General features: G+C 46.5%; 2 protein-coding genes and 1 long non-coding RNA gene across 6 annotated transcripts; 2 read left to right on the top strand and 1 right to left on the bottom strand.

Annotated features, from left to right (window-relative positions):
* Positions 1 to 37,642: 37,642 nt before the first annotated feature.
* Positions 37,643 to 83,175, top strand: CLUH (clustered mitochondria homolog). Of its 2 annotated transcripts, XR_010886197.1 has the most exons (27): positions 37,643 to 37,679; positions 50,909 to 51,105; positions 53,149 to 53,320; positions 53,477 to 53,620; positions 53,834 to 53,961; positions 54,611 to 54,765; positions 56,219 to 56,344; positions 58,405 to 58,552; positions 59,363 to 59,455; positions 59,990 to 60,684; positions 61,914 to 62,131; positions 62,787 to 62,891; positions 64,042 to 64,142; positions 65,312 to 65,464; positions 66,139 to 66,201; positions 66,935 to 67,179; positions 67,620 to 67,704; positions 68,407 to 68,560; positions 69,027 to 69,166; positions 69,281 to 69,361; positions 70,307 to 70,432; positions 70,980 to 71,101; positions 72,562 to 72,655; positions 73,416 to 73,550; positions 75,235 to 75,308; positions 76,504 to 76,921; positions 83,095 to 83,175. XR_010886197.1 is itself a non-coding variant. In XM_067309619.1 (26 exons), exons 2-26 carry the CDS (start codon positions 50,932 to 50,934, stop codon positions 76,670 to 76,672), a joined length of 3,900 nt encoding a protein of 1,299 aa, XP_067165720.1. In that variant the 5' UTR covers positions 37,643 to 37,679; positions 50,909 to 50,931; the 3' UTR covers positions 76,673 to 78,452. The 2 variants fall into 2 exon arrangements, 1 of the variants encoding a protein (XP_067165720.1); XM_067309619.1 differs by lacking the exon at positions 83,095 to 83,175 and having other exon boundaries at positions 76,504 to 78,452.
* A 1,713-nt stretch (positions 83,176 to 84,888) lies between these two features.
* On the bottom strand, positions 84,889 to 122,728 carry PAFAH1B1 (platelet activating factor acetylhydrolase 1b regulatory subunit 1). 3 transcript variants are annotated; one of them, XM_067309621.1, is made up of 11 exons: positions 122,649 to 122,728; positions 101,876 to 102,087; positions 97,910 to 97,994; positions 94,996 to 95,070; positions 93,812 to 94,018; positions 92,374 to 92,542; positions 90,004 to 90,106; positions 89,007 to 89,235; positions 87,233 to 87,334; positions 86,418 to 86,574; positions 84,889 to 85,105 (listed from the first exon to the last, which is right to left on the bottom strand). In XM_067309621.1, exons 2-11 carry the CDS (start codon positions 101,905 to 101,907, stop codon positions 85,032 to 85,034), a joined length of 1,233 nt encoding a protein of 410 aa, XP_067165722.1. In that variant the 5' UTR covers positions 101,908 to 102,087; positions 122,649 to 122,728; the 3' UTR covers positions 84,889 to 85,031. The 3 variants fall into 3 exon arrangements, with proteins under 3 accessions (XP_067165722.1, XP_067165721.1, XP_013815629.1); XM_067309620.1 differs by lacking the exon at positions 122,649 to 122,728 and adding an exon at positions 122,462 to 122,497; XM_013960175.2 differs by lacking the exon at positions 122,649 to 122,728 and adding an exon at positions 121,750 to 121,899.
* Positions 122,729 to 126,648: 3,920 nt separating this feature from the next.
* LOC106498598 (uncharacterized) lies at positions 126,649 to 139,753 on the top strand. The gene is made up of 3 exons (XR_001295005.2): positions 126,649 to 126,734; positions 131,280 to 131,366; positions 139,348 to 139,753. It is a non-coding gene; the product is annotated as an uncharacterized lncRNA (long non-coding RNA).
* Positions 139,754 to 143,141: the final 3,388 nt, after the last annotated feature.

The raw sequence follows: 143,141 nt of genomic DNA, 5'->3' as shown, positions 1-143,141 counted from the left end.
CTGTGGTGCCATCTGCAAAGACAAAATTAAAATTTCCCAGGGGGTCTCCGACAAGGACAGGAGAGCACATCACCCTGACTTATACAGCAGCCTGCTCTGCTCCTCTCTGCTCCACAGGCTTCACCCAGCAAACCCTGCACCCCCGGCACCTGGCTTTAAAAACAGCCCCAGGGTGGTGCTCCCCAGTGGGAGGCAGCGGATCAGCGTGTTAACGAGCAAATTAATGCAAGCAAATTAATGCAATCAAGCCCTCCAGGAGCACCAGGCACCTGCACTGCCCAGGGTAGGCAGCAGGCGCCATCGGCTCAGCACTGCAGCCATCCCGTGGGAAGAGCAGCCGGCAGGAGATTCCTGCATTCTCCCATGGCTCCATCACACGCGTCGTGAGCGACCACCCGACAAAAGAGTGGGAAAGGGGAGGAGAGAGCGGCTGCAGCAGCAGCAACAGCAGCGCGCTGACGACTGTGCGGCATTAAAGCTTAATGAGCACAAAGTGCTGGGCTGGGATTTTGTTGGCCAAGGGGAACAGACGCCAGTGCCGTGCCGGAGCCGTCCTCCACACCGTGCCGGAGCTGGCCCTGCCGTGGGGACGGCTCGCCCGCCCGCCCAGCACCCCACTCCCGCACCGCCCGGCTCCGTGGCCATCCCGTGCCGGCCGGTCCCGCGTCGGGTCTGCAGCTCTCAGGGAGACGGTCCGGGCGGGAGCTTCCAGCTGTGCGCAGGGCAGCACAGGCCCGGCACGGCCTGAGGCCGAGGAGGGCCAGCCCGCGCGCCCTGCCTGCCGGGCAGCGGCTACCTCGCAGGTGGCACGAGCCGCTTCCCGCAGAAACGTGGGAGCTCGCGGCGTGGTGCGCAGCCCCGTGCGGAGGCGCTGAGCGAGCGGCCCCCGCGCCGGCGCTGCTCCCTCTCCCACCCTGCGCCATGCCGGGCGCCCGCTGCGGCTCGGGCACGCACAGCCTGGGAGGAGAAAGGAGGACGGGGCGTTGCTCCGATCTGCCGAAGCTGGCGCTCGCCCGGAAGATGATTCCCAAGCCCCCGGGCGGCTCCGGGAGCGAGGGAGGCGCGCAGCGAGGCGGTGGGCTGAGGCGGGCTGCGGGACGAGCTCGGAGGATTGCTCAGCGCCAGCTGGGTTCTCACCACACCTAACGGAAAAAATTCATCAAGCAGCGGCATCTGGGGCCTGGCGCTCTAAGAATAGCGGTAGGGGAGCAAAGCACGCAGGCTGCTTCCCTGCCTGCTAAGTATTACTATTTATCATGATGCTCTAATGAGCGCCGCAGCTTGCACAGGTCTCTGCTAATGAATCTATGGCAGATGCACTACCAAGAAATGGGGTAAAACTAGGCCAAGCACGTTTTCCACGGCAGCTAAATCATCCTGTGCCAGGGCAGGCTGGGACTAGCCAGCCCCAGGGCCGGCTGAGCCAGAGCACGATGGGGAACCCGGGTGCGCTTTGGGCTTGTGCACCACGGTCACAGCACACTTTGTGCACGCACCCTGCAGTCACGGCGCACTTTGTGCACGCACCCCACGGTCACAGCACGCTTTCTGCCCACACCCCGCAGTCACAGCACGCTTTGTGCACGGTGGAGGCTCATTCCTGGCCCCCTGCAGCACCAGGCGCTTCTCAGCAAAGTCGGCGCATACCGCATCTGCTGCTTCGAACCCAACAGAGCTGTGGAAAGGCCAGTTCGATGCCCAGCTTCTGCAGCAGAGCAGAGATTTGTGCAGAAACAGAAATTTTCGCCAGCTCTGAGCTGCTGCATTCAGGAGCCAGCGTGGGAGCGAGCCCTGGCCGGGGCTGCCCCCATCCCCGTGCACAGGGACCCCGCGGCACTGCGTCCGCACGCGGTGCACGTGCGCAAAGCGTGCCGAGGAGGAGAGGGACGTCTCCGCAGCAGCGAACAGCCAGGCGCCGGGGCGAACTCCTGCCCAGGAAGGGCAGCGTGCTGCTTGCTCTGCCGCTCGGGCCAGGAGGGATCGATGGCACCATCAGCGTTTCGACACCGTGCGCGGCACGCCAAGGGCATTCATCGTCCCGTCACGAGCCTAAGGAAGGTCGCGGGCACCCAGCCATACCAGGTTTTGTCCTGGCAGGAAGAACATGCTGTGCATATTATCAGCCTCAACGTATAAAGCAAAGGAAAACAGCGTCTGCCTTAATTGTGGCTCAGTACGGGGACTGTTTGCAGAGGTGTTTTCTCCCCTCCGTGACGCCGCAGAAGTGGAATGAAGCAGACGCTCAGGGCCTTGAGCAGCCGCTTTCTGGGCTGGCTCGGAGGAGCTGGCTGCCGTGCGGCAGCATCGACCGGGAGGACGGGGGACAGGGCTTGTCACCCGGGACATGGTCTTCAGCCAAAGGGCAGGGAAGCACCACAGAGCTCCCGGGAGAGCATCGCACACCCGCGTCCGTTGTAGGGCTGCCGGGACCCCTGCGAGCCTCGGACGCGGCGCTCGCGTCTGCTCCTTCGTCCCTTGGGGCAGGCGGCGAGAACCAGGGAGGGACCATCAGCACAGCCTGCTCATCTAAAACCCGTTCGTTAGCCTCGTTAGGGAGGGCTCGACACCCCAGGCGTAACTGTCAGGTCAGCCCGCAAGCAGAGCCAGAAGTGCAGGCTCCTCCGCACAGAAAGGAAGAGCGAATTCCCAGCAAAATGCTCAACCGGCCAGAAAACGAAGAAAACGTTGAGCTTGTGCATGATTGCGAGGAGGCTTCGCAGTGCCGCAGAGCGCCGGCCCTGCTGCAGCGGACGACCGGAGGAGGCCCGCTGCGAGCGCTGGGGCAGGCGGCGCCCCGAGGCCGGGCACCCGGCAGGGACCCGTCGCCGGTGCCCTCCTGGGTCCGTCCCTGGGAGCGTCTCAGCCGGCGCCCTAGCTGCCGGGGCCTGGCGCTGGCACAAGGATGGGCGTCCGAGGGACCGCGAAAGCACCAGCTCGGCATCAGGGGTGTCGCAGGGACTTTGCCCAGCGAACGCCCGGGCGCGGAGGGGAGAGCCGCTGCCAGCGGGTGGCAGAAACGCAAACGCTGCTGCGGGATCGCTGCCGGGGAAGACGAGGCAAAGCCCTGCAAAGCCCGAGGTGGCTCAGCGCAGCAACTGCAATGGAAATCAATGTGTTTAACTGCTCCTCTGGCTGCAGTCCATTGATACTAATTTGTCTTTTCTTTACGGTATCGATCTCCTTGCTTCCAGGGCACTTTCAAAAGGGAGAGGAGGAGCGCTGGATCCAGCCGGTGCCCCGGGAACAAATCCCTGCTCTCCCGCCACGCCGAGTCAGCTCTCCCCGTTGCTCTGAAGCTCATTCCACAGGCAGTTTTTTCGGGAGCAAGACACAGCCCTTCGGGGCCCCGAGGACCCAGCACCGCAGAGGTGTCCGCGGTTGGGCCAAGCCCCGCGCGTGGGGCGAAGCGCTTTGCTCCCGGCAGCCCTTCACGTAGGGCCCCGTATCGGCAGGGTGGTTTGCAGCGCGCCGAGCACCTTCCGGCACGGCGAGACGCCCCCGGCAGCCACGGTTTTGGGCGCGTGCCTCCCACCCGGGCACCCCATGCGGGGCGAAGCCGGGGCAGCGGGTTTCCCCCAGCGCCTCGCTGCAGGGCACGGGGATCTTGTCCGACCGCAGCGCTGCGGAGATACAGGCATCACAGGGACCTCCGGCCTCTCGCTAAATTATCCTTGGCTCACTGCGAATTGGAAACTCCTAAATTAAATGTGCAGAGCTCCCTGTTTCCTCGGGCCCCTCCATCTTAGAGCTGCATCTTGCCAGAGAGGGGATGAAGCTCCCTAGAGAAACCTCCCCGTTAGGAAGAGCCTGCTCGACACGGCGATTTTCCTGCACATTCCCCGCTGTTCCTCCCCACGCCAGGTCAGCGTGGAAGGGGGAGCTGGAAGCAAGCAACAGGCATCGCTCCCTGTGCACACGGGGCCTCTCCCGAGCATCCGCCGCGAAGCAGCAGGCTCTCATATAGATATCTATGTGTGCGTGCGTATGTAATACACACATATGATACGATATATTATATATAGCTAAATTGCTATGATATGATATGCCGAGTGCTCTGCAAGAAAAGCCGGTGCCTGCCCGCTGCCGCCACCGTCGCCATGGCTACCTGCACACCGGCGCTCAGCCTGCGCCGTGGCCTCGGCCCCGCGGCACGGCACGGCACGGCACGGCGCAGCGGCACCAGCGACAGGCAGCCGGGGGCACGCGGGGATGCAGAGAGTTTGGCCCCATCCCCGTGGCAGCGCAGGGAGGGGACGGGGCTGCAGCCTCCGGCGAGGCGGTGGGGGCACCAAAGAAGAAAAAGAGCTGTTTAAACTAAAAACCAGGGGTGGCAAACGGGGGGGTGGGGGGGGGGAAGGACGGGCGCCAGATGGAGCCGAGGACGCGTGGCTGGACAGGAGGAGGTTTCTAAAGGCCGGCAGGTTTTCGGGAGTGGCCCTGCAGCGGCGGGCGCCGGGGCGATGCCCAGCTGCAGCGGCGAGGCGACGGCACGTGCCCTCGTGCCGCCACTCGCAGTGGCCTTCCCACCCGCCAAGGCCTCCCCGAGCACACGGGTGAGTCGGCGTCGAAGCCGAGGAGCGCCGGCCCTGGGCTCGACTTCGGCGGGGATCGCACTGAGTCAAGGCCACGTCGGTATGCGGCTTCGTCTGAATTTTGCAAACAAGACACGAGATTTTGACTCAGGCTTTTCGAAACCTCACTAAATCTGCCGATATCACCTATATTTCACACCATTTGGGGCGGTTTTTGCAAGATCTGTGCTACATCCAAATCAGAATCGAGAAACAGCTCTTTCTGCTTTGGCATCCAATGTGGAGGCAGCTGTTAAGTCTAAGCAGGGATGCATCTACCCCCGGGAAACTGCAAGGCGGTCTGGGGAGACTGGGCTGATTTTAGCTCCTAGAAACACTTTCTCTTCGTGATGCTGCTGTTCAGTCCCGCTCCTGTTTGCGCAGCGATGACAGGTCTGACTTCGGGTGCAGAAGAGGCGGCAGAAGCAGGGGGGCCCCCGGGCAGCCCCCAGGACCCTGCGACCGTGCAGGGAGCCGTAAGAAAGGAAGCGATAAAACAGAAGAGGAGGGGTGAAACAAGGATCAGCACAGAAGAGGAGCGGCGGTAATGGTACGGTGATCACGAGCTGCCCTTTGGGAGGAATCAACAGCAAAGGGAGAAAGAAACATCCCTGAAACCCGCTACACGCAAAGACCGAGTTTGCTGCCGGGAATCGCGCTTCTTGCAGGATCCGAACCTGGACTCCCGGCCCGGTGCCAGCCCTCAACAAACTGTGCCGTGCAGACCGACGTCGCCTCCCTCGCGACGCTAAAACAAGCAGCCTTAAACAAAGCAGCGGAGTGCGGCGCGTGCAGGCGGCGAGGCCGCAGGGCGGCCCGGCAGGCTTGGCGCCGTGCCCCGGGCGCAGGGCACGCCGGCGGCAGGCAGGAGGGCGAGCGGGCAATCCGCTGCCTGCTCCGGGGAGGTGGGCAGCAGCCCCCGTGCAGCGCGGTGCAGCGCGGAGCGGAGGGGGAAGGAGGGGAGTGGAGGGGGCTGCCCCACAGCAGCGGAGGCACCCGCCGCAGGGACCCTTTTCCTGCCCGGCTTCTGTCAAACACAAAAACCGGGGGTGCCCCTCAGCCAAGAGGCGCCTGCTGAAGGCAGGATCGTGACCCCGCTCAGAACAAGCACCGGCACCCGAGCACCCCCCCAAGGCACAGCGACACAGCGCCCCAAAAACACCTCTGGAAGTTGCCTCCTTTGAATTTGCAGAATTTAACGCCAGCGCCGCCCGCAGCAGCTGCCGCAGGCCGGCGCACGGTCGCCCGGCGCTGTCGGGGGGACGCTCCCCCTCGCGCAGAGCCGACATGCCCCAGGTGGTCCCTGCGCGTTGAAATACGGGCGGCGGAAAGGAGCCCCGCGAAGCCCCCCCAACAGCGGACCCCCCAGCTGTGCCGCACATCTGCATTCGGACAAGCCTGCCGGGAGAGAAACAAGGGCATGCGGGGGCTCCCGGCTCCCTTTGTTAAAGGCTTCCTCTGCATTTGTATTCTAGTCCCCGCACGCTATTCAAATGCCGCCGTATATTGTGGCTGCGGTTCGGATTTAGCAAGAGTCAGAAGCACCTTACCTTGGTTTCCTTGCTGCTGTCTCTGTGCAGAATTAGCACTTACATCAGCGCCGGGCAAGCGCCGAGCGACGCAATTCCTCCGGCCCCGGCAGCCCCCGGCGGAGCGGCAGCTATCGCATTGTTGCTTGTGCAGGACTGCGCGTCTGCCTGCGCCCGGCTGCTGCTCCAGCGCGCCACGGGCGTCTGGCGCCGCACCGGCAGCGGCCGCCTCCGCGAGGGGGCCTGGCGGCGTGGGGCGGCACCGGGCGGCGGGGCGGCGCGGGGCGGCCGGCTCCGAGGAGCGGGCCATGAGCAGGGGGTGGTGGGAAGCCGGGACTGCACCCCGGGGCCAGTCGGGGGGGGAGGAAAAAACACCAGGGTCAAGATACAGGGAACTTCTGGGCGACGGCTGCAGCTGGTGTTTGCCAGGGTGAGCTCGGTGGCACCGCCGGAGCAATGCCCGCCACCGAGAGCTGAGCGTTCACCCCTTAAACCTTAAATCGGGGCGGGGGGGGGGGTTGGAAAGAAAGGGCTGTTATGTGGGGGGGAAAAAAAAAAGCACCCTAGATAATATATAATGGAGCAAAACCCTGTGGATTCAGTTTTGGAAACAGACTCTAGTCTTGCACATGAGCCCTTAATAGATGCCCTGTTACAGCCCTATTACAGACACAGACTGGGACGAGGCAGAAGCAAAGCTTCCGGGGCCAAAATCCAGCCCCGCTGAATCGGGAGGCAAAACGTCCGTTCCCCCTCCCGGGAGACGAGCGTGGGGGCAGCCCGCGGGACGCCTGCCGCGGCTCTCGCGGCCCTCTCGCCTGGGGAGGCCCGGGACGGCCCTGGAGTGAGGAGCTCGGCCCCGTCCTCGCCCAACGGCGGTTCCCGCTCCAGACGTCTGGCCCGCGGGAGCAGGAGCACCAGGGCAGCCTACAGCCCGGGAGGTGAAAAGCCATAGGAAGCAGGATCCGTGCCCCTGTAAGATGCTTCTCAAGCAGGACCGACGTGTACGTTTATGTGGGTGGACAAAATGCACCTTCTACATTCATCCTGCCAGTGACTCACCCGTCCTCTTGCTCAGCCGCGGCCCTGCCGTGACGCCAAGAGAGGAAAGCTGCTTCCATCCACGTCCATCACCTGCCACCCTCCGGCAGGGAAGCACGCAGGATCCTGCTCGCACCAGCGCTCCGATTTCATCCCTCCCCGGCCGCTCTCAGCACGATGCGATATTAGGGGGTCGCTGGGCCTCTTGTACCAGGAAGGGGCATTCAACGGGAGCTGGGGGGCACCGGCTCCTCGAGGCACTAGGAAGTGCTAATATCACGAATGGGTCTTGGGCACCTCCTTGCCGTAAGGAGGCCCAGGATCTCAAGACCAGGCAGCTACTTCCACCTCAGCCTCCAAGGATTTCATCATCCTCGCTTGCTTTCAGGGCATTTTGCACGGCACTACCCGCTACACGAACTCGGACAAAACTTCTGCTTTACCCTGTCAAGGGCAGTTCAAACCGATAACGAATGAGGCGCTCACAGCTGGTGACCCGTCCCCGGTGCAAGTCCTCGTGCCCACCTGCCTGCCTGCCTGCCGGAGCGGCTGGCGAGACGAAAGCCGAGACTGTCCCGCCGCGGCCTCGCAGACCGAGCGCAGCCAGGAGCTCTGCGCCTCCGCTTTACACAGGCTCGCCTTGAAAAAGATTTATTCTTAATATTTGTATAGGACCTAGCACAAACTGCTGTAAAGAACTTATCACGGCAGCCAAACTGCAGCCTCCTGAACCCGCTCCGCACAGGACCGGCACTGTCACCCGCTGTGGCGGGGTACCCGTGGTCCGCAGCCGGGTACCACGGTCTGCGGCCAGTGGGAGCCCCAGGCTCGAGTCGGGGTCAGACAAGTAGCAGCTCGCTGAGCTGCAGTTTGCATCGGGACGGTCACGTGCAACAGCCACTGGAGCCGGCAGGGCAGCGGCCAGGCGAGCACAAACCTCCACATGAATAAGATGCACTTAAATCCACATCTTAAATCCATCTGCAGCACCGGCATGTGCTCCCCGCCGCCGGTGCAGGCAGGCACAGAGGTGCAGCAGCCTCTTGGAAGAGAAAAAAACAGCAGCAGGGACCAGAATTAGGCACTGAGTCAACTCTATGTAGGAAAGGTCAGAGACGGGAAATGAAGAGTTCGTGGTGGGGGCGGGCAGCGCTGGGAAGCATCGCTCCGAAGCCGGGTCCAGCTAGGCCTGGGCGAGGGGGCTGCGGCGTGCCAGAGCCGCCGGGCGGCCTCCGTGTCCCAGCTCTCCCGAGAGCCACGATTTGCAAAAATTAGTGAAAAGTAATAACCAGCACGCTAATTTCGTTCTTTTTTTTTCTTTTTTTTAAACAAAAAGCCTCTGCCAGTCGCGGCTGGGCCCTGGCTGAGCCTTCGCTGTCCGAAGGAGGAGGAGGAGGCAGCCGGCGGTGACGTGGGCACTGCTGCAGCAGCACCCGGCCCCCTTTGGCCCCGGGCCCCTGCCGCCCCGAGCCTGTCCCGCTCCCGGCTCTCCCCCCGCTCTGCCATCCCACACACACAAATACTACAAGGCCCTTAAGGGCTCTTGTAGCAAAACTGCTGCTGAAATAAAGAGGGAAAAGCTTTTGGACACGTAGCTACCCGGGGACTTTTTTTTCCCCCCAATGCTCTTAACAAGCAGGAAAACAGACACCGAGCTATATGTTTCTTGAGGCCCACAAGGCTTTTACGTTAATGACGTTTTATCGCAAAACACTCAGATCTGAAACGACAGCAAGGCACGTGCAGCATAGGCAAAAAGAGCCAAAACGCACACCGAGAAGTGGCTGCAAGATGTTTTCAAGGGGCTTGGAAAGGAGTTCAAGCACTGAACAGGATCGTGGTATCACAACAAGTATTTTTCAGAGATTTCACTTACGGTTCAGTTGCCGAGATGGGCAGCCTCTGGCTCCTAATTTGTTCTTAGCATAAATCTCAAGTGTGTTACATGCATAAAACAGGTCCCTAGAAGGTTATGGGATCGACCAAAAACCATGAGACTTTTAGAAAGAAAATTTTGGGAAGGGAGTTGTTAATCTGTAGTTTCCACTTCTTTAACCTCGGGGGTCACTTGCGTGATGTTTCCTACTCCTTGCTGCTACCTGGACATCCAGAGTCTTACTTTAAAATGGGACTACGGTGTTTGGACAGTCACAGAACTTGGAAAGTGAGATGGCAGAGCAAGAGCCCGGGGCTGGCTGCGCTGGCGCTGTGCTTGCAGCCCCTGGCCGCGGCTCTGGGGCCATCCCGGAGCACCGGGCGGGAGCGTGCCCATGCCAATGCCGCTGCCCATGCCGCTGCCGGCGCAGCGCCAGCCCCGCGCGAGGGACCAGCTTGCGGCCCCGCGGCGCCCGTACCTGCTGGGCGAGCCCAGGTCCGCCCGGCTGACGATGCGGTGCTGCTGGGGCGAGTGCAGCCACTGGAAAGCCGTCAGCGTCCTCTCCTCGATGTGGAACCGGCCTTCCCTCACGTACCTAAAAATAACAGCGAGAACGGCTGAAATATTTATTAGCACAGCACTGTCAGGAGAGGCAGACGCAGGGCCCGGAGAGCCGCGGGCTCAGAAGAGCTGTTTAATCTGCGAGCCAAAGGGAGCAGGAAAGGCACAAACTCATTGCAAGTTACGGACGTTAGGAATCTCTGCGGTGGGAGATGCGTGCGGGGCTGCGTCCTGGGCAGCCGTGGAGCGGCCCCGAGGCATCCGGAACCGCGGCCGCGCTTGCGACCCTGCGCGGCAGCCCCTCGCCCGCCTCCGGCCTGGCCGGCCCCTGCATCGTGCCGTCCTCGGCACCGCTGCTGCCTCTGAGCCCTGGCTAATGTCTTTCTAGCAGTGCTCCGAGCGTTAGGCCAGACGCTGAGGCTTATTAAATAACGCTCAAGTGATGAATCAGCAGGCGTTATTTCAGTTAAGGAAGTGCGTGCCCTTTACTGCACGAGCACAGCGTCCGCAGCTGCGCTGCTGCCATCGCTCAGAACAAATCCGCCGTCCAGCTCAGGCCCAGCAGCCCCCAGCACTCCACGCGCCTCCCCCGTGCAGGACATTTCTCCAGCAGTGATTAATTGCTAAAGCCTCTGCAGAACTAGCTGCATGCACGCACGGACACAAACACACGTTTGTAATTTCACTTCTGGTGCACACTTAATTGGGAAAAAAGGAAGCCGAGAGGAAAGGTCATTGAAACAGCAACTCGTGCTGCCTCCGGAGCTGTGCCCTGGCAGCCCCACGCGAGCCCCAGTGCGCAGCTGCTGTGCTGGGGCATTCGCACCGTGAACCGGCACTGAGGGCTTCCACTGCCCCGACGTGCTCCCACGGGGCTGGAGCCTTCCGCTCCCGCGGGGCTTTGCCGCCTGTCTGAACTCCCCCGGCCGCAGCCCAGAAGGGCCGTGTGCTGCCGGGGCCTGGACCGCAGCGACAGCAAGGCGGGCAGGACCTCTCACTCCCAGCAGAAGCAAACCACAAACACTCCTCGGGTTTCCCCAGCGGAGGAAACCTCCCTCCCAATTCTGCTGCCGCGAGGAACCAAGCACAGCGCGCTCTGAGCACTGCCCTGCTGCCCCGCGCACGACAGCTTTGCAAAGGCAGTAACGGGCAAATGCCTTTCGGGAAGGAAGGAGGGGGTTAGGCAGCAAGGATGGCAAAACAGCCAAGCCAAGCACCATTAAAACTTTCCAGGTCTAAGTGTGCATAAAAAAAAAAGAGCCCTGGACTGCCAAGGAATAAAAATAGAAAAAGCAGAAGCAGCTTAAAGCCTCCCTCAAGTGACTTGCACTCATGTTGTTCACCGAGTTTGCTGGGCTCCTGCCCACAGCAGGGCCGCAGCTCCCGGCACCGGCCCGGCTCTGCCGCTCGCCTGGCGCCGGCGTTTGGGCGCGCGGACCGGCTCCGGGCCCGGCTCCAGCTCTTACATAACCGCGCAGGGTTGTAACCCAGAAAGTCATTCCATTCACATCGCAGCGCTGCTACCGCATCCTGCTCAAAAGTCACACGCTTCGGACGTCACAAACTACACAATTAGAAATTAAAAATACAGAGGGAGCTTGTTCCCCACGTCAGCCCGGCCCAGCTGCTCCCTTCGCTGCCCGCCTTGCCCGCAGCAGAAGGGGTTACTCTGTGCCGAAGCCTGGCGTGGTCTCAGCCTGTGCAACGCTTCACCCCCAAGGACCACCGCGTGCCACCAGGACATCCCGCGTGCGTCCCCAAGACTTGTCAGCGGCAGCTACAACACCGGGACCCAGGTGTCCCCAGGACCAGACGCTGCTGTTCCCCCCCTTCTCCGGGGGCGATTTCCCAGTAACGGGACGTCTCCAGGACATGGCCAAAGCACATCTCCTGACCCTCTTCTGCCTCTGCTGGATCCCGAACGCCGAAGGCCCCCGCTGTGGCAGCAGCGGCATTTTGCTGCCTTTTCCCCGCGCGGGGCCAGCCCTGCGCTGCTGACCCGGCTGCCCGCTGCACCCCACCAGCGTGACCCTGGGCCCGCCGCACCGCCACGCGGGGGGTGCCGGAGCACGGACCCCGAAATGCCCGCAGCCCACCTGGGCGCTGGCTGGGAGCCCCGCTTCGGCACGTCCCTGCTCGGCAGCGGGAACTGTCCCCAGGCTGCAGTGTCCAGAACAGCCCGCACACACCTCTCCCCTCCCCGCACACAGCTCGCAGCCCCCTTGCAAACTTACCCCCCCCGACCCTCTTAACAGCAGAAATGCCCGGGCAGCTGCCGGGACCCCCCGGCCCTCCCAAATCCTGCCGCTCTCCTGGGGCACCCTTGGGACACCCCGCACCCTCCCAGCGCCTGGGGCCTCTGCTGGGACCTCCGACCCGGGACAGCTGCTCCCCCCGGCCCTCCCGAAACCGCAGCGCCCTCCCCACTGCGCCCTGGCGCCCCCCGGGGCAGGAGCCGGCCCCGAAGCCCCCCAGCCCCCCGCACTCACCAGCGCACCAGCTCCCACCGCCGCTCGCCCGCCGCCTTTCCCGAGGCCATGGTGCCGCCGCTGCCGCCGCTGCCGCTGCCGGTGCCGCTGCCGGTGCCGGTGCCGGTGCCGGGGGCGCGGCCGAGCCCCGGCGGCCCCGGGGCGGTGCGCGGCGGGACGGGGCGGCCCCGGGGCGGGACGGGGCGGGACGGGGCGGCCCCGGGAAGCCCCCGCCCGGTCGGAGCCCGGGGCGCCGCCGCGGCGAGACGTTTCGGGAAGCTCCGCGGAGCGCGGCGGGCCCGGCCGGCTGCGGGCGGCCCCGCAGCTCAGAGCCCTTCTGCGAGCGTCGGGGCGGGGACGGGGCGTCTTGGCGCTTCCTAGGCGCGCCGCTCCTCTGCCAAGCACCTGGAAAACACACAAAATATCCAACAGGAGACCTAGCGCCAGGTTTCAAAATCGGGCACGTTTTTGTTCGTATAAATGCGCCTTTGTTATACAAACCATTACACAGTGCCCGTTTCCCCATGTAAGCAGTTTTGAAGGTCACACAGGGTATTTACCTGAGTGACTGGTGTGCACATTAACAGGCGTCCAATCTTGCGTTTTGTTTTGCACACTTAACTTTAGGAGAGCAGTCTCCTGCTGACTAGCTGCTTTCCATCATAGAAAAATGTCTCCAAGGAAATGTGCATGTTCTGGCTTCTCAGACGCTTAAAACAAGTCTGAACAAAGTATTAGAAATTCCTTTGGGAACAGTCTCGGGTGGAAGTAGAGGCAGAAACTGGCTCCTGGCACCATGTTCCTTTCCATCCTGCTTGACCTTGCTGACACTCACCTGGGCTCCCCCATGCAGTTCCCCAAACGATGGGTGCCAGTGATCACCCAGCGAAGGCTGGGGGCTGGAGCTCAAGGTGGGATTTACCCCACAAACACTGATTATGTTGCCTATCCTTGCTCATCCTTAGAAACGAATAAGCCAGCAGAATTTGCATACGTGAGGTCTATGAATGCCAAGATGAAAATTGCACTTGTATAGACCCAAGGCTAAAACCTACCGTCCGACTGAGTCATGACTTCCACTTTGAAGTCTCTGGGAGCTGCTTGGCGTATTTCAGTTACATACGGCCCTCTGTGTTTAGAAAACAAATCGAAAGTATGTTTAGAAAATATTTCAGGGAGCTTTGACTCACGCTAAAAGTGGTTTCTCTGAAGTGATGTTCTAGGCCTAAATCCTAAATTTCTAACCTTTAAGAACATAATTTCACAACTCTGCATTTCCCAGATGCTTTACCCACAATGCAGCAGCTTCATTTAAATTAAATAACATTAATTCTTCAAGTAAGTACCTATTTTTGGTAATTGTGGCCTCCTATTCTTGCAGGACCCAAATACATCTGAAACTCATAAATACGTTTATCTCAGCAGCACCCTTGTTGAGCAGGAAAGTGGTGCTCTGTCCATTTTGGCAAGAAAGGTTAAGTGACTTTCTCAAGGTCACAAAAGAGGATGTTAGAGGCAAAACCGGGGATTCAGCCAGGAGGTCTTGAAATTTTAGGCAGTGACCTACCCTCTGGAGCAGCCACCTTCTCTTTCACATTATGGGCTGAAAATTGAAGAGCAACAACCTGCCCAAACCAGCTGCTTCCATTCAGTTCACAGCATCTCACCCCCCCCCATGTCCCCACCCTGTTTTCAGTTTTAGGCCTGCCCCATCCTGAGACAAATCTGCTGCATTAGGGCACTCATCTGGAGAGCTGGGAGCCCGCTCCTAAGGAGAGAGGAGGCTCTCGCAGGGCTGTGGGCCAGTGGCCTTGTCCTGAGCACGTAGCTGGATGCTTCAGCTGAATTTGTCATCAGGAAATTGTTTATACTGAAATAACCAGATTTTAATGAGCGCAAGAGCAAGCGAGATCACATCTCAATGAGCCGCTGTTATCAGTTGCCTGCAGACTTCAGGAAACAACTGTGCAGTGGATTGATGGGTTTTGTGATCAGAATCAGAGCTAAGGGCAGATATAAACAACCTGATCCCCATTCTGCAAAGCCTGATGACCATGCTTCATTTCATACCTGTGAGCACAGCGAGAGCTTCAATCCCAATGGACTGGCCTGAGCTCAACCCTAGCTGGCCCCACACATTGTGGGGAGACATTCACCACCTATGCTCCGTCCCTGGCAGGATAAAACCACAGCCGGGGCCTGCACTGAGGGAATCCGGGTCAGAGTCATGCCAGAGGAGGGGATGCAGAACAGGACAAACCTCTCATTTCTTCCCCTAAATCCTGGGAAATGACTCACCTGTATTTCAGCCCAACTAAGCTTTTTTGCAGGCCTGGGAAATCTAAAGAATAAAACCAACTTTTTATTTTGGAAAAAAAAATTAAGTTCTGAAACAATAGGAAATAAGAAAAATGGAGGGTTCACACAGCAAATATATGATAACGTATCAGGCATCTTTTCATTTGCTCCTCTGTGCTGCCAGAACACTGTTGGTTTCAGCTGGGGTCTCCCTTCAGGGCCAGCACCCCACAAAGCAGTTGTAAGGTTTGGCCCATTAGCTCCCAGACTTTGTCCAGTTCAGCTGGCCAGCACCATGGCAGCGTGATCAGCCACAGGAGCCGCCCGCTCCTGTCCTCCTCTCCCCCGGCATTGCTCAGGAAAACTGCATCCACCCTCTTTGCGAGTTGTGCAAGGCAACGTCTCTTTGAAGAATGACAAATTGAATTACTTAGCTCAAGCAAATATCCTTGCAAGTCTCTGATATTTTTCAAATCCCCATGGAAATGTTAAGCTAATGTTAAATTTATCAAAACCCTCTAGCTTTTAGCCCTGCACTACTTTAAGGAGCTTCTTATTGCATTCTTCAAAGCAATTAAAAGGCGCGCGCGCACACACACACACACACACACACACACACACTACAACTCAATTAGGCTGAAAAACAATATTCAAGGCAAAGTTAAATTCACATTTTGAAATTAAATGCAGAAATTCCCCTAATAAGCAGTTGGGGGAAGGGGAAAGCAGTGATCTGAAAATATTCTACATATTTGGTGTAGAAGGGCACCTGAACGTGTGCTTGATGCAAGTGCATACCTGCGTGCATGCTTACTCAGGGAACAGAGGGGTTTTTCCCAGTATTAGCCGCTTTTGGTATGAACCGATTAAATGCCTTCACTTAACCGCAGCCTTACTCTCAGAGGCTCACAGTTCTCAGCTCCTTCTACAGTCACCGGAAAGAGGGATACATATTGAAGAGTGACCTGAGTTGCTCTCTGGGTGCCTGTTTCTCTCCATTGATTGGAAGGCAAATGTAGGATGACTATGGTCTTTGCTTGCACTTCCCGGACAAATGTCTAAATTAAGATGGAATCGAAATGGACCTCAGTGCCAAAGGCAGGCCTGAGCCAGGCTGTAGTTAGCAGCACAACTTCTGTTGCGCTGCCTTCCCCTGCTGTGGTCCCCTCTGCGGGCAGCACGCTCCAGGTCGCGTGTGGCCGGCCCTGGCCCCACTCACGCTTCTCTCGGCACTCGCTGCTTCCACAGCAAGCCGGCCGGCAGCAGCGTGTGCGCTGCCCCAGCTCTCAGGAGAAACCCCTTCATCGGGGCCTCAGCTTGCGAAGTCTGCGCTAATACCCAGTGGCCAAAACCAGTCACTGCCCGTCAGCCGGGCTTCGGTGCTAGGTCTCCTTTAAAAGCCAGCCTTGGGCATCCAAGCATTTTTAGGGAGTTCGGCTGCACCCTGCCTCTCCCCGCAAGCCGAGCGCTGCCCGGCTTCTGCCTGCATTTGAGCATCCCCCGCTTCAGCTCCGTTCAGGCGAGGCCCGACCCCTGCGCGGGGCGACACGGGGGCAGGCCCCAGCTCCTGGGCAGGATGACGCCAGCGAGGTGCAGAGCGCAGGGTGTGCAAGCACTGGACGCCGCAGCCATCGCCGGGGCTGATGCCGCTAGAGGTCAGTGTCAGGTAAGGAACTCCGGCACGCGCCAGACAGCCCGGCCTGCGCACAGGCCCTGTGCGGCTACTGCTGGCTGCATTGCTATTAATAGCTAAAACATCTTTCTTAAATATCTTTAAATAGCTTAAATATCTATTGTGCCTTCTATAAGATAGCTTCTAAAAAGAAAGAAAAGCCATGAGTCTCTGCAGCAAAAAAACAGCTGAGGGTGAGGAGCTTGGATGAGTCCACCTGGAGCGATGTGGATTCCCAGGGTCTGGCCCCAGCTGCACTCAGTGCCGGTAGCTGGGCTCTCCGGACTGTGGCTATGAATCCCGGTCATTTCAGTGCCTGCATGAGTGTCAGTGAAGGTCCAGCAAGCAGGGTGCTAATGATATCCTATTTCAGGCGGCACTGCAATCGGACATCTCCTAACGTGTGTATGACAGGCAAGGAGCAGGCTGGCTCCGGGCTCTGGGCTCCGGCGAGGCTGGTCCCGGGGCCAAGGGAAGCTTTGTGCAGAGCTCATCACAGCACACTGTCTGGCAGCAGAGCCCCTGTAACTTCCTGATGCTGAAATGGCATTTCCAGCTATCTCTGACAGTTTGTTTTTATTACCTTCAAAGCCTGAAGGAGGAGAAAAGGTGTTAAAAGATTAAAGGCTGCCACACACTTATTAGAAGGTGTCTCAGCATAATTATTTGGGTATTCACTGGCAGATGGCAGCGCACAACCAAGTTCATTATACTTCTCTGCTCTGAGGCAGAGGATTTGTGCTACCACTTTATAAAGGTAACTTTCACTCATTACATTGATCACAACCTGTTAATGGAGCAGCTCTCGGCTCTCAGCGTGAGGAGGGGGAATGGGGAAGGGTCACTGCATAACTGCGGGTGCAGAAGATCACAGTCACTGGAGGCGTCAGCTAAGGGACTGCTAGGTCGTATCCCAGGCAAAAAAGCTGAGACCCAGCTCTCTCAGAGCTGAAAGCTGCCAGTTCACTATGTCATGGGGTGTGTGAGAGAGAGATGATTAGAATTATGTATTAACAGCGTGTGCACACTGTGGCTCAATCCAAGCTGCTAGGTAATCACTACAGAGGCAATATGCTTTATCCATGTGCTATTCTGGGTGCAGAGGATGCATTGTATTCCACTGCCTTCCCTCTCTTCAGCGTGATCGTATCCTGGAGCAATGACCTCATTTAAAGAGGCAGCTGTCTGTCCCTGAATGTCTGACCTTGTTCATTTGCAGGCTTGTCTTTTAGTCAGTGGAAAATCAATGAAAAATACACAAATCTGGTGAAACATGATGCACTCTGAAATCACCCTATGCATCCCTACCCCTCCCCCTTACCTCCCTATCTTTAATTCACTGCTTCTAAAATAAGCTAAGTGTTAGGGGAAGTGAAAGTGAGACATTAAAACCAACACCCCCACAAAAACATGGCTAACTCTGCAGTGAGATGGACAAATGACATCTTGGCAAGTGTTGATATGATGATTACAAATGGGGGAGAGGTGATCCCAATGAGACAACACTTCTCTGAATAGGAAAGTCTACATTCTCCTCATTCCTACAAAAGTCCATCACCTCCTAACAGCTTGTCATTCCAGGAAGAGCTCATTTTTTATGAGAAACCAGTTTAGAGGAGGTCCACACAGGAGTCAACATGAATGGGTGAGTGTTAGGAAGCACTAAAGCTCTCAGATACACTTGCTGGGGCCTTAAGCAGAGATGTTTGAATAATTCATTGCAAATCAGGAACTCTTGTGTGCATGTATGGGTGTGTAGACCACTCACCTTTTCTCCCGATTTAATGACTTCTATTTTAGTGTAAATGTAACTCACTCTCCATAGAAGAGTCCTAATTCCAAGCCCAGCCTCCCTCTGCTAGCAGTCAGCACCAAGCCATGCTGTACCATGACAGCTTGCATCAGGTAAAGATCCAATTGTCTGGCTGTTAAAACACAGGCATGTTACAAACCCATCATATTACAGCTAGACCATTTTCTTTTCTGCCTAACTGCCCTGAGACACAAATCAAACTGCTTCCCATATTCTTTAATGCTTTGTATAACTTCAGTATTAAGTCAAAGGTCTGAAACATCCAAGGGTGGACACAGACAAGGAAAGACAAAAGGGTACCACAGGCAATATCCTGCAGGCCACCCAGGCCTGTTCAAGTGACCTTACAACCCATTCACATGCTATTTGTGTGCTATGCCACACACAAGTAATGTAGGAAGAACACTGGAGACTGATACACACAGAATAACAGCATTTTTAATATGAGGATGACAGCACAATCCAGCTGAGCACCAGACTTGGAACTCTGCAAACTCTGTAGCAGATTTTGGAATAAGAGGACTGAAACCAGCAGCTGATCAGCAGACATGCAGGGAGGACTCTACCATTTCTCTCTGTTCCTTCACTGCCATGTGACATGGAACACGCCACTTCATCTAAGGTTTCCCTGCTGTAAAACAGACATGATGAATCTTTGAAAGTGGAGCTCCAGTTGCTCTGGATATAACAAATGAAAGGGCATGAAGAATTATTAACTACTGTCCTCTAACTATCTGAGTAAACAACCTTTTCTCATCACCTCTCTGACCATAGCTTCTGGGAAGCTTTTTTTTTTCTTTTAATTCTTTCTACCCACTGACTTCCTCACTGAAAATGTTACTGTCTCACATTTAACTTGCCTTCCCACCTTGAACTGTGCTAACACCAAAAAGTCCACAAGAGACATAAACATGGCTCATTTTCCAACAGATGCCAAGTTCCCCAGCTTTTTGGCCTGCTGCAAAATGGCTCCCTTTACTCAGGCCTTAACTGGAGGTGGCTGTTGGAAAGCACTGGTCGCCCGGGGTATTTCTGAGCATATTTCCGGGGCTGACGTTCTCAGGGGCTGCAGCTCACCTGGCCTGCCCTGGCTGCCCTACCCTCACCAAGGCATTACCAGGACTCCAGCAGGCACGGGTGCCGGCACACGGGCGGGTTTTGTGCCACGAACTCCACGCAGAAGCCGCAAGCAGGAGGGTCCCTGCGTGGACCCCGCAGAGGCAGCCGGGGGGACCAAAACCCGCGGCCCCCGGTCGGGCCGGGTCGGGCCGAGCGCGGCGGCGGCCGCAGCCCTGCGCGGCAGGACGGACGGGCGGGCGGGCGGGAGGGAGGCGCTCAGCACCGCAGACAGCGCCCGCGGCCTTCAGCACCGCGGACAGCGCCGGCGGGAGCGGGCGCCGGGCCGGCAGCGGGGCGGCCGCGGGGGAGAGGGGGGGCCCCGGGGAGCCGAGCCCGGTCCCAGTGCGGGGGGGCCCCGGGGGAGCCCCCGGCCCCCGGGAGGAGCCGAGCCCCGGTCCCAGTGCGGGGGGGGTCCCGGGGGAGCCGAGCCCCCGGCCCCCGAGAGGAGCCGAGCCCCGGCCCTGGTGCAGGGACTCCCCGGGGGAGCCGAGCCCCGGTCCCAGTGCGGGGGGGGGTGCCCGGGGGAGCCGAGTCCCCGGCCCCCGCGAGGACCCGAGCTCCGGTCCCAGTGCGAGGGGGTCCCCAGGGAAGCGGAGCCCCGGTCCCAGTGCGGGGGGTGGGGGGAGTCCCGGGGGAGCGGAGCTCCGGCCCGGCGCGGGGGGTCCGCACGGCGCTGGGGCCCGCCCCGGCGGGGGGAGCTCGGCGCGCCCAGGAGCCGCCGGAGCCGCCGGGTCCCGCGGGCGCCTGTCGCGGCCCCCTCCCGGCTCGGCGCGGCGCGGCGCCCCGGCGCCCCGGCGGAGCTCCCCAGTTCCGGTCACGTTGCCGCCTGTTTACGGCGCGGCTGCCGGCGGGCGGCGGCGGGGCCGGGCCGGGCGAGGCGGGGCCGCCGCAGGCAGCGCGGGCAGCGCGGGAGCCCGGCCCCGCGGCCCGGCCCGGCCCGGCCCGGCCCGGCCGCCCCATGACGCCCAGCGGGCGCCCGGCGGGGCCCCGCCGCTCCCCCCAGGTAAGGGACCGCGCCGCGGCCGCGCCGGGCGGGGCGCTGCGGGCGGGAGCCGGGGGGACGCGGCGAGCCCGGGACGGCGGCGGCGGCCGCGGGGCGCTGGGAGCTCGCGCCGCCGCCCGGGGCCGGGGGCCGCTCGGAGGCTCCGGCAGACCGATCCCCGCTGCAGGAGCGCAAGAGCGAGCGCAGACCCGGTGCCATCTGAGAGGATGTGCAGCTGGGCTGCGGACCGAAGGAGGGCGATAGCCCCGGGAGAGGGTCTGTCTGGCGCACGTATGGGGGGCACTTCTCGCCAGAAGTTGCCTAGAAACCTTCTCTTATCTTTTCTAGAAGTTGCTTTACTCTGTACGTAGCCATTGATGGCTCATTTCTTCTTTTGCTGTGGAAAAAGCAGTTTCAAGTACAGCAAGGCTCTCTGCTTATTTCCACTGGTAGTTACAGAGTTAAGTATCTGTAGAAGGACTCTGTTGGGGATGAGAAAGCTCTGCCACAAAATTTCCACAGTGCAGGATCACACCACAGGGATCACCCACTTAAGATTATGATTGATGCAAAGTGTTGATTGCAGGCCAAATCCTGATCCTGACAGTGAGCTGAATCCATAGTTAATTCCACTGAAGCCAGCAGGAGAAAACATGGCCTTGCTTTCAGCAGTTGCAACCAAATGAAAAGCTTTATCTTTGGCTATTAGTCAGTCCGCTGTGTTTAAAGAATTGCTAGAAAACACAATAATTTATAATCAACATTTGTATTGATTAGTCTTTAAATAGATACTGGTAGATAATGAATAGCTAATAGGACTTTGAGTGTAATTCTGCCTCTACTGAAATCAAGGAAGGTTTCCTACTGACTTTCCCAAGGCCGGGATTTCACCTCTGTTTTCTATTCCTGGCATTGCCACTATCTCTGTGACCTTCTGCAAGTTTCTTAGCTTTCTTCTGCCTTATTTTCCTCACCTTTAACAAGATACCTGCTTCATGACATTGTTGCAAAGTTTAATGTGCATGTTTGTATTCTTTGAGATCCAAAAATAAGCACTGTCAGTTTCCATTATATCAGTGTTTATGCCTGCATGTTTTAACATGGTGGATAGGGGGGATCATTACCGGCAACCACAGCAGGATGAATTTGTTACCTGTTTCTGAAAACTTTGTGCCCTGACTCCTGGTTAGTTTGCCATTTATGGGGGAAAATGATTATGCGAGTAAGAACTGGATCTCGGTATTACAGTGTTTGTGCTGAGTTTGTATGCATACAAAAATGTTTCTGCCTTTGAAATGTATCATCAGGAACTGATATTTTCTTGCATTGAAATTTTGGGATTCAGATTGGCATAAATAAAAACTTGAGTACAGTTTTACCTTGGAAGGAAATTCTCAAACAAGCTGTCTACGCAATGGAAGTCAGTTTTTAATAGACTTGAAATTAAATCAGTCATTGTAGCTACTATTTAAAAGAAGACTGATTGTTTCATTTGTTTTACAAGACATCCCCGATAAACTGGGGTGAAATTGCAAATCTCACTAGTGTTCCAATAGCACCTTGAAACACTCAGCTGAGATCAGCACTCCCAAAGCGCTTTGCTCCAAAGATGTTTTAGTCTCAAGCTGGAAAAGAAGGAATAAGGAAAAAATACCTTGATTTTAGAGACGAGGGGCAGGAACACAAGGCAGCCTAGCATTTATGACCATTCCCCTAATCACCCCGCTTGGGAGACTGCAGGGAGCCGAGCCCTCAGCCGCTGCGCCCCAAGCGCTGCCTCGACCGGGGTGCCAGCCCGCGGCCCAGCCGTGGGTGACCTCTGCCAGCAAAGGAACATGCAGAGTCAGAGCTTGCCGGGGGATAGCTGAGCACAGCAAGAAAGCTCTTTCCAGGGAACAGCTGTCTCAGGCCCATTCTGGAGCAGCGTTCAGCTCCTATACCTGGTGAATATCTCTGCGTTTTCATGTTCAGGGTTGCACTCGCATTCTGACTCTCCTGTGAACTGTGTGCTCAGCACCCAGAATCCTCCTCTGACTTATTTGGCACTTTACTAGTTAAGCTTTCACAGTCACCCTGGGTAAATTCAGAGTTGAAGATTGAGGTATTAAAAGCACATTTTAAAAGCTAAATATCTGGCCCTGAATGCCCTATCCAGGAGGAGTCCTATGCTCACAGCCTTGTCATGGTCTGCAAGGAAAGCTTTCCTCAGAAGCTCAGTCCCCTGAATGTCCTATGACATTTAAGTGCCAAAGTACTTCACTTTTAACATGGTACCTATTCTGTGGCGTCTCCAGCAAAACCCAGGAGTACCTGGTAACAGGGGAGATCCTGTTCCACATTCAGGGCTTTCTGGAAAGGAACTGCCAACCTGAAACCAGTGACATTTTAGCAAGGTACGTAGAGCCAGGTGCAGCCTTTGCTGGCACGGACAGTCCTTGAGCCCATGATCTTCTACTCAGCTCAAGCGCCAATTTCTCAGCGGTGCAGATGCAGGTACTGGTGGAGCAGACTCCTCCAACAGAAGGAGAGAGAGCAGCCAAAGCTCTGCAGGGAGAAGGGCCCAGCTCGGACTGTAGGCATCACCTTTGAATAGGGGCAAAATCACTGCTCAGCTGATGGTTGCTACCTTCTTTCCAGCTGTATATATGCAATCAGGAACTCAAGGGCACAGAACATCCTTCAGGCTAATGGGGAACATCACTTATCCTTGAATTATTTTGAATGAGGTTGTTTCCTAGAATTGTTGCTGTTTTGAGGAGCTATATATGAGGTTACATAGTACACAGTCACTATGAAAGTTTCCTCCACCAGTTGCTTTGGCAACTTAGAACTAGTTGGAAAAAAAAAAAAAAGTAATAGCTAAAGCAACAGGGGAGGGACCAGAGCAGGTTCACTTTCACTCCCTATTATTGCTCGATGCAGCACAACAATCCCTTTTGGGAGCTGCGCTTACAAGGCTGGAGCGAGAGGAGCTAGTGCTTAGTATCCCTGAGAGTGATAACCTGAATCACTGTGCTTCAGCTCCTATATCCGTGAAACAGGCAGAAGGTTCCTGCCTTGCTTCACTGTGTGGCAGTACAGTCATCAGCATCTGCTGGGTACTTCGAAGCCCTCAGCACAGGCAGCCTCGGCACTAATAGCTGGAAGATGCAATGGCTCTGTAAAGCATTATTAAGTCAGCCGGCAGCAGCAGATAATCCTTATTAACTCCCAATACCTCCCAAGTGATTTTGCAGTGGGAAGTGTCCAAAGGCACTGCATCACACAAAATGCTCAAAGCGCTGTTGCAATCTCCACTTGACTTCAAAAGCAATGGAGGAAAAAAATCAGTCACTGAGAATCAGGTTTTGAAATGCATTAGGGTAGTGGACAGACAACCTCAGCAAGGAAATGGTTCATTCATTGGGTTCTGGTAACATTAGAAGCACTTGAAGGGCTTACAGATGCTAATGAAATTCATACTGAATTGCAGCTTCATTAATAGCTGTTGGCTCTTGCATCATTACTCGTAACAGAGATGTCTAATAGTTACGAAGAGAAGCAGCACATTTGTTCCTTTAACGTGGAAACAGTTGGAGCTTGAGAGAGAGCCTGGCAGCTCCCTGCAGCACGCTGGTGACATCGTAGGCATGCCCACGCCTCCAGCCCTTGCACATGGCCCCTCCGGCCCCCTCTCCAAGGGGCACGCAAGCCATGGTAGAGATTTCCACATCTCTCCTCTTTATAAGTGGGAAAATCAGTCCCAGCAGAGTTAAGGCTTTCAAAAGCTTTAGGGCTCAAAGATCGGCACCCAGGCAAAGAGCCTCTGAGCCACTCGCAGGAGCATGAAACACATTGCAGTATTTAAATTGCCCGAGGACCATATTCTACTTTCATCCCAATTCCCAGCAACATTATTCTATTCACTTTAGTAACTCTAGTTAGCACCTAGGTCTTACCTGGCACTTTGCATCAGTAGATCTCAAAACACATTACCCTCACGTTACAGGTGAGGAAGCAGACGGGGTGATTTACCAGGTACCACAGAGCAGAACAGCAGCGGCCAGGAAGGGAACAAACCTCTTGGTGCCTGATCTGCAAGCAAACCACTGGGCCACCACGTTCCCACCAGCTCTAATGAGGTTCCTTCCCGATTTATAGTGGAAGTGAAAAGAAAACACTTAAGTCTATTAGAGAGTTCAGACAAAATATTGTGTTCTCACGCAGACATGATACCTCCAATATCACTACCACAGGCCTGAGAACTGTTTCTCAAGGGAAACGGTGAAAGTCGCTTTGGATAGAAAAAGCTGATCCAAAACCACTAAGTATTTTCCATAAGAGTCTTGAAAACAGTTCATTCCCCCACCCACCTTTTTTTTTTTTTTTTTTTTTTTTTTTAAGTACACAGGTAATGCATTCAGGCTTTTTATCTTCCAGATTAGAGACAAAAAACAGAACTCTGAATTCCAGAAAAAAATCCTTTACTTTTATAGTTTGATGTTTATCAACACAGCTATTTATTTGTAAATGAAAAACTGCATTAGTAGAAGAGGGTAATTTTCCACTTAAAAAGTGGGGAAAGGTTCAATGGAAAATTTTCAGCCATTTCTACTAAAAACATTTCAGCTAGACAGAACAAAGTGCTTGAAAATAGCACCATGCATCCTCCAGGGCTTTGTCCAACCTACTTTCTGATGTTTCCAGAGATGAGGTTCTACAACTTCCTTAAAGAAACTACTCCAAAGCCTGATACGTTGCACTTCCACACATCTCTCCCCACAGCCGGGGCTGGCAAAAAGGTGTATTTGGCCCTGTGCTATAGTATGGTTTGTATTCCCGGACTGCAACAGATGCCAGATGACAACTTCCACAACTTATGTACTGGCACAAGTAAATATGTCCCCCCCCCCCACCACCACCACCTTTAACGAATTACCATCATTGCTGTCTGTCACTGCAAAGAAGGAATGCTAGCTTTCTTGGAAGTTATTAAGACATAGATATTTAAACCTTTTCCGTTAATTAAGGTGTCATCAGGAAAGCACAGATGACCTACAAGACTTAAAAATTGTCATCTTGCAACTCAAAAAATGGGAACAATTAGGAAGTTAAGTCCAGAGCTAGATTTTTTTTTCCTCTGATCCATTTTAAAATGCCAGACGTTGAGGGACTACATATCCCTTAAGGTTCCTGGAAATGCTCATGACTTCTTTAAACAGAGCATATGAATCTTACACTTGGGTAGGCAGGAATAAGAGGCTGACTCAGGGTTATTTTCACTTGCCCTATCTTGTTCCATGGGGAAACTTTAGGCTGGTATAAATCATAGCTCCCCAAATAAGTGCCTTAAATGAAAGGCAGGACCTGTGCACCTGTTGCCTTAATGCATCACGCTGGCCCTCTTCATGCTTTTCCATAGCATTCATGGGGTGAATATCCACAGCATTTCATTCCCACAATAGCAGAGCCATCCTAAAACTAGTAATTCCATTGTTCTGCCTCCAGGAATGGCTCCCAGGGCAGGAAAATAGCCAGTGACAATCCACCATAAGTGCCAAAGCCAGTTCACTTTACCCAGTTTTCTTATTTAGGCTTCAGTCAGGTTCCTGCAGCCTCAAAACCAGGCTGCAGCCTTTAGTGACAGCAGCATAAATCCCAATTACCTCTCCCCAAGGGGGAAGGGACACAGCCAGGACCCAAGCCCAGGCTGCCCTTGTGCACCTGGAGCCACGGCGCTGGTTTGACCCCCTCAACAGAGAATTACAAGAGAACACGGTGTCTTTACATGCCAGTTTATTTACTTGCCAGTTCAGTGTCTCCCCTGGCTCTACACAAGTTGTTAGCGCTTCCGCCGGTGCTCCGGGCACGGTGAAGCTGCTCCAGCACTGCTCCCAGAGAGAGCCGGCCGCCCCCAGAGAGCGTCACCACCCAGCAGAAAGGGGCGAGTGGGGAAATGCCACGTGAGATGCCCGTGCAGGTCTCGCTGGCAGCTCTGGTCCCAGCAGAGGCATCGCTCTTTCCCCGCAGAGCTCCCTGCACGCAGGCACCCCAGGGAGCAAAGGGGCACAACCTGCCCCAGGGGGGTTTTATCCCAGGGGAGCAAAGGGCAGGTGCGTGGAAGCACCTGGAGGCAGCGGCAGAGCAGGATCAGGTGTGCAGCGGGGCTGGCCGGCCCCAGGGCGCCCCGCGGGACTGCCGAAAGGGCCGTGGGTCGCCCGCGCTGCCGCTGCCCAGGAGGAGGCCGGGGCGCTGCCGTGGGGCCGGGCGCCCGGCGGGCATGGCAGGGAGCCGGCGCCGGCGGCATCAGCTCCACAGCCGCACTGCAACCCTCCCCGTGGCCAAAGAGCAGGAGCCCAGAGGCTTCGTTTTAGGGCTTTCACAAACCTTCAGAGGCTTTGGCAAGAGCAAAGCTTTGAACTGGGGGCGTTGCCAAGACTGCTTACTTTGGAATCAAGCTTAAATGCGGTTTGATTTGATTTAGGATGCGGGAATTAGCTTAAAATGTACTACATTAAAGAACCGGGTGTGCTGTAAACATGAGCTAAAGTTTCTATAGAAAGAAAATAAAGTCAGACGCAGCTGAACGAAGAAAAGGAAACAGCTTCCCTGGGACAGACTGACGCGTGCTGTCCTTTAGGCTTGCTGGCCAAAATCTTCCAGGCCTTCGCCACTGTTTGCTGTAGATAAAACATCTCCCTTCCCTCTGGGTTCAACGCAAGGAATAAGGATGGTTTCCACATCCATACGAAATGGTATTTCCCAGGATTAAGGATCCTTTCGGAGGTTTATTTTTATCTCCCCAGCGCAGTGGCGCAGGTAGGCAGCTCACCCAGCTGCGCTGCAGAGCAATTAGCAGGTAGCGCCGAGCTCCCCAGCGCTGCGCCGCGCCTCCCCGAGCAGAACCGACGGCAGCACCCGTCTGCCAGGCGAGTTACGGCCAGGACGGTTCCCTCCTGTAACGCGGCGTGAACCTCCCAGCCACGTAACGCTGATTGGGCTGGACTGAGTGTATTGCACCGCTCGTGTGTTAGATCTCTGGCTGCGGGCGCTGCTCCCTGGTACGTGGCTCGTCGGGCGGTAGCCAGGATCGGCCCCGTGCGACTCCCACCCGGGGACGGCGGGGAGCAGGGAGCGGGAGCCGTCCCATCCCGTCCCGGGTGTGATCCCGCTCGGCGATGAAACCCATGTCCTAGGGCCCGGCGTAGAAAGGAGCAGCGCTGCCGCCGTGGAAGGGCCGCGCGGCCGTTTCCTGCCCAGTCTGGCGCGGGAGCCAGCGCCGGAGCGGGGCGGCGCAGCGCAGGTGGAGGCGGCACAGCGTCGCGCCTTGGTGGCCCGTGCCCTGGCGTCCCTGCTGGGGAAACCTCTTCCGAGCAGAGCCGCTCCACCGCTGCCGCGTCCCTGCGGGAAGGAGGGGCAGGGAGCGCGGGCGCCCGCCCTCCCGCTCCGCCTCGACGCCCGGCAGGCTCTGCCTCCCGCAAGGGCTCCGGGGATGGTCCCGCTCGCCGCCTGACTCACGCCTCTCGCACGCTGCTGCATGTCTCGTCACGAGCCCTCTCCACTCCCTGCAGGCCTGGACGGTGAATTTAGTTGCGATGGAGACCGTGTCCCTGGAGCACCAGATCCAGAGCGTGCAGCGACACATCGCCTTCCTGAAGAAGGAGCAGATGGAGCTGCTCCACGACCTGCACCTCGAGATCCTCCGCCTGCAGAAGCACTGCTCAGGTGAGCGCCCCGGCCGCCGCGGCGCTGCTCAGGGCTCCCGCCCGCCGAGCTCGGGAGCGCCGCGCGCGCGAGCTGCGAGCCCAGGGGCGCTTCCCTTCCCGCGAGGCGGCCGGGGCTTTCCAGGGCTCCCGCGCCTGCCGGGGACGAGCGTGCCTGGCCCCGCACCACGCGGGCAGGTGCGTTTCACGGTGGCCGGTCGCCCTGGCGGCTGCGACGTGACACCCGGACAGGGCACCCGGCATCTCACCGCCGGCTCGCGCGCCCTGACACCCTCCCCAGCGCCCCGGGGTGCAGCCGGCGCGCGCGGCACGGCCGGGTCCCATGGTCCCGGGGCCAGTCGCATGACGGTAAGTGCCGCAGGGGGGGTCCCCGCCGGCCTCGTGGAAACAAGCTCAAGAGCTTCCTCCCTGGAGGCCGAGAGGGCCTGGAATAACCTGAACTGTGTGTGGGGCTCAGAGCCGGTCAGCCGCCAGCAGCACAGGGACCGGCACAGGCAGCAAAGCTCTCAGCCGAGCCCGGCACGGCCCACGGAGCCGACGCCGCGGTGCCCTGTGCTGCTCCAAAGCCGGGGATGCCGGGCCTGGCCCGTCCGCCCCTCCGGCTCCCGCGCGCCCCCGCCGGCGTCCGCCCCCGAAACACGCCGCTGCCATCCCGGCCGGGCCACGCTGGGGCCACCAAACCCCGTCTCCCTAACGCCCTCGGAAACCGTTTCTCTGCAAACGCAGCGGCCTCCACGGCAGCTCCCTTCAGTTGACGCACGCTGCAGAGCCGGAGCAAATGTTATCCTGGCCGTCAGCCGGCCGAGCCCGCGATAGAACAGGAGCTTGTGCCATCATCCGTCGTTGAAAACCTCTTCCTCGGTTCTCGCTCTGTGCTGGGACCACTTGTGAGAGGGGACGAGCCCCTCGTCCAGCGCCCCGCGGGCAGCGCTGCTCTCGCGTCTGCGCTCACACTCCCGTCCCGCGGGAGACCGTCGCCGGCCTGGGGAAAGGGAAGGATACCGGCGTTAGCTAGCGGGATGGGATGGTCCTGCCTTGTCCCCCACCGCCTGCGCCTGCAGAGGTATTTTGATTATTGAAGTGTGAAACCAGCTTCTGGCTGCCAGGGCGCGGAGCGCGGTGTGGCACGGCACGGCATGGCACGGGGTAAGACCTGCGCGCACGGTGTCCAGCCCGGCGCCGCGAGAGCGGAGCGCTCCTGAGCAGGCCGCGCATTGCTGGATCCACCGCTCCCGGCACTCCACGGCGGCTCCGCAGGGAGGAAGCAATCAGCACGGCTGGCCGCTGGCGTTTCCGCCCCGCGTGCCTCCTTCCCCCGAAGACGGCTGCGGGGCCGGGGCAAACAACCTGCCCCCCGGGACCCCCCGCCCCGCGCTCCGATCCGCTCCCGCTTGGGCCCTCGCTCACAGCAGCAATTCAGCAACGGCTAATTACTCGTCGTCTTCCAGCTCCTCTCCCTCCCCGATTCCCAGGAAACAAAGACACATCTGCACTGATAAAACCGTCTGGTTCTTCCCATCCCTTCCGAGCTTTTGTCGCTCGGCTTCATTGTTTCTTTTAATAGATTCAGCTACAGCCTCTGCAGCTCTGCGCGACAACCGCGCTCGCGGGCCGGCATCAGGCTTAGTGCTTTGAGTCGCCCGGCGGCAGAAACGACCCCGTTCGTAGCTGGGTGCCAGAGATCGCCTGCTCCCGCCCGGCCAGGCGGCAGCACTGTCCTGCCAGGGGGAGCCGCGTCCTCCTCTGCGCGGCCGGGAATCCTGCGGCCTCTTCGCGTGGGGAGCGGCGGGGGCAAAACCCGTCTGGTTTTGAGATGAGCCGGAGAAAGTTTTGAATGCCGCGGCAGGTTTTGCACCGGAGAGCAGAACTGCTTTTCGGCGCTGTCCCCCCGCGGGAGCCTCCGGGGTGGCAGGCTGAGGAGCAGCGTGGGCGGGTTTCGGGCAGCAAAGCGACCTGGGTTTTGGGCAGCAAAGCGATCTGCTTGCCTACGATTCTGCGGCCCCAGGACTGCTGCCTGCGAGCACAGCAAAACATTTCATTACGGGCAGAAGCCTGCTGGACACCCGGCAGCCAGCTGAAGCAACCTGAGCAGCGCCCTCGCAGGAGCCCCTTACCCACAAGGGCTTCGGGCCGCAGGGAGCAACGGGAATGGGAAGGGAATGGGAAGGGAACCGCCACATGCCGAGCTCCTGCCAGACCCTCCGAAGCCGTGCAGCCGTGCGCCACCTCGCCACCGGCGCAGGATGAGGGACGGCTCGGCTTTACGGGGCAAACGCCGCGGCCCACGGTCGGGGTCCAGTTCGGAAGCTGACCCCGGAAAACCCCGCAGCCCGGCATCTACGGCCAGAGGTTTAACAGGCAGATAAATGAAGCGAGAAGCAGGATGGTATGATTCATTTACTGGAATGAATCTCACATTACAGAGGAAGGTTGGCTTTCCTCCCGCTCCCATTTTCATCTGCAGGGTATAAACACAGCAGAAATAGCACTGGGTCCTTCCTGACTCCTGTTTTTCTCCTGCTGCTGGAAGAGGAGCCCGGTTCTGGCGGCAGCAATCAGCACGCTCACCCGGGTTCGCAGCAGAGCAGAGGGGGAGGCTCGCGCGGGAGGCCGAGCGCTGGCTTTTCGGGAGGAAATCCCCGAGGCAGCGCGACGGGGGCTGAGCGGAGGCTGCAAGGTGCCGTGCGCTGCCCGTCCCTCCGCTCTCCCCCGCGCCTGCCCAGAGGCGCCCCACGTCCGGGCGCTGGCCCCCCTGGGTGAGCAGTCCCAGCCGGACCCCCTCGAGTTCCCGGCCGCTGGCCGAAGGCGCTGGGAGGTTTGCCAAGGAGGATTTGGTGCTCCGGGAGCACAGCAGCATCCTGCCTCGGCACACGGTGCAGCGACAGGGACATCCTGCTGCGCAGTTTGCCGAGAAAAAGAGATGGGTCGGGAAGCAGCGGATTGTGAAATGCTTGGGATGGCGGTTGACACTTTGGGCTATTTTCAGTCCATCGCTCTGCTCTTTGTCCTCATTTACAGCACTCAAAACGGTTCAGCAACTCTCTTAAAAAAAGCAAAGGGCCTCGTCAGTGAAAGGACCCCCCTCCCTGCCCGACGGGGCAGCACCTGCACTTATTGCACCCGGGGGCAAACTGCCCTTTCCAAGGCCAGAGCTCAGGCTGCTCGAGAGCACGCAAGCCGCCAGGAACGTTTGCTTTGGGGGTGCTCCGGGACGGCCGCGCGCGCCGGGGCTGGGCGGAGGAGACGTGCCACCGCCACCAGCGCGGGAACGTGAAGGACCGGGGCCAGGCATGGGGATGGGGACGGGGCTGCTGCTTCCTAACGGCGCCTGGTCTCTCTTCCAGAGCTGACCCACGACCTTGAACTCAAAGAGCTGGAAGCCCGCCAGCAAGGTAAGGCCGCCCGCTTCCGCCTGCCACGGGGTGAGCGTTGTGCTGCGGGGGGCGAGGAGCGGCAGCCGGGGGCCAGCGGGGCCGGGGCGTCCCCTGGGGGGTCCCCTGGGTGTCCCCCGGGGTGACATGGCCCTCGCGCTCAGGGGACAGGCAGGCGAGGGCAGGGGCTGCAGCTGGGAAGTCAACGCACGCGATTCACAGTCGTTAAGCGGCGATTTAAGGCACAGCCGCCTAGAGGGCTTTGCACCCGGCTGGTTTGCTGCCTCCAACCCTTCACCCAGAGCCCGGGAGCAAGCAGTGGCTTGCGAAGCCCTGAGCCCCAGCAAGAGCAAACAAGGACGTCAGCGGTTTCCCCCGGCTCCCCTCACCTATCTGAACTGCCCTGATTGCAATCAAGAGGCTCATTCAGAAGATTCCCCCACTGCTCCGCCTTCATCACACAATCAGTTTTGTCCACAAAATAATCTTCCACGCTCCAAAATAAGGGGGGGGGGGTCTCGGTGCACAAAAAAGCATCGGCAAGCTCCAGGCAGGATCCCCGTGGGCTGGGAGCAGAGCCACGAGCGGCCAAGGAGCATCTCACCCCCAGCCCTGCTCCTCCCAGCCTGGCTGCGGTGAGGGCCCCTGGAGCCCGCCGGCCTCAGGGAGCCGCTCCGGAGGCTGCCTCAGCCCTGGGGTGTGTGTGTGTGTGTGTGTGTGTGCATACACAGGTGCGCACACGTGCACACATGCATGCATACACAGGTGCAGACACACATGCACACACATGTGCACACATGCATGCATACACAGGTGCACACACGTGCACACATGCATGCATACATGCACGCACACACATGTGCACACATGCATGCATACACAGGTGCGCACACATGCACACATGCATGCATACACGTGTGCGCACACACGTGCACACATGCATGCATACACAGGTGCACACATGCATGCAAACACAGGTGCAGACACACATGCACACACATGTGCACACATGCATGCATACACAGGTGCAGACACACGTGCACATATGCATGCATACATGCATGCACACACACGTGCACAGGCACGTGCACCCTGCCGTGCCCTGCCCGCAGCCCTGACCCCAGGCAGAGCCCGCCGGGCTGGCGCCGAGCCGGCCACGTTGGGCAACCCGCGGGGCTGCAGTCTCTGCCCGGGGCCGGGGCCAGGTGGGCGCAGAGCGGCCGCAGGGCCATGCTTGCCCCCGCGCTGCAGCGCAGCCCCACTGGGGCAGGCAGTGGCTGGTCCCACGGCGGCGGCCAGGGCTCTGCGCCTCATGGCCACCCCTGGCCCCGGCCCGGGCACGTCCCCTCCTGCGCTGCCGCACAGAGGAGGCCCCAGCGAGCCGGGCACGGCGCGGAGCCTCCTACCGCAGCCGAGGCAATTGCACAGATGCATCCCGGCCCCTTGATCCCACCGTCAGGAAAAATACCCGTTATCCGTGTCTGCCACGCTCCCTTCCCTGCGCCCACCCTCAGGAGCAGCTCGCAGCCGGCCGGGGGCGGCGGCACGGTGCCTGGGCGGCCGCAGCCAGCAGAGGATGCTCTGGGAGCAGCCCGGCTCCTCTTCCTCCCTCGCTGGGCGGCAGCGGTGGCCCGTCCTCGCTCCGCCGGGCCAGGCAGGGCTGCTGGAGTGGAGCCCAGGCGGGCACCCTGCCCTCACCCACTGCACCCAGGCCCCCGGGAAGCGCAGCGCTCCGAGCTCCCTGCCGGGCCGGCAGAGCCCAGGATCGGCCCTGCTGCTGCCCAGGAGCCCCAGCAGTCCGGCCGCAGCCTAACCGGAGAGGCCACCAGTGACGGCTCCTGCACGCCGCGCGGGTGGCGACTGCTCTGCGCAGCTGCCGCCCGCAGGGTCTCATTGCGAGGCATTTCCCCTCTGCAGGAGGCGCTTTGGTCACGCGGCTGCGCAGCTGCTGCGAAGCGTGCCGGGAAGAGCAGGGATGGCTCAGGGCAGCGCCAGCACGCCCAGGCACGTGCGCGAGCGCGGGCTGCCACGCCGCCCTCGGCGCCCCGGGACGGCCGCACTGAGCGTCCGCCGGCCCCGCGCTGCGCCCCGGCCCCCCATGTGCCCGGCAGAGCCCCGGGCGGTGGCGGGATTCGGGAGCCGCTTGGCCTTTCCTATACGCCGTGGATACACGTGCGCGTTGCTCCCGCGGCTCTCAGCCGAGCGTTGCGTCGCGCTGGCGCCGCTAACTGCTCGCTTTGCCCGCAGACGCCCTCGACCAGGAGCTGGAGCAGCGGTGCCGGGCGATGGAGGCCCGGCTGCAGGAGAAGGAGCAGGACAACGCGGAGCTGCGGCGGGAGCTGCGGCACAAGGAGTCGCTGGTGGCGGCGCTGCGCTCCAGCCTGCGCACCAAGGAGCGCACGTTCCTGGAGGAGCTGAAGCGCCGGAGCCACCGCGCCACCGTCCTCGACACGGAGCTGCAGAAGCAGACGGAGGCGGCCGCCTACCTCTCGCTGCAGCTGCACGCCACGGCGCAGCGCCTGCCCGCGCCCCGGCCGGCCACCCGGCCGCCCCCCGAGCCCGCCGCCGCCGCCGCCGCCACCGCCACCGAGGGCCGGACCCGGCGCCGCGGTCCCCGGGGCCCCCCGCGCCGCGGCTGCGCCCAGGACCCCCCGCCGCCACCGCCGCCGCCGCCGCCGCCGCCGCACGACGAGCCCGACGCCATGCCCGACCCGGCGCTCTTCCTCTACGCGGCGCGGCATCGCCCCGCTGCCCGGCCCCCCGCCGCCCCCTCACAGGCGCCCCGGGGCGGGCGGCAGGGCTCCGGCCCCCGACGCCCCCGGGACCGGCCCTGAGCCGCCGCCGGCGGACGCGGCACCGCGGCCAGGAGGCTCCGCGGGGTCCAAGCCGCTGGCGCCCCGCCGCGGTGCCACTTCCCGTGCCGCTGGCGCCGGCTCTGAGCCGCGTCCCCTCCCCACGCTGGGCGGATTCTGCCCGAGCACCAGCATCGTGTCTCCGAGCCGCGTTCGGCGCCCGGCCTCGGCCGCCCGCAGCCTGGACACCCGCGTCGGCCACGAGACGCCGAAGACGCGGCTTCCTGCGCCGCAAGCCCGGGGGACCCCGCAGCGAAACCGGCCCCGCTTCCCCGCTCCCCGCGGAGCAGAGGGCATGGAAACGCTTCGTCCGCGCCCCTCGGTGCCGCGGGCGGCCAAGCGTTGCGGGGATGCCGAGGCCGGCATCCCACAGGCCCCGCAAGGCATGGGAACAGATCCGTAATTCCCGGTCCGCAGGGGGGAAGGGCCGTACGCCACGTGCTGAACCAAGTCCCCCCCCAGCGCCCGTGGCCGCCGGCTCACATGGGTCCTGGTGGCGCCGTGCCGGGCTGCTGCACGTCCTGGGCAGCCGGCAGCACGCGGGGAAGGCGCCGGAGCGGCTGCCGAGTGCCAGGAGAGGCAGGGAGCCGGGACCGACGGAGCATCTCCCTGCGCCCCTGCCACGACCCTACTGCAGAGCTGCCGTTTGTCCGTGGCCTGGATGAAATCCGGATTTTGGCGGGCTGCTCCCTTCGGACTACGAGTGCCGGCAGAAGGAGGAGGGAAGCGGCAGGAGGCGGCTGGAGGCAGGCGGCCTGGAAGGGCTCCCTGGAGACGCTTTTTCCTTCGTCTTTCGAGGCACGCGGTGCCTCGCTGCAGCCCCGGCCCCAGCAAGAGTAGTCCCTGCCCATCCCCGTGGCGTCTGGCCCCCGCGGGGCTCCGTCCCCCTCCATCCGGCCGGCAGGAGCGGCAGGGGAGAGGGCAACGTGCCGTGAGGCGGAGCGGAGCCCGCTCCCTCGGGATCCGGCCGTGCGGCGTCGAGCTCGCCGCGGAGCGCTCCTGCGGCCAGACGCGTCTATTTTTGTGGCTCAGCGTTCACGCGCTCCGTCCAGCCGCTGTCGCGGGCGCCGCAGCGGCCCCGACCCCTCCGCGGGGTGGCACGAGCGGCCACGGGCGCCTGCACCCAGCTTGCCGCTGCCTCCCGGCCGGGCGACCAGCTCACTGCGCTGCCAGCACCACATTCCCCGGCACCGCGTTCCCCGGCTCCGCTCCGCCGGACGCAGCAGCGGAGGCGACGGCCGCCCTCCGAGCTGCTCGGCCGAGCGCTGCTTTCGCCGTAGCTTGCAGAGCTGCTTTTCCCCCCTCCTCAGGACACCCCCGGCAAGCAGACCGCCTTGCATTTCTAGTGCAAAACCCCCGATAAAAATCCTCGGCTCCGTGACCAGCCCAAGCATTTGCGGATAGGGAGGGAGGCACCGCGCGTCCCGGCCGGCACCGCTCCGAGCCCGGCAGGCGGACGGAGCGCCGCGGGCGCAGGATCCTCCTCCCTCGCCGGCGATGGCCAGCTCGCTGCAGGAGCTCCTCCGGCCCCGAGCCGCCCCCGGGCAGCTCCAGGGATGCTCTGCACACCCCCATGCACAGGCACATATATATATATATATATATATATACACACACCTGTTTTAGAGAGAAAGCGCTGTACGGTTGAAATAGAAATTACGTTGAAATAAACTATTTTAATCTTTGTATTTACATGAAGTGATCAGAGGGATCGCTGCAGCGCTGCAGCGGCCGACGGGCTTCCAGGGGCCGGCTTTGATAGTCCCTTTTTTTGGTCATTATTATTATTGCTGCTTTTCCCAGCACTCCCCAGGGAAGGGGTGTTTGCAGCGGAGCGACCCCTGGCATCGCAGGCCAGCGGGGAGCAGGGCTCCTGCAGCAGCAGCGCTGACCGGCCCAGCCTGTCCCGTCCCATCCCGACCCATCCTGTCCCATCCCGGCTCCTGGCCCTGCCGGCTCCCCTGCCGGTTAAAAACCCAAATTTTCTAAGCACGTTGCTAGGGCTGGTGCAAGCGCTGCTGGCTGCCTCCACCCCGTTTCTGCTTCGACGGGGCCACTGGGAGCCCTGAGCTCGCCCCGAGCTCGCCCCGATCTTGCCCCCGAGCAGCCGGCGGCTCGGGGAAGCGTCCTCCCGGCCCGCGGGCAGCCGGAGCGGCCCTGGCTGCGCCCTGCGCCCCGCCGGAGCCTCCGGCCCCTTCCCGCCGTCCCCGCCGAGGGAGCCTCGCCGCCAGCGCGCCGCGGAGCCGCCACGGCTCTCGGGCCGCCCGCGCGCCATAACAGTGGGAAGATCCGAGCGCCGCGGCGCCTTCAAACCTGCCCTTTGCTCCCGAGCGCCTGGCGCCGCTCGCTGCCTCGCCGCCCGCTCGGGAAGGCCGCGAGCTGCACCCGTCCCCTCCCCATCCCCATCCCTATCCCATCCCCATCCCCATCCCATCCCCGCTGCCGTGTGCCGGGCACTGCTAACGCCGGCTTTGCTTTCTCCCGAGTGCTACCAGGCTGCATTCCCGGCACCAGGGCATGGAACCGCACCGCAGCCCTCGGTGCAATGTGCCTTTTTCTTAATGAGACACTGAAACCCGTGCGGACGTGCGCCACCACCAGCACAACGAGCCCTGCACGTGCCCTGAGCTCGCGGCCCACTGCGCTGCCTGAGCGGCAGCGAGCAGGCAGACTGGCGGGGCACGTGAGCCCCCTTGCACCCCTGAGCACCCCCACACCCACAGCGACCTTGCAGCCTGCCGCCAAGGGCAGCGCGCAGGGCTGCCACAGCCGCCAGCGCCGCCGCGGCCGGCCACCTTCAGCACAGCCCTCACCTGAGACGCGCAGCACCGTGCACACCGTGTGCAGCACCACGTGCACCGCGCAGCACCGCGCAGCTGTCACCCAAGACGTGCAGCACCGTGCACACCGCGTGCAGCACCATGTGCACCGCGCAGCACCGCGCAGCTGTCACCCGAGATGTGCAGCACCGTGCACACCGCGTGCAGCACCATGTGCACCATGCAGCACCGCGCAGCTGTCACCCGAGACGTGCTGCACCATGCACACCGCATGCAGCACCACGTGCACTGTGCAGCACCGCGCAGCTGTCACCCGAGACGTGCTGCACCATGCACACCGCATGCAGCACCATGTGCACCGTGCAGCACCGCGCAGCTGTCACCCGAGACACGCTGCACCGTGCAGCACCGCACGCACCCCGCACTGGCCACACACCTCCTACAGGCCCCCCAGGACCCCCCTTGCCTGCCCTGTCGCTCTGGGTGCTGGCGGCCTGCACCAGGCCATGCACGGGGCTTGCTCGAGGGCCGTGCCCAGGACCTGCCCCCGGCCGTGCCCCGTGCTGCAGCCGAGCCGCGGCCCGGCCCAGGCCGTAGCGGCAGCCTGGCACCCCGGCGGCGCCCGGTCCCACAGCCAGGCCGTGCCCACCTCCGCGCCCACAGCTGCAGCCTGGCGGCGGCCGTTCTCGCGGGTGCCCGCCGTGCCGTGCCCGGGGCCGGTGCTCGGCGCTGCGCACGGCTGGGCCGGGCCCGCGGGCCGCGCGGAGCGGGCGCCTGCCCCTTTAAGGCGTTGCGGGCGCGGCGCGGCGGGGCGCGGAGGTTGGTCCCGGGCGGCGCGCCGTAGCGCGGGCACCACGTGGGGCGGTGACGGCGGCGGCAGCGGCAGCGGCGGCGGCAGCGGCAGGGCGCGGCGTCCGGGCGGAGCGGCGCCGCCATGGTCATGAAAGCGGACGAGATGCCGCCGGCCGCCGCGCAGGGCGCCGCGCACCCGCCGCCGGGCCCGCGCGCCGCCGGGAGGCCGCCGGCCGCCGAGCAGCGCCCCGGTAAGGCGGCGCGGGGACGGGCCGGGGGGGGCCGCGGCGGGCGGGCGGGCGGGGGAGGCCGCGCGGCGGCGCCGGGGCGGGGGGCGGCGCGGAGCGGAGCGGCGGCGGCGGCGGCGGCCTGTGCGGCCCCGGGCCGCGGCCCCGCGAGGAGCCGAGCGGAGCAGCGCAGCGGCCCCGGCCGGGCCCAAGGTGACCTTCAGCGGGGCGCCCGCGTGGCGGGGCCCGGCGCGGCCTGCGCGGCGGCAGGCGGCAGGCGGCAGCTCCGGGGGCGCCGGGCCCGGCCAGGCCCGTCCGCGCCTCCCGCCGCCCCGCAGCGCCGCCCGGGGCTGGGGCCGCCGCCAAGCGCAGGGGCGGCTGCTGCCGCCTCCTCCTCCTCCTCCTCCTCCTCCTTCCTCTTCTCTTCTTCTTTCCCCGAGGCCGCCACGTTCCTTCCAGCTGCAGCTCGCGTAGCCTGTGCCGGTAAACTGTGTTTTACCGCGCCGCTGCTGCTGGACGTTGGCGTCGTCTTCTTGTGATAGGTAACGGCAAAATTGCCCAGGAAACGTAAAGCGCGAGCACCTTTGACACGTCAGGAAATACCCCAAAACGAGGGCTCGGGTTCTCTTGGGAAGGGCGAGGAGCTTGCGAGAGACCTCAGCTGGAAACCGTGTGTTTTAACTAGCTGTTTGCAGGCTGCTGTAGCCTTAGGTTAGAAAGGCTCGGACGGTGGGGGTCAGGGCACAGCCTTCTGTCCTGGCCTGTCCCCCAGCGTCCCCTCGAGTCCGCTTCCAGGCGGCTGCGCTCGGGGGTTGCGGGCTGCCAGGTGGTTTGAACTTTGTTGAGCTTTGGTGCGTTTTATCTTCAAGAACTTGCAGTTCTGAGCACTGATCGTGGACTTGACCTTTCTGTCTGGTCTTTAACATGCAAGAAAAAAGGCAAAAGCAATAAACTTTGTGGACGGCCACCTTCTTCAGTGAGGAAGGTGTCTGCATCGTCTGAGCAAGTGACCTGTCGCTTCCTCCCTCCCCTGCTTTTACGGTCACGAGGTGAATTTTTGAAGTTTGCCACTTAAACCAAAGTTCGTCAGTGTTCTGCCACCGAGCAGACTGGAAGTAATTCAAGCGTGTGGGGAAGGCAGTGTTGAAAGCTCCCCCCGCCCCCCTCCGCCTTTTTTTTTTTTTTTTTAATGGGTGTCACATTTCCAGTTCCAATAACTAGGTTAAAAAGTTACACTGTGTAATCCCTGCGTTTCAAAGTGTAAGCTGGCTGCGGAGGAGGGAGGAGGAAAAATCCCCTCCGTGTTTTAGCATTGCTTAATTGGTCGGGCACCTAATGAGACCTGGGGGGAAGGGAAGAGGAAGGCTCTTGCGTTTTCTTAAAGCATCAGGTTGAGGCCAGTACTGGCAGCTGAAAATATCTGTTTCATCTGCTGGCCTATCAAAACCTCTTGCCACACGCCTCCCACACAGGAATGCTATCATTGCAGTGGAAACGGAGAGAGTCAGTCGGAGTTGGCATTAAGCGTTAGGAGTTCCCGGTTCCCAGGCCTCTCTTTCTCCTCGGGAAAAATCAGCACTTTGTTCCGCTGTTCCCGTCACTCTGTATTTCCTTCTCATGTAGCAGCAGTCTTTGAAATGTTACTAAGGAGAAAGTAGGTATAACTTTGTACTGGACGTATTCTGAATGGGCATCTAGCTGATGAAATGCACTTTCTCTTTCCTGCTAGACGTCAGGACTGGGGAGTTATTTTCTCCACTTCTTAAAAGGCAAGAGAATTGACAACTGCTTCTCTCCACCTCCGCTCTAGATAAAAACGTTGAGGCTGCTTCATTGTTCTGGGCACAGAAAGATGCAAAAATGTGACCAGTTTGGGATCCTATAATGCTCTCTAGTGAGGGCAGGTATGGGTTAAGTTACCATTCTTCTTAACTAGCACAAGGTCAAGAGACAGTAACTGTGTGCAGCATTTGCACTTCTTGGATTATTATTATTTCTGCAGTTGTCACTGCCTTAGAAAAGGTTTGTCTTGCATGCAAATTTAGCAGTGCTTCTAGTCACTGTAAAACAAATACTTTTTGTCCCTGCCTTACCCTGAGTTTTGCTTTTTCTAACTAGATCCCTCTTCCCCTGTTCTAATTCACCTGTGCGTTCAGACATGTCTTCTGTTCAAACCCACGGTGAAGGAAGATATTAATGGAAAACTGGTGTGGATGCAAGTGTAGTTGTACATTAGTAACAAGGTCAAAGAGACTGAATCTTAATCTAGGGAACTGCTACCACTGTCTGTCGCTTGACCTTGGAGGTTCTTTGGTGCTTTGGAAGGGACTGAATTGCTGGCAGCTGGCTTCTTTTTTTCTTTTCTTTTTTTTTTTTTAATGCAGTTGTAACAGTCCTGAGGGGGGAGAATTGGAGGAATATTGTGCAAGAGAAATCTGATCATCGCTACAAGGTTAAAAAAAGGGAAAGGAGCGTGATAAATGCAGTGTCTGTGCGGCAAGATGGGGGGGATGGGAACCCAAGAGAACGGTGGTAGGAACAGTCCTGCTTGTGGGATAGCCACGGCTGAGCTCCCATTAAGAGACCTCCAAGTCCATTGCTCTGCCTCGGCAACCTTGCTGGCGGTTTCCCAGCTGAAAACGGGCAGTAAGCAGGTCAGTAACATGCACCTGGATAAATCCACCAGCAGACACATAACTGCCTTCTACACTGTAGAAACAACTTTGTATTGGAGAGTACTGAGTTTGTCTTGATCGTCTGTAAATGCCGAAGCTTGGCACTGATCCCTCTCCCAGTACGGCTTTCCAGTACTCCATTTACTTTCTTACGTCGTCTTCTATTGGTTGTACTAGAAAGTTGTTTCCAGAAGCTTTAAAGGTCTGAAGTTCACTTTTTTTTATTTGCTTTTGAGAAGTAAAACCCATCCACAAAGGGTAGTACTTGGACAGAGTGTGAAAGATTAAAAACAAGGCTTGGCCCTTCCCTTAGTGGTGGTGGCTGTCGGTTTTTGGAAGCAGGTCAGTTTTTCACCAGTACTCTCTCTCCGAGCTGCCTCTCCAGCAGCAGTGTTGAAGCAGCTCCCCGCAGGGAGGTTTAGTAGAGGGTCCCCCAGTAGGGGCTGAACTGGCTTCCTGGTTGGGGGCTTCTGGCAGCAGGAGACAAGACTCCGAGCACCTCGCTCTTGTGGTGTCCGTGGCACAAGTGAGGGCAGGGTGCGAGGGGGAAGCCCGTGGAGCAGCGCAGTTCCAGTCTGGATGGAGACCTTTACTGCACGTATCTTCCCATCTGCCTCTCTGCGTGATTCCGGTCACTGCTGGCTTGGGCCTGGATCTGCCGTCCGTGACCTGCTTCCAGGGTGGCAAGACTGGCTGAACGTTAGTGTCAATCCTAACCTCCAGCCTGCGCGCGGCTGATGCAGCGGAGCTTGCACACGTACGTAAGGCGCGAGAGCTTTCTATTGTGTTCTCCTTTTCTAACGTTAGTCTGGGATGAGTGGTTATCTGGCACTGGTTCTTGACAAACCTGCAAAGACGCACTTGCCCGGCTGACAAACCTATCTTTGGGTGGGGAAGTAGATCTACACTTGCAGAAATAAACTCTGTTCCCAAGCTGAAGAGTGAACTGCTGTGTCTTGTTCAACTCTCCTTTCCTTGGCCAGTCCTGAGGGGAAAATCCAGTGAGGCAGTCCAGTCAAAGTAAGATTCCTAATCTCTAAGTGCTATTAGGTAATGGCACTTAAAAATATTGTTTTTGTAGTTTGTACTTCCCTCTCCTTTAAAGAAGAAAGCCGTATGGAAAGCCCTTGAAACTGCAGGCTCTCAAGGAGTTTCTGTAGTTGCTAGCCAACAAAGTAAAATTGCAGGTTTGTGACTCTTGTGGTGTTCTCCTAGACCTACTGCAAGTTATTCTAAGGCAGGTGGATATGAACCCTCCTTACCAGGCTCTCCACTGGTTAACCAAGTGTGGTTCCAGCTGAAGGAGAGAGGGGAAATGGTAGTATAGATGTTCCCTAAGGCAAACCGTGTCTTGCAGAGCACACCGCTGCCGGGAGCAGGGGCTGAGCCTGTCTTTGCCGTCCGCAGAGCTGTAGTCTGCAAAGCCTTCCCCAGGCTGCGGCAGCTCCCCGCGCTGCGGAGGCAGCTGGGGTTAAGAGGGGCGTTGGTGCGAGCCCAGCTCGTAGTGCTGCGTGTGGTAGGTGAGGGTTGCTAGCTATCCCTGGCAGAGGGGATTTTGCAGGACGGGTAAGTTCCTGGACCGCAGCCTGCAGCGCGCTGGTGCGGAGTCTCTCGGAGCAGATGTGCCGGCCTGTTTCCCTGGGGCAGTGCACGGCCCGGAGGCATCCCAGGGCCGCAGTGTGGTTTGGAGGCGCGGGCTAGCCCAGACATACGCGCCGCGGGACGAAGCAAGCGGCAGGTGCTGCCGAAGATGTCTCCGGCTCGCCCCAAGGCATGGTCGTACCTGGAGCTCCCTGCCGTCAGCTCTGCAAGGCTTGGGGCTCTGGGGCTCCTCAGGATCTTGTGCCAGGCTCTTGGGATCAGGAAGCTCGGCCCTGCTGGGCTCGTGCTATGCGGAGTTTTCGCAGCAGCAGCTGTGGCCGTGGTGGCCAATTTTAGTGCTCGCTGAGGGTGAAACTGGAGTCTTCACTGCGATGCGATACCATGGCCTCGCGTTCACTCTGGGCTGTGGCCTCTGTCTACAAGTCTGATGTTCTCCTGGTCCAGCTGCACACTAGCTTTAATGGGGTAATTAACTCTCTTGGGCTTTTGCTGTGTAAGTAGCTGTCTGAAACTAAAGTGTGTGCCAAAATAAAATACATGCATGTAAGGAATTATGGACTTATTCACAGTATCTGTCTGAAACATTACTCCTTCCTCCAACTTTCTTCTCTTGAGAAGTTTGAGAAACAGTCTTCCTAACGCTGGCAATGTTTTTGTCAGTGTTGATCTTTGCACTTTGCCTTAAGTCCTAGTCTTTGCGCCTGGTTTCTCTAATGTTTGAATTACTCATTGCTGTAGCAGAGTCACTTAGCCAGCTACTTTCAGAACTAAATTTCCAAAGTTTTGACCAGACAGACTTTACAAACTGGCTTAATTGTAGTTCCCAGACGTGGAGAGCAGAGCTGGGTAATTCAGGGTGCCAAGTGCAAAGCACTGAAGGCGTTTCTGTGGCCTGAAGTGCCAGCAGCTGTGGGACCCATGGGTGCCCTTGGGCACAGCTGCAACACACATGTTCCAGTATCAATAAGAACACAAGGCCACAAATCTCGAAGTAGACTAGAATGTGGCTTAAAGTGCTTGGGTTTATCCAGTCAAACTGTACTGTGGATATACACTAGATAGAAATGAATACTTTCCCCACTTAATATCCGTGGAGCAGGCAGTGCTGCGGAAGAGACTTCCAAACCCGCGTGTCTTGGGCGGACCTGCCAGCGTCAGCCAGGAGCCCGGGAGCTCTCTCGCACATCCCCAAACTGCAGGGCCTCCGCACGCCTCCTCGAGTCAAACCCGGATGTTGTAAGGCCGCTGAAACATAAATGCAGTACCCACAGATGGGTTAAAGCCAACCTGAGTTTAATGACGGCAGTAGAGCAGCTCTGACACTTCACCGTGGGCTCTTATTAAAAGAAGCGCTTGTTGCATCTAAACAAGTGCTGAAAGTTTCTGGGAAGCTGCGGCCTCCCCTGGGGAGGCAGAGGAAGGCAGGACCACGCTATATCCCATTTCCCCTGATAGACTCTTTAAAAAACACTTCCACCCGGGCTACCTCTGCAGCTAGTGTCTAATTAATTAAATAATTTAATGTAGCCAATTTATTTTAAATCATTAAACAATTTATTTTAATTTATTATTCAGATACAATTTAATTTGCATTTGCTATATCAACACCAGCCTTCACATGTGGAAAACTAGCATATACTGCACTGCACTGAACTTAACTTTGGCCTGTGTAAAGAAATGCTGCTCGGCTTCTTGAAACACCCTGGGCAGATCTCTTGTCGAGGCAGAGGCTTCGTCCCTTGCCGGGTAGCGCTCGGTGACCGGCACCCTGGCGCCTTGCCCCCTTCCCCGTGCCCCCCTGCGCTGCCCCGCAGCAGCCGCGGGTCCTTCCAGCCGAAGCTCTGCTCGTGTGCGGCCAGGACAGCGCTTGGTTCTTCTGGCAGCGTCGGCCCTTATCTGTGTCTGTGCGCTTCAAAAAGTGGAAATATGGGGGTGGGAGGAGCACCTGAGGGTCCAATTTGAGTATGGATGGCTTAGTTTTGCTGTTTTGTGTATGTCCCAAGCGTAGAGACTGCCAGCAGTCTTATTTCTACATAATTAAATGCCCTTGCATCATTAATACAGGATGGTGTTGTATTGCTTTTTCTTAATTTTTTATTGCTGTTGATTCAGTTACACGTAAACTGTTACACAATGTAAACCACCTGTCTGACCTGGCCGCCTGCTTGGAGGGATGAGTGTTGCGCTCCTGTTGATGAACATGATAGCTGCATCATTAGACTAGGTTTACGTGGCCATTAGAGGGAAAGGTAAACTTTATTTAAACATAAATATTATCATTAAACTTAGTAACTTTCCTAATTGCAAAAAAATGTACTTCTGTTCTAGCTACCAGATCTGCTTTAAAATGAAATGGAATCTGCACTTCCATTTTACCTCTCCCCACTCCAAGTGGGACTTCGTAGTGCCTAACCGAATCGGCCTGGCACACAATTGCGCTCGCCTTTTCTGATAAGGAGCGAGAGAAAGTTGGAGTTGCCAGTACACCAAAACTATATCCTCCAAAAGCATCAGGAAAATCATTAGTTGTAGATGCAGGTGTAATTTCAAACTTGATGCTAGATACTTAGGAGATACTCCTTGTTACTAAGGGATTTAAGGTTAGGCCTTTTTTGCACCATAAAATTGCTACGGAGAGCAGCTCCAATGGGTGACAAACATTAGCAGGGAAACCTTGGTTATGCTGATTGGGTCTGTCACTCACATGGATCTGAGTGGGAGAGATTTTTATTCTGTTTTCTTCTTTCTCTCTTTAAAAAGAACAATAGAAGCTAGTCAGTGATTTAATTTTCTATAAAGAGCTCTGGGTCTGTTTTTCAGCCTGTTATTGCATTTCTCCTTGGCAGGTTGTTTGCCTAAGCATAAGGCTCTGAGGACTGCTTCTGGGTGTCCCAGGATTTTCTTTGGAGAAGCTGTCCTCCTCCTTGTGTATGTTTTGTGCTGGGTTGGCCTTGAGCAAGTGATTATGTAAGCTGTGTTATCTTAGTTTCATTCTAGCGTTGAGATTTTCATGCTAGGGATGTGGCACTTATTTTTCTTCTCTTTGGTAAAGAGTTGGGGTCCTTCGCATGTGGGAAGCGGTGTGGAGCACTCGAGACTTGTAGAGGAAACTTGTAGGGGAATTGGGGCAGGAGGGGTGTCAGGTTGCTTGGACAGACGCAAAGGCTTTCCTAGGCAGATCCGATGGGTTCGGACTGCAAGTCTCGCATGCCTAGTGTAACTTCTTTGCAATATGCACATCTTTGCATGTGTCCAAGAAAACCAGGACCGCAGAAGTGACCACCGCAGCTGAATGAAGTGCAGTGAGTGCTTCAGTTCGGTGTGTGTGCCCGTGCACCACCAGAAGCGCAAGGAGGAGCACAAATGCCCTGCTGCTTTAGCTGGAGGAAGGAGAGGAGGAGGAGGCAGCGGCTGCCGAGTGCCCCGCTGTGTCGCATCAGCCCCTGGGCTCGCTGGTCTGTGCCGCGCCTGCTTGGGCTGTAGGCTTTCCAGGGCACTTGTCTGCAGAAATCTCCAGCTCTGTAATCCCTGCATCAGTTACCTTAATCATAATATCGGATGTTTTAAATAAGCATAGAGAGAGGAATGGTTTGGGGAGGGGTTATATGTGTGTGGTTTTGTGGTTTGTTTATTTCTGATATGGCAGAGGAGGGTGAGAGGACAGAAAATTCGTCTGGAAACTACTCCCTAGTTCACTGGCCAGATCTTTTATGCTCGTCTGTTTAGTATGGATGGCTCTGCCTGGGCCTAGGCATGCCATAGTAACGAACCTTGTCTTGTAATTCAATGCATCTCATTTGCTTACAAGTTTGGCAGAGCTGAAGTGCTCTAACATTTGTCCCATGCTGCACCGGTACAGCACTCGATATCAGCAGTCTATTTATAACGAGCTTCTGGGCTGAAGCAATCGGGCTAATATCTGCTCTTAGAGTGCGCTTGGAGAACTTGTTAGATATACGTGTATGTCTTTGTTCTCTGGAGCGGTGAGGAGAGGAGGAGATCTTCAGCTGCCGGGAGTTAGTTTTGCGCTTTGTGGATATCGCAGCGCTCTGTAGCTTTGCAGTTGGCAAGCGGCAGCGAAGATGATGTGCAGAGGATGAAGGTCACTGGAAGGGGCTTCAGGAGAACTGCTGTGAATCCAGCATCTAATTCTGACCGAGATACTGGAAAGGAGGAAAGAGATGTATACTTAAGAGTATATGGGACACAGATCTGAGTCAGTTGTTGGTCCTGTGCTTCTTGTCACCTTGGGTCCAAGTAAGAATTTTCCTTGGAGAACTGGGCTGACTGTGTGAAAATGTTAACAAATCCGAACTGGAGAGGGTGAGGTCTGCCTTGTGGGAATTGCCTTGTGGGGACTTAAATATATGTGTGCAAAGAAGAGATTTGCAAACAAAACTAACTTTTCTAATCCAGTGCTGTATGAGCCAGGTTGCTTGTAATCATGGGAAACAGCATTTTTGCAAACTGCTGTAGGCATGTCACCGATCTAATTTTCCAGACACGCAGCTTTAATTCGTGTGACGAGAGGTCACCCCTCTTACCAAAACCTCCCGCAAGCTGCGCCGTCTCCCCGGACGTGCCAGAAGCTTCCCAGTGTGCTGGGCCGTATCCAGACGTTATCCCCAGCGAGGCGGTGACTGAAAGCCTGCAAAAATGCACGGAGTACATCCAAGACTTACCCGAGGCTAAGGGCGAAGAAGAAACGGCAACGGCCTTTGATAGCAGCTGCTCAAAACTCCGCTTTGCCGCCACTGGCCTACTGCAGCAGGCAGAGGCATCCCGTGCCTTGGCCGTCCTTCCCCTCGACCTTGAGAAAGGGTCAGCAGTGCTGTTACATGGTGCTCAGTTGCTCGAGGCCTGCCAGTGCCATGTGAAACTTGAGGACAGCCGTTTAGATCGTAGATCGTGCAACCAGGAAGAGCACGTGGCCAGCGCGGCCCGCGGAGCGCTTCCTGCCGACCCGCGGCAGAGCCCCGACCGCTGCGGGGAGGCAACAGCCTTGAATTCAGAAACGTCCTTCGCGGATCTGGGCAGCGTGTCGAAGCGCAGATCTGCTGCTCCCTCCTTGGGGAGCTGTGAAATGCTCGAAACGTCTGCCTCTGATCTGTCAGCAAACACAGAAGAAATCCCGTGTGTCCCAAAGACAGTCTTGTCCTCCTTCCTCTGTGATGAGACATTATCTCAGGCTCAGGATATAGGTGCTGGTTTTGTGTTGACTGACCGTACCGCTTGCCCCAGTGGCAGCTTAAATTGTGACGCCGGCTCTAAGGTGCATGTGCTGTCGTCAAAGCAGCAGCAGCGGAGGAGGAGGAGGAAAAAGAAGCTTACACTTCTAGGTGCTCAGCGGAGGGGCTCTCTGTTGCCCCTGACGTAGCTGAAAGACTTGGGTGCCTGCGAGGGGTTGGGGCGGCTGTGTGTGTTTGTGGCGTGGGGTAGGGTGAAGGAGAGGGGAGGCAAGTTTACACTTCAACACTTTTCTGGTTTGAGTTTTCCCAGCTGTGCTCATTACCAAAAAGTGACCTGTTTATTCCTTGTCCACATTAGCAAAAGAAACATAGGGCTCTTCTGCTTGTAACCCGAATACTGCAACGTAAACCAAAACGCGATTGGAGCTCTGTGACGATAACGGTTGTATGAAACTGCAAGGCTGGTGAGGCTGCTTAGGATGTTGCACTCACGTGCAATGAGAACTAAACTTCCCAAGATCCATTACGTCCATTATCACATGCGGTCGGCAGTGTTCAGATGTGAACCTTCTGCCACGCCAGGGATCTCGATCCGTGTAGCTCGTGAGGTGCCTGAGCACATCAGCAGGGTCGCTATAAATAGGAAGCATGATTAGAATAGTGCCTGTCCCCTTGGCGCGTGTACTCTTTGTCCAGGTGCAAAGATGAAACTTAATCCTCTTACCTACCCTTTCCACCAGGTGCGAAATGCAATTCAGGCAATGCACGTTTCTTTCTTACCATTGAACGGTGTCTGTTCCTCTTCCTCCCCTCTTCAGTATTTTGCTTTGCCTGTTTTCCGGACAGTTTAATTTTCATGTATATTCAGGGTTTGTTCGCACTGCGCTCCAGAGTGAAAATGAGAACATCCCGTTACCGTGAGGCTGCCAGCTTGCAAGGGGCAGAGCTTAACGAGCGCCTTAGGTGCACTCGCGGCACAGGCCGACGGCTGGAAGGGAGAGGATCCCCGCTGCGGCCCGGAACATCCCCCGCCGTACGGGGGAGCCTGGCAGCGACAGCCTTTGGCTGGAACCACAAAGCTGCGTCTAGAGGCCGAGCGTGCGGGAGGAATGGATCTGCCTGTTGCCGCTCATAGCAGCGGGATCGAGGTCGGTGAGCGGGAGGAGTGGTGGGTAGCGCCTGAGAACGGGGGTGCAGCCGCCCTTCCGGCACGCTTCGGTGGGCTCCAGCGACGTAGTCCCGACCGCGTCCCATCGCTGCTTTCAGCCCAGGCCAGGGGCTTATACCTGAAACAGAGCTTCTTGCCCGCTTGACGCTGGAACTGAGAATGAGTAACGGGGGAAAAAATCTTTGCAGATATCTTTCAGGTTTCTTTTTTGTCCTTTCTGCCATCTTGAATCTGCTGAAATCGGAAGGCTGACTCTTTTCCCTGTGGATGCCGTTTCCGACGTCTTTGCCGGTGGCCGGTGGGAAGGCCAGCCCTGCCCCTGCTTGCAGCCCGCCTCCTGGGTGCTGCTATAGCACGGCAGTAAGAATCGGTGACCCACTTTAAGAGCAGGCAGGTAGAGCTCTGCTTTGCAGCAGGGCGAGCGTATGCAGTGAGTCAGCAGCGAGTAGGCAGCATGTCCTCCGGGCAGCTCGCTTGCGCTGCTGTGAATTGGGGGTTGAAACAAAACATGCTGTTTTTTGTTGAAATGTCTGTGTTCTGTAAAAACCCCACCAAAAAAAAACATCGTTGGCTTTAAATCAGAGGGTTAACTTGCTGGACAGCCGTTCTTTCTCAGCCCAAGTTTAATTTCTTGTTTCTGAACTGAAGACAGTGCTGGCTAGAGCTGGATCTCGTGGTGCAAGGGGACGTGGAGCTGTTGCCTCCGTGTCCCTTGGGACATGTGCCCAGAGCGCGGCACTGGGCGGGAGCAGGAGTGTTGGGCAAGGTGGCACGGCTGGGAATAAGAGCGCAGAGACAGGAGCCAGCACATCTCATGAGCTGCTCCTTCCGCTTCTCAACTGCCAGTAAAAGTCTGTGTGTAATGCGGTCAGAAAAGGTCCATGGTCGTGGACTGGTGGCACCTGCGGGTGTCTGAGGTGCTGGATAGTTTCACTGCCCGCGCTCTAGCCGTGCTTGTTCCTATATCCTGCCCTAGGGCATCTGCTGCTGCGGCAGCTGGCATTGGGGTGCTGGGTCTCGGGTCTGTGCTACACCCTCCCTCATGGCCTCGTGCCTAGGGCCAAATTCTGCTTCTCCTTCTTGGCTGCTACGGCAGGAGCAAAAGTTCAGAGATCCTGCCCTGTTTGTACTGCCCTGTGTGGGCAGGGGCTGGACCAAACCTAATTCAGGAGCCTGGGGCAAACGCAAGGGAAGGGCTAGTCCTGGCTACGAGGAGCCTCAGATGTTGCATTTCTGGCTATAGCTTTTCTCCTCTCCGTGTGTCCCAGGCCGCTGGGAAGGAGCTCTGGCCCTACGGCTGTGCGGGTGTAACAAGGGGCTCTCCCCAGGCCTCTGGGGATCCGTTGTTTTTCTGAAAACACGATCTCTTGGGGCATTCTTGTGTGGTGCTTTTCCTCCTTTCCAGCATGGCTGGAGCTTGTTAGAGCCGGAGCCGAGCACTCTAGCCTGGCTTGCCCATGGTTTCATCTGTCGAAAAAATGAACAGCTCCCGTTAGGGACATATGCAAGGTGACAGTGAACATGAGCAGTGGCTGCTGAGATGCTAAAGGCACCGGAGGCTGGTTGTGGTAGCTCTGTCTGCCTGCTGCTTTGAAGCAGGTAAGCTTTCCTTGCATTCCCTGCGCTGTGCGCTTCACCCTGTCTTAATTCAGCCTTGACGGCCGTCTTTGAAGCATGTTTGCTGTTGGCTTCCCTGTTGCCTCTCTGCAAGTGGGTAATTAATGGCTGTTTCTACTGTTCCAGCAGTAGCACCTCTGTCCAATGCTGTAACATATCCCCTTTCAGCACGGTCCCCAGCCTGTGTTGGTGGGTTTCAGCTGCTTCAGGAGACCTGCAGCTTCCTCTGTCTGATCTGTTCCCTGGCAGGGTCTGCTTCAGAGGCAAGGAAAACAAACCATTGCCAAAGCATGAAGGAGGTGCAAAGATCTCCCTCTCCCCATGACGCTTCTGTCTAAATGAGCACCTAAAATGTCGTCACCATTTTCTTAAATGAAACTGCTGAGGCCAAGCCTCACCCTGGCACCATGGGATCTCTGCAAAGTATTTTGAAAATGCAGAGGGTGGCCTGATGCGTGCAGGGGTGTGGGAGCTGTTTGCGTTGCTGTGAAGTAACCTGGCTGCCATGTGACTTGCAGCTTAGCAGTGCAACTGCCGTCCTTTCCCCTCCCTTTCCCTGGCTGAACAGTAGCGTACCAGGAGATATGCTGGAAGCCGTGTAACGTGTTGGTGCAGGGGTTACAGCTGCCTCCAGGCCGCAAAGCACCACACACCCATTTCTTTTAATTAAGAGGGTTAAGACTAGATTGAATGTGTTGTGTGCTGACCCATCCTTCCTGCTTTCCTTCCCTCCCCTCTCCGCACAGGGTCTGTGGAAGATGCAAACCCCGCTGGCAAGTGCGAGCGTGTTCATTGCGCTGCGAGGGGAAGGGAGGGCAGGGCCTGGCACACCTATGTCTAGTAAACACCAATTGCAGAGTAAAATGTTTGCTGTATTTTAACCCCTGACTCGCCTGGCTGGGTTGGCCGGAGGACGATGATTTAGTTGCGAACTGTGTCCCTAACTTGGAGAGGATTGTCCGTTTGCTGAGACCTTACCTAAACGCCCCTCTTCTTACCCAGAGCACTCGTCCGGCGTGGCGCTCATGAACGGCAGCGGCCCGCACGAGAGCCTCAAGGGCGACAAGGACGCCCGGCAGAACGGCCACGAGGAGGCTGAGCCGGGGGAAGATGGGAACGACCAGGAGGTCATTGTCATACAGGACACGGGATTTACTGTCAAGATCTGCGCGCCCGGGATAGAGCCCTTTTCCCTGCAGGTACCTCCCTTCCGAGAGACGGAGAAATAGTGGCCAGCGGGGTGGGGAGAGGAGGCAGTGCCGGAGCAGGGCAGGCATGAAAGGGGGCCGGGCCGGGCTGGCACGTGCCGGCATGCATGGCCTGGCGCGCGGGGAGCGTGTCCTCCGCACCGCAGCGAGCCCGGAGACTCCTGCGGGCAGGAGAGACGGCGAGCGCTGCCCCGGCCCCGGGTGGGGGAGTGGGAAGGAGCAGCGCCAGGGCCTCTCCGCTCAGCGCCGGGAGAGGCACCGGAGAGGGCCTGTGGTTACGCCGCTCCCCTGAGGTCTGGCAGAACCGGTGCGTGCCGCCGGTGGGAAGTGTTTGAACCAGTGCACTAACACAGCGCTTTCCTTCGGCTAGTGGGGAGGGGACAGGCATCAGAGAAGGCTTGTGGGAAGTCCCTTTCCGTGTAACCTGGCCAATATCCTCAGGATGCTTTTGGCTCCCTGACTTGTCTGTTTTCGAATGGGGTTAAGTGGAGAAAGAGGCAGCAAAGCGTAGAAGGTGCAGGAGAGAAGCTCCCTAGGCAGTGGCTTTTAGGGCAAAAGGAAAGAAGAGGAGGCATGAGCAAAAGGCTGTCTGGCACAGGCCAGCGGAGGCTTTGCAAGGGCAGGGGAGGGTCTTTTGCTCCAGATCCCAGGTGGGTTGAACGAGGTGTAGCTGCCCCCTTGCCCATCTCCAAGGGGGTCGGGCACGGAGCCGAGCACTGAGGGAACGGCCTTCCCGCTTCCAGGCCCTCCTAAAGGAGGGATGAGAGTGCGTAACCTCTGGGCCTGACTCACTGGAAAGGAAGACCTCTTGCTTGCCCGAGGGGCTTGGCACGATGCTTCTTAGGACTGATCTGTGCTTGGCAGTGACGTGCTAGCACAGGCTCAGGGAGCTCGAGCGTCTGCTTGGAGGTCCCGGGAGCGATGCAGTCTCTACTTCCCCTCTACACAGAGCTCTGCTGAACACTGTAGCCTGTGTCACGTGGACAGCGATGCGCTGCCAGATCAGGGCGGGCTTTGACATGCCTAGCCGATACTGTTTTAGCTTGATACTTCACTGAAAACCGTTTGGATGAAGCATCTTTAATTTGGGGGGGAGGAGCCTTGTGAGTCTAAACCCACGGGGAAGTCTTATCTCCCCATGACCAGCAGAAAATGTAGTGAAACTATATCCCCCATAGAACTAGCTGTATCTCAGCCCAGCTTCTTTTTCCCATTTAAATCCTGTTGGCTGTTAGTTTTAATAGGCTAATAATAGCAGGCCGTGCTGTTTACAGCAGCTTATGTAAACTACCCCGAATTTTCATAGCTTGAGAACAGTGTCAGTGGTGCTGGAGCCAAAGCAGGGAGGTACAAGAGCAGCCCTGGTGCACAAGTCGGGGTGGTTCCTCCCATCCCGGAAGCCACGTGCTTTTGCAGGCCACGTTCCCTAGAGGTGCTGCATAGATGTGCCACACCACGCTGTGGGTACTGGTGCAGACTGAGTGGAGTAAATGATCCATTTTCCACTTACATCATTCAAAACCTCACCACAAATGCACAACGTGGATGGATAAGGGGAGAGTTGCTGATTTTCCCCCTTTCTTCTGCTCCTTTGCTGCCCTCTTGCCATCTCTGTCCTATGCCTGTGCTTAGTGCAGCACAAGGCTGTGATGCCCATGGGTGCTGAGCCCTGCGGGTTGGAGCCAAGGTGGCTGACCCAAGCAGAAGAGGTGGGAGTACCCTCCAAGGAGGGACAGGAATAGTCTTTCTGGGAGGAAGAGCTAGAGTTTGCCTTTCCAAGCTCAAAGAGGTACAAGAGGTGTTTGATCCTGCACAGAGGAGCAAAATTTGGCAAGACCGTGCAGGAGGAATTTTTGCATGTGCTCTAGGGCAGTCTTCCATGCCTGCTACCCTCAAGCTTGCTGACACGCTGCAGTGTTACTAGGAGAGCAGAGATGGCTCTAGTGTGTTTGTGTCCCTGTGCTGGATCCTCTTTAGGTGTGTGCTGGAGGATGAGTTGGCTGAGAATAACTGGCTGGGTTGTTCTTTCTTAAGGTGTCTCCTCAAGAGATGGTGCAAGAGATCCACCAAGTTTTGATGGACCGAGAGGATACCTGCCACCGGACTTGCTTCTCTCTGCAGCTGGATGGCAATGTCCTTGATAACTTTGCTGAGCTAAAAACCATTGAAGGACTGCAGGAAGGCTCGTTGCTGAAGGTGGTGGAAGGCAAGTTCCTTGAAGCTTAGGGGAGGGAATGAATGAGGGTTTTTGTAGGGACTGTTTTTGGCCACCTGGCAGCCTGCTCTCCTTTTTGAGACCCAGGTGCCAAAGGAGTAAGCAATCATGTAACTGCAGTTTCTTTCCTCTGTTTCTGCTCATCAGAGCCATACACAGTGCGAGAAGCCAGGATACATGTACGTCACATTCGAGACCTTCTGAAAAGTCTTGACCCATCAGATGCTTTCAATGGTGTGGACTGTAATTCACTGTCGTTCCTGAGTGTCTTCACTGAAGGAGATCTGGGAGGTATGGGGCCCAAAGGCTTCTCCAGCGTGGCGAATGTTTTCACTAACCCTTACTCCTTGCTTCATTAAAACACATCATAACCATCTGCTGTCCCATGTCATTCAGGAGTGTAGAGAAACACTCTGAGCACTTCTGTATTCCCGCTTGAATAATTGGGGGGGTCGAGTAGGGCTATGTTCTTCAGCACTAACTTTCTATCTGTTTTTGTTCTAGACAGTGGAAAACGAAAGAAGAAAGGTACTGAAATGGAACAAATTGACTGCACCCCTCCTGAACATATCCTGCCAGGTAGCAAAGAGAGACCCCTGTGTGCCCTTCAGCCCCAGAACAGAGACTGGAAGGTAGAGTTCTCCTGTGTCATTAAACAGCTATCAGCACATTCCTTGCAGCAAAGCGGTGTTCAGGGGTTGAAAGCTGCATTGGACTTTGGGATTTGCTCTGCTTGATGCTTAATGAGTGCTGGAATAGCACTGCTTAACCAAAAGAATAAAGTCCAAGAACTTGTGTGCAAAACGCTGGACACCGAGCCTGGACACCTGCAGAGCATAATAAAATGGCCTGTCCTGCTGGGAGGGGTAGCAGGGAAGGGAGAACTGTTTTCTGCAAAGTTTGGGAGACGGGATCTGCAGATGACTGTAATTACCCTTAGGTTTCCCATACCCCCCCCACTTAGGTTCTAGTGTCTTCTTTAGAAGCTGCTATTTGAAAACCAGTACATCCAGAAACCCATGTCTTGTGCAGCACAAAGGCCCAGGTGTCTGTTTTTACCTGTGTCTTATGGTGTGAGATGTAGCAAATTAAGGCAAAACACTACACTGCAAATGGGTTGAGGAAAGCTGTGTTCTTAAGACCAATTTTCTCATAAGCTCTGTTCCTGGACCAAGCAAGGGCAGCAGGTAAAAGGAATCCAGCTTGCACGTCAGATGGCTTTGTCACTCAAGGGAATTAATTCCCACTGACAGGAATCGCTTCTGTTGCATTCTTTCATAGCCTTTGCAGTGCCTAAAGGTATTGACGATGAGCGGCTGGAACCCTCCACCTGGTAACCGGAAGATGCACGGAGACCTCATGTATTTGTACGTCATCACAGTGGAGGATCGGCACGTCAGTATCACTGCATCCACTAGAGGATTTTACTTGAATCAGTGAGTAACTAAGATTCCTCTTGTCCTGCCCTGCAGTGAGTGAGCTTGCATTAGCCAACTGAAAATGAACACATTTTGGTCTTTCTTTTTTGTGGGAAATAGCCTATTTGAATTCACTGCTCACAGGGGTTTGTAGGAGTTGTTATACTGGACTGGGCTGTTCAGTTATGCCTGGTACCATTCTTCCACAGTGGATAAATGGCTGATGCTTTAGGGAAGTTGCAACATCCCATAATATTGTCAGCTAATTAAAGCATTTTGAATTGGGAGAGAATTCCTTCCTGACCATTGCAACTAACTTATTTTGCCCTAAAGCAAGAGCACAGCCTGGCAGAACTTCCTAGCCAGGGCACAGATCTGACTAGCCATCTTTTTTTACAGTGACTATGAGGGGCTGTTAAAGTGACTGTATTGTACTTGTGAAAGTAAAAGTGGCTGTACTGAAAGAGGTCCAGGGTCTATCCAGGCCAGTAGTTTATTAAAGAAGCCTGCTGAATTGAGGGTAGGTTGAAGACAAGTGTAGAGCAAAAACCCTGCTGTACACTCAGCTCTGAGCAACCATCAGTTCAGAAATATCTCTAGTGGTCACGATTCTGCAATCCAGATATTTGCCTGGGTGAGCAGAACTGTAGGCTTGAGATGGTGTGAGGTTGTAATTCACAGAAGGGGAATGATGCTCCCCGAGGAGGGGAAGGAGAGCTTAAAATATAGAAGAATGTAAAAAATTAAGCACATCTCTTCCTCCCTTTCCATTACAAAGGGGAAGTGCTCTGTGTTAAACCAGCTTGTAGAAGAAATAATTGAGAAAGAATCTCTTTGTCTGTGGTTTCCTACCAGATCTGCAGAACTGAGTAATGATTTTACCTGAATGAGAGTAATGGTTTTAAGGATACACATTACTGAGCGCAGGTTTCTGAAAAGCAAGTGGCACAACGGGAGCAAGAAACAACTGGCCTTGTTGGAGTTTGGCAAAACATGACCCATGACTTAGGGAGAGGGCACTGTTCTTACGGTCCTGGCAGGTCAACTGCTTAGTACTCCAGCAAGCAGACTTGGTGTCTGAAGAGAGCACTTACTGTTTGGTATAGCTGGGTTCTCTGTTAAGCTAAGGTCCTGGAGATGTGTTTGGAAAGCTCTCTTTTGAGAAATCAATCCTTCCTAGCTATAAAAATAAAAGCCTCTTTTTAAACACAGTGGTGGCTGAAGAGAGTCTAAATTAGATTTGCTGTCCAGTTCATCGGGGCCCAGGCCCAGGGTTACTAATTGTGTCTTAGTTGGAGAGACTGGAGGGGGCCCTTGCAGCCTGTCTGCCCATGTACCACTTGGTCTCCATTTTGCAAACAAGGATATGTTCTGCAGGCCTTTCATGCTCTCACTCTTCCCACGCTGTAGGAATGTGATAGAAGTCTTACCTGTGACAACAGCATGTATCTTTATTTCTTTTTTCTTGCAGGTCTACTGCATACAACTTCAATCCTAAACCTGCAAATCCCAGTTTTCTCAGTCATTCCTTGGTGGAACTACTTAACCAGATCAGCCCTACCTTCAAAAAAAACTTTTCCGCTCTGCAGAAGAAACGGTAGTAGCACTTCTTCCTCTCTAGTTGCTTTTGGTAGCTTTAGGTTGCTTGGGGAATCTGATGGTTAAGTTGCTTGGTGAGGCTCAAGCATTTGGCTGGCTCTGTGGGAACTGGATGCTGCTTTCATGTAGCAAGGATTGCAGTGCCCTCTTTCTCTGAACTCATACAGTGGTGGGATGGTTGGTGGAACGCATGAGTCTGTGCAGCAAGGACCACCAAACATTTGACTAAATCCAGGCAGTACCCTGATGAAACTGGCTTTTCCTTGTTTGAAACACGGAGCTGTCAGAATTGAAATGACTTGTCCGTTCTTATTCAGCACAGTGGTAACAGAAAGGCAGGTGGATCCCCAGAGCCCTGATCCTTATCCACCTGATGGTTTTTCTTGGTTATAACTCCTGGATGACTCTTGCTTAGAACATGCAGATTTATCAATTTTTGGCTCTGCCTAAAGAAAAGGGTGGGGGGACAACAGCTTTCTGTTGTCGTAGTGGTATCAGATGTGGGACTCAGCTGGAGTGCTGCACTCTGCCCCTGCACTGCTGAGAAGCTGAACAGGGGGAGCTCTTTATGCAGCAGGAGAGAAGGCTTTTAACTTCTCAAGGGTTTGTCTGCACAGGGAAGCTTGTAAAATAAGGTAGTACAAGTCTGCAGTACAGCCACTGTGTCAGTTCTGCAAATGGACCTCTTAGTCCCTGCTAATAAGTCTTCCACATGGGAGAGATTATGAAAACGTAAGTTGGATGTGAATCTGTAGTGCACTAACTATGCCATGGAAACCCCCTGTGTAGATGATCTTGCTCAGTAAAAGCTTTTTTCCTTCTTCCTTTTTTTATTTTTTTTTATTTTTTTTTTATTGCTGGTTAGCTTAATCCACTCCCAGGGTGAGCTGCTCAACAGCATTGGTCATACACAAGAAAAGGCTGGTGTGTTGCCTGGCTCCTGAGATGCGGGTCTCCTCACCAAGTCTGTGTTGGCTACACACCTTGGGTGGGAGACTTGATGATTTTCTAGCTAGCCAGGCAGCAAAGAGTTAACGTGAAGCCAGGCCATGTGCTGCAACAGTGAATGGGTTGATAACCTGATCAGTAGTTACTCTTTTCCTGAATGCAAAAAAAGACTGAACCATAAAATAATCAGGAAAAGTAGCACACAGGAATTTTGTATAGCCTTACAGTGGAGAGAGAATAATTATTTTAAACATGTTTGTGCATGTACATTTTTTTCTATTTTCCTCTAGCTCCTATAATAATAATAAAAGTAACAATGGATTGTTTTATCCTCCTGTCCTTGCTGCAGGGACTATTTATTCCACTCCAGAACAGTGGGTCCTGTGCAAAACCTGTCATTCTTTAGAGTCCATTTAATGAACTGCCTAGGCTCAGCAGGATACAAATTGACAGGCACATTGTGTGGCTTTCAAGAATCCTGCTTCTGGTCTCATTAAGTAGATGAAAGTGACACTATACGAGGGCTGGAAATTAGCAGTGGCCTCCAAGCCGCCACTGTGACTGTCTGGCCATTTAAAAAATGATTATACTGTATTGCCTGTTGGGCCAGAAGTAAATACAGATGAGACTCCAGCACCTGCTGAGAGCAGGCGGACTACACAAAAGGGCATTAGGTGAAGCTTGCTTTTCACTTTATTAGTGGGTGTGTGCTTTAGGCTTATATTTTATACTGCAAACCTTATGGACTGGAGTGAAAGCTGAGGGCCAGCCTAACAAAGGTGGCCAGCTGGGAGTGGTGATCCCTTGCCTCCACGCTTGTTTTGTGGCAAATGGAGAGCATTATGGGGATCTCCAGAACTGAGAATAAAATTGAAAAGGAGGGAGTGGGGAGAGCCCAGTTCATTCTCCAGACTGCTGTTGAGAAATGCTGCCAATCCTGACCAGCCAGAGAGGCTGTTAAATGAAAGTTCACTGTGCTGCTTGTGAGACCCAATCTTATTTTGTTGTTTGGTAGAAACTGATGTTGCTGCAGAAGGGAAAATTCTCTGTTGGAGTGAAAGAAATCTTCCCTTGGTGGAAAACACCTAATTGTTTTCACTTCCAAATTAGGGTTCAGAGACACCCTTTTGAAAGGATAGCCACTCCTTTCCAAGTGTACAGCTGGACGGCTCCACAAGCAGAACATGCCATGGACTGTGTCCGGGCTGAAGATGCTTATACGTCTAGACTGGGCTATGAAGAGCACATACCTGGACAGGTATCGGTCTTGCTTTGTCTGAGAATGCTGGTGATAGCGCTGTCTATTGCACTAGGAGCCTATTAGCTTTTACCAGCAAGTAGAGCTCTGGTATTTGTGGAAGGGTCTTGCTTATCAAGGGAGAACTTGAATGAGTTCAATGAGAATGAGTTGAACTCATCCTCAGCCGTGACCTTGAACTGTAGAGGGCTGTGCTGCTCAGAGTGTAACTTTGAGTATATATAAAGGTCTGAGGAGCAATTTCTGCACAAGTATCTATAAGTCTTGTGTCCATGCTCCAAACCCCTGACTAGTGCCACTGAACTGCACAGAAAGCCAAGCACCACTCTGTCCAGGTCAGTCCGGGAAAGGCTAGCTCTTGTTTCTGAGCAAGCAATTCCAAATGTTTCAGTCGCAGCCTCGTGGCACGAAATCTTTCAGGCCTTGGAGTGGTGCAGGCCTGTAAAGGCTGTGCATGGGTGGTCTGTAAAGGCTGTGCATGGGTGGCTGTCCGTCTGTGGTGCGATCACGTCACAGTGTACTGGCTAGTGAAATCTGCACCATGTTACTCCAAAGCTGTCAATCTGGTATTTCAGTGAAACTGCACTGTGTAACTTGGACCAATGTAAAATATATCCCAAATTAACACTGAATAAGCACCACTCTCATTGACTGCTCCTGCTGTTAATTCTCTTCCTCTGAATGTCATGTCAGCCTAAAATTCCCCCTGCCTTTCCCTTCTCTCAAACTGCCTTGTAAACCAGAAAACACTGATTTCCCAGCCCCTGCCTACACAATGCATTGCTTCCCACAAGGCTTTGACTCTTTCAGACCAGAGACTGGAATGAGGAGCTGCAGACTACACGAGAACTACCGCGCAAGAACCTACCAGAGAGGCTGCTGAGAGAACGAGCTATTTTCAAGGTAACTTTGGGATGTGCAGGCAACTCTTACTTAACCCCATCTCTGCTGTCCATATCACAGTTGGCCTCTTTGCCTGGGCTTACCCTTAAAAAACTGCAAGAAGAGGTTCTCTGAGCTAAGGGGCCTTGCACGTCTGCCTTCTGCTGTCAGCCTCTTGGGGAAGAGTTGCCCTCCTTGACCCGTATCTCCCTGCTAACCATGAGGCAGGCTTCTCTTAGTTCTGTGCTGTTCTGTTTGATCCAGTCCTCCTCTGAGTGGGTGGGAGGAACAGGGGAAGGATGGACATGTATAAGCCTAAACCCTCTTCTGCAGAGAGTTGATGAGACAGAGCCATGGTGGTCCCTAATGTTCTGGGTCCTGGAGCATGTATGAGCTACTAGTCAGGCTCACAAAAGTAAAAGCCAGGTGACCTGCCTTCCTGCTGGAGGGCCATCAGGAGATGAGGAGTGAAGAAGGTTGCAGAGAGCTTTGAGAGCAGAGTGCTGGGAGGATATGAGCCCTTCCTTACCCAGCTTTCTCTTCACCTGCCTGCAGGTTCACAGTGACTTCACTGCAGCAGCAACAAGAGGTGCCATGGCTGTCATTGATGGTAATGTCATGGCTATCAACCCCAGTGAGGAGACCAAGATGCAAATGTTCATCTGGAACAACATCTTTTTCAGCCTGGGCTTTGATGTCCGTGACCACTACAAGGACTTTGGAGGAGATGTTGCTGCTTACGTAGCTCCTACCAATGACCTCAATGGCGTGCGGACCTATAACGCTGTGGATGTAGAAGGGCTGTACACACTGGGGACTGTAGTGGTGGATTACAGAGGTTACAGGGTGACAGCTCAGTCTATTATTCCTGGGATCTTGGAAAGGGAGCAGGAGCAGAGTGTCATCTATGGGTCAATAGACTTTGGCAAGACAGTTGTCTCGCACCCCAAGTACCTGGAGCTGCTGGAGAAGACCAGCAGGCCACTTAAGATCCAGAAGCACAAAGTCCTGAACGACAAGAATGAGGAGGTGGAGCTGTGCTCCTCGGTGGAGTGCAAAGGCATCATCGGCAATGACGGGCGTCACTACATCCTGGACCTGCTCCGCACTTTCCCTCCAGATCTGAACTTCCTGCCTGTTGAAGGGGAGGAAATGCCAGAAGAATGTAAGAAAATGGGATTCCCCAAGCAGCACAGGCACAAGCTTTGCTGTCTGCGGCAAGAGCTCGTTGATGCCTTTGTAGAGCACAGGTGAGCTGAGCTCCCCCTTTTTTCCACATGCATGCTGGTAATGGTTGGAGTCAGGACCACGCTGCCTTGTCCCAGGGATATTGCCACAAAGCTCCTAGAATAGTGCAACTAATGCCCTTGGCCCTGCAGGTGCAATTATAAACTTAATCACTGAGAGATTAAAACAGTGGAGATTCTGACAGGGTTACAGGGAGCTGGGGAAAGGGATGGCTTTGCCTTTTAGTCTCCCAAGTCTTTTATTTGTGTGCATTCTTTTTTGTAATTTCCTGTCTAAAGATTTAGAAGTTCTTCTTTCTCTGTAGATATCCCTAGACATCAGGAGTACAGGAATAGGAAGGATTTATACTCCTCTTTCAGGCTCTTGATGTCTTGGATGCAGCATTTTTGTTCTAGGGGCTGGAAAAAAAAGTACCTGTGGGAACTACTGTAGCTGCCTCTGTGGTGAAATGTATAGGCTTCCCTGCTTGTGTCATACGGGCAAGGAAGCGGGAGCTCCAGGAGCAGCATAAGCAGTGTGGTGCGGCCATGTGGCGCTGGTGTTAATGCTCCTCTTTCCTACACGGAGGACTGCAGGGTACTCTGCTACTGCAGATGGTCAGAGTGTGATTTCACTCTTTGGGAAGACAAGTCTTCCAGTTGCTGGCTGAGGAGCTCTGCCCACTGAGCAACCAGCTCTGCAACCAGGCGCTCTTCCCAGTCCTACCACGCGCCTGCAGGCGGACTCCACCGCTTCGCAGGAGAGATCCCAGGCCAGTAGCATGCAGCACTGTGGCCATAGAGTGCTGCTACTCCTTGGCCGGGAGAGGTTGGGCCTCCCTGTGCTAAGGTCTCCTGGCAAAAATTGCTGCTGGTTTTTGTTTGGCATAGTCCTGTGCATCTGGCATTAGGGCTAAGAGTCTTTCTGAGCTGTCTGCTGGTTCTGCGTGTGGAAAGCAGTTTGTAACCACTGCAAAGAGATTAGTTTCCCAGTGTGATGGGTGTGAAAATCAGGGTTGGTTTTTTTGTTTGTTTTTTCTCTTCGTTACATTAATGACAGATGTTAGAATAATGCGCACTGCTTTGATATGGGAAAGCTCATGAATAAAAGGCATACGTCCTGCCTTTACACAGGACAACTGGATGGTCCTAACTTTATCAGTTTCTCCTCTCCTAGAGGAGCTTTGTTCCCCTTGGGTTCTCCTGCTGTGTATGCTGTTTCTTTGCTGAATTCCTCTTTTCTTTTACTCTAGATACCTCTTATTCATGAAGCTGGCAGCACTGCAGCTGATGCAGCAGAAAGCCAACAAACAGGAAAGCTCAGGTGCATTGGAAAATGGCGCCTCTCCAGAGAACGGGACTGCAGAAAGTGAAAAGTCTGAGTCGGAAGATGGTAAAATAGACGATAATGTGACTGGACTAGAGCAGGTTAAAGAGCTTGCTGAGACCATTGCATCTGATGATGGAACAGGTACTTAATCCTTTGCATCAGAAGCAGCCCAGGGCTCCTGCACTAGCTGGTGGGCTTTGTCACTGATAGGACGTGAGCCAAACTGAGAAGGGACAAACAGGACAAGCACTGGCTTCTTCAATTAATATGGTTTTAGCCTTTGTGTGAGCTGTTCACACACTAAGAAACTAATCTTCCCCTGCTGTCCTGGAGGCAGGTTGGGTAGGTGGGCTAAGTGTCTCTGAAATACAGCAGACCCATGAGCTCTGACAGAAGAATGAGAGCCTGACCGGCAGGCTGGCCTCCTGGGGGCCAGCAACCCACAGCCAGGGTGTCAGAGACTTAGTGCAGGTCTACAGTGAATGGGGTCTGGCAGCTCTGGGGAGTGTGCAGTGCTTAAACACCTCTGAAAATCCTAGGCTTGAAGCTGAACATCTAAGGTTGGGGGAGAGGGTGCATAGGTATTCTGGATAAGCGTACGTGCTCTTGTTCAGATTTTGCATTCCGCATCTATGCTCCTTCCCAAATATCTTACCACTGACTGTCCACTGGATTTCTGCAGCGTGTGCCATTATCACTGCTTTAAGTAACAAAACTTTTCTCTTACTTTAATACCTAGGCTTGTTGTTTTCTAAAATTCACACTTGTTTTTATTCTCTTTTCCTTCCTGCTCCAGTGGATCCCAAAAGCAGAGAAGTGATTCGAAATGCTTGCAAGGCTGTAGGCTCCATTAGTGATGCATCATTTGACATTCGGTTTAACCCAGATATTTTCTCACCAGGTATGTGCACAAAGAACTGGGTTTTGTTCCCCTTTAGAGGATTGCCATGTCCAGCGAGCTACAGACAAAAATCTGTGTTCTGTAGTCAGCAATAATGCTGGCTTCTGGCTAGCTGGGCATCGTGCAGGGTTCTCCATGCAGTACAAAAATACAGAAGAGGAAAAGAAATATAATTGATTGCAATGCTCAGACTACCAAATGCAGGCAGTAAGCTGTCTCCCACCATGACACTCAGGGGAGGTCTGCAGAGCACTGCCAAGAATCTTCATGTCTTCCTCCAGCATCCCAGCTGCTAGACCACATGAGAAGAGGTGTGGGGGGGGGGAAGCCATTAAATTTGGTCCTAACATTTTCTCTGTAAACAACTACAATAGTTGTAGTTGGACGACTGATGTTGGATGCTCAGTGAAGGGCAGGGTTTGTTCTAGCAATATCATGGTGAGTAGGTCACGGTGCCCTTTCAAATTTACACATTCGTTGCGAGCATTGTATGTAGCTTTCTGTGACTGGAATCACCATTCTTGATTTGGAAATATAATACAACTGCTGAAAGTGTTTACAGGGGTGAACAAAGGCTGTATACATGCAAATTGCAGGGGAATGGTCATGTAGTTGAGTTTAGCTTGGAATAAACATGTCAGAAGGAGCATGTGTTTTGAACAGCCAGTAATCTTCTAAGGCTGGTGTAAAGATTAGTGCTTTGGTACTGACTCTGCTGCCAGAACATACAACTGTATTCTAATTTTGTGTGTGCCAAGCCAAGAAGCTTTGAGCTTCTAGCACTCGCAGTATTTCCTGGCCCATCTGCTGAAATGTGCCCATTCCTGTCTAGCCAGTTGACTCTGCACTGTAAGCGGTGTACACAGTACTTTGCAATAGATAGAATGGACCAGATAAAGAGCAGAGCTCATGCCTTTAAAAGCTGTGTTAAGAATGAGTGGGCACGAAGCAGCACAGCCAGTAACAAAGCAGCGCAGGTAAGGTTCTTCCCACTGAAACGTGCTACAGGGTAGATGGCTCTTGAAGTCTTTAATTCCAGGGAGGTAGAATCACTTCAGCTTGTTACCTTGTCTTGTTATATGACTTCTGTATGTGAGGAGGGGTTTTCCCCAAGTTACGCGTTTTATATTTTCCATTTTCTTGCTCTTAGGTGTTCGTTTTCCTGAGTCTAGCAAAGAAGAAGTGCAGGATCAGAAGCAGTTACTGAAGGATGCTGCTGCGTTCCTACTCTCATGCCAGATTCCGGGTTTGGTAAGGAACTGACAACCAGCACTAACGTCCTCTCTGAAAGCTTGCCTCAAGTCTGGCCACTCTGAAGATCAAGCGTTGATGTGGTCTTACACTGCCTTCTCCTCCCGACCAAAGGCTGTGCTCTCCTGCTGTCAAGTGAAGTTCTGGCGCAGGCGGCAAAGTAGAGCGAATGGTGTCAGCATCTTTGATGCAAGCATAAGAGGGGTTTTACATTCCCATTTTGCATCATGGTATTATTTTCCCACCTCACTCCAACCAAGAATATATATCATTAGTAATTAACAGATTTGTCAAGAGCTGGGAGCAGTAAAGACCATGTAAGTCACCCTCCCTTGCCCTAGGCATCCTGCACAGCTCACTGTATTACCTGACCCTGATTGAATCAATTGATGAGTAATAATTCTGGAGTAAACTGGTAAATTGCTCTTGCTAATATCTAGTCTAAACATTCCGTCTGCAAGTCTTAAGCATTTGAGATGTTTACCCACTCCCCTGCTAGATAAGAAACATCAGCTGTTCCTTTCTTAAGCCATTCTCTAAAGTGACTGCTAATGTGCTTATTACAGCTGGCACTGCTAGCGAGGAGGGTGGAACTGGTGCCCTTCACTCCAAGAAGTCCAGCAACTCTTAGTCTTAACTAGAGAGAAGCTAAACCCTTGTCAGATTTTTTTTTTTCTAAACTCTACCTCTCTGTAAATCCACTAGTTTTGTAGTTAGTCCACTAGTTCTGTAGGATAGTTTTTAAGATCGGCTATTCAACCTTAATCGTCAAGGGGAATGAATCAGAAAAGGGCTGGACTTATTTTGCAAGATATTTCATACACTAGTATCTAAATGCAAAATGCTGTGCAAGCATGTGCTTGAGGGCAAGTTACAGACTAGCACAGAACTGCTGTAAGCAGGCAGTTCACCCTATCCTGTATCGGAAAGTAACCGGTGTTACTTCCTGACGTACATTAAGTGACTCTTTATCAGCATTGCAACACAACTTAAAATGCAAGTGCCATTTCCCCTTACCAGCCCAGTGTGTACAACTCTGTAGCCTTCTAATTGGAAGCGTGTTTTTAGTCAGTGACTGTAAGATCCTTAAGAGAGAGTCTGCGAGTTCCCCAAGCATTCTTCCCTTCATGTCTGCACTCTGTAAACCAAAGTTTGCATATTCTCTGCAGGTCAAGGACTGTCTGGATCACACTGTGCTCCCAATGGATGGGGCTACCTTAGCAGAGGCCATGCACCAGCGGGGCATCAACATGCGCTACTTAGGCAAAGTGATCAACTTCATCTCCAAGACTCCTGGCCGTGCTCAGTTGGATCACATTTTTGTAAGCATCACGCTTAACTTCAGACTGTCACTTAAAACTGCCTCTGGGATCATTTGTCCTGTATAGATTCCAACTTAGCTAATTGTTTTCTCTTTGTAAAAATAAGCAGCTTCAAAAAAGAGGAGGGAGAAGGAACTCTAAGTAGCAGATAGGGAGTTTTGCTCCCAAATCCTTAGTGGCTTTCATCATGTTAGGGAGTCTGAGGGTCCTTTGGGATATAAAAGTGCTTCAGGGGTTCCCAAGCTTAATAGCAGTTAAACACAGCTTGAATTTTTCAAGCCATGCATGTGCCTCTAAGATCTGCTGGGGATTTGGACTAAGCTGGGGAGCGCCGCGTGTAGCGTGCCAGGGGTTACATGCGAGCCTGTTGGTGACAGTCTCGGGCTGAGCACTTGGTGCCCCGTCCTGAGGGTGCTCGGGGTGGTGCCGGGAGGCAGCAGCAGGCCTGAGCCCTCCTGCACTAGGTGACTTGCCATCACCAGGCATGGGTGAGCGTGAGGGCTCTTCTCCGACTCCAAGAGTACTGTCAAATAAAGTCCAATGCTGGCTGTAGGGTAGGGTTGCAGAATGGGTCTTCTGCAAATATTGATCAAAGCCCACTTCAGAAGCAAAGTATATCTTTCATTGTTGTTACTGACTGACTCTTAGACTCTGCTCTTTGTTCCCTTGGATAGAAAATAGGAATCAGTGAATTGATCACTCGATCAGCTAAACACATCTTCAAGACATACCTTCAGGTACGACCTGCAGTCTAACCTCTGGCCTTGTGTGTTCTCTCTAATGACTTTTTTTTTAACCTCTTGCAAATAGATAGCTGGTTGAGTCTGTTCTCTCATTAGACAGTTCATGGGTGTTGCCTAGCAACTGGAAGTACAATCCCATTACAACTAAAATAGGTATAGACCTGTGTATAGGGGAAAACAAGTTCCCACTCGAAGATAGCCTTCCCAGAGAATAATCATTCATGCTTTTCCTCCCCAGATTCTCACTCATGTTTAAAGCTTTTAGAAGTGAAATCACAGCTTGCCTTCCTTGTAATACTTTTTCATCTTAAACAGTATTACTTTTACCCTCCTAAGAAGCTCTTTTATTGTGTGAACGTTAGTGCGTCTGTGTACCTATATGCATGTAGTATAGTAAAATATCTGGTTTTAGTCAAATGACAAATCTGCTTTATATTCTCAGGTTTTTCTGTTACAAGTAACAGGCCCAAAATGAAACTGGAAGATCAGTATTGATTAAAAAAAACATGCCATATGTGTATATAATTCTATCTGTACTAGTTCCACTTGCAAATGTCGAGTCTGTCCATCTTCCTCCCATGATGCCCCCGCCTTGCTTACTGTCTCTCCCTCTCCCGAATGATTTTTCTGTTCCTGGTGGGACTGGGTCTGTGTGAGGCTCAGAGTCAGAGCAGTGTACGTGTGATGGAAGGTGTCGTCCATGACTGATTTCAGTGTCTTGCTGCAGGGTGTGGAGTTGTCGGGTTTATCAGCAGCCATCAGCCACTTCCTCAATTGCTTTCTAAGCTCCTTTCCAAATCCCATTGCCCATCTTCCAGCTGATGAGCTGGTCTCCAAGAAAAAGAATAAGAAAAGGAAAAACAGGAACCTTGGAAATGCTGATAACACTGCATGGGCCAGCATGACCCCTCAGGAGCTTTGGAAGAATATTTGTTCAGAAGCAAAGAACTACTTTGATTTTGGTCTTGAATGGTAAGCAGAGCAAATTACCCTCACTTGTGTGTGAACTCTCACCAAACTTCTGTAGCTTTTATTGTTCTTTAGTAGGACCTCCCTTTCTGATTTGTTTTCTGTTTAAATGTAAATTTTTACTCTTCAGGGAATATTACACATTTAAAATGAAAAGAAATCGGGCAAGGAGCAGTAGGGGGAAGTGTAGGAAAATCTGAAATGGGATGAAACCTATGAGACGCATGCAGCTAGGAAAGCTAGGCGAGGAGGGTTTCAGTGGAAAGTACTGATGTGCATTTCTGTAAACTTTAATAGACTATTAGCATGTGATATTGCTTGTTATGTGATGGCTTCAGTTAGCACCTAGTTGTAAAGGGACCTGTGCTTCAAATAGGCCATGGAGGAGGGATGTGGTTGTGTAGAAACTTGCCCAAGAGCTCACCTTGTGCGTGCTTTTGCAGTGAGAATGCTGACCAAGCAGCTGAAGTGTATAGTCTACAGAAAATCACCCTCCTTCGTGAAATCTCCCTCAAAACTGGAGTCCAGGTAAGATCCACGTTTTCTCTCCCTTCTGCATCGTGTTCTGTACTGAGAAACTTGAAGGTGAAGTGCTGTTTGTTAAACAGCTTTGCAGGGCACGGCCTTTCAGAAGGACAGCATCTGCCCTTAAAGGTCTTCCTGTGGCATTAATGCTGGAATACAGGTGCTAGCCTTATGACAAGATTTCTAGTGAAGTTCCCTTAGAGGGTAACTTACTGTGTGATTTGTCTGCCTTAATACAGTTCCTGTATCTGTTCTGTCTGACAAACCAAACTGTTGCATCTAACTCTCATGCATGTGTGTACACACCCCCACACTCACCCATCCATGCAAAAAGAAACAACTCTTTGGCTGAATTCAGCAGGACTTGGGTTGTCCTCGTTTGAAAAACAGTTGGTTTCCTTCTCATACTGCTGCCTTCCCGCTCTTCTCTTGTGTGCGAGAGTTCAGTGAGATGGTGTCTCCCTGTCGTGGGTGCTGGTGCTGGCGTGACCTTGCCGTGGCACTACAGTGCTCTTTCATCACCAGCATGGGGGTGTGCATGCATGCACATGACCTTCCTCCAAAATGCTGTCCCCAAGTAATGACACAGGAGGTCTTTTGGCTGAGAAGCCAGAAGCAGAATTCAAGGCTCGTTTTCCCCTCTGCTCTTGACAAGAACCTCATGGAAGTCATGACTGTGACCTTCTGTCTTTTTGGTTTCTCCAGATACTGCTGAAAGAGTACAACTTTGACAACCGGCACAAGCCCACCTTTACAGAAGAGGATATTCTCAACATCTTCCCCGTAGTGAAGCACGTAAACCCCAAAGCCTCAGACGCTTTCCACTTTTTCCAGAGCGGGCAAGCGAAAGTTCAGCAAGGTACAGACCTGACATGCCCCTGCCTCTTGAGGTTACTGCTGCTAAAAGAGCAGGGCGTATGTGGCCTGCTGCCCTCCACCAGTATGCTCCCACCTTGCTATAGGAGAGAAATGTGGTCTCCAAGATCATCTGAATCACAGATCTGCTATAAGGTTATCAGCTATGAACAAGGATGGATATAGGAGAGCTATTTCTTTCTCCCAGGTTTTAATCCTTACACAAGGCAGTGACCTAAAGCTACATATCCCTGCTGCTGTTTTCTTGAGCCACATAGATTTCACTGCATGGATAACATATTTCTCCAGCAACATTGGGGGTAATTATCCTTGTGGCTCAGGACTTCAGTGAAGAAAATCTAAATTTTTTTTTATAGAAATTTTCTTCCCAGGAGGTTGCAGGCGAATGCTTAACAAAAACTAATTTTCTTGGTGTGTTTTTTTTCTTTCTTTTTTTTTTTCCCCTTCAGGTTTCTTGAAGGAGGGCTGTGAGCTCATCAATGAAGCCTTAAACTTGTTTAACAATGTGTATGGTGCTATGCATGTAGAAATCTGTGCCTGCCTGAGGCTGCTAGCTCGTCTCAACTATATCATGGGAGATTATTCAGAGGTAGGCAAGTGCTCACAGGGGCTCTGTTTGGTCCTCCCGTTCTTTCCCCCATGCTTCCTTGTTCAAGTGCATGGCTTCTGCATGACTTGCCCTTGGGTCTTCTGTTTTGTTTAGGCCTTAAGTAATCAGCAGAAAGCGGTGCTAATGAGTGAGAGGGTCCTGGGTATTGAGCATCCCAACACGATTCAAGAATACGTAAGTACAGGGTGCTGGGGGAGAAGCGGCATCTCATGGATGCACCTGGCATCTGCAAGCCTTAATTTATGTCTGAACCTAGCAAACATCTGCAGTTCTCCTTCCTTTGCAACATTCTTCCCAGAATTCTCTATTTTTATCATAAGCTCACAATTTTTCTTGGAAGTCTCTGGTTCCCAGTTGACTTTTTTATTATTAGGACAAAATATGTGGGCAAAAGAGCTTCTGCAAGCTTGAGACTTTGTGGGTTCGTAGGAGTTAAAGGAAAAAGTTTGAAATGTAGGTTTTAATACTATATTTTCAAATAAATACAGTGTTTGCTGGGGAAGAGAGGCAAGTCAGAGGCAAAGATCTGTTGTCTACAGACTGGCAGTTCTGACCTACAGTTTTCAAGAGTGCTGTCTGCAGAAAACACAGTTTTTGGATCTTGCAATTGCTCACACTTGAATAGTTTCCATATCTTAAGATTTTGTAAACTGAATGCTTAAGCGTTTGAGTTATGAGCATCCCACGTGATAAGAACTTGAAGTCTGTCTTAGTTTAGATTTTCTTGGTTTTTTTCTGCTGAATGTTTATATAAGGATTCATTAATTCTGCTGGCTTTTTCCCTAGGCTTGTGTCAAAAACAAGGAAAGAACAAAAACTCTCCCAAAGAGCCCAGCTAGACTATCATATATGTACAGAGCAACTTTGAAATATTCCTGGAGGTGCCTAAGAAATACTGAAATGAAATATTTCAACTGCTTCTCAATACTGTATCTTATGTAGATACCTCAGTAGAGCTGTAAATTAACTAGCAGGCTTGTATCTTTTCTGAATAGTTGAAATCCTTTTTCACATTAAAGGAAGATCTTTTTTGTGTGACTGTGGGAGTGGAATGGAGAGAACACTTAGCTTTAGAAAGTGGTAAACAGCATTAATGCTTGATTATTTCTTATGTTATAGATGCACCTTGCTCTGTACTGCTTTGCAAACAGCCAACTCTCTACAGCATTAAACTTACTGTACCGTGCACGCTACCTCATGCTATTGGTATTTGGGGAGGATCACCCAGAAATGGCACTCTTAGATGTAAGTAATCTCTTAGAGTCAAAGTCTTCAAGAAACCTCTTGGCCCTTAAAATGCCTGTGTTGCTGAGCTATTTAAAATGTCCGTATAGGCATTGCTTTTTCCTCCTTGGGTTTACTACCAGTTAGTACCATTATGAGAATGGGAAAATGGAGTTTGACTATTTAGCTGGGAAGGCCAGCCTTCTGTGGCCAGAGCTCTTGCACTGGGGCACTGGAGATGTGGGTTCAAGTCCTGTAATCCTTGGGAAAAGTCCTTAGTTTAGCCTGATCTTTGTTCTCCTCCATAAAAGGGAGAGAGCTCCTTACCCCTGTTCTGTCTGACTTACTTGGACTGAGCTGGAAAGGGGGAGAATGGTCTCCTGTCATGTGTTACATGCTGTAGAGATGCCTTTCTGTAGGCATCTCTGCACCTCATCTGAGGCAATAGACAGCCTTTTCAAGCAGTGAAGTACCTGTCAGTGGTCTTATTTACAAAGCAATAAATGCTTAGTTAGATTTTGCCTTTCTGAATGCCTGCTTGACTTCTTTGTGCGGTGGCTTCCTGCAGAACAACATCGGCTTGGTGCTCCATGGAGTTATGGAGTATGACCTGTCTCTCCGGTTCCTGGAGAATGCCCTGGCCATCAGCTCCAAGTATCACGGCTCCAAGTCCTTGAAAGTTGCACTAAGGTGAGGCACGATGGAGCGCTGGGCTGGGTCACGGTACTGTTAGAGAGTGAATACATTCAGCGTACGCTCATATGGGAGGGCTCTGCTCTGGCTGTGTCCAGCTGTGTCCCTTTAACTTACAGATTCTACCTAGTCCCAGCTGGTCTGTCAGGCTCCTTGGGCTGCATGCGTTCAAGGGCATGGTGCAGCTAGAAGGCTGTGGTGCCAGTCTGAACTGAGCATCCAAGCTTTTCTGGAAGGATGGAGATCCCTTGCTCTTGAAGTTACTTATGAGATTTACTGTAATACTGTTTGCCTCAAAACATGACAAAATGACCCTGGTCCTTGTGGACTACTGGTAGAAAAATGCATGCGGCAAGTGAAGGTTGGAGAGGAAGGCTAATAATACTGGGAGACTGGGATGATAGGTAACATTTGTATTTAACTGTTTCGGCCCTCAGGGAGCTATCTTTGAGGTACATATCATTTGCTTTTGTCCTTTACCATTAGGGCCCTGTATTTGAATAAGATACTGAGCAGCTCCCTTGTGTTTCCAAGGGAGCTACGAGTGGTCGGCACCTTCAGGATCAGCTCTAAGTACTCGCTGCTTTTCAGCGCTCTATGCGCTGTCCTTGAATGCAAAACTGGCTCACAAACAACCAAGCAAAGGCCCACTCCTAATTACTACTACCACATTGCAACCCATCTGTTCTTTGTCAGAGTGAAAATAAATCTTACTAAGCACACGCAAGAGTCTGATATGTTTTCTAGTAGTTGATTGATATGCTTTCTGCAGAAAGCATCTCTCCTTCCCTCAGCACTAGGATGCTTGATGAGATCCAGCACCTCCCACAGAGTAACAATGCCAAAAATAGAAATCTTTGTTCATTCCAAAAACACTAAAGATGCAAAGTCCAAGTCAAATCAACTCCCCCAACTGGAGAGAGACCGGGTGACTTGGATCCCAGCTCTGCCACTGTTTTGCTAGTTGTTTCTGTACCAGAAGATTTTTGACTTTTGGCTGGACTAATCAAATTCTTCAAGCATTTGCTTTCCAAGAAACAAAAAGCCCCTTTTCCAATGGGAACGGCTTATGGCTGCTTGCTTTTTCTCCACTTAACAAGTCTGGCTACTGAGATGTTCCTGTGGACGTGCTGCAGCCATTCAATATTGCACTGGAGCCTTCATTCCTGCAGCATCCAGGAAATCTGGTCTGCTGTCAAAAACCCCCAGTTCCATCTCTTCTGTGGATCACTTCTTGCTATTTTAATAAAAGCCAAGCCCAAATCATTGTAGTATATTAATCCCCAAATGAGGGGTGGGGAAGGAACTGCTAACATACTGTATTCAGAGTTCAGTGTCTCATTTGGTGCTAGTATTAAGACTTCTAGACTCTGTTTTGCTAAAGCCATGTTCTGTGTAGTGCAGAAATGTTTCTTCTTTCATTACGGTCCCTCTAAAGGCTTTTCTTCCCCTCGCAGTCACCACTTGGTAGCCCGAGTGTATGAGAGCAAAGCAGAATTCCGGTCAGCTCTGCAGCACGAGAAGGAAGGCTACACGATCTACAAAAATCAGGTAACAAGCATGTGTTCTGTTAACTTTTATCATGTTGCTTTCTCGTGAGAAATGAGCACTGCCATTGCAAAAATAAATCCACAACTTACAGTTCAAGGAGGCAAAATTGCTGCCCTGTGCCATAATTGATGAAACAGTCTTTGAATGGACTCCTTTCTGCAATTTTGTCTGTTCTTGCTGTACCCCCATCACTGGACAGAAACTTCTGTTAGTGACTTGGCCCCATGTGGAGTGTGTGATATTTGTTGCTGCTGAAAGAAAGCAAGCGCATTCTGGCAGGGCACTGAAAGAGCTGGTATATCCTTTCCACTTTTTGCATCAACTGTCTTAAATGTCAAGTCAAGCTAGCTTAGTAGTTGAGCTGTTCCATGGACAATAACCTCTCCTGCTTGCAACCCTTGCTGATGCACACTAAAACTTCTGCATCAGCCTGGAGTCTGCCCGAACATGTCTGCAGCTGCACAGCTGTGATTCAGCACCATCTCACTGACCGAAAGCACAACCTGGCGGAGGGAATGCTTCTCGCCCAGCAAACATGCTTCTACTTGATGGAAATGTGTAACTTTGACAATAAGGCTCCTGCAGTAATGTGGGGTGGTGGTGGGTTTTTGCTGGTTGGTTGCTTTTGTTTTATTAATGTCAAGGCAGGTGAAATCCAGTTCTGATAGGTTTCTATAAGGATGCTAAGCCAGCAGAAACTAGGAGTGCACACAGGTTTGGGTCCTGTTCTGATTTGTAATGTGACTTCTTTTTTGATTAGCTTGGAGAACACCATGAAAAGACCAAAGAGAGCTCCGAGTACTTGAAATACCTGACTCAGCAAGCAGTCGCTCTTCAACGCACAATGAACGAGATCTACAAGAATGGATCCAATGCGAACATTATGCCACTTAAGGTAAGCTCATGCATTGAGAGCAATCGAGAGCACTTGCTGTAGTGACAGAGATGGTCTTCAGCTGTAACTGAAGAGCACGTGAGTGTAAGTGTGCAGACTTCTGCCTGTGCAGGAAATGTTAACAGCCGTACCAGTTGCAGACACTTCACAGGCAGGAGGTTCCTGCAAGTGCAGAGGCTCAGAGAGACACAGCAAGGTATAAACAATGAGAATTTGCCCCCTCAGCTTTTAAATGTCCTCGGCTCCAGCTCTTTCTCCTGAGCTCAAGCAGTTTAAGGGCTGAAGCAGATGGTGTTGCAGGGGGTGAGAATGACCTGGGCAGCTCGCAGCGTGGGAGCCTGGAACGCCCCCTCCTAAACCTGCCCCTGCTGCTGACTCACTGGCTGTAGGCAGATTGCTCAACCCATAAGTACCTTGGTTGTTTCCTCATCTTAAAAAATGCTGTCATCTTTCACTAGGTGCTTTGTTCTCCTTCCAAGGATGGTGTGGTGCTGGGAGGCTGGGCTGCAGCGTGGCACGGGGGGGCCTGTTTTGCCTTGCCTTGGTGCACTGGGACCGATTGGCCATGGGGGGCCAAACCCAGCTGCTCTTATCTGCACGTGCACCTGGTGGATCACACCAGCCTGTCTGCAGCATATCTAGGGGAGTACAGGACACCGTGCGTGATGGGTGCTCTCCTGACGTGCTGCACACAACTGGCTGCCAGAGGATTAGGAAAGTCTCTGGCTGCACAGACCCCTTCCCAGTCAAAAGGGGGGAGTAGGGTAGCTCTCTGTGGGGCTGGCTTGGGTTTTCCTCTCACTGCCAAGAACTGGATACAGAATTGAGAAGTTTTTGGCAAGGTGACTTGAGCATAAGGACTTTGAATCAAGTGAGTGGTCAAGTCTGGGAAATAGTGTCCAGCAGAGAGGCTCAAACCCACAAAATAGTAATGAAGAATTTACCTTTGTTATACAAAACTTAAGTGGAATACTTGTGATTTGGGCCTAATGTCACAGTTAATACTGTTATTCCTGGGACTGTCCTGCTATGTCACTAAGAGACCATCTATCTTTGGAAATCCTTTTGCACCCTGACCAGAACACTTCATTATAGTTGTGTCCCATGGCTAGCTGCAGTAGTACACAGGGGCACAGGTGCTCTGTAACCATGTATGTGAACACCTGAAAAACAAGGCAAGGGAGTTATTCCTCATCTGTAACAGTGGGATAAGATACGTGCAGAGATGTGTCAGAGTGCAGAGTGTTAGAAATTAATGTATTTGAGACTGGAGTCCAGTTCTGCTCGTCTCCTGATGGACTGGCCTAACTAGAAGTTCATTCCTCTGTTTACATGCCAAAGAACCCAGTCCTGGTTGCTGTGATAGAGCAAGAGATTATGAACCCACATATATATTGAATTTAACTGAAGTCCCATGGAGTTCAGCAGGGAGGTTGCCCAAAGTGACTGGGGACATCTAGATGTGGGTTTTTTTTATCTTAGCAGTGTAAGGAGGTAGAAAATATGGGTGATGCCATCTTGCAGCTAATAAAAGTAGTGACTAATGTGAGTTGTAACTGTTAGTAACAGCTATGCCTTTCAGCATAGGAGGTACAGGTGGAGGGAAACAGTCTTTGCTTGGTCTAGATTTGCTTAAGAGCTTTTAATTGTTCTGTGGGTTTTGTTTTTTGTTTTTACCTTATAGTTCACAGCTCCCAGTATGGCCAGCGTCCTGGAGCAGCTCAATATTATCAATGGAATTCTCTTCATTCCGCTAAGGTAGAGTGATACCGATGTATGTGGTGCTTTTATCTGTGCCCTAACAAGCAAATTTGTAATTCAAGCAGTTGCTTTTATCTTTGTCCCCAAGAAAACATAATCCTGTGCTTCCCTTTGCATTGGGAGTTAGTCTGGCCCAAAATGGGGAGCTTCCAGTGATCTCAGGTACTTCTTTTTTCCCTTCTGCCAGCACTAGGCAAATAATGGCACAAATGTGTCACTTCTGCAGAAGAGTTGCTTCAGGGGGTGGTGCAGTCCTCAGTGACAGGAAAAAAATTTTCTGGGTTGCAAGAAGCATCAGGGTCTCTTTCAAAACTGTGATCTTGAAGTTGTAGGTATCTGATCTCATAAAACCTAAAATCCTTCTGTGTAGCTTAAAGGAAATCAGCCAAGTTTTGAGAACTGTGAGTATCAGTGGGTAAAAACAACTGTGCTGCTTACCCTGGGGGTTGCTCTGCAAGCAGGCAGGGAGCTCATAGTTCCTGTTTTCCCTTCTGAGCCCGTCACCTTTGGCAGCAAAGACATGGCTGAAGCATGGTCTTCTGGGTCTCTACCTGGAAGAAATGAAGTTAGCAGCCCTGTGCTAATTCTTAAAGAATAGCATTAGCTCTTACCCAGACAAGGCTGCTTTGCTGGGTGGCAGCCCTAAGTATCTTGGAGGGTTTCTTTCCCCAGCTTCCCAGGATTTGGTTACAGAGAGTATTGGGTGAGACCACAGTACTGGCCCTGATCATTATTATCATCTTTTTAAGACCACTGCTGAACTGCAATGGTCTTTTTTAAATTTATTTTTTGCTTATAAATCATTGTCTCTTAAACTGTTAGCTGGGCCAATGAAAAGATAGATGACTGAGCTGAGACTATTCTTCTAAGCCTAGAAATAATCAGTGAAGGTAGAAGTGCAGCAGAAGCAACTGAAGGCTGTCTGAACAGAGACAGGATTAACCTCACTGCCTCTCTAGCCAGAGGGGCAAGCGATGGGTCACTTCCGCTTGCAGTTCAGAAGCAACGGGCGAGCTAGGCCCTTAGCCAGGCCTGGCAAAACAAGGCCGAGAGATCAGAACTGGGAGCGGGCAGGAAGGAGGTAATTGCCAGAAGCACTTCCTAGTTTTTTGAATGCTACCTTTGTCCCTGTGCTCTGCTCTGTTCTTAAAGCTAGTCTAACATTTGCTACCCTTCCTGGTTTCCCCTTCAGCCAAAAAGACTTGGAGAACCTTAAAGCAGAGGTGCAGCGACGGCAGCAACTCCAAGAAAGCATAAAAAGTGGCGAACAGCTGGAACCAGAGGACAAAGCCCTGGAGGAGAAAGAGGCTGAGCCAAGCATGCCTTCTGCTGAGATCCCCTTAACACAGAGCTCTGCTTAATGTGTACCTCGCTTTAAAAAAAAAAAAAAAAAAAAAAAGTTTAAACCACCCTTTTCTGAATCTGAACCAGGGTCTTGGACTCCCCTGGAGCAGCTCCTCCTTTTTTTGACAATGTTATTGCACTGGTACAATTAATACACAATGCAAAGAACTAATCTGAGAAATGTAATCTGTCTGACTGAGCGTGTATCTGCCACGTGAAGGGGGAAGGTGGCCAGGATGCAGCAGCATATGAAAGACCCATCCTAGGTGAGCACAGCCAGAGGCTGTCGTGCCTGCGTGTGTGTGTAAGCGTGCGTGTGCATATCATCAGTTATTTCTACTTTGTACATATGAATTCCAAATGAACTGTCTTGAGGTATATAACATTTCTCAGGTCATTTTTATGTTGACTAAGGACACTGCTTTGCTAAAAACAGTCAACCCCTCCCTCCCCCTCCACTGCTCAGCCTTCTTGTAAAATGTGGATTCTAAGCCAAAAGATTATTTTTTCCCCATCGCTATTCTAATTTGTGCTAAGAAAAACTAAAGCAGCCATATTTGTATTGCTGAGATGATTTAAGCCTGTAACGTGTGTGTATGTAAGTGGGGGAATGTACAGCATTTTCTACATCAGGGTATAGCCATTGGATTCCTTTAACCATTTTTTCTACTTTTGGTTGGCAGGTTGGCTATTTAGTGGGGTTTTTGTAACATTCACATTCTAATTTTCAAGAGATATATAGAGATATATATATATATATACACATATATATGAGAACTTGCAGTTCCACCTCTCTGCTCTGCTTGCAGCCGAGTAACTTAGGGTACTGTAGCCAAAGAGTGAGGGCTTGATGTCAGAAAAAAAAAGCGCACAAACTTCCATTGCAATGGAAACCCCAGTGCCTAGGAGAGGTTGATCATGGCATCAAAAGAGGACTGAACTAAAATGATTCAGTAAGGAAGAATGGCCCTATTAAAATAGGGGGAGAAGAGGGGAGGGAAAGTCAGAAGTAGGGACTTGATCTGATTTGAAAAAGCAACTGTAATACAGAGCTAATCACCTTTAACACGATTGATTGGCAAACTTTACCAGAGTGAATCACTAGTTTCACACAGTCTAAAACTACTAGGCTTTGGGGAAAATTCCCATAGCACTGAGAACTATGGCTAATACCTTCTTAATTCTTTAACTTTTTTTGCACACTGGGTTTGAGATTGTTCCCGGGGAGCTTCCATTGCTGGCAATGGATGTTACTGAAATGGCAGATGCCACTAAATGAATATTGATTCCCCTCTCCCACCACACACACTTCCCATCATGTTTTTAAATAAGTAGAGCATGCTCTTATCTTTACAAAGCAAGTAAGATTTAGCCACTGCAGACCACGGTATGCCGACAGAGTTGAATGTTCTTTTTTTCCAACTAGATCAAGCTGTAGAGCAACTTATGATTGCTAGCTGAAAACCATACTGTGCTGACAAAGGAGTCCAGTCTCTCTCTTTTTTTGTCTGTCATGGATAGTACGCTATGCTAATTTGCATTGCTTCTTTTACTGACCTTCTGGAGAAACAAGTGCTGTCACTGTGCTCTGTACCCTTGGTTTCCTGTACTACATTACAGGTATTTGTAACTCTTGGTGGGGGGGAAGGGAAGGGAAGATGGGGAGCAGCCTCTGAGGTGTTGGAGGTGACAAAGCAGGAGGAGTCTTTACTGCAAAAGAACTTGCTCCTATCAGAAAAATTCTGAATTTCCTGGAAAGCAATCAATAAATGACTACAGTGCATCTTTCTTACAAGATTTTTCTTTTGCTAGTGTCTTTCAGTCCATTTAAGCTTAGCCTTTTAAGCTATATTAGAAGTTTTATCAATTTCTTAAATTTAAGAGCACCATCATCTTCCCCACAACTTCTGTTCTTTTAAGCAGGAGCCAGTAGGAAAGAACAGATACTGATTAATTAGAGGCTTTAAAAACCTTTCTTCCCTCTTCAACAGGGGCTCATGCCCCATTACGCACTCCTGTAACTGCAAACTTTGTTCTTTTCCCTCTGGCACACACTTTTCCCCAGCTCACTTTTCTTAAAGATGCTCAGAAGTAGCATGTGCACCCTGGGTGTTTTACTCGCCTCCTGTTAGACTCAGGGAGACATGGGCAAAACTGGCTGCTCGTGTGGGATCAGCAGGACCAGTGGTGCAGCCTCCTGCATTGGTAAAAGCTCTTATATCATTTTTTTAAAGATGCTTTAGAACATTTCAATAAGCTGCATGGCAAACCTTTTTAGTTTGCAGGCTTGTGTAGTTTAATACCGCCTCCTTTCTACACACCCCTCTTCTCCTGACCTGCTGTAACCAGTCCTTGTGCATAGACCGAGTGGCAGAAACATGCAAGCGCTGGCTAACAAAGCTATACAGCAATAAGCAACTTGAATGCTATCATTTGTTAAATGCAATTATTTAACAACATAAGCTGTCTATTTCTCTGCACCTCTTCTTGACTTTGATGAATCAAGTACCTGACAACACCCCCAGTTTTAAAAGAAAAGTTAACTTAGAAGGATCTGACTCAAGCTTGCACTGAAGATGCACCAGATCAAGAAGTTTAAGAAACTGAATGCAGCTCTCCCAGACCCGGACTAACTTACATCTGTTAGGCCAACTAACTTACTTAATAATATATACAATTACATTTAGTCCACCTTCTCATGAGATTAAATCTATTCATAGCTGGACCAAACAGGATTTAACAGGCCATATATGTATATATCAAGCAGAACTACTGAGCCTCCTCTATTCAGATAACTGTATGGCAATTCTGGTAAAAAATAACTGCAGCAAAATGGAGTTATTACATCAGAGAAAGATTAAAAACAGCAGCAATCCTGAAGGAGGCATATAGAAAAACATACCTATTTTTATCCTCCTTGCTTTCTTTCCTGCCAAAGTAACTTCCAGGATTTGAAGTCATCAGACACCACGACATAAAAGACAGAAGCTTTAGTTTTCAGAAGAGTCACCAGTTAAACCTTAACTGCATTGAGCATTTGTACTATGTTTAAGGAGAAGCCTACTCAGTTGAATAAACTACCTTCCCAACATCAAACAAAATTCCTATATGTTTGTAATTCCTTTTCACATTCAACCCCGCCATCTACTGAAAAACGTAGTAATATCCTTCAGCCTCCTTTGCAAATAAACAGCTAATGGAAACTAGTCTCACACACTTACTTACAAAGCTCCTGTCAGTAAGGCACTCAAGGCACAAGTGACATAAGTCACAACACTGAAGTGGAAAATGAAATTCTTCAATTAGTCCTCTTGGCAATTCACATTTTAGTATTATCTCACATCTGATAAACTTACTATAGTCTCAGAGCTGTAAGAGGCCTTCCTTTAAAATCTTCATCTGAAGACAGCAGGTCAAATATCATGGTCAAGATCACATCCTTGCTGCTCTAATCAATGAAGAAATGTATATTTCTGTTTTAGTTCACTGACCCTCTTACAAGCAGCTTTCAGTGCATTAAGGCCAGGTCCCAGGAAAGACGAGTAAACTACACACCGAACGAGACCTATCGGTACGAAAACAAAAGCTGAAGTAGTGTCGCCAGTGTCTCAGTACTCCATGCCTGCACCTCCAAAATACAAATTTTTTTTGCCTGAGAAAGCAGAGATAAATTACTCCAATGTCGAATTACTGTGAAAGGATTCACCTAAGAATGCAACCTTCAGTGTTAACAGCTCCAGCTGGACTGCATAAAGAAATGGTGGAAGCTGGTTCTCATTAGGTCTTTTGCCATTTTTAAGGTTCAAGGTAAGAGGGAAAAGGAAGAATCCTCCTCAGACACCGCAGTTGGCTGGGCAAGTTGCAGAAAGGTAGCGATCAGTCTACTGAAGCCATTCAGGCTTAACACCGCTAGCTTTTACTGCTGGCTACATGAAAACTTGAGATTTTGGTAGAAGAGCAGGGGAGGGACCTCCCCTCGCCCACCCCGTCACGGACAGTAAAGGGACAGCAGCTACCTGGAGCTTCCACGCGCTTTGTTCAAACAGCTTCTTCTCTACCGTGATTCCGTAACAAAACGGAGTTCTCCAGTACAAGACACTCGCTTCTGCCTAACACATTGTATAAATTATGCTCCAAGTGTACTGCTACTGAAAATCTTATTCTTAGAAACGTTTACATAACCAATCTTAAAAAAAAGACAAAGTCTATTAAACAAATAGTTTCCCTTATACATAGACTGTCTCCAGTACGATCCATTACTGTAACACAGTCACACGAGAGCATTTCAAACTGAAGTCCCACAGAGACTTCAGGGAAAGATACAACAGAAGTAACCCAATAAAGCAGGGTGAACAACAGCACCCTCTTGTTTAGCGAGAGAGAAGCAAGAAAACAACATTCAACACAGCATTAAAAATGACAATCTTCTAAGACCACATATGAAACTTTGGCTTATTAAATCTGCAATAAAATAAACAATTCATTTTACCGTATTTATAAACACAACCTTAGAGCATTCTAACTGTAACCAACTGCCTTAAAAATGCTTCATATTTCTTAGTCAAGCATATTTTGAATTAAAATTAGCTAAAACACAGATGTGGAGCAAAATCTGAAGGGTGAAACACCAGTAGCTTTTTTCAAAATAGTTTTAATTCTTGCATCCAAGGAAACAAAAACACATCTAGTTTTATATGCATTTAATAGTTTACCAATTGGTACAATAAGATTTTTTTAATATGCAGAAAACATGAATAAATTTTGTTTTACACAGTCTGAGAGCAACAAATCTTACTGTAAAACACAGAGCAGTATTATATACATTCCTTTACTGATTTTTTTTTTTTTAAATTGTGTCAATATCTTCAGTTAACTCCTACAGTCTGGGAACTGTTTTCTCCAATTGCAACCTCTAACATCGTTCTTATGAAAAAAATTCGACGTTTGCCTTCATGTCAATGTCAGGATCAACTTCTAAAACTTGAAGATTTTGCTAACTTATCTTCAGAATGAACTTGGGGAAGCCTGAGGAATAGGTAGGACAGGAAAGCAGCTACTTACATGACACAGTGGAAAGATAAAAGGCCAGTTAAATCCAGTTGTGACTTGTAAATCCAACTCAACCTTCCCCACACCTAATTTTTTTTCCTACCATTTTATACATGTATTTTATTTGCTAAAAGATTCTTGGTATTGACTTTAAATACACTGGACTTTATGCACAGCTTGAGAGCAAATAACTCATTCTAAGTGCGTTTTTCCTCCACTCAACTCAGCATTTTTATATTCAAATCATTAAAAGGATTATCAAGCCACCACTGTCTACAAAAACAAAGTATAATCTTTTTCTTTTAAATAGCTTTCATGCGAGTCAAAAGCTATTTAAGAGTGATATTATCAGGCAGTTCACAAAAACAGGAGGAGGCAAACAGGAGAAGCAGGGTACTGACAGTATAAGTAGACTGGGCCTGGTGAGTCTATAGCCAAAGCTTTCAAAATACTACAGTGCTCCACAGCCCTTGGACAACTTGCTAGCAACTAGTTTTTTTTTTTCTTTTTTCTTTTTTTCTCCTTTTTAATTAGTGCCCCGGGCACATCATTGGTCACACCATACACAAAAGCAGGACGGTTTTTTAATCTTCTAAAGTGCAAGATGCTATAAAAGATCAACTTCCAGATTATGTCTAAACCACAATAAATGTTGCACTTTTTAGAATGCATCTAAGACTTCCTGGGCACATTACATTAGTGTGGCACTGGAATGTCTGTCTGTTTTCACATCAAAAAAAATCTGTATTGTCTATTTAGTAACACAGTTTCTATAGAGGTTTTTTTTTTTTTTTAAAGCAACGCCAATTTTAGTAAGGAAAGTGACAAAGCAGCAGCGAACCTCTTAAACCCTCCAATAATTTATTTTGTAATCCAAACCAGTAACCTCATTATTGTATTTATCACAGGAAAGGCACAGGATTAGACAGCTGACAGAAAACCTTGCAAATAGTGAAAAAGTTCAACACAGTGTAGTATCAAGGAGCAACACTGCAGGAAACACAAATCCAACTCCTGTGTTGTGGCTTTCACTTTTTTTTTTTTTTTTTTTTGTCTTAAACAGGGCTTTAACTTTTGATCCATTCAGGACCATCCCTGAGATTATTCACTGCTTGGTAAAGGAGAAGGTTGCAAATTGCAATGTAAAAGTACTTGGCAGGGTGTTTCCTACAAGCAATTAAAATGCTGCTTACGTAACTTTAGTTAGTTGTCTGCCTTGTAAACAGTTGTATGCTAAGGGAAAAAAATGCAGTGGACAATTTCCACTTAATAGGTACCTTTAATTTCTCATTCATGTTTATGAATTATGTACACAAGTGTGGCTTACTTTATACGTAAAGTTTCTAGGTCCTATCGGGAATTAAAGTGATGTATTACTTTACAATTGCAGATGCACTGAGGAATTTTGAGATGCACTATATTACCCGGAGGTCTCAAAGAGCAGCAAATTGTTCCAGCCCAAACAGCTAACAGAGAAAAAAGATACTTTATCTGTGCATGCTTAACTGTGGAAACACACACTTAAAATTATACAAGCCACTGGATTTAAGAGACTAGCCTGAATCTTAGCCTGGCTCCGAAAGCCCCACGCGTTACAACTCCACTTCTCCACCCCTTCCCAGAGGCAAGTCGATGCAAGAAGCCCAGGCTGAAGCCCCTTCCCTCCCGCAGAGGAGCGGGTCCTTCTCCGGGCGACTGTAGGAAACTAACCCCCAGCCCTCACCATGTCTTAGTGCGCACGCCCTCCAACCGACCGATGCTGGTCACGGATTATTTTTAAAAGGGACAGTTTTAAAAGCCATGTATTAAACAAAATGAATAAAATAAAGAGCAAATTCACCTGTTAAAAATGTCAGACTGGTACTTCATTATATTGTAAATTTTAAAGTGGATTTTTAAAAAGACCTGGTTAGTTCAATAAGTATTGGAACTCTTAATTATCTACAATGGAATTTGTCACAAAAATGCTGATTAAAATATTCATTTATAATATCTTCATTCACTTCAGATCAAAATATGTAACTTTAGGGATATGCAAATTAAAAACTGTATACACCAAACAATGTAAATACTAATTACCAAATCAGGCTTTTTTCTTTCTTTTCTTTTCTTTTTTTTTTTAATGTTTACTTGATAGCATCATTCCCACACATGGACTGTTCAGGTGTTTTTTAAAAGCTTGTATCAATTTGAATCTGCCATTATAATCTGATGCACAAGGTTTTTAGTGCTTTCTTTAAAGCATTTAAATACTGTATCCCAAGATATTTCTCAATATGCAAACCAAAGTAAGTTTTTATTCAAGCCGCATTATGTTTTCAAGGTATATATAACCTCATTTTCAAAAGGGTTTCCAAGGAGGCACTAAAGAAATGAAGAAACCTTTCTACACCCCAGCCTCCTGCATGTGAATATAAGGGAAGTGTACTTTGATACTGTTGTGTAATGAGAATTGCACATTTCTAACAAACATTGAAAGCAAACAAGCAAGTTGTACCATGGCAGTCATTTGGGAGATTAAGCTCTATTGGAAATTAGATCACTAAATTCTAGTGGGATGGACAACTCCTCCTGGAAGTTTGTCTAGCATAAAAAAAATTAAACTTAGTTTAACAGCACAGCTTAACCATTGCATGACCAAATAAAAAATAAATACATTTATCACATCAGCTGCTACTAAGATTTGTTGTCTTATTTCAGGTTTACAGTTAGTTATATAAATATACCAACCCTTGTGTGATAGGAGGCCAAAACAAGTGTATTCTGTTGATTTGGCAAATGTTTCATGACAAATATTCCAAAGTTTAATTAATTTCCATTAATTACATATAAGGTTCAGAAGATTCTGAATTGCAGCCTTATTATCTAGTATCCTTAGAGAAGATTTATTAAGCACACTTAAGTGATGTTACATAGATACACATTTCTGAAAGAGCCCTACAAAACTTTTCCCAAATGAGGTCACCAATTCAGGCACCAACAGACAGCAGAAAGAAAAACAGGTATAATTATCCGACATAGAACGACACTGTCAACTATTCAGTTAAGTGCCCTATTTCAATTATCCAACTTCTGCCTTCTTAGGTCTGATGTGACCAATGCCAGCCCATGTTCTTAAACCTATGGTACTTCTAGACAACGTATGTAAATTTACAGTATACAATTTGGATTCACCATGCATGAATACTTTGTGTGTAACATTTAATAAGCTCAATCTACATCCAGAATAATTTACATGAAAGGACAATATTTATTTAAACAGAGCTCAATGGGTAACCATGGTATCTGAGTGCATCCAGAGGAAAAAGGGGTCAAATGTGAATTCAATCAACGGCACTCCCACACTTTTACTGTTTGATCTACACTTCCAGTAACCACATATGGTGCCGTCTTGTGGAAATCTGTGAGGAAAGAAAAGCTTATGTTAAGGAGGAATGCAACCATTTACTATTTTCCACTCTCGCTGAAAGTCACTACTTCAAAAAAAAAATATATATATATATAAAAAGATACTGACTCAAAGACTAAGCTAAGCTCTGCATGTCAGTAGTTTTGAAGGCAGATTTTCTAATGGTAAAATTTTCTGTAACAGGAAAATATATTTTCAGTTCAGTTACAAAGGATCTTATCTGGATTTCTTTTCCATCAAAAGTTATAAAAGAGGAATCTCAAATATATCAAATTGATAAAGCCCTTGAACTTTGTTTATTTACATATGAAGGTATTCAAGAAGCAGAAGTTAAGAAATTTAAGCTTTTCTTCTTACAGTAGACAATACTGGCCATGAGATGATATTTCAAAAACTTAAAACTTACTTTTTTTAAACAAGATCCCAAAATATTTCATATATGCAAATCAATTTTGGACTGGGTCCACAGACAGTACTGGGAAATCTAAGCAAGAGGAACTAGAAAGCCTCATTGTTTAGAAAAGGTTCGGCAAATCAATCCTTAAACTGAAGCAGCCAATTCCAAGAGTCTAATACTAACAGTTTAATGTTCTTCAACTTGGAACTTTTCTTTGCCCCCTATTATTCAACAGGCTTCAATAATTTAAGAGTAAAGTTAATTCAGAAACCCTGTATTCAAGAAGAATTTGATTAGAAAACCTTAGCAGCCCATGTCAGGTCCACTGCTAACCTAACTTAGACAGCTTCACTGAATAAACTAGAAACTACCAGTGGAGAATGGAGAAAGAAACAATACAGAGGATTCCAGAGTAAAGCTAGTTTTGTTGAGTGGGGGCTTTTTTGTGTGTTTTTGCTTTTGGGGGTTTTGTTTTGTTTTGCCATGGCAGAGGGAAACTAACATCTATCAATATCCAGTAATACTAAAGAGAAATACCCATGAATTTGGAGTAACAGTTTTTCTGACTTTTTTGCCCCCTCCTTCCCCCTTCCTTTTTTTGTGGGCTGACAAGCATTTATAATACAACATTCCTCCACATCCCCACACACTCAGTGGTGAAAGGTTACAGAACACTCTTGCAGTTAATTTCTTTATCCTCTGTGCAACACTGGCAACAGAAATGGAAAATCCACAGCACTTGAGATTCGTACCTGCCCTTATTTGACTAAAATACACATAACACAGAAACTCACTGGGTTCCCAAATGTGAATATCTAGCCTGGTGCTCAACTTGAGTTGGTGAAGAGGATGTAGAAAAAAATTGCATCTCTAGTTCTCTATTTTGCAGTAAGAGAACAATACATACCCAAAGAGGTAACAAAGTGTTCGTGCGCATTGAGGGTTTTCATGCATCGTTTGTTCTTGAAGTCCCAGACACGTAGAGTCTTGTCATCAGCACAGCTCAAAATAAATTTTCCCCCAGAATGGAACAGAACGCCACGTACCCAGTTATCATGGCCCACCTTACACACAAGGAGAAATCGGTGAACAGAAGCATGTTTTAAGGCTTCATCTACAATTTATACTACGGCAAACCGAGTAACAACATTCCCTGTTTCTGCAACAGTAATGTTTAGCTTTCTAAAACCTACTAAATTTCAAAGCTTATCTTCAGTTTCTATTATTACAGTCCATCAGTGCTACCAACAATGCGAGCTCCTGTCCTTGAGGGCAAGCAAACAGCAGCCCTCATGTGATCTGCACTGGGTTCTGCTCCCCACCCCAACAGCTATTCTCCAGCCTGAATGCAGGCGGCAACACGGCAGCCCGTAGCCTGCCAGCACTGGGAACACGAGCACACTACAAGAACAGGACAATTTTTAAGACAGAAATCTGAAAGTTAGGAGCATTTAGGTTCCAAACAAACCAAGTTATTCATCCCAAAAACTATGCCACAGTGTTCCAGCATCTGTAATATGGATGTTGAGATTACTTAGTATTTCTTAGCAACAACAAAAGCTGAACTATAGAAGTCATTATAACTGCGTATTTACAGCATTTATAATATTTCAATGAGCCTGGCAACTCTTCAAAACGTGAAGAACATGTAAGAGAGTTCATTCCATTAAACTGCTGTTACATACGCAGCTATCACCACCAGAAAAGCCCCAATAAACTTACAAGTGTCATAAGGCACATGCCAGTGCTAATGTCCCACATCTTAATGGTCTTGTCTCTGGATCCAGACAACAGAAAAGGCCCAGGCTTGCCACTCTTCTTAGTCTACAGAAAAATATGTTTTAAGTTACAGCATTTATCAGGTTAAAAAAATAAGGAGATTTATTAGTAGGAAAATTAGATCATATGACAACTTATAACTAATAAAAACACAATGCCCTAGTTGAGATTCAAAGATTGTTACTAACACTAGGAGAAACAGGCAAAAAATGAAAGGAATTAAACAATCTGTTGAAAGAGTGGTTCTATTTCCTGCTGGTATACCAAGCCAAACCTTACTTTGAAACCAAACTTGCCTACTGCAAGACACCCTCTTTTAACACGGTGGTAGATACAGTTCAGTTAGAGATTCAGACAACTCAGGACAAAGAACATAAAGTTCAGACATACCTTTGTGTGCTCATTCTTCACAAAAAGTAAGAATGTTTGAAAAGTCCCTACTCTGAACTTATTCTGTTTGTAATCATGCAAAGTATGAATGAAAGATTTCATTCTCAGAACTTGAAATGTTTCAGTTATGAAGTTAATGTTAACTTGCTTCTTGTTCAAAACTAAATACTGTAATGTGATGTATGTAGTTGATCAGACCAGCAGAGGGCAGGGGAGACACCACTTCAGATAATTACCACTGCAAGAGGAAGTGAATATTTGGAATTTAATTATTTTTAATAAAAAGGTTGTAAGGATCTTTTCAGTCAAGTTTTGCTTGCATCCCTAAATAATCTGTAAAATCCATCACTTGGCAAGTCACAGTATGTCTTCAGTGTATCTACTTTTCCCTTTTAGTTCACATTCACCTATAACAAGGTTACATAAAACTTCTTCTCAAAGGTCAAGCAGGTCTTTGAAAATACTTTCAACATAATACATGATATGACAAAGTATTATTAGCACAGCTAATTGGGTAAAAATGACCACTGCCTATATGAAGTCAATTCTAAGGCTGGTTTGGCCACTAGACTTCAAACTTCCTAACACTGACCAGAAAAGAGGTTATTCGTTTTGATTTTTTTTTGGGGGGGGGGGGGAATGCTCATTTTTAAAATGGATTTACTTCTTTTCTACCCGCTTTTCCTCTTGCTCTTTTTTCTACTCCCTTTTTGTCATCCATAAAAGGAAATTTTGCTGACCCTTAGTCAGCCTTCCTTAAAGATTTGGTAATAGAACCAGAGAACATGTACACACCATCATACGAATGGGGATTTTTAAGAATGCTTTCTACTATCATTAACTTTGTACACTAGGAAACTGAAGTCAAAGCTTAATTTGAGTGCAATAACATTCTGTATAACACCCAAGGCAGCTTCATTTCTGCACTGCCGGCTCACTGCTACCCCCACCCTTCATCTCCTACATACCCTTATCATAATCTTCAAGTTATGTCAAATAAGCTACCTCCCATCATTCTTTGACAAAATATGTGAAAGTGGCCCCATCCTCACCCTTCTCAGAAACAGAGCATCTCTCTAAACTTCACTTCCACCAGTGCAAAGGCAGGCTTCCACTGTTAAACCAGGAAAGTATGGATGCCATGAAGCCAAGATGTGGGATTAACAGTACCCCAGACATACTCAGGAAAGGACTCATACACCTGCTATACCTGCCAAGTACTTTGAAAACAGAACTTAGTAATTTCAGTACTATTCAGTAAGTTACATATACAGCATAGACAAAATCTGACTGGTATGTGCATATTTATTGGCATTGGAAACACTACCTCTGATCCCGTAGCTTCTGATATGGTGGAGTATGAGCTCTCAGGAGCCCAGGAAATGCACTCTACCACATGCTCATGTTCTCGGAGCTCAGCTTTGCATTCCTTTGTCGCTACCACCCAAACACGCACTGTCTGGTCATTAGAACAGCTGGCAATTAAGGTGCCATCCTGGTTAGGCCGCACCATGCGCACCCATTCTCTGTGTCCCGTAAAAGTCTTCACACAATAACTATTTAAAAAGGAGAAATATAGCATGACTCAATTAACATTGCAATAAAACTACTATATGTACACCTTTGAAATGTAAGGACACTGGATCTCCTCTTAGAAGTTAAGATATGCTATTTTAGAAAGCATGTATCAATCCTGGCTGATGATGTACAAGACCATAAAACCATCAATTCATGGATAGGGAGATCACCAGATGAGGAAAAAAGAGGCAGTTAAGAACAAGTAAACACTTGATAAGGTAGAAAACAGTAGGGCTGGGGCAGGGGGGGATGACAGCTTGCATTAAGTAGCTATTTAAGAACAAGTCAAGATTTACAGGCAATTCAGATAGCCTTCACCAACAACTCTAAACAAATTGATGGATCAAAGATACTAATGAAGAATGAAATAACCAATAAGGCAAAAATCAGAGGCGACACCTTGATCTGTACCAAGAAAGGCAGCAGACATTGCCTCCCTCGTCTCATGCTCCCCTTAAACTTGTGGTTAATCACTGCATTTATATTCATATCCAGTCTTGAGTCATGGTGCTATACCTTTATAACTCCCATAAAGCCAGTTACTTTTAATTAGTGGCTACCAAAAGACTAAGCTTAATGATTTAAAGCAGAATCCTTCAGTTGTTGATTATGAAGGGCATGATACTATATCTCAATTCTTGAATGTCAGCAAGACATTTTTTGTTGTATGTGGTTCCACTTCCTATTAAAAAGTGGTTTATGTTTGTTTTCTTTAGATGGCAATGTTTAATCAGAACTGTACTTACCCTGTTTGGACTTCCCACATTTTGATAGTTTTATCCCTTGAGGCAGAAACTATATGATCTCCATTGGGCATGATGGCTACTGAAGAAACATTATGATCATGACCTAAAAACAAAATCAAATTTTTAATAAGTGATACTCTAATATTGTTTTACACAGCACACAGGATCTAGTATTTATTTTTCCTGAGCAACTATCTACAGCAGCAGCCTGCAGTGCATGTTCTGTAGGATAACCTTTACATGTAAACTTGAGGTTTTATGAAAGAATCATTTACGATTTTAGAACCACAGAGTCCAGCCATTGAACATCATTTGGGACTGTTTCAAAAATTTCTTCTAAAGCTGTTGCAAAATCATCTACTCACCATTATGCAAGTGATGCTTTTATAGTTAAAAGCTGGTACAGTTTAGAAGACAGAGCTACTACCATGACTGTATTTAAAATTATCAAAATTAAGTCTGATTACAGCACTCTGATGCATTATACAGAAGATGTTTCAAAGGAAAACAGGTCTTCAGTGAGACAGCATGCCAAACCTCACTGCAGAAGCTTAATTCTAAAAGAATTATTATTTCCACACATCTGATATTAAAGTACTGACAAAATACTGTACTGCACTGGTTCCAAGAACCAAATAAGAATTAACTGTATATACATGATAGCAGCTTCTACAACTGTTGAGAGGTCTAAGAGGAAGAAGATCAATGCTGATACAGAAAAAAGCATTTTGATCATTTCCTCACCAAACTCCTATGACCTCATGTATGTGGTTTCAGCTCTTGACTTTATTCATCCCACACATGCAATGGGACTTATGATATATAAGGGAGTCAAGCACATTCTGTAAAGAGAATTCATTTCCAAAATTACAAATTTTACAAATAATTAAAACTTATAACTCCCCAAGTGACAAACATTAGAATTAACTCTTTGAAAAATTTACTTTATACAGAACAAATTGGTGGGTGCGGTTTCTTTGAGAAGTCTACATACAAGCTTGACTATAACAATTATACATAATTCAAGCAGTATCTCTTACTTTTAGTTCTGCAATTGTTCCTACTTAAGGTGCTGGGATTAGAAATTAATCTTGAGATCAGTAGTTTAGGGTATATATAATATTTCAAATTAAAGGCATTGAACAGCTTCCTCTGCTCATCTGTAAATCTGAGGTGCTCCCTTCAAAAAAGTTATATCCAGTAAGCTCACTAATAAGGTTTTATTATTTTATTTTTTATTGGCAGCTACATTACACCTTGCAAGCCATGTACCTGTGATGTGTAATTTCAGTTTTCATTTCCACCTTTTCACTAAGAACTCAGAGCACTTGATGAACTCCTACTAAAAAGTAACCACATCAGTGATTAGGTATCTTAAGTGTTGGAGAATATTAGTTTCAGTGCAAGTACTGTACTTTAACTGTTCACTGAAAAGATATTTCTTCAAGTAAAATGGAAAAAAAAAACAACTGGCGAAACACATGAAACTATTTGACCCATGTTCATATTACAACATCCAGTTCATAGAAAATGTGCACTCTGCATGTGTGTTCATATGAACAGGAATGCTCAAGAACTACAGAAAAAGGAACTCAAGCACTGCTTTATTTTCTTGCTCTCAGCCAGTTGAATACTGTGTTCCAGTGCAAAGTTTATTCTTCCTCTAGAATGATATCCAGCAGTGTTTAAAGAAGCGCACACACAAAAGTCAACCCCTTTCTATTTTCTTTGGTATATGTGTGCACATATTTATTTTCTACATTAAGTCTTAGACATGACATTCTCTATTCCTACTATTTCTACAACAAAGATAGATATCAAAAGCAAGAAGTGAGATGAACAGCAGTATAAAAATGCTTTTACATCAAAACTATAGAGTTGTTATCAATATCTGAATTTCACAGGTGCTTGTTTTACTTTCTCTCCCATTTTTCCTATGGCTTTTGAGTCTAATGCAAAGGGCTTGTTCATTTGATGTCAGACAAAGATGAAGCAAAAGACTGCACATGAGAATGGTGCAGAAGAAGGTAATTTAACTGATTTGAGGGCTTGAGCATTTAATTTTTAGTGCAAAACCCATTTAACTGCCATTTCACTTCCAGATCATTATGGGATATTTTCCACAACATCACACATAGCAGATTCGAGATGCTATTTCACTCCACAGACACTGAGTATATATTTTATTTACAGAGCACTAAAAGCATGAAGATATTCCCCTTTCTTTTGGGCAATACTCTGGTTTATATCCCCTTTCCACATGAGCAGTCCCCTCCTGGATAAAACAAACAAAAAAAACCCAAACAAACAAACACGCCCACCAACCCTCTTCACTTTACAGACTGCTAAATCAACTCCTTTATATCTTACCATGCATAGTTCTGATGCACTCAAAGCCCTGGAAATCCCATAGCTTAATGGTCATATCAGCAGAACAGGAGGCCAATAGTTTGCCAGTGTGGTCAAAGGAAATATCCTGCACAGAGTCTGTATGCCCCTTAAGGGTTCGTTCAAAGTCTCCTGTCTCATAATCCCACACCTGACAAGCAAACAGAAAATCTGTTAACAGCAACCTATTACTTGTTGTTTTCTTCAGCCTTACATTTGCACTCTGCAGGCCAGTCTGGCACCTTATTCAATAATTAATTGAGCAAGGGACAAAGGAAGACTGCCCTAGAAAAGCCTTACAACATAGAAGAATAAGCACTATATTTTACATGATTTTGTTACTTACACATTAATTGAATTCATATATCTTAAACTATTGTTTCAGCTAACTTCAAATGTTATAAATATAGCAGGAAAATAGGTTCTATTGTATTTTAAGGGTCTTAACACCCCAAAACCTTAAAAATAAAGGATACAGATTCAGAAAACACTGGACAGAATGAAAACCACTTTGTACAGATTGTTTCTATACATCCCTTTCTATACCAGTTCCCTAACTCCAACAATGCAGCCAGGTTTCAGTTAGCAGGGAAAATATCTTCTTTGGTAATCCCCCTCCTTTTTCCCCCTCAAGCTTTACCATGGCTCAAGAATTTGTTTACTGCCTTAGAACCAAACAGCAAATATTCTACCTACTGGAAACCAATATTCAGAACACACTAGTTTATGAATGATAATCCAAATCACTTCTAAGAGTTAATATTTGACATGCAGACATTAGCTAGATTACAGAATTTGTCAGAGATTAAATAAACATTTGTAGTTAATAACTACAAGAAAGCGTGAAGTTCCCATTCTCACCTCCTAATTAAGTCAGTCTTCTATCATCTAACCACAGACAAAAGCTTTTGAAACAAAACATGCTCCTACAGATTTTACTGTGGGTGTCCCTCAAGCACAAAATTAGACATTTCATTTTAAATAATGGAAAAAGAGAAATTGATCCCCTCAATAGATTTCACTGGCAAAACAAAGCTTATACTATTGGGAATGTGACTGAGTCAGAAATGGTGCTATGCAGCTCAAATTCAAGAACAAGGAAATTCATCCAGGGTTTCCTTAAGAGGAAGCAAAGAATAAACAAAAACAATTAGGTTCCTCTAACATCTAACGTGCACACACACACACTTGTCTAGTCCTTATTCCACATTACCTTAAGTATTTTTCTCAAGTTAAAGGATAGTAAAATACTCTTGAAGCTATTAATTGGACCAATGCAAAACTAAAATTTGTCGATTGCACAGGGAATCACACTTGAACCTGAAACAACCTTCAGTCAATACTATGCATGTTCAGTTTCAAATGCTGATGTTACATATTAAAGTCAGAGGATGTATAATTTTCTGTAGCAAGCACATACCTTTATTGTGGCATCCTCTGAAGCAGAGACCATAACACTGAAAACTGGATGGAAAATTACTCGAGTGACAGGACTCCTATGTCCACTCAATGCATACTTCTCTGGAGGACGGGGAATCCACTCTTTAGGGTCTCGTTTCTGACCAAGAGGTCCACCTGATGTAAATTCTTCCTTAGCTTCATTCAGCTTCGATTCTAATTCCATAACCTAAGTTTATGAGTTTTAAAGAGATTGTTTATTTTTCAGTCTTACAATAAGGTCTACCTCACCTTCAGTCATTAACAGTCTAAATACCAACAGGCTCCCCAAAATCATAGCAAAGACTGCAGAGATCCAAATCAATTACTGACACTCAGTAGCACTGATATTTCTAAAAATTAAAGCTAAATTAATCATAGAATTTATTCCCTTCCAATTTCCCAAACATTTTGGCAGAAAAAAAAAAGTTCTGCCAAATCACATTCACTCAACTACCACACGCAGATGTTTGAGTAACCAACTCAAAAGTTTGCTAGCAATTTTGACAAACTATTGAGAGGTCTTGCTAACAAAAGAAATCCTATTACTGCAATCAATTTGTATATCCCTGAGATGGCATGCATGTTAACCAACAGTAGAAAGACTAAAGGCATAATAAAATCCTAGATATGTTAGCATGCTGCGATTCTTTTTAGCGTTTTTAATACACTCTAAACCTACTGAAGCATTTTTATCAGAGTTTTGTACTGCCCATTTACAGTAGAGCCACTTGCTCTAAGGCACTACAGTTAATGGTTTCTTCCCTTTAAAGTAATGGCCAAAGACACTGGCAGAAAAGGTTTTTACCTTCTTTCTAAACCAGTTAAGCCTTCTGGAGACAGCCATTCAACCTTCCCATTCACAAACTGCCCTAGGGCACCTCTTCCCTTCCCAGCTTCACAAATTGCACAGTCCATAAGATGAAGTTAAGAAATTTTTATAAAAAAGCTGAGAGGAAGTTATGCCTTTGCTAGCACTGAGGCAGATGGAACATTTTCTACAACATTTTCCCTGCTCAAGTTAGTGAAATTTATCTTTGGGATATCATTAACTAAACCCTGCATCCACCTGACAAAAAAAAAAAGAAGTAATATTCTATTCAGTGATGAATGTTACCTTTTAGGCATAACCTTCAGTATAAATAAATCCATCAGATCTCCACTTACCTTCTTTTGTAATCTTATAACTGATGTCCATTTTTTCTCCAGAAGTCCAGCATACTTCTTATCTAACTCTTCATTCTGGAGGAGGGGGAGCATTTAAATGAACAAATATTAGTTCTGATGCCTGTAGGAATGTTCAAAAGCAATATAAACAGCTCATCTTTATAAAGTCTCATAACTACTGAAAGAGGAATTCAAGCGAGACTAAGTAGCTTTACTAGTAAAAGCAAAACAACAACCACCCTTCAAATTTTAATAACCACAATTTACACACAGGGAAAGAGGGAAACATTTAAAGAGATCATTTTTAGTTAAAAATATTACTGCAACACAGATTAATGATGTAAGATTCTGCAAATAAAATCCAAAAACTTTGGCTAAACTTATCAGTGTTGTTTTCCATCTTCATTACTTGAAAGCTTTTTAAGTGCTCTGCATACCTGAGAATGTTTTGTCCTATTTTGTTATAGGATTCTCCCCCACCCCCAGCTAACCCTTATTTAAAAAAAAAAAAAGGGACAAAGACAACAGCAGACAGCATGCATTGACTGCAAGGACTAATACACACAGGACTAGTAATTAGTTTCTCAAAGATATTCTGCTTTTTCATATCCAACTAGACTTTTAGGAACTAATGGACTCCTGCCTACTGTTAAGACTGTGCTACCATTATACTTGTTAGCACAATCATGCACTTGATTTCTCAGGACAACACAGGCTCTTTGAAGAGGGATCGCAAGCTGACAGAGTAGGACTATGTACACTCCATCTAGGTTGGAAACCATTTACCTCAAACTAATTATGAACTTTTTTGAAAGCCTGATTACAGTTAACCTCAAATTACCACTGTAACATTACATTATTTTGTGCTAAATCCTCAAAGGAAAGCTTAAAGTCCACTCACCCTGCATCTTTACCTGAATAAGTGAGAAGCAGACAGCAGATTACTACTACACATGCCCCACTGAACAATACCTCAGGTACTGGAGAAATCAAAACTGATATATGGCAATTGTACTGAAACTTTAATGATGGATCATTTTCTTCCTCTAAATACTTTTCCCCTTTGGGCTCTAGGGTATAGCTGAGGAGCAGCAGTAAACAACTGATCTTACTGTAAAAGCCAGAGGGCTATTCTTCATTCCTTTTTTTCTCCCACCTATTAACGCAAGAAGGAGGAGGAAAAGCAGTACAGAAAACCAAGCAACACCATGAGGAGCACAGAAGAGTATATTAAAAACTGCATAGTTTCTCTTTGTGCACAAAGTGAAAGTCTCACACTGGAGTAACATTCTAAATTAGATGGAGAACAGCAATGGCATAGGCAGGATAGCAACAGCAGGGCTGACTCCCCAAGAGCTCTGAAGAGTGGCTACCTTGGTCAGAGCTCAGATGTTAATCTACTACTTCAGGGGCATTTGTGAAATTTTATCTGTAGGAATAATCAATAGAAAAAATGAAATTCCTCTTTGTAGAACTACACTTCAATCTTTCTGATTTACTGAAGTAGTTTCTGCTTTTAACTTTTTTTTTGGGGGGGCCATTTTAGAATAGCCCTACACAATTCACATTTTCTTGTGAGAAAGTTCTGTGGAACTTTTAACCGCATTTTCTTATTTCCCTCAGGACCATCTAGCCTATTTAGATTGCCTTTTTAACCTTTGAGAAGAGAAGACTTAATTAGGTTGATGGATAAGGCTGATAAGGGGATGGTATTAGGATTTTCAATTATAAGCATGGTATTCTAATTTGTCAGTTCTACTTATTTATTAGATATCAGAAGTAGATTGGAGAAATTAAGACATACCTCAGTCAAGCATTTTGGAAAAAGAACAATCTAAGATTTATAATAAAGAATAGCCAAGGATTTATCAAAAGCCAGGGTACAGAAAATTACTGCTAAATCCAGGTGTCTCCAGAGAAACTTAAATTTAAGGAAACGCTCACCTTTAATGCTAGTAAATGAGAAGTTTAAGAAACAAGCAAGAATCACCTGTTACAAAAGCAAATCAATGGAATTAAGTTGCAAGAAATGATTCGTTCAAGTCACTGGTATCTATATAGCCTGACAAAATAGAGTTGCTTACTAGAGTCGACCAGCTTATATTAACTGTTTAGCCTTGCCCTTAAACTATACCATTAACCAATCGGTATTCAGCAGTTTCGGGCAATGATGTAAATACTGACCCACTGCCAAACACAAAACAGACTTCTGTCATTTGCTCCACGTTATAAAGGAAAAGACAAACGCAATTCTATTTTGTCTCGTTTCTGAAACACTACCATGAGAAGTCAGTCTCCAAAGCTGCATAGTCTTACATCATTTCGAGTCAAGCTACAAAAGAAGTCTTCAGTTTTCTGATTTTGTATGGCAGAACGTTTTTGCTTTTATGCAGAATTCCATGATAAGAATAAGTTAAGCAAATGACGTAGGAGCGGAGAGAGGGTGTGGGGGGGACACGGACACTACAGCAGGAAATTAAATGCATTGCAATTAAACACATTCTTCTGAACGTTCACGTTATCTTCTGCTAGCAATTAACTGTTAGCTTTGTTTTCCAGCACCCTTCATCCTGAAGGATCTAGCCCTACAAGACTTAGATCCTTAAAATGCCACTACAGGAAAAACTCATTGTGTAGGTGAGTGGTAGTCAGACAGGGGAAAAAAAAAAAGATCAAAAATATACCCAGATCATGACTAGAAGATAAGAGTTTTGCTCAGAAATTTTCAAGTCATCCAATGATTACTTTTGAACTTTATGCTAAGACAGTAAACTGCATGAGTTTATCATCTCCAGTTCTCACAATGTATGGGCTAATGGGTAGCTTTTAAATATATGTTCAGAGTGAATGCAAATGCCATAAAATTCTGAATTCTTTATTTAAAATATAGATGAAGAATCTTGTTTGAACTCACCACATCTAACTCAGCTTCCTTTTTAAAAACTGAATATGCCTCTTCATAGCCGTTAGAACGAAGGTAATCTGCTATTGCTCGATTTCTAAAAATAAAACAAAATCCAGTATTTTTAGCCACAGTTCTGAATAAAAGTAAGAGTAGGAGGATCGGTTCAGATTTTTTTTTCCTTCTTCTTCTCCAAAGCATGATTAACATCAACTGTATCAGTGCAGTACAACAACTAGGATTATCAGCTTTATTAAAAGCTTGAGCAAATGTTATGAATGCATTTGGCAAATTCAGATTTTGCTTCAAGATATAAATAGTAATAGACTCCCTTGTCAGAATACACTTTTTATTTTAAGTTTGGGGAAGTTTTTTTGCCTTAAGATAATTTTAGTAGCATAAATATACTTCTCAATCTGTATTGCACATAAAACCTGTACTAGATACAAAAATGATGGCAACATCCACATATCAAAGTTGAGCTTTATCCTTAAATTTGGGAGGAACAATTCATGGTACTCAAGAGTATTTGCAAAATTTTACATCAGTTAAATTTGAATAAAATGCTCAATTTAAGAAAACAAGCCCTAGCTTTGTCTTTCAGAATGATACAATAGTTTTCACTAGATTACAGGAAAGGATGTTGCCTGTAACCTGAACTTATACTTGGAATTTTATATCATTCTTCAAAAGTTATTTAAAAATTTTGATACAAGATAATTACCAAATTAATCCTTCTTAAACCTCTCCCCCCAGAAAGCATGCATTTGATTTGGACCTACTCATATGCATAAAAGATCAAAGTTTCAAAACCATGCCAAGACTTCAACAAGCAGTCAGCATTTTTATTTTTTTAAAATATCACAAGACTAAAAAACTCTGCATTTCACAATTTACTTAAAATGGATAAATGTTTTCAAGTTACACAACAAAAAGTTTGCTTAGAAGAACTAAGTTTAGTGTTCTAAAATAGACCTAAATTAAAGGTAAAATTACATTCAGTAACTTTAGCAGCCTCGGGAAGGAAGCCTAGTTTTGTTTTGTTTCCTTAATATCACTTACCTTCCTTTACTATATAAGTACCTTCCCATGAAAGATACACATGCACTGAATAAAATATTTAAGCAAATTAAAACATGGATTGTCTACATATCTAAGGATTTTAGGTATTTGATATCATCAGCCAAAGAAACATGGATACTTTTTTAAAAACAAAAATCAAAAGTTCATTTATACAAGGCATTCAGGACAAAATTAATATTCCTAGCTGAAGTGAAAAGCAATTACAGCAGCACCTTTGCAGGGATCAAAAGGCTACTTTTAGTTCCAATTTATGATGAATTTCATTTTACACAGTTATGCTGTTTCTGAATTTAGAGATAGCAATTTCAACCTAGGATGGAAGGGTGAGGCCGAGTGCAGCGAGTCCTTAGTGACTCCAATGCAAGCGTTCCTTCACGGCACCTCTCCCCGAACTCCCCAGCTCAGTCTTCCGCATACTGGCTTGTCATTAAACTTCATTAACGTACTTCTCTGATTAACTCCACACTTAAATCCCTTTCCTCTAAACAGCTGAATATACATAGAAGTACAAATCCCAAGTAAACCTGCTGCAGCACCAATACTGAAAACCAGGTATCCAAATATTAAATACCTATACTTTTAAGGGACAGAAATAAAACAAGTACATCCACTAAGAAAGCATCAATTTTTGGAATTCTTCAACAAGACAGCCTTCATGGTTAGAGGATTTTACAGCTAACACTTTATGTAAAAATAAGTATTAATTTCAGGCTACGAGTAGGATTCTCAGAACAGCCAGAAGTCAGTCCATTTCTTAAACACACGAGACTGAGATAAGTTACTGAAATCAGCTCAGCAGGAGCTCATATCAACAAGTGGGCTGCAGCACTATGAAGTGCTACTGTTTTTTATAGCATCTGACCAGAGCGTGGAGTATACTATGACATTCCACGTCTACATGAAAGTTCTTGAAGCATACAACAAATAGCACTCGGAAATATAACATACTGAAATATGGAAATTTGAGCTAAATTCACAACATTGGCAGGGCGGCCCATTATTTCTTCCCTTTCCTCACTCCCTAAGGAAATCAGCATGATGCCATCTTTCTTTTTGTCCATATGTTTGTTGCATTTCCACACAAGCTGTTAAAAAATCTCAGATGTGTGACTGACCTTTCCTTACAGCTGCCTCCAGGTTCAGGTTTCCCCATATCTTGCAAATCCCCTATTCAGGAGGAATTGGGCTTTCCTTCTAATGCCTCCTTCCTAAATATTACACATATCCGATCTCTCCTCAGACACTCAACTCTAAACACGTCACTATATGCAAGTAGAAATTTTAAATTTCTCTTCATAAATAGCGTATGCTAAAACAAAGCAGTGCCTCTTCTCAGACTTCTGAAGTAAATCTCAAGTCACTGTTCATTTCCCATTTCCAGTCATAACAATTCATTATTTCCACCTCTCCATTAACCTATTTACTCTTTGAAGTTTTTGCCAGAAAGAACTTCAGAGAGTTGCCAAAAAAGTGTAATCATGAATATGTTTAAACCCTGGTCGTGATCTTCTCCAAGTCTAATGAACAAGCAGTTGTAAAAATTAAAATTTGAAGAAAGCTTGCACACTACTTAAATACAGGGGTTTTTATTTCTTAAAGTATACCAAACTAAAAAGTGAAACAAATACTATATTTTAATATAAAGAGAGTTGAATCATTGCTAGAAGAGTGAAGAAGCTGTATTAATTTAAAAACAAAGAACAACAACAACAAACCCCACAACATGCAAGCTTGCCAAGGACAGAGACATCCAAAGCTAAATGACACTTGCTCCATGCTTTCACAAGAAAAAAATTTACCTCAAAACAATCTGTATGTAAGTTTATGAAATGGGGTAATAATGCAAGCTATGACCATTCTGACTGCCACCCACCATTTGCTCTATCACAATTTAGCACAGAAAATAAAACAAACTAAGGCATGTAAAACTAAATGTAAAAGTAAGTTGTACTACATGTAATTGTACAATTTTAAAATGTAAATTTACTACATGTAAATGTAATGTAAAAGTAAACTTGACAGCTTACTCCTTGTCTTAAACTTAAAATCTGGAAAGAATTCCATACCTCAAACTCAGTTAGGTCTTTTTATTACACCCTTCATTTTAAACACAGTATCAGGAGTCATGGAAAGATTGTATACAACTTGCAATGCAGCACATTCTGATCAGATACTTATCTTCATTAAGAAGGAAGATAACAAAAGTGTTATAATTTACAAAAAAAAAAATTCACTAATCAGTTTGGACTGAATACTGCAGTGTGTGTGTGCTGCTTATTTTCATCCTTTTGTAACTTTTGGTGACAAAACGAAACAAAATGGAGGATAATAAATCAGAATGAAAACTGGCGATTCATCTTTGACATTATTTATAACTTCAAAAGGCAGCTTTCTTACACCTCAACACTTGATTTGAAACAATTAAGACTATATGGTTTCTGCGATTCTTTGCTGTACTTTTGCTTCATACAATAGTTTTAGCCTATTTTCATCAGTAAGGGACAATGAAGAGTGAGCATGTTAAAGATCTAATTGTGTGTTATTCACTCTGCATAAGACCAAACCAAATTCCTCTTTCCAGTACACGTAGAAACAGAAGTTTTGTAAATTAACTGTTGTTTTATTCCTAACTACGTGAAGTCTACATGGCTATTTATGATGAACAAAATTCCAAAGTATATTGGTAATTCATTCTCCTCCAGCAGTCCTCTATGTCCACCATTGCACAATTCTATTATCAAATATCAGAGGTTGTATCAAAAATAACAGTACAGAAATCAAAACCATAATACACAGTACTGGAGCAGAACGTGAACTTGACTACTCTGTAAAACCTTACTGGAAACAAATTTAAAGTTTAATGAAAATGAGACAAATAGAAAAACCATTCCTTACAGCTCATCTCGTTGCCTTTGTGACAGCACCATTGTGGCTGTGATGTCAGGTTAAGGCGATTCAGCAGTGGCTGCCTCCCCAAGATCCAAAGTCTTAGGAATCCTGGATCCACAATTCAGTCTGCCACAGAGTGGCTTAAAGGAAAAGTGTTTCTCCAGACGTGAAATCCAATAGGAAACCTGGAGGCATTCAACAAGGAAGATTCATTCCATCTAGAAGGAAGAGAAAGAAACTGTTAATTTCCTTTAAGGAAGTATTCACAGTCACTCTGGACTGACATGAACTCGGATCAGAACAACACTCTAGATAGAGCAAACTGAGTAAAACTGTAAATACTCTCCCCTTGTGCTGCAAGGGCACAATCCAGAATAACAATATCCAATCCGGACTGAGCAGCCTGGAGAGACTTATACTTTTTTTTTTCTTTTTTTTAAATCCTCCCTCTTCCCTACCATTTCCCCTTCAAGAAACAGGGAGCTGAAGGGGATCTCTTCAATCACAGCTCAGTTCTGTTTTGTAGGCCACTATATCATAATTCCCTCTGATGGGGCGGGGGGGAAATTAGGCCTACTTTAAACAGTCTACATTTTGCACTCACTACTTCTATCAAAAAGCTGCCCCCTAAAATCCTCTATCCTTATACCAGATTTTGTATCTTTTGCAGATCTATCTCCTCAAACTACAAACAGCACGGTTCATTTCAGTTCAGTTGCAACATACACTAGAGATCAGCTAACGCTCACCTGCATCTTTCAAATTTAGGAGCAGAGTTCAAGCAAAGAAAAGAACGTTCCAAAAAGAGACTACGAAAGATGCTATGGCACACTGTAGGCCATAACTAATGGCATAAAGACACATCCAACTTATCACTAACTTATTTGTGGCACTATATTAGGTAGCTGTCTTGAATTTACCCAAATGGTGTCTTTGAAGATGACAGGTATAATTCAGCACATGAATTTCACAGGTATATCATTACACATTTATATTTGACAAATTATTTTTTCCATTTGCTAACATTATCTGAAAAGTGTCAAAGAACCACATTCTAAAAGATAGTACCTGCCCTCTTTTTAGTCATCTGTTAACAGGGTTTACCTGTAGTTAAATCTAGCCCATATTTGGGTACAGCAAAATTTTAAACAAAAACTAATCTTATCAGAGAAGCAGAGCTCCCATGGTGAAGGGCTGAGAAGTGTTACTTCAACTGTGTTCAGATAGTGACTCGATCACTAGACCTCTGACAATTTTAAGCTAATTCTGATTTCTAAAATTTGATGTATTCAAGGTAGGATCTAAGTCAGTTAGAAATTCTGCCTTTCACAATCATATGTACAATGCTTAATCTCTTGTTATACAGTAACATGGACTTCAGTATTCTTACTGTACAAACTACTTCAAATGGATAGTTTTAATCTTAGTCAAGGAGTCATCAACAAAACAGTTTTAGCAGCACTGCAGGTATTCTTTTGTGAGCAGCGTGATTAAGAAAAAATGTGAAAGCTAGCATTTCTTATGTACAGATGCTTGTCAAGTATACAACATGTCGCTTGCTCAAGCCTTTAAACAAGTCTGACCAATCAGCTTTTAGCAATGAGGCAAAGCAAACATGAAAATACACAAAAGCTTTGGGAGGTACTAGTTGGATTTGTAAGTTTTCCACCAACTATTTCAGGAAACACATGTTCCCACTGCCTCTTCCCTACTGCTTCTCCATTAGACACACAAGTATACAACATTTACTACAGAAGCTGGAAAATAATTTTGGTAAGAGGCCTGTTTTATACAGACAGGCTTTCTTATATGAAGAAAAATAAAAAAGAAAATATTAAGCTTGTATCATTAATGTCTACTTATCAGTCACAGGAGATCAAAGGGTTGGTTTCTAAACCTACGTGCTATTTATCTAGGCTTTGTTTTCTGCTTCAAAATAAGCTTAAGCTGCAAGTTACTTGTACTCCATTCCTCTGTTGAATTCTCCATGTCAAATGCCATAATATCGCATTGCAAGCTGTTTAAGACACAAACAGTCTAAACAGGCAAGGCATTAATTTGACCTCTTCCCTAACAACAATTTCAGAAACAATTCAGTTGAAAACTGATAGCGCAGGTTCCATGCTCTGAGAGCAGAAGCAAACACTTGACTCATTCTTGTGCCATACCTTGCTTCCTGACAGGTAGGGACAAATGGCTTTGAATAGCTGCATTTTTTTGACTACAGGGGAGGAATACAGCATACAAATTAATGGAAATTTAGTTAATACAAAAAAATCCTATTGAAATGACCAGAATAAGTGCCCTCTAGAGGGCAATGCTGCTATAAATTTAAGTACTGAAAAAAACAAGCTTATAATGGCTGAATCTCTGCACTTCAGTTTGAACATTGCAACATTTTCATTAATGATGAATGCTGAGAATAATAAAATAAGGTACCTCTTTCTATACAGTGGCACTGTTTGAATTACTGAATAGCAAAACATAAGATATGAACTTTCAAAATCTGTTTGTACTACTACAAATCATGCCAAAATCATGCCAAAATCATGCCAAAATCATGCCAAAATCATGCCAAAATCATGCCAAAATCATGCCAAAATCATGCCAAAATCATGCCAAAATCATGCCAAAATCATGCCAAAATCATGCCAAAATCATGCCAAAATCATGCCAAAATCATGCCAAAATCATGCCAAAATCATGCCAAAATCATGCCAAAATCATGCCAAAATCATGCCAAAATCATGCCAAAATCATGCCAAAATCATGCCAAAATCATGCCAAAATCATGCCATTAAGAGCAATGGTGTTTTTCATAGTATGAACTACTGCTAAGCAGCAAAATCCCAGTAAATCCAGTATTGGTGCAATAACAATCCCCCACATACACACTCCAACATTTTGTCATTTTTTCATTGCACCTAGGCTATACAACTACAATACTTGCCTAAATACAACAGTAAGCATTTATATAAGGCAACCTCTGATATATCACCTAGTTAAGAAGAATTTTTTCCCTGCTCAAATGTAAAGCAACCCCCAATTTTTCCTCCTATATCGTCAACACTTAGCAACACCTGGCTTGCTGATGCATGCACTATTTTACACCCTCAATCCACCCAAAGCACATATTCCCCACTCAGCCATCATTCTAACTCTAAAGTGTTGCCCAGAAACACATCCAAGCACTAGATGAGTTCCAGCAGCAATAGGGCAAAACAGTGATTTCTGCTATTAGCAAATCACAGCTGATCCACACCCAATCAATTGACCAGCAGTATACTGCTTTTCTGAAAGGCAACTGTTCCAAGCACCCTTCGCTGTATTCATGCACTTTTTAACTAAAGGGCATATGAATAAGGCAAAGTATTTTCAGGGCAATTTACTTCATATTCACCCGTTACAAAAAGCAAGCGAAAAAGAACCCAAGCAAATAACCACCAACCCCCACCTCCCTCCTCCTCCCAAAAAAACACAGAAAGGACAGAGCTTTAATTATAAACATGTACTGCTTCTGGTAGGTAGGATTCCCTTTCTTCAGGGATGCTATACAGCAGAGGGATATCACTTAGCACTATCCTTATTTGCTATTAACTTTGTCTGCCTGGCACGCTTCTACTCAAATTTTTTTTAAAAGTCAGTCTAACCAAGAACTTCATTGCCTTTTCAAGCAAATATAGTAAGTGTGCTACACATAGTTTGTGGAAAAAAAAGGTAATGAAAAATCAGAGTTACTTGCTTTAGAAGAGGCTCCTTTTGATGTGGCGTTTCTGACAATCATATGCTGCAACCTTTATAGCTTGATGACCGTAAGAACACTGCCTAATTTTCTCTCCCCACTTGTCTCAGCCTTGAGTGCTGAATAAAACGAAACTACCACAAGTCTCAATGCATTTTCTCTGCACTGTGCTGCTCTAGTTATTCTTACACAAAAATTCTAGAAGTCATACACATTCCTATGCTAACTAGCTGAATATAAGCTAAATTCATCCTGCAATTAAGACAGCAAGCAGTCTGGACACAAGCACAGATGTGAATTTGGTTGCCAAAGTCTAAAATATTTCAAACAAGTTGGACAAAATAGCATTACATCTGGCTGAAAACAGACTGAGCCTCGGACTAGTCCACCATTGTTGCTGCACGTTAATTCAATGGAATATTTAGAACTTAAATCCTTGATCCTCAGTCCTGAAACCTCCTCACAGTATGGAGATTATCCATGACAATGATTAGATCCACTCAGAACTTCAACAGCTTACTTCCACCTGGAAATAAAAGACTGGGTTCCAGATAGCGTAGGAAAACTTGTATTTAAATTGGCCTCACATAAGCAGTAAGCAGACATTACCAAGGACTTTAAGAAAGCTGCCTCCTCTACTAGCACTGGAGCTACAGACACTCAGTACTTGAGAAAAATTACCACTAGCACAAATTTCGTTTCTAACACATCAGTAACAGTGAATTTAAGTCAAAGGACTCATAAGGTTTTAATTTTGCTATGAAACACTCACAGGCCAATATCTACACCCCTTTTACCATCAGAGTTAAGACTACTAAGGAAGATCAGGAAAAGCCCTTTCTGTAATGCAACAGAAAACGTTTTTATTCACTACTAGTAAATACAAATGCTGAACTACTAGCCATTAGAAACTAAGCTGATTTTAAGTTATATTTAAACAACAGTTAACTACTTGTATTAGCCCCCTCGTGAAGCATTTGTCACTTCAATAACACTGTAACACCATAATACTACTGAAAAGAAAATGACATGGCAATTAATGCAAAGAATATATATTACGACATACAAAATCCTTCCATAAAAAGTAAATTCCCAATTCCAATATTCTATGAAATATGGTAACACATCCCAATCACAAGTTTGCCAAAGTAACAGTCAAATGTAAAATTACAGATTGCTTAGGTCAAAGTGAGTTTCATCAGCAGCCTGGGGCAAGCATTTGGAGATCTCATCAACTCCACCCACCATGTTTTTTTCCTCTACAGTTTACAAATAATGTCTACTTAATTTATTAGTCTTAAATCCTACAGGATATCTTGAAAGTAACAATTCAGTTTCTTCAGATCAAGTTACGGATGTCGAACCACAGCACTTCCCTACAAATGTAGGAGGGCCTAGCGGAAAATGAATTCAAAACTGGAAGTGCTATAAATATGACGAGTCTTCAGAAAGCAATGAAACCTCAAAAAAAAATTTTTTTTAATTTAAGGCCAAGCCTGCACAGCAAGCAGCCTTTACAAAGAAAGCACTTAATATTCAGCTCACCTGGTAGCCAAGAGGCAGTGACAATAAGTAACAGTTACTTATCTACTTTTGGACTGCTGACCATGTTAAGACGTGAAAAGCGAGCTGGAGATTAAGGGGCACGTATTATTGTACTTCAATGGATGCACATGTATAAACAAGGTTAAGACAGGGTGCAACCCACTCTTGATCAGATGAAGCCTATCTTGGTCCACCCCAGAACTGGCACTCCTCTGAACATCGATCATACATTATTCAACATCTTCCAATACTAATCTCACACAGCCTACAAAAATCTAACCCCTCATGTACCATGACATTAGAATATGCCCAATGGTCAATCACGGGAAGCAAATATGGAGACCCCCCCCTACGACACTGCTTTGTAGCAGTCCTATGTTGTAGACTTCCTATAAAATTAGGAGATAGCACAGACATCCAGCAGGTGCTAGAAGTACACATAGAGACACCATACAAGCAAAGGGATCATATTCAATTTGTCTAGAATTTACCACCTTGGTGAAATGCAAATGCAGTTTTAATTGCCTTTTATTTTAGAAATTACAGAGAAAATAGACATAGTATTGTGCATGTGCACTGTCCTCTTCTTTAGCAAGTGAAGGCTTTATGACATACAAAGCTCAGTAGAGCAAGACTAACCAGTCCTCCTCCTCCTCCACTGCCTATCAAGGTTTATAGTCATCACTGCATTACATGCACACACCTCCCGACACAACCTTAGTAATGAGAGGAAACGACTATGTTCAACGAAGAGAACCCTTGGAGGAAAAACAAACAAACAAACAAAAAAGTCCATTATGTCTTACCTGACAGTGATGTTTATTATCAACAGCTCACTATGAATAATGTGGTGTCAAGAGACAAAGCTAGATTTTTTTTTTTTAAGAAAAAGTACGTACAAATGTTTTATTTATTCTGTATTAAGTGAAAAGCAGGATTAAGCCTAAATAGACACATATAGGGAGTAATAACTAATATTAAACTGCAAAATATAATGTGCCTCCTGTTAATAGTCCCACATACACTGCAAATAGTTTCTATCTTAAGACCTATTTCATTCCATATTGATAATGTTTACATACATAAAAGCATTGAGTGGCAAACCTCTGCAGACACACAAACTTGCAATAAAAGTGGACTACAAATGTTTACAGCAAGATCGATTGTTTTTATAAACATTTTCAGCTTAGGAGCTAGGCATGGCTAAATGCATAGCACTGGAAAAGGAATGACACATCAAAAGTGTGCCTTTTACTCCTGCTAAAAGTACAGTATCTGCTTAGTTTTCTAAAACATACAGGTACCTGGCGGGAAAAGAAATATGAACATTGTCTGTTGTAATTTAAGTAAGCTACTTCTTGACGAAACTTTGCAACGCAATCTAAGCACAAACTATATGTAATATCCTGCTTGGTTCCATTAACAGCATCATATCCTCAGCAGACAACTTTACCTTGTCTCAACTGCTAACTTTCCCGCTTTGCTAAAGATTAGGCTTTTATATTAAAGAAAATACTTGTAGAAATGCCTGAGGAATAAAGATAAAAGATCCAATTCAATCACTAGAGTGTTGCAGAACTGAAGAATGGCATACTGAAGCATAATCTTTCGAAAAATAAGACAGCCAAGGGAGTCTCATTATAGAGCCAGAATTGTTTCCCTACACGAGCTTCTGAAAAACACAGTACTACCAATAAAGAGCAACAAACTGGGCAGAAAAACAACCTCAAAAGCAGACAAATCTTTCCTTGTAAGAGAAAGTGGAAACAGCACAGGTTCTTCTGACTTACTCTTTTAAAAAAGTGGAAGACCCGCTGTCTCTTCAAGTCTGTTAAGAAATGCCTCCCATCTTTCTAAACTGGGATTCAGAGATTCCTTAGCTTCACCACATAAGCCTTTGCTGGAGCCAACTGCACTCACAGCCTTCAGGAGAGCAAGATTCACCCAGAATGTATATTGAGGACACATGTTTACTCCTCTTAAAATTTCTTTGAGGCTCAGAACCACTGCCTGACATACACTTAAAGATGGTCCCACCCTGAAGGTGGCTACATACATACATACCTGTTGCAAATGGTATTGTCAAGATACAGAGCTGAGACTAACTTCACACGTGAAGGAGACCTCAAAGATCTGGTACCATAGTATCCACCCTCTTTCCGAGTCAGACTGATGCATCCTAACCATTCAAAACACAGTTTCTTCTGAAGAACTTTCAACAGTAGGTCCTGATACTGATGTGGTTCAACTGTTTCCTAGATTACTGGAAAACTTTACAATAACTTAACAAGAGAGACCTACTAAGCATTCATAAGATGCAAAAATAGCAAAATGAAGCAGGTTCAGCTATACTTGCTAGCTCTTTGAGAAAGCTGTATAGTAGGTGTTCAAGTACAAAACCAAAACACAGGCAAAGCAACGAAGTAAAAACATCACTTTCAGACAGGAGATAGATAATTCCCCTCAGTTCACAATATATCATGCCAATAAACGGTAAACCTTGGGTCATACATATTTCTATGGTTATGTTTATACTTGCTTCAAGAGACAAATATTTCCTGTAAGCATTTGACTAAGAATAATTGAAAAAAGATTAGGGAATCAAATTAACCTGTACTCATTTTAGTCTTGACTTGCCAAAAATACCTATCTTTTAACCTAAACTAGCACCAAGCAAAGGCAAAGTTATCAGAATTTTAAAATCCACTGCCCATCCTGTATTCATAAAAGCCATTAAAAATAAATAAATAAATAAATATCAAATTCAGTCAGCAAGCTACTTCAAATAAAGTCCATGATATTTTTGCTTATCAGAAAATACTGGATGCCAAATAATACTATAATTTGAATACATACATATGAGAAAGACACTGTGCCCTAAATTTGACATATTTAGCTTTTACATACTTGAAGCTAACCATCTACTCTACAAAACCACAAAGTGGCCAAACAAAAGTTTTGGAACACTTGAAGACAGATGCTTTTAAAGAAAAATCATTCTTTCTTAGCCTTAACTACTAAAATAGTGTTTCTGGACTTAATCCTCAGCTTATCGATGATGATGCTGTTTACTGAATAGACACCACAGCTTATACTAAACTAGTCACCAAATATCTTAAAGTAGGATGTACTTTTTTTTTTAAAACTGTTTCATCTAAACCATTTGTTTTACCATTGTTATAACTTTATTTAGCAATTGTAATAATTCAGCGTGACAGCTTTAATCTGAAGGTTTTATCTGTATAAAAGATACGCTTAGCTCTTCCACAGTAACACATATAGTGTACCATGACGAAACTGAAGCCATAAATATGGAGGTCAAAGAAACCACTGCCTAACAGTTATCAACTCATGATATAAATTAACATCTTTTATAAGATGCTACATTGGTCCCTAAAAGGTATAAGTTCTGTTAGAGATTTGGCATCTCAGAAAGAGTAAGTGGTTTTGTCCTTTAAACTGCATTGCCTTATGGGAATCACACCACAGGAAGAAACTACACTCACTGCTTAGCCATTACCAACATACAGCTACCAAGCTTAGTAGCGTCCCTCCTAATGTTGCTATTAAGAGGGTGTTTGACATTAAGATCTGAAGTTCTTATGAAGTCCTTCCAAATTCAAGCATTACAATAAACATATCCTGAGACAGACTGTGCAACTGCAACCTTACCATCTTTCTCAGTAATTTCTTTAGCAGCAAGACCAGCTCAGAGTTGTCCATAGTCTTTCCTTTGTTCCTATCAAAGGTGTCGAAAATACTGTTTATATGTCAACACTATAAACAAATCATGAAATGGATCAATTGATTAACAATACTCATTTCTGCTCTTGAAAAGATAGAATAAAAAAATATTCCTAACTGAGATAAATTCTGGCTACATCAGTTTAACAAGTTGTAACAATTACAATTTTTATTAAGAAAGTATAAACCAGTAAACATAAAATATGTGAATAGCCATTTACTACTGTTGTCAAATTCATCTTTCATTCCTGGCATATGCTTGTTTTGTTATGATCAGTTGAGCACACTTCTGTAGTATGAACAAGATCCCATTTTACAGGCATGCATTAGGATCAGCTGATCTCCTTTCACTGTGAGCGAATATGCTACACAGTAAAACCATCTGTATCAAGCCTTGATGAGTGGCAGGTCTCTAACTGACACTGGAGCAGTAAGTTTTAAGAAAATCTAGACAAATATCAAGTAGGGACATACAGGCAGTCATACAGCAGAAGAGCTATTCCAAGCTCATTGTGAACCAGTCTGCCTTGCAGACATTTGTGGAATCTAATTGGATTTTTTTTAAGTCACCTCAGTAAAGCTGCAAAAAGGCATATAGAGATAGACCTGTTACATTATCAGGCCTTCGTAAGTATCACAATTTTATTTTTACAGGATTGTTTCATGGCCTAAGTTACTCTGATTGCTCAAGCCAGAGTTTGCATGAACAAGAAAATCCTCATCAGCATCATGCTGAAAACCAGTCTCATCCATTGGAACTCTAGGCTCAGTATCTTTATCATTCTGGTAGTTTAAGTCCTCAAGCCTAAAGAAACATTGCTTACTAGCTACTATAAAAGCTAGTCAGTCAGCCTTAATACATTCATAAGCACCTTTCCTATCTCCCAAAATTCCCAACACAGATTCATCCCTGCTATATTTTACTGCTTCTCTCAGATCAGCTTCTAAATTTTCATGAGTTAAACCAAGAAAATCAGTTTCCTTGCCAGCTCCTAGCATTCCTTGGTTCACAACATCAGAAGCAACAAACAGTTAAACCAACAGGTTCTTAGAATAGATCCGAATCATCCTGAGTTCATTCTGCTGCTGTTTAGAGTCCAGACAACCTAGCAACTGTTGCTGACCAATCTGTTATTGCAGATTTTGGAATACATGTTCATAGTTCCTTCAGGAACTTAAGAATAAAAAAAATTTCTGCAGTTTAACTGACCGCTGCTTAGCCTCCATAACCATCCCCACAAAAACAAAAACTACATACACTAAATACGTAACTGCAGTTCATTATATCTGAAATGACTTATCAGAAGAAATGGCATAAGTTATACAGTGAATGTGCTCATACCAAAGAGACCAATACCTTTCAAGCACTGAAAGCTTAACAGACAGGGGTGGACTGCTGTGCTCTAAAAACAGTAGATTTTTGGTAGTGTTTTTCCTGTAGTCTGCAGAATCCCAATCCCCAAGGTATTCTAATATCCTACATAGAAAATGCAGTAAAACCAATCCATAAACCCAATTACAAGACGGTATTTGTTTTTTTAATTAGTATGATGACAAAATAGTGCCTTTAAGCACATTTTAGAAGAAAGTTTCCTTGAAGAAGGACACACAGTCTGAGATCACATTCTCAGAGTATCAGTTTAGGCACACTTAAACATTAAGTACTCCAAAAGTGCCCCGAAAGTAGAAAAACAGCAATAAATTATCTTAGTTCTTCAGCTGGACAGGCATACAAACCATTATGACCACAAGGTACATGTAATAGGGTCCACATTATGAAATCACTTACAGAATTTTAAATTGCTCACATTTAACATGAAGTTTAAATCTTAATTTGCAATCACTTAAAGTTCCAACAACCTGTGTAATACCTAAAATAGTCTTGGATGTCCATCTACATGATACCAACATTCAAGCTGATCCTCTAATGTATTCTACTATTCTTAAAAGTTGCTTTAACTGGAAGAACACTTCTCATACATTTTCTCCCTAATTTGTTAATGTATCTGAAAGTATAGTTTGTCTAGTTAGCTTCCTCTCTTTGGGCAACTTCTCAATGCCAGTGAGAGTCACTTAAGAAGTGGTAACAGAGACCAGAACTGGCAAATGATGGATTGATACAATCAGAATTGAACTCCATACTACTTTAAAGGTGAGACTGTCCATTTATGCATTAATAAACTAGGAACTATTGTTACATTGTCACTTGCTACATAGCTAGCACATTAAATCCTTACAAGGTTCTTAAATAGTATATCTTGTTTCATAACATATTAACAAGAGGCCTTATGGGCAATTAAAGTTATAATCCTTTATGGGAGAACTAGATTAAATGAAATGTTCTTGTACCTTTAGAATATAATTCTAAGTTTTTAGATGCAGTACATAAAAACATTTCATTTAACTTAGAATAATTTTGATGGCTCAATTTTGTTCTAAAGCTAGCAAAAAGCTGCCCTACCAAACTCAAGCCACAAAATAAGACAACTCTTTACACAAACGTACTCTAGAAAGACTGGATAGAAGCTGCTATTTCAATATGGATCTAATTAAAAATTATGTAATATCCATATTTCCTGGACATAACCTACAAAGGTTTCTTAGAAGTCTGTCTTGATCTCTTGATAGGAAAGAAAAATGGTAACAACAACAACAACAATCCAGTTCCTTCCCCCCCACCCCCAATTATGGGGGAAAAACACATACAGTGTAATCACAAGAGAACAGCCATACAGTACCACTTACTTACTTCGTGGCACAGACTACACACCTTATCCTTGAAAATGTTAGAATTAATCACCTGCTAAGCTTGCAGGGATGAGTCTAACAATACAAAAGAGCTACTCATTTATGAGCTGCGCAAATCTTTTCACTTTTGAACTTACATCAGTATAGTACTTCATCCAGTGGAAGAATTATGAAAAAGTGAGCTCCAACAAATATCTATTTTGGAAAAAAAAGAAAAAAATCTGGTCTGAAATACAACTTTGAACTATATTACTGGTTCAAATGTTTAATAAATCAGTGCTATTCTGCAATTAAATGAAGTCTTAAAATGCTTTAGCTCTTGAATGCAAATATTTTGCCATATACCTGTGTAACAGTATACCAATATACCATCAGATACAACATTGCATGTCTTGTACAGTGTTTTTCATGCTCACTTTTTGCAGTGTTAGCAAAAATATTTTCTATTTCAGCTCACAGTTAAAGATCTACCCAAGCAAACATATATTAAACTAGAATGTCTAAAGTCCTCTGCCTATTTTCTTATCCATTTCACCTACTTTTAACCAAGTCAATCCCATTAATAAACTGTAAGTACAGAGGCTGCATTTGTTTCTTCTTAACTATTTTTTAAATAGTCATATAAGTAGACTTTTGGACATAATTCAACAATAAATCAATTGCATGTGGAACCAGAAAGTGATCTAAAACAGATCAGGTATAACATCTATGTTCCAAAGACTTGGAATCCAGGTTCCAATCTCATCTAAAAAAATAAAACTAGGAAATGTCATCAAAATGCTATAAAACAGAGGCCAGTTAGCTAATCTTTATTGCATGACCTCTGAATAAATGCATTTCTGTTCTAATTAGAGAAGTGTATTCTGAAAAAAAAACTTATTCCTCCTCTACTTTTCCTTATTATTTCAATTTATAACTACCATTTAACAGATCATAGGCACCAATTACCTGCTTTTAGGATTGTCAAACAACAAAAAGATTTTTTTGGTTATGTTATGTTCTGGGCACCAATCCTATTTGACTTTTAGATACATTTCGTCCAAATCTGCTAGGAAAATATGTTCTGGGAAGAGAACAGACTTGAATTAATTCAATTTTGAAATTTATCCTTCAACCACTACAGTTTTGCAATTCTAACAGAAGTATGATATAATTTACTTCAGGAGAGGCATCTCAAGCACATATTCACTTCCTTTCATTTTAGTTTCTTGAACTCCGAACTGGAAGAAGCTTAAAGTTTATGGTCTATACGTAGACTTTGGTAGAAAACTACTGAAACCGTTCTACTTCTAGTTTGCCTATTCAGTTCTGTGTGAAAATTCAGATAAGTTTAAGTACAAATAAATGAACAACCTGGAAAAAATCTGGCTGCAGTTGAAAAGAAAGCTTTAAAAGGGGTAAAAAAAAGTTTTAGAACATTTTATGCTGTTATCTGGCATGTTAGGATAATGACAGCAAGGAATCATATCACAAAACAAGTTTTAAATTCACTTTACACTTACATTAACCCTTCCCATTGTATTTCCATGGAATATCACCGGAAACCTGAGAAACTTTTTGGTCAAATCTGAGTTACTGAAATATATATATATTTTTAAACACAGTGGGCTAAAGTGTTACAAGCTGCTACTTCAAGCTTGTTTAAGAGAAACGTATGATGCATATCTGGACAACTTCAGCCCAAAATATATTTTGATATTACTTGCATTTGATCAAACAATACATACACATTTTAGGATAGAATTTCTGGAACATTGTATTTAAGCTACTTTGTCTCAGCCACCAAAAGGAGAGCCTATATATTCAGAACCATTCCCTTATAGCTGACCAGTGTCCATGCACTTGATTTAAACTTTGCTCTTTTTCACTTTCTCCAATCTTCTGTACTTTTCTGACTTGAAGAATTAAGTGGCAGACTTGAAACTGTTGAGCTACTCACAGGACTATATCCAAATTCAAATATGTCTATTATTAAACTGCCTGCTACATTGAAAATGTGATGCTGACAAAAGTGATTGCAAATTGATAACATTTCTATATGAAAAATATCTGGAAGGAAACTTGAAAGAATACATTATGTTAAAGCTTTAGGAACAGAAGGTAAAAACCACAGAGAAACACATACAAAAATTCAGACTGAACTTCCACTCTTCAAACCATGAAAACATATTTTTCACCCTCTACCCAGTTTCAAAGCTTGTCAACTAAATCTGGATTCACTTAAAGAGGAGTAAAGAGAAAAAAACATGAAGAACATAATGATGTGATACACATCTTATCCCATCGCAGGGAACAGTTTTAATCTTTCAGGACACTGGTGCCAAAGGGGCAGGCAGCGATTAATGCAATGTAATGAAATCAGTTTTTTTGTACAAGGCGTCCGATCTTTCTTAGGCCCTACCTTCACCAATTACATTACTCCCTTCTAAAGCAAATCTGACTCTCGTGGGAGTCCATCCCTAAGAAAGGCTTGCCCTCCTCCTCCTAACTTTACCAAAATCCCTCCTCAGAATCCCTAGATCCCCCACCGATGTATAGCACCTGTAACTGTGGTATGCTGTGGTACTGGTAAATCATCCACCATTAAGGACTTGTCCAAGCTTTATTAGTCTAACAAAAACATAAAAATGATAAATTCTATGTCTGTTGGGTATAGTGCTAACTATTCCCAAGTTTTGTTTGCTTTTGCTTGTTTGTTCTTTAAATAAAAATGGCACATGTGATCTCACAACTTTACCTCTACTCTGTCTGCTGAAGAAGAATATTAGGGTCAGAGCACCTCTGTTAAGCTTTCCCCAGATCTGTAGTTTATGCTTGCTGCCTACAAATCTAGTTGTGTTAGAACCAAAAGCTTCTACCATTACTGATTTAAGAGACACCATCTGCTTCAAAATATATACACTCAAGTTAATGACATCATCCTCTTAACAGAATGTAAAGAGGCCAGCATCTAAATAAACCAAATTGTTCATCAGATGTTTTTCTTCACCCAAAAAACATGTAAATCAAGAACAAAAAGACAGACTGTCAGTATTGTTTCTTTAAGGAAGAAACATTAACTTATCCACAGCTAAATGGTGTATGTGCTTCTTACTGATTTTCCCTAGCTTTAAAGAAGGCTAAATTTAACACCTCTGATTTAGAAATAAGCTACATCCAAACAGAAAAACAAGACAACCAGTGAAAGCAAAGGCAGTCCAAAGAGCACAAATTTGAATTACCTAATTAAGCCAAGAGAACTTAGATTCGTGCAGCACAATAGGAACAATCAGCACCGACATGAGAAGGAAGGTAGAAATAATCTGTCATGAAGGCCACTGTGCTATCTCAGATGTGAACTAGCACTCCATCATGCCATAAAAACCTGTTACCTCCTTTGAGGTAGGGTTAAAGTATACCAGCTGACTCACCAACAAGCACTGGCGAATAAAGGGTAGTAGAGAAAAACGTATCTATGAACTCACTAAACAGGGACCTATTTAACAACAGTTCTGAGAAAATTACAGGACAGGCATTTGCTGCAGCACCACCTATAAGACTCAAGCATGACAGATTGTCCCGTAACTGGAAATAACTTTTCAAGAACACAGCAGCTAGTTATTGGTTAAAAACACCAGGTAACTCTTCTAGACACAGTAGAATCTTAACCACAGAGATTTACTTATCCTATTTATTTAATCACAATCTTTACCAAAACAAAGTCCATAAATAGCCAACTCAAACAGCTGGGCTCTCTCAGAAGCTGTACTTTTAAGGGGGAAACAGTTAAAATACTTCTAAAAGTATCAGCTATCAAGTACTTTGAATTCATGTTGTTGTTTTTTTCTTGTAGTTAGGCATGCACTAGTGCACTTGATACTGCTTAGTATGACAATGCTGTGCACACATGCTTGGCTTTGAAGAGGATTGTATGTTTATAATACTGACGAAATGGATCAGAGCTAGATATAAATATAGAGTAAATATACTTATTTTGTAAGTAGGATAGGAAGTTTAACATTTTTATTTGAAATTTCCTTAACAATACATGCCAGCATTAAGCATTATGCTAGATGGCTTCCATGACAGTAAGCTTAAAAGCAAGATAGCTTAAGTCACACCTACCTAATCCCCTAAGGAGAAAGCATGAGTTAAAAAAAAAAAAAAAAAAAAAAAATTAGAGCACGAGTTTTTAAACATGCTGATTTAGTGAGGCATTAACATTCAAAATTCAGAGAGTCCTGTCTCAATCTGTATTAGAAAGAAAAGGCCCTTCCTTAAACAACTAAGTTAGATATACCATTTGTTTGGACTAACTTGCAGTGTCTAGATCTAGTTTTAACCTGGTAATTGCTAAATTCTTCATTCCACTCTGAAAACCTAACTTGCAGGGTATAACATCTTGTTCTGATAGACAGCTGAAATGATTTGCCTAGCACCTGATAAAAAACATGGTTCTTTCAGATGTTTCTAATATGTAATACTCATCAGTAGGTCTCAAAGCACAGTATGAATGATAACAAGCTTTTTTTTTTTTTTTTTAAATGTGTATTACAGTTATTTTAGAACAGACATTTAACTCAACCTTATCTAGGGGCACCACAGTGAAGCTGACATAATACAGCTACAATTCAAATCAAACCACTGCATTTTCAATAGTGGCACAAACCTTGTATGCAGAAGATGACTGCATATGCACTCCTGCTAGCAACTGAAGTAAGAATTCTGAAGAAATAATTTTATCTACTTGAAAACTAGTTTTAAATGGGCCATAATTATTTATTAGTGCAAATGACTATTTCTAAATCTTATATTGAGGCATAACCTACCCTGGCAAGCAGATCAAAAGACTAAACAACATGAGTCTCTAATAAACACTTATGATCACAACACCCAAAAATCACACTAGGAACCCCACTCCCCTTGTGCTGGGTAGAAAGTACTCCTGAGAAGGCCATTCAACCTAAGCAATGCTTATTCAACTGAATAAAGATTTTTAGTAGACAGGTTGTTCTGTCAATGACATTTAAGCTTTTTAAAAAAGGAGAAAGATGAGAATTAAGAGATCAATGGAACCTTTATTAACAGGTCTGCATTTACAGACAGTACATAACTTAGCACTTCTCTATAATAAACCTGACAGAAGAGACCCAGAACCAGTTTGATCAACACACATGGCTCTAATACTTGAGAAATATCTTCAGTTATCATCACAAATTACAAAAGTTATAGGCTGCCAAAAAAATAAAATCCACATACCTATACAGAATACGAAGTTATTATTTATCATTAATAATTACTTATTTTTATTGCCATCTTGATTTTATATAGTTAGGCTTGAGCTGTTCTCACTTTCAGACTGACAGGTATTTCAGTGTTCACTTCAGAAATTTCAGCAGCCCTCCCACAGTCTTTGCCTTTAGTTTAGAAAAGCAGCCTGAAGTTTACAAAAATACTGGAAAGCTGACTGAAACAAAACTATTCAAAAGCTGCTCCCCTTCATACTGTAGTAACTCAAACCACTCTAGTTCACTACTACCCTAAGCAGCTACAGAGAGTTGTAAATAAACTTGGTAATGAACATACACAGTGTATTTCAGGGCTACAGAGAAGCATAGGTTTCCCAGCTACTGTTTGCTCAGAATATTTTATAAGAGGTTCCCCACACACACCATGAAAACCTTAAAACTAGTACTGATGGAGACTGTAATAAAGGTCTTGAAGAAAGACAAGGTTTGAGTGTTGAACAAGAGAGTCAACAGCTGCTAATTCAGTAGCTGTTCCATCTACAGTAAGTTGGATAGACGAAAAAGTTGAGAGCAGAAAAAGAATACCAACTGAGCACTCAAGGCTGGGTGGAGCATAGGAAACAGTATAGGAAGAAGTGTCAGCAATATACGCAAGACAAACCTTGCAGAGAGTCATAAAGGTAAGTATTAATGTCTTTCTTCTCTGGCACAGAAATTAACAGGTTACTCCTACACAAGAAAGTAACTTCCATCATCTCAAGGCAAAAAAAATAGAAGTTCTAAGAAGGCATTTTATTGGATTCATCATTGCTCTTATCCGGTATTCTTTTTTAGACACAGGCATTTAGTGAATACACACATCAGATCCTACAACTTCTACTCCTCTAGTAAATGAGCTACATCTCATAAAAAAGCCACTATCCTTTAATTGAATTTGGGTAAATTAAAACCAGAAGCAGCCTCATCTATGTGCAACTACCATCAAAAACTAGACTCCAAAACTGAGATAGACTCAAGAAAAAGACAATCTCACCCTATTTCAGAATTGTTCATGTTCAGTGTTGTACTTGCTCTGATCAACACTGAATTCAGGTGGGAATACTATTAGCCACCTCTAGAATCGGAGAGTACTTCTAAAAAATCGGTCTCTCCTAGGTGCTTCATTTGATCCCTACTATATTCCCCAAATCCTTTGTTCTAATGCCTTTCCTATACAACTTTAAGTCTAAGCATTAGTATTACCCCCATGATGCAGCAGTAATTGAGTGGTATCGTAAGACTCTTACAGAGCCATACCTCTCAAAAGGGCTTCCAAAAAATCACAAGGTGTTATTTTATTTGAACTCAGGATGTGAAGAAGGGTAATGTAATTAAGTCTATATACTCATAGGAGCTACGCTACTGGGGGGACTAGAGAAAGCAGAGATGCAATTTTTTTTTTTTTTTTTTGCATCCACCCATAACCCGGTTTAATCAAGAAGTTATGTGAACAAATAATACAGCACTGCACAACAATATAAGAATTCACTATATTTCAGATAATCTTGTATGTAAAAAACCCGTGTAAAAAATATAATTCTTATCTAAAGTGTAAATTAAAAAATTCAACAAGTGAGTACCTAAGTCAATATACTGAAACAGACAATCAGAGAGAGAGGAAAAAAAAAAAATCTTGCTTTCCAACAGTGACTGGTCACTTTGCACTGTCAGACAAACCAAGATCCACCCTGCAGAAAAATAAGCTTCAAAACAGAATGCTAGATTTGTTTCATTTCAGAAGGTTCCTGCACCATTAGATTCTTCCCTAAAGAAGAGACTTCATTGTTACAGCAATTAGTATTCCTCCACCCCAGCAAAACGCAAGCAAAGGAAAAAAAAAAAAAAAAAAAAAGCTATGAAAGGGTAATCTAGCCATTTCGCAGCTTTGCCTCCTTACTCCACCCAGTCTCTTCTCTGCTCAATGGCTGCACACAGCATCCATAAATATGGTCAAATCAAAAGAAACGCAGAAAAATGAGATCCCTGAAAACAAGCTAGAAATTTGCAACAAATCCTTCTGTTTAAAAATATTTTCTTTGTTTAGTTCCTCTAACAGAATTTTCCTATTTTCCAAAATGACTCTAAGGGCAAATAGCATTTTGGAAGGAGACCCTCCCTCTTCCAAAAGCGAGCTGAATGCTGCACAATCATTTATTAAATGATCATTACTGAACATAGGTTCTTTAACCCCCACCATCCAACACTATATAAACAATACTGTCCATAAGAATGTACACTTGAAGAATCCCCAGATAAATATATAATTCAACCAGGTCAATATACCCAAACATTTATTTACAGTAAAACAGTGTTTATTGAAGATTTTTAATTTAGCTTCAATAACCTTCCACCATCCCCCAGTTAGGTAACTCATTATGAATTGACTTGACCTGCAACAACCAAGCCCTCTGCTGCAGCATTATTAGCAGAGAAATTTTACCAGTACTATGGCAAAGAAAGGGAAGATGTCACATTATTATTGGTACTAAAGGTCAAATTTAATTACATCCACCCTAAACAGCAACAACAACAACAAAAAAAAAATCTCACACCCACAAAACTGAGTAATCCTAAACTTTATATGGGAGGCACCACTCCCACCCCCCACCTCCATCAAAAGCTCTGCCTGCATATAACCTCCTGCCTAAACAAAAACTCAAACGGCAGCAATAAAGAGAGCGTTTTAGGAAACTCAATTGCCATTAAAAGGTTTTCAGGGAAACTCCATGCGACCGTGGACAACGAGGCAGCGATATGACCCCAAGAAGGAGAGATCAGACCTCCCTCCCCCGTTTTCACTGCAGCTGGTCCTGAAGGTCTGAGCCACCTCCTACCAACGCTCTCCCTGCTCGATCACTGCAGGAAAACAGGGTGGATGGGAAACCCATTCTTAAAATAACAGCGCTTGCTCTCCCCCGTGCTATCCGTTCTTGTTTTGTTTGCCGTGCTGCAGCTGATTCCGGAGATCTGGGCCACCTCCTGAAAAGCAGCTGCCTTGCCCTCAAAGAGGGCAGGGGAGACGGGAAGAACAGCAGAAGCCTCGACAGGAAATCTGGAGAAAGGATGTTCGGTGTCCTCGCAGGTACCGAGGCCAGGATCCCCGCCCTAGGATTTTCTTTTTCCCTTTTTTTTTTTTTTTTTTTTGTCTGGCCCATCGCCTCCTCCCCGGTATCTTGCTAAGTCACCAGAAGAAACGAGCGGCCTAAGCCGGGCGGGGGGAGGCGCGGAGGCCGGGCAGGCAAAGCCAGCGCCCGGGCGCGGGGCTCGGCGCTGCGCTCGCCCCCCCCCCGCCCCCCGATCCCTGTTTTCCTGCTAAGTCACCCGAGCGCGGCCGGCGCTGCCCCCCGGGCGGGGAGGCCGGCGGGGAAGGGAAGGGAAGGGCAGGGCAGGGCGGGGGGCAGGCGGGCGGGCGGCCCCGCCGCGGCCCCCGGCCGGCGCCTCGGCCCGGGGGAGCCCGTGTGGTGTCCCGTGTCCTCCCCCCCCCCCGCCGCCGCCGCCGCCTCGCCCGGCCTCCGCCGCCCGCCTCCCCCCCGGCTCCCTCCTCACCAACGGGCGCGGCGGCCATTTTGAGAGCGAGCTGGAGAGAAGGAGGGCGGGGGCAGCAGCGGGGAGGAGCGCGCAGCAGCAGCACCGGCCGCCCGGGCCCGGCCGCGGCCCGCCGCCACCGCCGCCGCCACCGCCGGGACGGCCCCCGCGCCGCGGGGGGGGCAGCGAGGGCGGCCCCCCGCCTTACCCGAGCCACCGCCGCCGCCGCCTCGCTGGGGTCCGTCGGGCCGGCGCCGCCCGCCTCTCCCATTCACCGGGCCGCGGCGCCTGCGGAGCGGTGGCGCAGGGCTGCGGGGCGCGGCGCGGAGGGCGCGGGGGGGGGAGGGGGGTGTCGGCCGGCTCAGCCCCGCTCGCGCCGCCGCTCCGGCTCCGCGGTCTGTCAGTGGCGCCCCGGCCGCCAGCAGGGAGGGAGGAGGGAGGGATGGAGGGAGGGAGCAGCGCGGCCCGCCGCGCCCACTGCGCATGTGCGGGGCGGAGGGAGGGGACAGGCGCCCGGAGACCATCTTGGGAGGCTAAGGCGCAGGGCGCGCGTCCCGGCGTGCCCCGCGCGCCGCCGCCGGCCCGCCGGCCGGCCGGCCTGCCTGCCTTCCCGGCGTGCCCCGCGCGCCCGCCCCTCAGCGCGGCCTCGGGCCGGCCGCCGCCGCCGCGGCCCCGCCGTACCGGGCCGGGCCGGGCGCTGTGACTCCCTGTAAGTGTCTGCGCCCGGCTTCATGCGCGCCCCGCAGCCCCCGCCCCCGCCCGTCACGGGGACAGCGCTCCTCTCCCCTCGCACTTTAATTAACGATAAAGCCGCGTTAACGGCGCTGGTAAGGCGGCACGTACCAGTGAGGAGGCCGCCGGTGACGGAGCTGGGGGGGGGGAGGGAAGGCGCCGCGAGCAGCGGGGCAGCGCCGGGCCGGCGCGGGCGGAGCAGGCCGCGGGGCCGCGCGCCGCGCTGTGAGGAAGCGGCGGGAGCCGGCGAGGCCGCGCGGGGACACTCGAGGCACCTGCTGCCCCTTTTGCTCTAACCGAACCGGTGCAGCCGCCACGGGGGGGGAAAAAAACCCACCCAAAATCTCAAAGCCGAGCTGTGCCGCTGCTTTTTGGTTGCGGTTGCGTTTGATCTCCCCACACAGATTCCCCGGCGTGGCGTGCTCTGGCTTGCAAGGAACCCGCTCCCCATACAGCACTGTTTTTAGTGAATAGCCTTGCCCCGCACACCTGGGGTCACCAGATTTGAAGGAGGCACGCATGTCATTCGTGACATTTACCTTTGTGCGAGCGGAGATCGAGGAGCTCGGCTTCCCCCAGCGCGTCTCGCCGCTGCAGAGTCACAACAGAGCAATGTGAAAAAATCATACTTTGCACTTGGAATAGAATGTTTTACCCAAGAGTTTCGTAGCCTTCTACAAACCCTGGTTCATTAAATCTCAAAATATCCTCGTGTTACTATATCAGTGTTCCTGATGGTAAACTGAGGCGTAGACCATTGATAATCTAATCCACATACTTACAACAAGTGACTAACTGAAGAGCAGACAGACCCACAGGGAAATTAACTGCCAGTTCCCTTAATTGCCATGTGACAACACGTGATTAGGCAACTGGATACATCAGAAGCCAAATTCTCCCCTCAGTTTTTGCTTTTGCAGCCCTTATGGACTTCAGTGATTTGTGTGAGCATCAGCGAGAGCAGTCCTTACCCAGGTGCTTTGCAAGATATTCAGTGTTTGGTGAATGACGGAGTTGAGCTGACTGTAGACCCAACCGGTATAACTGCCTCATCGCGGTATATCCAGATGCAAAGCAGAAAGAGTCCTGTTGTTACAGGAAACAGTTACATGTGTCACTATCAAAGACTGGTGACCAAAGTCACCTCTAATGTTGGCAGGCATAACAGCATAATTACACCAGCCTCATGCAAGGCTTAATGTGAGCCATAAAGTTTTCTAAAGTGTTGATTTGGGAAAATATTTCACATGTAAAATTGGCAAAAATATGGCAAAAACTTTAAGAAACTTCAAGGGACATTGAAAATTTCATAATCAAACGCTGTATAGTTTTATCTGTTTCTATTGCAAGTAACAACTGAGATTACTAATATCTGAAATTTATAAGAGGAATCTTTATTTGTTTACTAAGGGCATTTGACAGTGCTTTCTGTCAACTTCACTGTTGTGCTATGGCTTATGGTCAGTCACTTACTGTTTTGTTTATGTGGGTATTTTATATAGCCTTGGGCAAGAGAAGACTACTTAAACCCAATACAGAATGCAAAACTGATAAACGCATCCAGGACAAATGTTGAGTATGAACCTCCCTTTAACTAATCTTTTTAATTGACTAGATTACAAGTTTGGGATCCATTTAAGCCTTGAAGTCTTCTTACAGTTTACACCCAGAGGTGATGATAAGACAAATATTCCCAAATGCATTGATGACTTCCAAAATGGACCAAAAGCATAAAGTAATTAAATTTCAATGTATTTTTAATAGAATTAATGATGATATAAACAGCTGGATAAATCAATAAGGCAAATTTCTAGTGAGGAGACAACAGTTCCTAACTTAATAAGACAAATTGCAGTGTGGATCTGATCCTTTTCTCCATTTCTGCTCTTCATACAGCTAAAGTAGGACTATTTTGTATTGTTACACATTTTTGAATAATTAGTAATGCTTGCATTTGGCACATCTAGGCTTGCAATCATAGCACTGCAGATCAGAGTTCAGGGGTATTAAGAAATGGACATGTTTAGAGCTTGTTTTATAAATACTTCCATTACTCTCAGATGAAAATACTTTCGCAGAAAAAAATATTAACTACAACTGAGGCCTCAGTAGCACAATGATGTTCATGTGCACATATCCACACATCTACATGGAGCTTCATTACTTGCAAAGAAAGATTTAATTACAGAATGGGCCTACCAGTATTATAAAGTGATTTAGATGTCAAACTGGCACTTAGTCAACATTTTCATATTGTTTTTATCTATAACACTCAATAACATTTTATACATTTAAATAAATGCAAACATTTAAATAAAACTTTTTGTTGCTTACTCTTCTAGCATCTTCCTTTTCACTTAACTTGATTCTCCTTTATACCAAGGCCTTTCTCTACTAGTTTCATAGAAGAAAGGAGTGCAAATATAATTTGCACTTACGAGTACCTTTACTGAATAGATTTATAAAGAAGAATAAAACTCTTTGATTCCCAAAATTTTATTTTGGGGGTCTAATGCAGTAGTAAGATGCTGCAACATTTGGTGTGCAAACAGAAGTGAAAATATTGCTATCCAGAAATAAACCAGCAGCCCTGATTTTTATTAATGAATTTTATTTTATGAAAATGCATGAGTAATAGGTATTTTGATTTAAAAAGCAAACCAGTTTACTTACACTTAAATCTTGTCCCTAAGCGGCAAGATGCTGTCTCTGTACGTTCCAAGAATTTTGTCATAGTTACACTATAGCAGGCAGATCAGGGCTGTCTTTGTGGCAGTGCTGTGCATTAAGTACTTGGTGCAGGCTTTCTATATTTTAAATACAATATTTGCCCAAGCAGTTTAGACTTTCAGGGCCAAACAGAGATCCAGTGTAAACTGATACATCTTCAGTGTTGGTTGTTGAGAAGTTCTCTGCTTGCATTTAGCCTTAATTTATTGCTGTGTCAACTTCCCCTTCTTCCTTCTTTTCTCATTCAGTATTTTTGATATTTCTGTTGCATTTTCTTTTTATTGTTGTGTTGAATGCAAATTTGTTAATAAAATAATAAAAAAAAAGAAATAGAGCTGTATGTGTCAGTATCCCATACCAAATTTTCAAGAATGTGTTCTGATGCTTTACAAGAAAGAGAATTGGATCAGACCGTACCATTTTTATTTTCCACCCAGTATTTCTAAACTCCTGTGCTGACTGCTGTGGTAGAGATACATGCCTGGATCTCATTTAAGGCAAACGTCAGTGGGAAAAATCAGCGTGAAAAACACAGTGGGTCAAAATTGTAAATCTGCATTATCCTTAGTGCCACTTAGATATACAGAAAAATAATACATGCCCAACTGAAAGTTATTACTCTCCATAATCTAAATCATAAAGGGTATTAGCCATTGTTCAGTTTTAACCTCTGAAATTGTTCTTTGGCGATTATACTTTTAATTTTTAAACATACTAAACAAATTTTCTTATCTTTTAAGAGGCCTACAGTCACTGGCTCAAGTTTTGTGATGTGCTGTTTATAACTGGACAGGCCTGGAAGTGGCTTAGTACCTTCCACTCCTATTTTAAGGTAAAGGATATTAGCCCTTTTCATATTCCAGCTAATTATACATTAAAATATTCACAGGTATATTATTGTGCATGTAGCTTACGTCCGTATCTAGTAAGCCTGTCTAGTCTCTGCAGTTTGGCTATAATGATACAGTGAGAGACCATGTCAAAAGCGTTGCTAAAGCCAAGGTAAGCAACATCCAGTACTCTCCCCTTATCCACAGAGCCAATCGTCTCACTGCAGAATATCATGTTAGTTGGGCACAATTCGCCCTGGTAAAGTGTGCTGGCTGCTCCCAGTCATCTCGTTGTTTCATGTGCCTGAACGTGACCTCCGGCAGGATTTGCTCCATAGTCTGTCAGGGAACTGAGAGCAGGCCAGCTGACCTGTAATTCTCTATAAGTGTCCATTATATTAATTGCAAGCAGTGAATAGGATATCTGCAAAAAGAGAGATTGAAATTTAGGATAAGACTTTAAAATGGTAAGCCAAAATTTGCTCTATTTCCATTTGTTTGCAAAGAATGCGGAAGATTAAAAGGCAAAATTGCACTGAAGTTTCTCAGAATTAGTATATCAAATATTTTGGAATGCATACTCCCGGTAATGGTAGCATTTACCCAAGAATCTCAATCCATTTCACAGAGATTAATGAATTTCTCCAACATTTTTATGAGGTAAGTATTTTATTCTCCTTTTATAGCTGGAGTATCAGAGACGCCAGAAGTCTAAGTGATCTTGAAATAAAAGTCAGCAGAAGAGTTGGATATTAAACCACGCAATCCTTGTGCCTGGTGATGTGTTCTTGGTATAGGCTGCACTTCTTTTAAATAATGTGGTATTAAGCTTTTTTTTGTCCTTCGTTGTAATATCATCATTTGATTTTGGGATGAAAAAAAATCTCAACTCCTAATACAGCTGAACTGTGAGGAATTTTAGAACAGGATTCAAATATTTTTCTTGATTGCTACAGTATATTTTGATAATAGACTAAAACATTCCCTCAGATAACCTCAGTTGGGATGTAGAACAAATTGCGTAGCTCGTTCCAATTACAGCTTCAAATTTTTCTTCATGGTATTCCTAAAGTAAATGTTTATGAATTGCACAGCCACGCTTCAGAGTGAGCTGTGCTTTTTCAGTGTATTTTTTACCATGCAGGATAGCACACACAGCCGTATTTACTACACTGGAGATTATATATTTCAAAATATTGCATCAAATATTGAGGAGCATCTTACTGCAGGCATTCTTTCTCCTAAACACTGAAAAGTTCATTTATTGATTATTCACACATTGTCTATGAATGAATGTTGTGGTTAATAGTCTGCCTGCATACACGTTTGCCTAGCAAAACAGCTATAGTGACTATGCCACTGTAACCGACTCACTCACATGCTCTAAGTCCTTCCCAGGGCCTGAACTGCAAAGAATATGAGCTGTTTCAGCTGCAGAGCTTTGGAAAATGGAAAGTCTGCACAAAAATGCCTCCACAAATTTGAACTGAAAGATCAACTGAGCTTTAGGTTGGGGATGAATTCCGGTGACACAAATGTTGTCATAACTAGATGCCTAAGTACATAGCAAAGAAAAATTAACTTTTAGCTGTGTCTTGCCATTCAATTTAATGAGTCAATGGGTATGTTTACCTGTGTCATTAACCCTGTCATTGGAATATATCACATGAAGTATTTTCTCATCTTTTTGTTCACTAGTAAATAGTGACCTTGTAGTTCAAGCAAGGCTTGTTTCTAAAACTGCAAAATTTTCCACTGTATTGTTTTTATAGATGGAACTATATGCAAAAGTTTCTGTCATGGTATTTTTTGAATTCCCACATCACTTGGGATTTATCTTAAGACATACAATGAGAAAATGACTCTTTTTGCAACCAAAATATAGACAAAATACCAATTGTGGGAAAATTTTATGTTCCCAATGCAAAGCATAACACAAAAGAATTCAGATTTATTTTTTAGTGTATATTCAGATTTTAGAAATCCTACTTCCAGTACAAATGTGGCCTGTGCTGTATATTATCAACGTATGCAAGAGGACAGTCTGTGACTGCAGCCCTCTCTACCCAACATTTCCTAATAGCATTAAAAAGAAGAGCAGATAAACAAATCTGGGCTAACATTTCAATATTGAGAGTTTTGGCCATAGGCAAAGTCTTCACCCGTCAGTAGAATTTTTTACTGAAGTGAGCCCTTTTTCGAATTAATAAACAATGTGAAGTGATGGAATTTTCAGCAAGTTTTCCATTCCTACTGCTAGGAGTTCGCATCCATATATCTATTCCATATTGGTTATTAACCAAACTGGTCATCATGCATAGGTTATAAATAGTTTGTGCTAGTTACAATGACTGTCTGTCTGTCTTCACCTTGATTGAGTGGTCTGTATTACTATGGATATTATTTTCAAATGGATCCTTTTTTTAAATGCACGTGTTAGTTCAGCAACTACTTTTCCTAGAGCCAAAGGATGAAGGTCCAGGTACAAGTATCATTTCATCAGCTTATCAGTTTTATTTTTACTGGCTGTACTCTGACAGAGGACCTTATATAAACTTTAATGTTCACCTTTGAAGTACAGCTTTATCGACAGCTGTAAGTCTGTCTCACTTGTTGAGTCACAATTTATCTACTGCTTCTTTTGCATTTTAGCAAGGGTATGATCAAATTCTACTGTGTCTCAAGTTCGACCTCCTTTGTCCCAGTACAGTGATATATTGAAAGTTTCTTTCTTCGTGATGCTATGAGAACAAGTATTGGATATAATGACTTTGAGAAAGTTTTTAATGTTATAGTATTAATTGCAGACATTTATTGTCATACATGAACATGTTTTCCATTCCCAAAGTTATAAAAATCATATAAAAATTAAATTTATTTAAAGGATATGTATACTTAATTTTGAAACTTTTATTTCATGTTTTCAGCAAATTGTTCCGTATACCTTCAGAATGGTTTTATGAATTAAAGTTAAGGCTCTATCAGTAACATGTAAATTCCAATTAAAAGTATAGTAAAGCAATGCAGAGATAATAAAAGATCTAATTTTCAATCTAATTGGGCATGCACTTTTGCATGCAAAATATGCACACAGTTATCATGCTAATGTAGAGGTATACTATAGTTGAACATGCAGTTTAGGTTATCATAGCCTCCTGTACCTAATTAGAATAATTTGTGTGCATAAGTACCTGATTTGCATAGAAAACTGCTTCAGATTCACATGCAGATATTTTAAATCAGATAAATCATTCATCAAACTTATTTCTAACCATATTGCAGCTGAAATTAAGCAAAATTCAACTTCGTTCAAATACAAGCCTTTGTTGTACTTCAGCTTCACTTTTTCCATTTGCACCTATACATTTAGCAATCACACTTTAGTATGAAATGAAAGAAAACAACTGTGCAAACTGTTAGAAGGAATGATACAAGGGTGCTTCACAAGTTTGTGTATCAAAGTAAAAATAGCAACTATAACAGCTAAGACTTTGTCAGTATGAGTGCTGGGGAGGACAAGAGTCCAAAGCATATTAGTACTAGTATTAAAGGAGGGGAGCACAAACTAACGTTAATGCATTCTTAATCCATAGTTATCCCAGATTTGGATTAAACTGCCTTCTGGAGTTTTTTAAAGGCCCTTTTCCTATTGAAGTGTTTACCTTTGGTCATACTGTTTCTCCTTTTAATGGGTTCAGATTTAAAAAAAACAGACTGGGATACACTTTTCTGCTGAGTGCATCAGTGGAATCACTGCTGAGTCAGAAACATAGTTAAAAACAAAGCAAATATGTTGCTTCTTTAAATTTTTAACCTACATTGCTAATTATAGTAATGTGCGATCATTATTACTGCTGCCGCTCTCCCGACCCCTTCCAAATTCATTTTCCTTTTCTCTTGAAATGGTAAAGCACTACTGGCAACATTAAATGACATTGCTTGCATTTTATATGATCATCATACAGCAAAGGGTAGTTTCATTACACATAACCTAATATTGGAAGATGTTCTCACGTTATTTTTCATACTTTTACAAATTTGTTTGTTTATATATAATCCATAGAAATCTGAAATTGTCTTTAAGTTAAGAGTTTCTTTCTTCTAAATTATTTTCAGCCGTACATTTTGGTTTGTTACTGCAGAATCACCAGAAACTCTAAATTTTAAAGTTCTGCTTCTAAAGTAAAAATCTGTTATTGGAGTTACTCTAAAACAATAGGGAAATATGGGCTCTGCCCTGAGGAAACTGCAGCATTTTAAACACAACTTTAACATTGCAAGTATCTTTATTTAGTTGATCCATGAAAGTTAGAGACAGAAGTTACTCATAACCTAATTTTCATTCTAGATATGAGAAATGAAAAAAGCTAAAATAAAGATAAAAACAGTTGTCTCAAGGATATTTTGCTTCTATTTTAGTATTTTTAGTTGTGGTAAGATATATAAGTAAACTGTAACTTGTGGCTGCTATAAAGGAAACTTATCAACAGTAATTGACTTTTTGGAATAATTACATATATTGTTGACATAACATCTTATTGTTCTAGTCAGAAGCAACAGTAAGCTGAGCGGCCTCGAAGACCGAGTTGCTTCTCCAAAAGGATGCTCAACTTGCAGCTGAGGTTATTAACAAGGTAACAGAGGAGATTTATAATATATAGGTTAAGGTATGTAGGAAACCTGGTCAGTAGCTACTTGAAGGAAAATTTTTAATCCTACATGTCTTGTCAACAAAAGTATCTTCCTAAACATGAATATTCATCCCTTAAAAATGAAGGGAAAATGAATGCCCTTTTCTTGACGTGCAATCTGTTTAACTAACGCACCTATTCCAGACTTTAATAAACTGATAATCTAGTACCCTATTAGAATCAGCAACATTTCACAAAAAATCAGAGCTATTCAGAAGCTATTGCTTTGGCAAAGCAGAATTGTAAATATTTTACTGAGTCTTCATTTTAAAAATTTAGACTATTTAGTATTACAAGCAAACTCAAGCTCTCTTTTAGATGGGAAAATTCCTAACTTTTCTTCCTCAGATATTTATATAAGTGTCTTCTCCTTCTATCATGAATGTTACTGGCCTAACTAGAAGGTTTAGGAATTAAAATATATGTGTTCTAAGATTGCTGTCACCTTAAAAGAAAATGGCCTAGGTGGACAATTTTTCATTCTAATCAACATTTGTAGGAATATTGCAGATTCCTGTCTGCCAGGAGGTAGGTGGTTCATAATAGCTTATGATTCACATACGTAAGAATTTACCATGCACAACCCATGGACAGATACTCACACGCCCTAATCAAATTATGTGTTTGACACATTCTTAAAATGAAACTTTCTGAATGCAATTATACTCGTTAGCTATGCTGTGATTCAGTATTATGCTAGCTACAAATTAAATGCTTCAGTGGAATTTGGCTGTTCTTCATTGTGTATTCATAAGGAAATAGTAGTAACCTTAGTTTGCCTTTTTACCACTGTTTTTCCTCTGGAGAACAGCTCTGATTAATATTATATTATCTAAAATGGGTGCTGAAGAAGGACCACTTAGGGACACTGGCTGTCATAGTAGGTATTTTCTAGTAATTGCACTGAAAATTGTAAATGGAAGAAAAAATCTGAAACTTTTAAACTTTTGTCAAACAAGAAATATATGGAGAGAAATGAAAGTGGGGAAGAGTGCTTGCTGTTACTCTTGGGATGCTATACTACTAAGATGAGAAATAGGAATATAAGGGCTTATTATAAATAAAAAGGCTATGGAGGCAATTCAAGTTGGCTGCCTAGGAGAAACTGAGATAGGGATAAAAAAATGTTGAAGTCTATTAGAGAAATGTTTCTCCTAAGGCAACAAGGGGAATTATTAGCTTATGTTTATTGTAATAGCATTTTCCTCTAGACATATTTCCCAGCATTCTTACCAAAGAACAAACTGGGGTGGAGGAACAAGAAAAAAGACTTTCGGTTGCATTCATCTGAATTTGAAAATCTAGATAAAGGAGAAACATTTTACTAGTTGCATAAATTGTCTGAGATTTTATTGAAAATGGGATCGTGGTTTAATAGCATTGTGAAGAAAGTGAAGTTTACTCCCTTGCTGCATCGTTTATGGTCTCAGGCTTTAGACAGAAAGGTGCTTTGGACTTCTTTAAGTAAATGTCAATTTTACTAGGCTTTTTAGATTTATTTGTGTCAAGTGTAAACCTGAGTGTACCTTACCCATGTGGAAGTTCAGGGTCAAAAGTTGTGACAGAGGCAATAAAATTACTTCATTCTGTTGTATACAAGTAAGAAACTAATTATGAAACTAAAATTCTGAATACTGAAGAAAAAAATAGTAGAAAGAGGGAACATATGTTCATATTTGGAGATGTTACAAATGATTAATATTGATATAATGCCATGTTGTTCTGTGCTTTGTTCTCTCAATACCTCATCTTCTTTTAGGCAAATCATTTAATCTCTTTTGAAAACTTTTTCAAAAATTTAAAAATGCTTTATTAATTCATGTTTATGAAATTTGTTTATATCTATGCTTTTAATAAGTGTCACTACAAAAGTAATATTAACAAGCACTGGAAATTTTCTCTTTTGAAATCAGTAGCAAAACTGACTGTGAAAGAATTAATCATTATCTAACTGGTCTGTAATTCAAATTTTATATCAGAAAGTCGAAGTGAATTCATACTCTCTTGGCTCAAGTGCTTTCTCAGACAGTTCCAAGTATAATTTAGTGCCCTCATTAACATATTATTTCTATATATATCATTAGGAATAAGATAAATTTCAGGATGTAGTGTTTTTAGGTGAAGTTAGAAAACATTTAATTAAAAATGCCTTGGATTCAAATAAAGGATGAGTTGTCCCTGCATCTCTATTATATTTTTTTGTATTCATTACAAATAAGAAACTCTAAGCAAATTTCATTAAGTTAACTTATGTTACCCAAAAAATTTAGAAAGATTGAGCCCTATGGTTTTAAGAGCTCTGTATGAAAAAAGGGGGTAGAACTTTATCTGAAGATAAAAAGTTAGCATCCAACCCTGGCATAAGTTATGCAGGCAAAACTTCCATTGGTTTCCATTACAGCCACGCTGAAATAGCTAAGATCATAGGTAGGTAATAGTACTTGCTATTGCATAGTTTCATAATTCAATAGATTGAGATAGATAGGTATAGCGGTCTCAGAACACTGATTTCTTGGGTGCTCACCCACTATTTTACATCCTTTTTGTTTATCCAGTAATGGATATACAACTTGGAAACAAGAAGTGAGACTAGAATTATAAAAATTACAATTGTGAGGTTTAATTTGTTAACATTTTAATGCATACTGAAATCTTTGGTTAGAGATTGCTTTAATAAATAACAACAGTTCATATTTGGGATTAAAAATAAATTTTAATTGAGACACGTTTACTAATTCTTAAAAAAAAGGGGAATGAACTCCTTTTGGATTCATCTACAGAATCCCAGTAGTTTTCATTTTGGCCTGAAGAATTTTCGGCCTGAAGAATTTTCTCTGTCCCCATTTTCAGGCTTCATTGTGTTATCTGTATTCACTTCTTTATTTTGTATGGCAGCTTTTTCATTATTAAACAGGCTCCATGAAGGATCTGCTAGGTTAGAACGTTTTTGTCATTTTACAGCACAAGGCGATACAAAGTCTCTCCTAAGCTTTCTGATGTAGTGATAAAGCACAAGATTTATTGATGTAAAATGTATCTAACACATCCAATCTGTAGTTCTCTTCTGAAATGTTATATTTACAGAGCTACTCTCAACTTTCTGTTTCGAAAACAAACAAGCAAACAATTTGCCCCTTCTAAGGATTTGTTCAGAAGAATGTAAAACAGCCAAAGATCCTGACAAGTCAGCAGAGACTGAGAATTACGTAAATAAGAAGTTTGGGTTGCTAAGTTGTTTCTCCTGGTAGCAATATTTCTTAGGACTCTGGGTGTTTGTTCAAAAGAGTTTTTAAGATCTATGTAGGTGAAGGCTAAGAATTCATCAGACAGATGATAGCACAACAGAAAGAAATACCCTTTTTTCCTTACTGAGTTGGTAACATAACCTTAATAAAAAAAGTGAATTCAGTGTTTGTGGGGGGCAACTGATTGGCATATTATGACAGAATAATTAAGTTTGATAAGGCTGTTAAAAAGAAATTGAACAGGAACAACTGATATGGACTTTAACATTTTTAGCTGTAATAGATCAACAGTCAGTTCTGTAAAATTCACCTTTGTGCAGCCACCTACACATCTGTAGGAACAGGCGTTTACACAGCTGGTAAACAGCACTCTTAAGAGCTTGATTCTGAAGCAAGAATACATACAACTGCCTCAGTCATTTGTTGCAGAGGCTGTTGCAGAAGCAGACAGAAAGAAGTTAAGCAGCACAGAAACTGTGAAGAGTTACTTTGGTGGGTTCAAAAGAGAAAGTAAATTATGAGGAAAAAACGTGAATCATTTAGGAAAAGTCATTTGAATTTCAGAGGGCCTGATCTACTGAATTCTGCCTTCTCGATCTACTGCCTTGTCTGTCTCTTGGCGCTGAGGAAATTTTCACCTTTCATTTTCATGTGAGCACAACTGGGCTCTGTGTGCTAGAAACCCAGCATACCTTTAAGAAACATTCTTTGAATGTAGAGAAATACCTGCAGGCAGTCCCAGCAACATAGCTTTTATTTTAATTTGAGAGAAAAAGACCAAGCACTGAAAACTGGGATGATCACATTTTCTTGTCCAAAAATCAGATAATAAGTCTTAAATGTCTGAGAAGAAATGTTCATGGGAAAATAGCTTATCTTGAACCTAAGACATCAGTCTTCAGAAGGTATAACCTGCTAGGCTGTTGCATGTTCACTATTAGGTACTTCGTACAAACTATCTTTTTTAGTTCAGGGTATTTTTCCCACAAGAGAATCTTTCTATGCTCCAAGTTAATTATGTTTCTCTCCTCTTGAGTTTCTTTACTACCTAGAAATTTAAGCTAATGCAATCTATTTTAGGTTTTTCAAAAGTGCTTAGTGCTGCGAAATCTATGTGCTAATCTAAAAAGATGATAAATATCTGGATACAGGGAGGTAGGAGGACAGCTAGGGATCATCCTAGTTTCCACAGACTGTAGTATCTTTCGGCTGGCTTAAATAATTGTCCTGAAGTAGTACAGCACTATGCTATGTCGAATGTGTACATTTTAATGAGGTGAGTTAATCTCTATATTCTAGGAAAAGACCTTGATAGCATTATCTGTCGTTGCTTATGGTACTGTATGTATTAGAGTGTCCAGAGTTATTCTTGGATTGCCAGACCAGTTAAACAAACACAAGCTTTTAAAGGAAACTAAAATTTAGCTCCATACAAGTTACTAATCAGTGTCTGCAATGAGTATCAGAAAGAAGAAATGACACTGAGTTTGCAGCAGGGACTAAAACAAAGAACAGAGTGGGTAGTATTGGGACTAACCTGATAAGGTCCTAAGGAGCAACGACTCATGGGCTTTTGTGAGCTGCTGGGGCTCAGCAGCACTCAGCTCCCACTTGGGTCAATGTTAGCAGTGACAGCTAAATAACAGGAAAAGGACCCTACACTTTACTAAAATAATGCCAAATGTCAAGGTTTTGTAACAATTCCCCTGCCCCACAATTACTGTCGTCATTGTCCGCAGCAGCAAGTCGTCAAAGCCTGTTAGCGAACAGCAACACGTATTCCACTGACACATAAGATGGGGGAAATAAAACACCAACGGTGCTAAATGTCATGCTTGGAAATGGCAGTAGTACTTGTTCAGCAGCCCTTTACCAGTTGAAGATTAAAAAATAATGTGGGTCCTTACCGAGGGGATGCATCACCAGTCAGAAAAGTGGAAAGCGCTTTCAGATCAAAAAGAGCTGAACCAGCTGAATGCGTTGGAAGGATCTCCATGCCAATGAGCTGTTACCTAATAACTTGGCAGCTCAATCTCTGGGAGATATAGAGTCAGAGACCGCAAGAGAGCTTCTTGTAGCCTGGTGTTTGGACACTGGAAGCTGAAAATCAACAAGATCGCTGGATTTTTTAAGTGTTTTTAGTATTAGGAGTCCAGTGTGTCTGTGAGCTGTGAGACATGAAGGGGAGCAAAGTGAAGCCATGCATGGCTGTAAAGCCAGAACGGAGGAGTGGGGTCAAATAAGCAAAAGTCCCTCTATGTAAACTATGATCAGCAGGGGCTCCATATTCAGTAGTAAAGAGAAACTGCTACCAAGAGCAGTGTACTTCATGGGATGTGCCCTTCTGAAGATGATGGAAACACAGAGAAGTTAGTGGGTACGCTAAAAGCAAAATTTACTCCAGTGTCTTTTTGTCCCCACTTTACAACAGAGAGCACTGGTATGACTGGAGAGGCACTGGCATGCTGGTTGCAAAGCAAGGTCATGCTGCTAGGCAGGAAGCGGCTTCTGGAGAACAGGGAAATTATTTCAGTGGCTGGGAGTGTTTGTGGTTGGTGTGTGGATTCCTGACTCACCTACAAATTCTTACAAAGATTGGCAGTAATTTTATTGATAGAAGTTTGCCAAGTAATGCAAAGTAAACACTTCTCAAAGATAGTCAAAGATGATGATGGTCAGGGTGATAACAGCTCCCTGAAAAGTAATAAGAGTTTCCTGATATCCTCTTCAGCGTGGGTGCAGGAAAATGAGGTATCCAACTGAGAGAAGAACAGATTTAACATGAAGACAGCAACTTTACTAATTTAACATTCCTCTCTTTATGAGTATCTAAAATATTTTCTTCCTCCTTTAAACCATAGAGAGGTACTCTTCCTATAATTTTAAGGCTATAGAGAAAAGTGAGAAAAAAGCTACAAATGATGAGTGGGTTAATTCCGGGAAAGTTCAGAGACGTGGAAGCACGTAGTTGCTGTATTTCTAAAAAGGTATCAGCACTTTGTCTAAATGTATGCTTCTGAATATACCTGAACTGAATATTGCCAGCGAGTTAAAATATTAACATTTTGTCTCAGCTATTGCCATGTTGTTCACAGCACTAACACTCTGAAACAACATCTAAAACAGGAATAAAAGGGAGACTTAAAATGACAGGTCAGTAGTAGAATTTGCCTGACCATGTTCCTTCCTTTTCTTTCCTTTCTTTTCTAATACTTTTATCAGGGATGATAGAGTATAAACTTCTAATAACTTATCAATGCAAATGTATGCATCTATTAATATATTATTAAAAGTATACACCATGTGGTATATATGTGTGTGTATATATAAATAATACAGCATAGATACATACATTCATGCCTACAGAACTGCCAAAAGCACAAGCTGAATTTGCCATGCAGATTCAGAAAATGGAACAGAATTACTCTCATATGAAAAGACTTTTTCAGGATTAACCACATCTGCTACTTCAATGTAATATCGCTTTGCCATTTTTCAGTGCATATTTTCAGCTAATAACATCTTTTCTCTGCTAAACTAATCCTATGAACACTTCCCTGGTGCTGTAGTTATTTGAACTGAGCTATTTATCTTGTGGTTTCACATTAAATTTTAACTGCTCTAAGCCAGCACTTGCTGCTGAAAGAAATGCTACCACCTTCTGCAGTTCCTAATCTCTGTTTCTGTCCCCATGCTGTTCCCTCCCTTTTGTCAGAAGAAACATTTGTGTGATGAATGGATTGGAGAACTGATCTGAGATAAACATGATCAAACTGGATCCATTTCCTGATGCGGTTCATCATGTAGCCACATGAAAACTTCGGGACAAATAAAAGGGCTGCGTCAGAGTAGAAATGAATGGATGGAGAAGCATGGGGCTGCTTCTCTCACCACCAGTGCCAAATTATACTGGTTTAAACCTCAGTATTAGATCCACAGTATACTTTTCTCCAGCATTCACATACAATGAAAAGAGAAAAACAAGTTCTGTAATCCCCACTTCGATAAATCAAATATTTCTATTAACTTCAATTAAACTATGGCTTCTTAAGAAATCTGGAGATCCACACCCTGGAATACTTTTCCTGTTGCTGGCCTGATTCAGTTTTTATTAAGTTTACAGGAAGTCCTCCATTAAAGTCCACTGGAGCAGACCCTTTAGGGGGCAAATGTATCTTTGGTTTATATTAATGAGGTTATACCAAGAGTGAATATATATTCCAATCAGTGATCTAAGTTTTGTACAATGATTGCAATTAATAAAGAACATTATTTTCAAAACATTTTTAATGGACGTAAGAGCTCGGCATTAGCTGCTTATTATATTCCAAGACCAAGTTAAAAAAATCATGAAACATCATCATAGTACGTTAGTAATTGGGGAAAAAAATCAGTTTAAAGCATTAAAAAGAGAAAAAACTGAAATATGTGGGGGAAATTTACAGAGGACTTTACATATTCTAGAGATGCATTTCTTCTTTCCTAAAGAAATATAGAGGTCAAATCCTCAGTAATTTTTTGAATTCAGTGGTAGAATTCCACCAGATAATGATTTAGTCTTGGGGTTCATTTTCAACGTAATTAATACACGTTTACAAAACTTACACCTTCTGAACAGCATAGAGGCTTTGATGTTTAGAAAAAAAAAGGACACATGTTTGTTTCTGTTTATTTTTCAGCTGTTTTTCATCAGTTTCCCAATCTGGTTCATCACATGGCCACTTTAATACCTGTGCTGCCAGAGGGAAGAGAATAAATCATCAGAGATGAAAGTGGGGAAGGAGAGTGCTGGTTTTGGTGGCAGTGCCAGCACCATCTTAACTGCCATCCGACTGTATCCGAAGTTTAGTTAGGTTTGGGATCCGTGCTCCACTTACCAGTTGCTATTGGTATGCGAGGACTGGAGTTCCTCTACCTGTCCACCCCGTATGCGCTCCCCCTTTCGTGGGCTCTGCGATTTCACCAACTGTTAGCAGTCTTTGGGAGGGAGTCTTTGGCTGCTTCCTGTCCGTACAACCTCACCTTCCCCAACAGGGGAGCTCTTTCCTCATCTTTTAGGGAAAGATGGACTTTTAGGGAAAGACCATAGCCTGAATTCATACTTCTAAACGCCAGTTACTCCTGGCTGAATCCGTGCGTGTAATAATTGCAGATTATTGTGTTTCTTATTGGAAAACAGACAAATATTGTAGTTGATTCTGTCATCAGTAAAATACCAAGCATTTTCTGTAATTTTTTGATTTTTATACTCAGTTGTTCTAGGATCCCAACACCATTTCTGAGCTTTAAGTAACAGATCTTGTAAAATCCCTAAGAAAAATTTGTGTTTCAAAAATTTCCATGTTATGGATGAGAAAACTGAAACTAAGTACTTTCCATCTGAAAATTCTAGCAGAAAGCCACAGTGAGTCAATGGCAAAGTTGGGAAGAGAACCCAAAATCTAACTTTCATTACTTTGTTGAGGATGTCTTAATATTTGGAGTAGGTGAGAATTTACCCAGACCTGAGGGAAGAAAGTCTGAAAATATGAATGGCGTATATCCAGAAAGCCTAAAATTTCAGTACTTATTTACTTTTTTCTTTAAGATCTTACAGTAATAAAATTAATTCATAGACTAACTTACAATGTTACACTGCGTGACACTGATAGTACTCCAGAACTCTTTGCTGACATATATTTGCGTGCTTGAGTCTTCATTTTCCACTGCCTTGACTCTTGTGCAGTAATTTACATATCAGCAAAATGAATATAAAAAAAATGCTAAATCAAAATTGTGGCCTTTCTCACTGAGATTTTGCAAGTGCTAATAATAACACAGGGTGCAAGGCAAGTGGAGAATCTACCCTTCAGGCATGTGTCTGATATCACATTCTTGTCCCTTTCTTTGTTTTGATGTTATTCTTAATTTATATTAGCATTTTTACTAGTTAAAAATAGGCACCAAACTACAGCATTCAAAAATTGTTGGGAAATTCATCAACTAATACAAATTGTAAGCTGGAGTGTTGAAAATCATAGAAGCAGGACAGGATGGAACGGGGGAAGGGAACTTGGAAGAATTTAAAGAACTTGGAGGAGAAGGAGACAAGCTAATTTTATTCTCATTTAGCAATTAAAGGAGGAGTCTATCTTTATCCTTAATAGCAGACGATCAGAGGAAAGTACGGAGAGGAGGGGTCATGGGTTGGGTGTCTCTTTGTCAGCATGCAGGTTACAACGAAAAAGATGAACAGAGCAAAAAGGTTACGGTCAGTATCCGCAATAAAGAAGCGACTGAGCAGGTTGGCAGTCAGCTAGTCAGATATTCTGCAGCCCTCGCATTAGCCAGGTGGCCAGTTCCCCACTTAGGCTGCCAAGCGAGTTGATCATCAGCTAGGAGCCAGACAGAATGCCAGGTGGTCAGATCCATCACTGCGTATCCAATTAACCATGACACTGGTTCACAGCCAAGCGCCACGGCAGCTACGAAGCAGGGAGAGGGAGCATCTCTGTGCCACCAGTCCCATCCCTATGTCAGGTCCAGCTGCCTTTGATTTTTCTATAAAGCTTGATTTTTTGAGTCCTTGCTTTGAGTTTTTTTGTTTTTACTAAACAATCTGTCTAAATCTTTTGGGTGTCTCTGCTATTCTTCTCCAGCAGCAGTTCTTCTGTGCCGAAGAACAGTACTGGGCCATACTGTAAATGACGGGTCTATCCGTACTAGAAATAAACTGCCCAGTTCATTTAATTTCTGAACTTTGATCGAGTATTAACCCAGAGTTAAGGGACTGCTGGCCTATGTCTGGTACAGGATATCATGGCACAGTTGAATCTCACCTGATTGTACCTGAATTACTTGGCATGAAACAATCCTTTACCCAGGCCTCATCAAGAACTTTAGATATAAAGTCAGTTTTTGAACTCGGCTTTTCATATTGTTTTCATCTTTGATAAGGCCAATTGTCATTTAAAGGCTTTTTAACTTCAATGGATTTTGTAGGGTGTTCTTGATTACACGCATATTACTTAAGGGCTCTGGTTTTTTTTCTCTGTTGAAATCTGTCACAAAATTGCCGTAGATTTAAATGGAAGTATGAAATTCAATATATGTTGTAATTATGTGGGTATAATAATGCATTTACTAAGAAAGCATTGGAAGAGAATCAGAATTTAGGAGACAGGATGGCCCAGTGAAGCTGATGGTTTAAATCACATTGGTGACTGTCCTGTGATCCCTACACGAAATGCACCTGTTATTTATTGGCCCCATATTTGTGTGCCATAGGAGTGGAGCCAAAAATTGAAAATGTTTGGACTTGAAGACTTTTCCAGTCCCTGGAAGAAGTCCCATCAGGTTGAAACATGTCAGTGGAGAAAATTTCTGTCAATGTTGCGTGCATATTGTGAATAAATAGAGGTCTTCAATTTGTAGCCTCTTATATAAGCGTTAAGATACTTCAGAAATGGGGGGAAGGGGAGTACTTAAAAATGCAGCCCTCTCTGAGAGCCCTCTCAGAGTCCGCAAATAGAAAGTTCCGCCTTTAGATTGGCGGTTAAGGCACTCCTGAATGAAACAATCCGACTGGCCAGAAGTGAGATAACAGTTTATAGGAATAGGGCTATATATAGCCTGAAAGATAGAGCAGTTTGAGCTGCAGTAACCAGTGACTCATGAGCAGCTCAGGAAGGATGCACTCAAGCTACAGTCTGGTCTAAAACCTCAGAACTGTTGCTGCAGTTGAGATGAATGAAAGACTCCCAGCTGCGAACTAGCATCAGGCTTCTGTGGCTGTACCTGGGCAGCTGGAATGAGTAATGTTTAGAACTCTGTTCCACATGGCAGCTATTAGATTTGTCACATCTGACTGCTTCGTTGTACTAATACAAGAATATAAATGTAAGAACAATTGGCTGTGGGAGGCAGAGATACCCTCTTGTTTAGGAAGAGATGGCGGTTTTCTCGCCTAACATGAAATAAAAAAAATCAGTGCGCTTTTTCAGTCTCTCTCAGAGACTTGATTTGGTTAAATCATGTAATACTTCCCTGTATTAGTTTTCTCAGTGATAAGACAGGAATAACAGTTTTGATGCATAACACCATAAAATTAGCAAGCTATCCGAGTATTTTTGGATGGAAGAGTTAGTAACTCATTTATTAGAGACCTGACTTGACTCAGAGAAGCCCTGTGACCTTGAGTTAGCCTCTGTCTTCAGTTTCCATAGTTGCAAAATGGAGCTAACAATGCTTAATTATCTACTTTATCCACTAAATAGGGTTACGGCTAGGGACATTATGACCATTTAATTACTCTTTGTAATGAGCTCTGAAAATAAGTGACTAAGAACCGGTATTGTTAGAGTAAATCACATAGCTTCTGGATAAACTTTGGGAAAGTAGGATGCAAAGGCTGATTGCTTTTGGAGGGTTAACAAGCAGATGCAAATGCAAATGCAGAGGCAGCGTGTCACTCTTGGCTCTGCAGTTAGCGCTC

The sequence above is a fragment of the Apteryx mantelli genome, chromosome 22 (genome assembly GCF_036417845.1).
Source record: "Apteryx mantelli isolate bAptMan1 chromosome 22, bAptMan1.hap1, whole genome shotgun sequence".
In the NCBI taxonomy this organism is placed as follows: domain Eukaryota; kingdom Metazoa; phylum Chordata; class Aves; order Apterygiformes; family Apterygidae; genus Apteryx; species Apteryx mantelli.
The sequence above is the reverse complement of the archived record's forward strand: the minus strand, read 5'-3'. Positions and strand labels throughout refer to the sequence as shown.

Coding starts and splice junctions, on each gene's coding strand:
- CLUH (XM_067309619.1), top strand. CDS start 50,932: ATGAACGGCAGCGGCCCGCACGAGAGCCTCAAGGGCGACAAGGACGCC. Junction 64,143..65,311: donor CATGCCAGATTCCGGGTTTG/GTAAGGAACTGA, acceptor TATTCTCTGCAG/GTCAAGGACTGTCTGGATCA. Junction 71,102..72,561: donor TCCTTGAAAGTTGCACTAAG/GTGAGGCACGAT, acceptor TTCCCCTCGCAG/TCACCACTTGGTAGCCCGAG.
- PAFAH1B1 (XM_067309621.1), bottom strand. CDS start 101,907: ATGGTGCTGTCACAAAGGCAACGAGATGAGCT. Junction 89,236..90,003: donor ATGTGGGAAGTCCAAACAGG/GTAAGTACAGTT, acceptor CTTTTTAAATAG/TTATTGTGTGAAGACTTTTA. Junction 85,106..86,417: donor ACACTTTGTTACCTCTTTGG/GTATGTATTGTT, acceptor CTTTCCTCACAG/ATTTCCACAAGACGGCACCA.